Source organism: Pinus tabuliformis, chromosome 6 (assembly GCF_031772625.1).
Source record: "Pinus tabuliformis cultivar Carrire ecotype Pingquan chromosome 6, CPIR1, whole genome shotgun sequence".
Taxonomy (NCBI): Eukaryota; Viridiplantae; Streptophyta; class Pinopsida; order Pinales; family Pinaceae; genus Pinus; species Pinus tabuliformis.
The window spans coordinates 1,365,030,370-1,365,174,548 of record NC_142292.1 but is presented as its reverse complement, the minus strand read 5'-3'; the positions used below and the strand labels follow the sequence as shown (position 1 = coordinate 1,365,174,548).

At 36.7% G+C, this 144,179-nt stretch overlaps 1 protein-coding gene across 1 annotated transcript; it reads left to right on the top strand.

Annotated features, from left to right (window-relative positions):
* The first annotated feature begins 39,826 nt into the window (after positions 1–39,826).
* On the top strand, positions 39,827–127,460 carry LOC149263700 (methylesterase 17-like). Its single transcript, XM_089389873.1, has 4 exons — positions 39,827–40,057; positions 126,277–126,417; positions 126,769–126,900; positions 127,182–127,460. The coding sequence occupies exons 1-4, from the start codon at positions 39,827–39,829 to the stop codon at positions 127,458–127,460; spliced, it is 783 nt and encodes a 260-aa protein (XP_089245999.1).
* Positions 127,461–144,179: the final 16,719 nt, after the last annotated feature.

The window sequence follows — 144,179 nt, the reverse complement described above, 5'->3', positions numbered from 1 at the left end:
AGGTGATATCTTTCCGATATATGTACTTTATTTGCCTTTATATATAAAGAAACACGTCTTTGTTCCCGAATAATCTTTCTTTATGCTTATGAAATTCTTGTGTTGAATTCTTATGAAAGAGGTTACTTAAAGATTTTTTATAACTAACTTTATAGCATAAAGATGATTTATATATAAACTTCTATACATGTACTGTTGTGTTCTTTGATTTGTTTGTCTTGCAGGTCAAAGAAAGAAGAAGGGAACTCCAAGAAGGGTTGCACCCTAACGGTCTTCTCGAACGTAGGACCTTAGGTATGTACCCTAAACATTAGAATTTGCTTAAAAATAAAAAAAAAGATGGCTGTGTGTGTGTGTTTCTTTGAATAAGCAATTTTCAGTCTGGTAGAGTCTTAGCCCAAAGGACCCTAGGGGTACTTTCCCTTCAACCAGAATTGGCGACTCCGCTGGGGACAACACTCTTGTTGTTCCTAGTTTGGGTAGTCCTCAAGCCAATCAAGGCTCAGTCCCTCTGTTTGTTGGTTCTGACTGTCTGATATTTTCTTGAACTCCAAGCTTTTCCAGTTTTTCAGTTTGTGTTTTTTTATTTTTCTTGAAAGGCTTCAGATACGCACTTTTTCTGGATTACAGAAGCGTATATACGCAAGTTGCACTAAGTGAACCCGCGTATACGCAGGTTTCCTTAGTTACAGTCGCGTATACACGCATTCTGCAAATAATTGCAGGTGCGTATATCACATAATTTTCAAGATTTATAATTTTTCTTTTGCTGAATGTCTGTCTGGTGGTTTGGGTCAGTTTAAAACAGTCAATTCCCAGTGACAGTTCTCTGTTTAACAGGGGGCATCTTGTTTCGAACTCTCTCTAGTTATAAGGAGTGCTAGTCTTGTTTTTCGTTGATTGCAAGCGTCATTGATTTTTGACACACAAGATTTCTGTTTAAGAATCTTGATTGCTCTGTTTCGGCAGAGTGGGAAGATTGTCTTCAATCTTTGTGTCCATTTTGTTTTCATGACATTTGTGTTTGCTTAACGAAATCATTTTTATGACCATTTACTCCTTTGTTTCGGGAAATTTGTTTGTTACCAGTTTCTTGAAACTTGTCTTTTGATATTTTAGACTTTCATTGCTGCTTTTGATTGTCAAAAGCGTTTTCGAACACATTTTATTTTTGTTGAGTTTTCATCATTTGAAAGGTGTCAATTCACAAAAGTGTTTGGTGGCTTGTTTATCAATCATTAGTGTCAGTATTTTTGAGAGTTTTCCTTTGAAAAAGACTTTTTGGTTTGATTGAAAGAAAATCTTTTGAAAGTTTTTGAGTTTCGCTTTCTTAAACTTGCTTCTCATTTGATTTCCTTTTTTGCGAAGTGAAAGTGCTTTGTTTTTTATCTTAAAACTTGTTTTTATTGTTTGGACGAAATGATTAGTAACAAATCATCTCCTATCTAAGCATTTCAGTGGCAAGACAAAATTTGGTAAAGCAGCAACTTTCCTTCTTTGTTTTTAGAGTAGTCTTTGAATCGTGCATCCACATTTAGTTCTTGCATTAGGGTAAGATTTGCATCTCTTTTTTTAGGCATATTTAGTTTTGTTAGTTTTAGTGAGTGTGGGGTCTGAAAAGAAAAAGAAAATTTGTTTATATTACAAGTGTCTCTGAACCTCATAGAAATTGCTATTCATCGAAAACAAAAGTGCATATGCATGTAGCTAAGTTTTATTAATTTCTTTTGCGTCCATAAAACACCACAAGTTTCACCTCCATTACCTTTGACTTAAAGAACAGCCTAATAAAATCAAGCGCTTAATTAAAATCCACTAGAACTTTTTGTTTTAGTTATCACACCAACAAGTTTAGGATTTTAGGGCCTTGGATTAGGCGAGTGGAGAGTTAACTCTCCAAGGCCACATAAAACGTCAAACATAAGAGTCTGATTAAAGAGAGTAAATCCAATAGCGTTAGGAAGACCAGGAAAGCTCCGGATCTGGGAGTTAAGCACGAGGGTCTGTGAAGACAGGGAAGAGAGATACCCCCTCTCCTACTTGTCCGAACTTACCTCACGACTGTTCCGCCTGGCTTCTGCGACGAGTTGGTACCCATAGTTGCCTCTCCTAGGGATCTGCCTAGGTGGCTGCGGAGGGGAATCCCGTGGCACCTGAGGTCGACGTTGTATCACTCTCGACAGTACTTCCGGAGGGCACCCTTGCGAAGCTTGGGGGCTTGCACCGGCACAGGCTGTTGTTAGGAGGTCAGCGTAACTTCCTCTGATACCTTCGCTGATAGGACTGGGCCCTCATCATCCCAGACTATCTTCGGAAGGCCCTTTGATTCACTTTCTCGTATTTTGGTGTCCGGTCCTAATCACCCGGAGCAGAAATACTTGAAAGTTGTTTGACTGGCTGTATCTTTAGGAACTTTATAGTGTGTGCTCTGTGCTCCTAGTTGGCCTAGCTTTTAATTTTTTTGAGTCTTTAGATAAGATCATAACAAAAAATTCAAAGTGGCTGACCGGTCTCGAAGACTTCGTGGTCTCTCGCCACCTAGTTTAGAGCCTTCTCCTAGAAGGCGCAGAGGGAATACTACCGGTGGGGTCCGTCCCACGCCGGTTGACGCATCGGGGATTGATCCTCCTCTCGGGGATATTAGCAGCCAAGCAAGGCCTGGTACTTCTGAACAAGAGAGGGACACTCCAGTCTTTTCTCAAGTCCGCTTTCAAGCGGAGAATAACGTAGAGGTAGAAGAACTTTCAGAATCATTAGTGATTCCAAATTCTCCACTACCATCTAGTTATCCAGACGTATTGCAATACGTTGGGCCTCCATTATATAGACCAGCGAGTCCAGGTTACGCTACGCGCTTACCATTTATGATCACTACTGGAAGCATGGCTTCCACGAGTGCTGCGACTATGCAAACCCCAACATCGGTGCAAGGGGGAGGAACCATTTCCATCCCCTCCGCTTCCTTGTTCGGATCGTTTGCTAGCACATCTTTGGTTGGGTCTACCTCCATTCCGTCCACGAGTGGAAATGCCCAAACAAATGCTTTTAGTACTGGTTCCTTCCTTTTTGGCACCCAATCACAGGGTATTCCGTCAGTTCCGTTCAGTGCCGCTACGTCCATGATGGGCGGATCGGCTTCATTTCAGGGTTTTCCTTTTGGAAGTGGTCATATCCCACATTCCAACCCAACGGTAGGATCCATGCCTTTTTCTTCAATAGGACAAAGCAGCAATCCTTTCCAAGGTTGGAATAACCCTGGGGTTAGTAGCGCAGGAACTGCGAATCCATTTATCGGCCAACAAGGAGGTAGGCCGTATTCCACGGTTAGCATGTTTCAAAGTATTCCTCCCCTCGCTTCGGCTTGGAATCCATATCAGGGGTTATCAACCCCTTACCATTCTTTAGGAGGGAACTTTGCAGGCTATGGAGGTTATACGGCAGGAGTTGGTCAAACTCCGAATTTTGCTGGACCACAAGGCTTGCCTTTTGGTTCAGCTGGTTCTACTGGTCACTTGGGGCAGCCTGGTGCCTCTCAAATCCCAGGACAATCTTTTCAGAACTTTGGGAGTTCTGCCCAGTCTGGGTGGAATCCCCTAGGTCCTCCTAGGCTTCCATTTCTGGCAACGTTAAATTTGCCAGATCTCACTAAGCTAACGAACGACCCTATCAGATACAATCCGGCCTGGCCTCCGGTCCCAACCAAACTCCCTTCGGACATCCCAAAATTCGAAGGGAAGAGTGGTGAAGATCCGGGCGATCATGTAACCACATTCCATTTGTGGTGCTCATCCAACTCCCTCATCGAAGATTCGGTTAGGTTGAGACTCTTTCAGCGCACCTTGATTGGTAATGCGGCTAAATGGTACATAGAGTTGCCAGGGGGCAGCTTTACATCGTTCGCTGACTTAGCCAATATCTTCTTGAATCACTTCCAGTTGCCTGTCCGCTATGATGCCGGAACTGAACTTCTGGCTACCTTTCGTCAGGATAAGGCAACCCACATTTCTGATCACATACAGGAATGGAGACGGAGAAAAAGGCTCATTAAAGCCGAAATCCCTCCGGAGTACCGTCTAGAGTGGTTTTTGAAGTCTTTGCAACCTGAGATCTCCAAGGATGTCTCCATGTCTGGGGTCTATTCTGAGGAGCAAGCCATTTTCAGGGCCCAGCAATTAGAACTGATCTACTCTCAGTCTGGGATCCTCCAAAAGTACTTGCCAGATGCTCCTGGATCTAAGGTTGATTTAGCTAAGCCAAAGCCAGGTCCGCACGCGGATGGCATCGTAGGGTCAGTAGACTCGACTACAGTGAACTTGTTGAATCAATTGCAGCAGTTGTCATTACAAACTGCTCCTAACAACCAAGTCACAATGTCTAATCCTCCCGCTTCCCAAAATTCTTCCATTAACGCCGTCCAATCCGATAACCCCAAAGGAAATCAAAATTCCAATGGGAAAAAGAAAGGACGTGGTAAAAAGAAGAACTCGGATGGGAAGCCCGATGCAAATAAATCCGGCAACAACGCTGGTGGTGGTAAAGGTGAGTCAAGAAAGAAAGTTAAGTTTCCTTGCAAGTTATGCAGTGGGGACCATCTAACTCATCTTTGCCCTAGAATCGAAGACGCTCAGCGCTTGTTAGGACATCAAGGGACTTCTAGTTCGCAAGCTGTGTTGACTAACCCGTTTCCCCAAGGGCAGCAACTTCTTGCTGGCGCAAATTCGAATCCTGGGACCTCCTCAGGGGGCAACCAGGAAGGGGAAAAAGCATCAAATGTTTTTATGATGGGTTCAAACGTTAACGTGACTACTCGGTCACGTGATTATGGTGAAGCCGAAACATCTAAGGATAAAACGGTTCCCGGAAGTAATGACCTTCATATTGAGCGACCTCCTGTTGAGACTATACCTAGGATACCGAAAGGTTCCGCCAAACGCGCGACAATTAACCCCAATGCTAGAGCTGCTCAAAATTACTCCATTGTGGAGGATTTGGCTCAAAGCCCATGTGCTATGTCCGCTTTGGAAGTTCTCCAGTCGTGTCCGTCTCAGAGAAGTGCTTTACTCTCCGCCATTGGAGCAGTCGATCCAGCTAACTCTCTAGTGCTCTCTTTTGACATGTCAAATGTCAAAAAGAGACTCCCTCATCATATGGCTTTCCAGATAAAGTCAACATACCGGAAAATCAATATTTTTCGCACCGTTATAGATGAAGGAGCTTCCACGTGTGTCATGTCCATGTCATGTTGGAAGGCTATTGGTTCACCTTCGGCTGTTCCTTCACCAACTGTCTTAACTGCATTTGATGGCCATTCTCACAAGCCGCATGGGATTATCCCGGCCTTTCCTATATGTGTTGGAGGGAAGGTCGTTAATATCGAAGTTGAAGTCGTAGATGCTAACCTAGATTATAATCTCCTATTAGGAACGAACTGGGTGTACGAGATGGAAGCCGTTGTTTCGACTCTGTTTCGTGTCATTTGCTTTCCTCATGAGGGGAAAATCGTTAAGGTTGATCAATTGGACTATGCTCCAATCGATCCTCAAGCAACCTCCGACTCTACTGTTCCTTTGGTGGATAACCCTCGCCCGCCGACTGAGAATTTAGGAGTAGGGATGTATTCCTCATTGATGGGTACGTTTGATCTTCCCTCTCCTTTTGCAAGAATCAATGCTATTTCATCATCCAAGGAATCTTCTCGAGAAGAGTTCTTCCGAACTCATCATTTTTCCGACCCTTGGACCTTGCCTTCACCTACGACCACATTAGTTGAAGGGCAAGTTAATGGAATGGCGTTTCCTATATCTGCAGCTGAGCTTAGATATCAGGCTATCGTAGACTCTGCAGATAACCATTCTACTCCTTTTTCCGAAGAGGAGTTAGACGGTCATGTGGCCCCCGCTTGGAGCTTTGATTCTAACTCTGCCTTGGACTGCTTAGATTCGGTTCTACCTTCTGAAGAAGCAATCCTCGAAATTATGATGGGTATAGATCGACCTTGGGAAGACTTACACCATCGCTCATATTTTCTTCCTCCATTGCAGGAAGTAGAATCTAGATTCTCCGAGCTCGTTAGTAGTGATGTTTGTACGGTGTCGAACCCTTTGGCTCCAACACACGTGCGTGCCGAAGGTAATATGTAGGTAATCTCAAAAACGATACCTATAAACATCTCTAAGGATCCTAACATCATCGAGAATATCTTCATCGGAAGTGAGTGTTCCCCTGAAGAAATTCAAATTTACACCGACCTATTCAAGGAATATCGTGATGTATTTGCTTGGTCTTATGAGGAAATGCCCGGCATTGATCCTTCTATAGTCCAACATGAGATCAAGACGTATGAAAACGCAAAACTGATTCGTCAAAGGCTTCGGCCGGTTAACCCTAGGAAAGCAGCGGCTATCAAAGCTGCTAAGGGCGGGTTTTATATACCCTGTTCCTCTTACGGATTGGGTTTCGAATCCAGTCCCTGTGGACAAAAAGCAAGGAACAATCCGCGTATGCATCGATTTTAGGGACTTAAACAAGGCTTGTCCAAAAGACAATTACCCCACGCCATTTATTGATCAAATTATTGACGAGTGTGCGGGTAATGAGATTTTCTCCTTTATGGATGGTTTCTCAGGTTATAATCAAATCTCTATTCGTCCTGAGGATCAGCATAAGACTGCCTTCATATGTCCCTGGGGTACCTTTGCATATCGAAAGATGCCCTTTGGTCTTAAAAATGCTGGAGCCACCTTTTAGCGGGCCATGTCTTACGCTTTCCACGACATCAAACATATCATCGAAGCATACTTAGATGATCTCGCTGCTCGTTCTCGAAAGAGGACTGATCATCCTAGTCATCTTCAATTAGTCTTTGAGCGATGTCGTTTCTATAAAATCCGGTTGAATCCCAATAAGTGCGTTTTCGCGGTTACATCTGGTCGGTTGTTAGGGTTTATTGTGTCTAATGAAGGGATCCGGGTTGATCCCTTCAAGGTAGAGGCAATAGTTCAGTTGCCTCCCCCGTCCTCAATCCGTCAACTTCAAAGTCTCCAAGGGAAGGCCAATTTCTTGAGACGGTTTATAGCAAATTACGCCGAGATCACTAAAGGGTTCATGCGTTTGCTACGGAAAGGAGTTCCATTTGTGTGGGACGACTTTGCGCAGCGGTCGTTTGATGCTTTGAAAAAGGCATTAGTCTCTGCCCCGCTTTTGAGTCCACCGGATTATGGTAGAGACTTCCTTTTATATCTCGCTGCAGCAGAATCTACCATTGGTATGGTTCTAGTTCAGGAAGACGATGCTCTTGTCGAGCACGTGATTTATTATTTGAGCCAAGGCTTGATAGGCCCTGAACTCCGCTATTCTCCAGTTGAGAAGTTGGCCTTGGCAGCAGTCCATGCTGTCCAGAGGCTCCGTCATTACATTTTGCTACGCAAAACTTTTGTCTTAGCGGCGGTCAATCCATTCCAATTTGTCCTCAGTAGGCGAGTGATTGGGGGCAAATATAATAGATGGATAGTCATTTTACAAGAATTCGATCTCGAGTTCTTGTCCGCCAAGTCTAAGAAATCTATGGTCTTCGCGGAGCTAATTTCTGAGCTTCCTTGTGGAGAGGATATTGTTTATGAGGAAAGTTTACCCGACGAACATATATTCCTCATCTCTTCACAAGACCCTTGGTATGGAGATATCATTGTTTATCTCCAGACTTCGAAGTTTCCCTCTACTTTCTCCAAGGATGAACGTCGCAAGTTACGTCACCTGGCTAAAAACTATGTTATCATTGGTGACACTTTATACCATCGAGGGGTTGATTCAATTCTTCGACGTTGTTTAACCTTAGAGGAAGCGGAGTCTGTTCTTAATGATTGCCACAGTGGAGCTTGTGGTGGTCATCTATCCGGGCTTGCTACAGCCCAGCGCATCTTACGTGCCGGCTACTTTTGGCCTTCACTCTTTAAGGACTGTGTGGAAGCGGTCAAACGCTATCACCCGTGTCAAATTTTTACTCGCAAGATGCGCACGCATCCAGCTCCCCTTTTTCCCGTTGTCACCGTCGGTCCCTTCACTAAGTGGGGTATTGATTTTACGACTTGTAATCCGCCTTCAGCGGCAAATCACAAGTACATTATCGTGGCTGTAGACTACTTCACGAAGTGGGCTGAAGCCATGCCTACTTATAAGAACGACAGTGACACGACAGCTTTGTTTCTTTTCAATCAGGTTATCTCAAGATTCGGTATCCCAAGAGAGATTGTCACTGACCATGGCAGTCATTTCCAAAATCAGCTAATGTCCGAATTGGCTTTTAAATTACGTTTCCGTCAAGAGCATTCGTCTCCTTACTATCCTCAGGCCAATGGACAGGTCGAGGCGGTCAATAAAACTCTTAAGACGATACTCCAACGGACAATCGATAAAAATCGGTCCAATTGGCACATTATGTTGTATCCGGCTCTTTGGGCATACCGAACCTCCGTTAAAACGGCTACTGGTTTTACTCCTTTTCAGTTGGTTTACGGGATGGAATCTATCTTTCCAGTCGAATGTGAAATTCCATCTCTGAAATTGGCTGTCGAGCTTCTTCCTGAGACTTCGAGTCTCGAGGAGCGCCTAGTTCACCTGGAACATCTCGATGAGCAGCGTCGAGATGCCGCCACGACGAATGAGGCCCATAAGAAAAGGGTCAAAACTCAGTATGATAAGTCTGTCCGACCTCGTGTCTTTTCTGAAGGTGACCTTGTCTTGGTCTATGACCAAGATAAGGACGCCTTGGGGGCAGGCAAATTCAAGCCTATGTGGTACGGTCCTTTCATTATCAAACGAGTCTTAGAAAAAGGATCGTATGAGTTAATTGATTTCGAAAGAAACAAGCTGGCGGAGCCCCGAAATGGGCTCTATTTAAAGAAGTATTTTGCTTAGTTTTACCAGGCAATGACTTCTTTGTATTTTATGTATATTTGTACATATCTTATCGAGCGTTTTCTGATATCAGCACTTTTTGGTCTGCTTTGGCAGGTGTTGATGGATGATTTGGTTTATTTTGGATTCGCCGATGGTGCTAGTCGGCACACTCGGAATCTTGCTTCCGCAGCTTGGGTACTTTATTACCCAACTGGTCAGTTGATGATATCGAGAGGCGTGTGTATCGGTCCTGCGTCAAACAATATGGCCGAGTATACAGCTGTTATCAATTTATTATCCGAGGCAATCTCTCATGGGATCGACTCGTTGGTAGTATATCTTGATTCTCAATTGATAGTGTCTCAGTTAAATAACATTTATCGGGTTAGAGATCCATCATTATATCGCCAATATTTAAGGGTGAGGTTGTTGCAAAGATCATTTATTTACATTAATTATTTGCACATTCCAAGATCTCAAAATTGGTTAGCTGATTCTATCGCTAATCAAGCATTAGACTAGCATATCAATCATTCATCATCATAAAATCATGCATCAAAAAGTCAAACTGTATATATATATATATATATCGCAAAGCGTCTCGAGTGTACATATGTGTGTCCAAAAATATACAAAATTGGGACTCAAATGCCCATAATCATGTCAGGCATATCTAATGCCTCGGCTCTGGATGAGCAGCTAAATAGCTAACTATAGCAGTGGCCACGCGCCGAAAGACACGAACCCAGTCACGTGGCATCCCAAGCACATGACGCTGCATATCTGGAGGAAGGTCCTCTATCTCGGCCATCGGTACTTGGTAGCTCAATCTCGCCAAGTGTCGCTGGACGTTGTTGAGGGTCCTTTCCGCATTCGCAGCCTCCTCTTCGGCTCCTCGGCCACGCCGTCCATGCCGTGGGAATCCATCTGGTCGCACGGGCCCAATGTCTGGAACATGATCATCATATCAGTCATTTGAATCTCATCAAAAAAAATATATATATATATATATTTTTCAAAGTTCATCATTATACTTGAAAAATCCTAAAAATCATAAAATCATAAAAATAAAAAAAAAAAAAATTTACCGATCTCGCCCCATGCTGCATCTGGTGGTAACACTAGGTCAGGATCTCCTCGGAAATCTAGTCCAGCATAAGGGTAGTCGTCTATGGCGATGATCTGTTGCTCCCACCAAGCAAAAAAGTCGTCGTCGAATGCATTCCTGGGCACTTCCCCACCCCCCAGACGTTTCATCAAGTCAGCCCACCGGCCCATGCGTGGATCACGTGGACTACTGATGGGAACTGCTACCCTGGGGCGGAGTGCGGGAACCTTCTCGAAGAAAAAAGTGCATAAAATGGTTCCGTACCCAAAGTTCTTGGTCTGTCCCCTCCTGATAGAAGCAAGCTGCTCCTTCATGTTGGCAAGTAGAGGAGTACACCAGTCAAACACCGTGGTGAGACAGTCCACTGCTACGCTCATGTTTACCCGTGATGCCTGATGTAGCGAGGATGATCCGTTCACTCGAGCTATGGTGAACAAGATTATCCGCAGTGACAAACTCGCCACGTGTGGGATCGAGATCTGACTCCCGACCTTCCGATGACCTGGGCAGTAAAGTTGTACATAGTCGTCTACACTGAGACTATTCCGGGTCCTGCCCCGGGAGTGTACTACCTCTCCCCTTCGGGAAAGGCCCGTGATGAAATATATATCTTCCACTTCTATCCTGAGTGGCATCTGATCAATCATAAAAGCTTCTTCCTCGACATCCCAATAATCAATGAGTCTCTCGAGCAGACGCACATTTGCTTTCATATTCGGCAACTTGAAGAATTTTAACAATCCGCATCCCCGTAAGGCATCTAATGCCTCATCATTGTCCATGACTTCATTATCTACAGCTGAGTGCTCTCTTTCACGCCATGTGAGAGTCATCCTGGAAGAAAAAAATCATTTTCATCCATTAGTTTTATGTATAAAAATGTTTCGCTGCGCACACGCGGGTTACCCTATACACAGTCGCGTGTAGGGCCGTCGTATACGCGATTTATATACATCCAACCCGCGTGTACGCCGCAGAGCGATTTTTTGCAAAAATCTAACGGTGAAACATTAATTAAACTTCCTAAAAACTATCACAATTGATTACAAGACAAGTTTAGTGCTTACCTGGAAGTTTTCGGCAAGTTTGAACGGTTGAATAAGTCACGGGGAAGTTTGCTCCTTTTGCTCCACAATTTTTGCTCTCCAAGTCAAACGGTGAAAATGGTAAGTCCAAAATTTCTTTTTATAAGTTTTGAAAATGCAAAATTTTTTCAAAATTTTATTTTGTTTGGTTTCATGTCACTTTTAACTTGGGAGCTTGGAATGTCGAGATTGAGTTGTTTTTCAGGACATTTTGGACATTTTTCGACGGTTCGAGACGGTTCCATGACTGCTAACCCGTCATGGTAGGTATCGTGTTCTCACTGGCATATAGGTTAGGGACACCATTTCTCCGTTGCATTATGCATACTAGCCTCCATTTGACCGATACATCTGCCGTAGGGTCGACCCCATCATGTTATGGTTCGCAAGCCATTTTCACTCGCCGATTCTTTAAATCATGACATGATGGTAGAGCCATCCTTTTACATGGGCATCCTAGTTAGCACCTCACTGACATTTGTTGCCCATGCTGCTTCGTTTTGAGTAGGCTCGGGAGTCCTCTGTAGTCCCGCCATGACTTATGCGTTGAAGACTCATTCTTCTTTGCTTCTTCGCTTCGTTCTGGCCTTATACCCTAGAGGATCCTATGTGTGTTGAGTTGTACTTCTGCATTGCATGTTGACCATTTGCACCTTTTGGCCTATAGCCGGCTTCACTTGGACTCGTGTTTAAGCCAACTTTTGACCATGACGTCTGCAAAATCAACCTTGCATACCCTTGACCTCTGCAGCTTGACATACCCAGATCCGTGGAAAGAACATACCTCTGAGTGTCACTGACCAGTTTTTCACCTCCCTGCATTGAGCATAGGAACGTTCCTTTCCCAGGAACTAGATCATCTGTTTCACCGACACTCGTTCTTTCCACTGTACCATAGCATTCTTTTATTCTTTTTCCGGCTTATCAGAAAAAGACAAAAAAATTAAATATTCCAAAAAGAGCGGGAACAGGGACGTTATTTCCATTTATTGTTGGCAGCTAGAGTCAGTCGTGTCGCCCTTGAACAAAGCACTCAAAGCAAAGTCTCCTCCGCATGGGTGGGATTTAGTTTGACTTAGGTAAGCCATAACCTTGTTATCGAGTCAGTTCTCCCCCGATTGGTTATCTCTTCCAATCATATGGAGGGTTCGTTCATGCCTCCTGCATGACAGACTTATACAGATTCATTTTATGCTGCCACATAGTCATATTGAGTCGTGCTTTTGTTCAAGGGAAGTTAGCCTGAGTCGGCCTTTCTGCGGTGTCTCTTGACTCATTTTTCAGTCGGCCATCCCTGGTTGTCAGTGTCATGTCTATCATCACATCATTTATATTGGTCCTTCACTCGTGCCGGTTTGAGAAGGTCCCCATTGACTTCTTGCTGGCGGGTCTTGTCCTTATCGACGACGACACATTGCTCTGAGGGCAGACCTAGAGACCGCACCCTGGCCCTATTTTCATTATTGATAGGTCACCTTGTGCTCAGCATCGATCAGTATCATGGGTCTTTGACTGAGTGGTTTCCCTTGTGTTCGACATCAGCATACATTATCACACATTGGGATTCGTTCAGTACCTTGGTTTCCATTTGACCCTATTGGTGGATACCTCGCCTCTGTGTCAGCTTTCATTATTGGTTGGTTCAGAGGGTTTCTGCCGTGCGCTAGCCACATCTTGTGTACGCCGGAAACGTACTTCGGTTGGGTTACTACATCTTTTTCGTCCGATTCCTTCCACATTATTGGCCTACGGGTTACACTCGCGCTAGATTGATGGAGGATGCCTTAATGCCTTCCTTTTAGCGGATCTTTCCCTATCGACTCCGACTCATTGCTCTGGGGCAAAGATCTAGAGTCCATTTGGCAGTACCTTGGGCTTTGCAGTCATTAGTGGCAGATTCCTCGCTATCGACAGTGGGAAACCATCATTGTCTCCTGATTGATAGATTCTTACAGGTGTTCGACTTCAGCTCATCTATTCACACTTGTTAGATTGTACTGGGTACCTTGACGCTCATTATCATTATCGGTGAGTAGTCTCGCGTTTGTTAACGGTATACATCAATGACCGGTAATCAAACGATTTCTCACATGGTCGACTTCAGATCATTTATTCCCATGGTGTGGAAATGTACCACGGCGGTCGGTGAAGACCTCAGGTTGTATCAGCATTCATTGGTTCACTTGACAGTTGCTCCTGTTGCTGCTAGTTGATACCACTCCACCTTATATGTTGCAGTCAGTCATGGCGACATTCTATATGCTGGCACCTGAGTTTGCAGTGTAGTACCATCCTATTCCATCATGTTCAGTTGGTACCTTATGGGATCAGTCTTTGATTTCAGTGATCCGTTGCATCTTTCAGCATCATTGACAGTTTTATATGTGATATTCAGACATGTACTTACTCATTATGATCAGATGATCCATTATGTATTTTACAGTCATTTATACTTGTATACTTAGTGGATCCGCTCGTACTTGATATGCGGACATGCTTTACTCTTCCTGAGCATGGGTATGCCTGCCTCAGACAGTGTTTCTTTCTGATCTCCTTTCGGTGGCTTGGCAGGCTGAATTCTGGTGAAGTCCTCCTCGGTTTTTCGGTAGAGTTCCTTTCCTTGTACTTACTTAATATATTTCGGCCATCATGTTCCCCTTCTGACCTCATACATTAGGGGGCATCTGTTATAGCTCCAAATCTCACTCTTATGGTTTGTGATGCTGCACTTATGGCCTAGGGCAACCCCTCCTTCCAGACCTGGTCCAAAAATTTAAAAAACAGTGTTTTATTCCCTATATGCGACTTTGCCCTGTGTTAAACGCGTGTACACGCGGGTCTGTCATACCCAACCCGCGTGTATCTATTAAAACACTTAAAAAAATAATAAATTCCTCTTTTTCGGGCGGTGATCGCGGGTTTACCTGCTGGATCACCTGTTAGTGCCCGTGGCCCAACTGTTCCCAACCAACTCCTAACTAAAAAACTACTTTGGAGAGGGTATAAAAAGACATCAAAGGGAAGGCCAAGGGGAGAGAGAAAGGAGAGCAAGATTATTATGCTGAGATTTTTCCCCTTTGACCAGGTCTGAAGTCCTTGGTGCTTTCTGCACTTCCCCCATCTTGCATAGGAAACCCTTGTTTCCATGTGTATTGGTGATCATTCATCCTTGATATCATCATTGAGTAAGACTTGGAAGGAGCTCTTGTCGGAGGCTTGAGGCTGGAACGAATCCGGGAGGAAGCTTGCTTGGAGCCTGCTGAAGGTGTTCAGGTGATATCTTTCCGATATATGTACTTTATTTGCCTTTATATATAAAGAAACACGTCTTTGTTCCCGAATAATCTTTCTTTATGCTTATGAAATTCTTGTGTTGAATTCTTATGAAAGAGGTTACTTAAAGATTTTTTATAACTAACTTTATAGCATAAAGATGATTTATATATAAACTTCTATACATGTACTGTTGTGTTCTTTGATTTGTTTGTCTTGCAGGTCAAAGAAAGAAGAAGGGAACTCCAAGAAGGGTTTGCACCCTAACGGTCTTCTCGAACGTAGGACCTTAGGTATGTACCCTAAACATTAGAATTTGCTTAAAAATAAAAAAAAAGATGGCTGTGTGTGTGTGTTTCTTTGAATAAGCAATTTTCAGTCTGGTAGAGTCTTAGCCCAAAGGACCCTAGGGGTACTTTCCCTTCAACCACCCATGGAAATTCTACTGAGAGACTTTCCCTTTATTGTCTAGAAAATCCTTCTTCAGAGAGGGAAAGTCTTTTATGGTTCAAATATAGTGATGAAGAGGTTTCTCAACCACTTCGAACCATTGCTTAAGTACCAATTTTCAAATAACAGGATGAGGGTGATCTAATCTACAACTTTTTAACATATCCACACATCAACAACAATCTCTCAATTAATATGATTCTAAGAAAGACATCCAAAGAAAAATTTTCACCCATCGAGCTAACTCGAAAAATGAAATAAATAATTTGGTTTGATGCCTTAGAAGATCAAACTAAAATTTTTAAAACTTACCTTGGAAAGGCCTTGAAGATTAATGCTAGATCGGAACCATTTGAACAAGAATTATAGATGGAAATGCTTAAAAAGAATAGTAAATATTTTTCATGTGATTATACTAACATGAAGGGGATTTCTCCTAATATGTGCACACACCATATTTACATAAAGGAGGATTCCCAACTTGTCATGTAGCCACAGTAGAGAATGAACCTAACATTCAAAGACATAGTTAAAGATTGCAAAAACTTTTGAGTGCAGATTTTATTTAGCCTATTTTTTATAGTAATGGCTTTCTCACTTGGTTATTTTCCCAAATAAAAATTGAAAATTGAGAGTATGTGTCAATTATCGGGAATTAAATGGAGAGTATTTGTCCCTTTATCAACCTAGTACTTGACACCTTTCTAGGAAAGAAGTTTTTCTCTTTTTGATGGGTTTAGTGCCTATTAAAAAATATAGGTTGCTTTGAAAGATCAAGACAAGACAACATTTACCTATCTGTGGTGGAATTTTTCCTACTAAATACTCCTCTTTGATTTATGTAATTCTCCAACAACATTTCAATTGGTTGTTGTTGGAATCTTCTCTAATTTAATAAATGGTTGTATTGAAGTATATATGGATGACTTTATGGTGTATGGGGAAACCTTTCATGAAGCCTTAAAGAACCACGAGAAAGAACTAATTCAGTGCCAGAAATGAACCTTTCCCTTAGTAATGAAAAGTGTAAGATGATTTTGACAAAAGGAATCACATTAGGACACCACATTTCATCTAAGGAGATTCGGGTAGATCCTGTTAATATTAAAGTAATTCTTAAATTACCCTCTTCAACTAATGGAAAGGATGCCTATAGATTATTGGGATATGCAAGGTACTACACAATATTTATAGAAATCTTCAGAAAGGTTGCTTCCTTGTGATTTTTCATCTTAACACAAGTTATTGAATTCTAATGGGATGATCAATGTCAATTAGTTTTTTATACTTTAAAGGAAAAGTTGTCTTATGCCCCAATTCTTAGAGGTCATAATTGATCTTTTACTTTTCACATACATAGTGATGCCTTAGAAGTAACCATTGGATCTATACTAGGTCAAAAAGGAAGAACATAAGACTTATTCCATTTATTATGTCAGTAAAAATTTAACTCCAACAGAATTGAATTATACAGTGATAGAAAAAGAATTTGTGGTTGTGATTCATGCCATAAATAAATCTCAACATTATATTATAGGACACCTTATTTTTTTACATACTAATCACTCTTCCATTCGTTGTCTTAAGAATAAACCAATTACACAGGGCAAAGCCACCAGACGGCTTCTCCTTCTCTAGGAACTTGATATTACCATTGTTGATAAACCTAGAAAGGAGAATTTTGTTGCAGATTTCATATCATGAAGTCACCCTAGTAATGAATTTACAAATGAATATCTATGTGAGTTATCTACTAATATACCTTGGGTTACAGATACTGCTAATTATTTGGCTACGGGAAAACTTCCATGACATTTTTCGCATAGAGAACAACAAAACATCATCACGAATAGTACCATGTACTTTTGGATACAGGTGTACTTATTTAGAACTAGACAAGATCATGTGATCTGACAATGTGTTCGGGAAGATGAAATTTATGACATATTGAAGGCATATCATGATGAACCTTCTGGTGGTCATTTTTTTTATAAAATAACTACAAATGAAGTTTTGAGACAAGGTTATTATTGGCTCAAAATATTTCCATATGAAAAGAAATATGTTTGAAGTTGTGACCAGTGTTAGGGAATGGGAAAACAAACGCAAATAGATGAGATTCCCTTACAGCCCCAAGTCCTCATTGAGCCTTTCAAAAAATGGGCTCTTGACTTTATGGGGCCTATCAACACGTCATCAAGACAAATGGCATACATTTTAGTATGTACACATTTTTAATAAAGTGGGTTGAAGCTAAGACCCTACCAAAATCAACATAAAAAGAAGTGGGTGACCTTCTATTTGAAAAAATTTTTTTTGGTTTGGGGTACCTCATGAAATTTTTACTGATCAAGGTACTCAGTTCACCTTTAAATTATTCCAACCCATTAACAATAAAATTCAATACAAAGCATCAAATGTCCACTCTATACCATCCTTAAGAAAATGGGTATGCGGAAGTTATGAACAAGGTTTTGGAACCTATCCTAACCAAGACAATTCAACAAAATCATAAAGATTGGTTGAAAATATTCCAGAGGCCTTGTGGGATTACAGAGTTACTTGTAAAGATGCTACCATATTTACACCTTATGAGTTAGTGTATGGAAAGAATGTTGTACTTCCTATTGAATTTGATGTAAAAAATGCCTTGTAATTTAGAACAAACCTTTCATAAGCCCAAAGGCATCAGTTGGACCAATTAACTCAATTTAAAAAAATGTGCCAAGAACCTTTTCAACAAATGACTATAGTTCAACAACAACAAAGGAAATAGCATGATAAATTCGTTAAAAGGTAACAATTCAAAGAAGGTGACTAGGTCTTTTTATTCGAATAGAGACATAAATATTTTAAAGGGAAATTTCACCCATGATGATTAGGGCCTTATGACATTAAGATTGTATTTGACAATAGATGAGTGAGATTACATACAATTGATGATACATGAATCCGTTGATGGCCAATGGAAATCAACTAAAGCTATATCGGAACAATAAATATAAGGAGGAATACATTGAAGAATTGAAGCATAAAAATGATCTTTAAATAGTAGAAGGTTGGATAGACCAACCTTGTGTACAAATCGATAGTTGTTAGTCCTATATCTCTAAGAAAAATCTAGTAGTGAAAACCTGGTCTTGGGCACCTCTAACACCTAGTCACATTAGAAAACCAATTTTTGGCCATGTTACTAGGGAAAGATAACCTTCCTATCATGAAAACGTTTTTTTAAGGCATGATGATATAATATCTCACTCAAAACCCGGTGATACTCACTAGTAGAGCCTGAAGAGAAAAAAAGAAAAAAAGAAAAAAAATAGAAGAAAAGTGAGTGTGTGTGTGTGTGTGTGTGTGTGAGAGAGAGAGAGAGAGAGAGAGAGAGAACTACATATATAAATAAATATCTTCTACGAGAATGCATACTTAGTTTTGAGACAAAACTTGATGATATGAAGGTTATTTTTCTTTTAGGAAAGATGGCAGGATTTCTTTCAGCAGAATGAGAAAAGAATCGGTGCAACCATAATCTTATTGAAATTTTGACAAACACCAAGGGTCTTCTTTTTAATCTCTTGGTTTTTTTTTTTAGGTTGGAAGTCTAAGGTTTGTTTTGTAAATATCACATGTATGCCTAAAATATTCGATGCATCCTTGTGCTTACCCGAAACTTTAAACCTTACACTTTTATGAAAACTCTCAAGATTAGCCATTTTATCAGTCCCAATTATCACTCGTGTTTAAAATAAAATATATTTCCGCTATCTTTAACTATGCACAAAAGACCCTAATTAAACCACCTATACACCATTTTGACCAACCTTTTTAAATATATCCCCTTTCAACTCAATTGTATACCTAAGTCATGGCATAGTCTATTATTTGTATCATTACACATATATGTGTGTTATGAACCTATTGAAATTAACCTCTACATATATGTGTATGTGTGTGTGTGTGTGTGTTACCCATAGACATTCGTCCAAAGTGTATTATTGGTTTATATTGGCTGTCAAAGGATGGCACTTTATTACTCCACTTAATCCTACAACATCTATGGTTGGTTGAAGGGACAACCAATATTATGACTCGTTAATTCACAAAATTCCATAGGAAGTGCGGAATCATGGTTTTGTAGCTTAAGAAACTTCAAATAATTCAGCTAAACTTAGTTGCAAAATACTTTGAACAAGAGGCAATAGTAAGGGTTCAAACAGGGATAATAGTGAAGTTCAAGATAAGGTTAGCAATGATGGTTTGAATAGGATACCCTTACAAGATTGAAAAATGGTAGTTGTAGAGGGTTTGGATAGTGACGACTGAGAAAAAAGGGTTTTAAAAAAGAAAATATGTGCGGTTTGGTGAATAGGGCAGAGCTTGATAACATTCACAGTATTGGGATCAAGCCCAAAGTTTGGATTATTTTTTAAAATGCGGATTGGACTAAATTTTTGGGATTGTTTAAGATTCATTATTGGCCAGTTGCACTCGAGTTTGCAATACTTTTGACAAAACCAAGGCCACAGTAAAGCAACTCACCATTGAAGTTAGTGAGAGGATGTTTGTAAAGGGTACTAGGCCCTCCCAAGAGGGAGAGGATTGGTATAAAAAAATTAAAATTGATAGTGCTTATTGGGTCTTTTCTCTTTGTGGTCCATCCCCACTCGTCAATTTTAAGAAATCAATAAATGAAGAGGCCTTACCTCATCTTTGGTAGAATTTAGTCTTTATTTTTATAAAATTACTCTCTTGTGAAGGGTCGTTTAGTATGGTGTACCGTTACCACACTTGAACTTTAGTGCATCTGGTTATAGGTCACTCAACATGCCTCACTTCCTTTTAAAATATTTGTTGAAGATGGCCTCCTTGGTGTAGAGGAAGAAGGACCCAAAACGAAGTTTTCACCGATAGGGGTTGATTAAGATGCTCGTAATGGTAGAACTTCATAGGATGAATATTTAATGGGATGATTTATTCAAAGGGGTTAAGATGAAACCAAAAGCTAGGTTTTTTATTAAGAAAGAACCTTCCAAATCTGCAACTCATTCAGTTGTTAATCAATCGTCTTCTACTCAAATTTCATAGAAGTAGAACTAATGTCAGCCCAGGAAACACTAGCAAACTTCTCATAAATACATTTAGCACAGAATGAAAGCAACACGCAACCTCAAGGCTAGAAACCCTAGCCGATCCACCGACATCAATAACTAAAGTTAACGGAATGGTTAAGTAACCAATGAACTATGTCCAAGTTGCAGATTAAACTCTACAAGTGCCAAGGCTAACCTTCAAAACATCCTGCCAAAATAAGAATCTAGAAGTTAATGAAAAACCTGATATGGTTGTAAGGTAAAATATAACTTGAGGACAAACACTTACATGGATTAGACAGGTTGTACCTGTGAATTTCAATAAAATCAAGGTTAGGACAACTCCTAAGGAGAAACCCTTGGATTCAACCAATGCAAGCTAGAAAAGACTATAGAGTAAGACCTTACCTCAAATGATGAGCACACTAAATGGGAGTGTACCATGATTGCGTGTGTGGAAAATTAGTAATATGTCATCTACATGAAATACAGATACATAACACTTATACATAAGGAATTTGTAGGGGAAATTACCTCAAGGGCCTAGGTTATAGCAGATGCACTCATTAACGGTATTAGGTAGTAAGAAAAGAAAAGACACTGGAACATCAAGTCAAGTAATGAAAATTATTGTGGATAGGATATGATATAGACATGGCACAAAAGGGATGATCCGAGAGAAATACATGTAAAGTTATACGACCAAAAAAATATGTAGGTAGGTTCATGGGGTTGTAGAGCTTCTCTTCGCAGTTGCACCATTGCAAATAACTGAACCAATGTTGAGTGTAACAGCCTCCTCCCCCATTTACCCAAGATAATCAGTATACGAAGGTAAACAAGTGATGAAGTGTTAATATGATATGATTCAACTCCTGAAGTGTAGTTAAGGGAGTGGAACTGACGATCCAACACTTCACATACCTCCCTCAGGTGCTAGAGGACCCTCAGGACTTGTCCACCACTCCAAGTGCCCAACCCTTAAGTTAACTTAGATTTTTCCCTAGAAAAATGCCAGTTTCTCCCATGACGTGGGCATGCATGTTACTGGTACCCTCTAGTCACTCCCACAATTCTTGCAAGGGAGAGACTATAATCGTTTTTAGCCAGTTATATGCCAGAGATTGTGATATTTTAGCCAATTTTTTAGGGCTATTCTCCAAACCACTACCTGGAACTTGATGAGACTTTCCAAGACAATACATGACACTAATACAAAGCCTCTAACACAAAATGTTATCAAGAACTTAACCTAACCAACCCCAACCATGACAGACATTTCATCAAACATGTCACAAATATGCATTCTACATGTCATAGAAACATATCTGAACATAGGGGTCTCATACATATATGAGAATCACTAAGAAGGATTGATGCCTTCTCACATTAGTTACATTATCATCTCTTAGGTCACATATTCATGATTCATTCATTTACATATCAAAACATGATGAGATCCATACATCATAATTGTGATAAAACATGCTCATAACCAACACATAACCAAGAGAAATAACAAGGATATAAGAGCGATAAAAACCACATATACATTAGGGGAGTTTTGAGATCTAAAATGGGCTTGGTAAGGAAATTATAAAATAATAGTGGAAATAATAAAATAATATTAGATTACATCATCAAATTTTAGAGGGAAAAAGGGAAAAGCTATTTTTTCAACTCGTATTTGCAAATTATTTCCCTACGGGTTTACTCAAATTTCAATTGGAAACACTCATTAGATGCATTATTTGATTCCTTATCCAAGGAGTACCCATGTTGCATACTTTCGATGGACCCTGCTACACGAAAAAGTAGAAATACATCAAAAATGTGATCGCAATCACCTTTTTTCATGTATTTCTCTTTTTTCATGTAGCAGGGTCCACCAAAAGTATGTAACATGGGTACAAGTTGGATGAGAAATTAAAGTTTGAATCCAACGAGTACTACCGCTCAAAATTTGAGTAAAACCTTAGGGAGATAAGTTGAAAATACAAGTTGAAAAAGTAGTTTTATTATTTTATTATTTTTTAATCTTTTTACCTTTTTACTCCAAAAATGGTGAATCATCCCCCATGGTTGACATCATCATCTTGAATCTAATTGGTTCTTATAATGTTTATTTTTGTTTTACATTTTACCTAGGAGGTCCATTTTAGACCTCAAAAGTCCCCTAATGAACAAGTAATCTTACCCATCATATACAAGAGGAAAGAAAATCTTATTAACATATGCAAAATTCAACCAGGTTTGGGACTTGCACATACCACCTGACTATTGACTAGGTTGAACCAAATCTCTTTTTCAGCCAATCACCCCTATGCCATAGTCCAAGCATGAATGTGGTATCTCATGAAATAAACCAATCAAAGTCATCCAACACTCCTAGATGCCAAACCACCTCAACCCTCGACCAGTGATCCTACCTCACTGTCAAACATCACTTACCATCACTAGCTTGGTCTCTACCCAAGTTTTCCAGGGCTCCAGAATGTTTGTTCTAACTAGGGCTTCCAACACTAGTAATCCAACCCATAGTTGTTGTCAAGGTTCCATTTTTTTCCAACGAGGGCTTCCAGGACTAGTAAATCAACCTACAAAGGCTTTCTAGAGTGTTTCTCCAACTAAGTCATCCAGGACTAGTAACTCAACCAAAGTTATTACAGGGATTCCATAGCGTTTTTCCATCCAAGGCTTCTAGGAACTAATAACTCAACCCACAGTTAAATGCACAATAAAACCAACCAGAAAACAAAAGTAAAACCCACAATACCATGGCTATCTATAAAACAACAATGCTAAGAAAACCATTTTCAATCTAGGTAATCCTCCATGCCAATGATATATCATGGCAAATAAACAACATGCATGTGCCATGCATGCCAAAACTAATAAGGAAATCATACATGCAACTTGGTACCTACAAAGTAGTCAACTTATATTTTCTCATCCGAATGTCCTCTGATGATTTCATTCTCTTCCTTTTCCTTCTTTCTCCAAATCCAAGGTATGCCACTACCAAGAGTATGAGAGAGAGATATCTAAGCTAAAATTGGAAAAAGTTCTTGAATTGATCCTCAATAGCCTTTTTATCAATGAGGCCTCTATTTTCTTCGATTTCCATTATTTTTCTTCATTTTCCTCCTCACCTGCAACCTGTGACATTTCCCCTTCCTTTTCTCCTAGTTTCCATTATTTTCGTAAATAAATTCCAAATAATTTATCATGCCTTTCCAAAGCATTTTCCATTTCATTTGCCACTTTCCTTAACCAATAATAAACCAAAGTACCACCCTACTAGGATGTTTTATACACCATTCAACTTTGAATATGTGTGCCATGACCTTAGTCTTATATATTTTAACATGGATTTTTAACTAGGGTTGTTAGAGAACCCTACCCCTTGGGGGAACACATTCCTCAGTGTTCAATGACACCTACAACAAACAAGACTGCTAACAACCAAAACATACATCCCATGGATCTTTATAACATAACTCATTGCAATGTTTGCAATGACATCCTACTAAAAATATGACGATGATAATGTTAGCTGGAGTTTTATAACACAATTCATTACAGTATTTACAATAAAAAACATATATATTGTTATACACATTTTCTTCAACGAACAAATAATCATATTGTTTATGGAGCTTTATAAATACAACTCGTGCAATATTTACAATAATATACACATATACTGATATGCACATTTACTCAAGAAGCAAATAAAGGATACAATGCTCGTATCAGAAATAAGGGAATCCAAAGGATTACACCTCCATCCTCAAACTAATACCAGGATTCACCTCCTTCCTAGGAAGTCCTAAATCCACTACCAAAGTCAAAGCTTCATCCAATTTCCAGCGCTACAATCTTGTGCCACTTGTCCTCTAAGTGAATAGTTATCGACTCATTTTTCCTAGGTGCACTCCCAATGTGCATCTAATTCCATCTGGTGATACTAATGATGAAAGAAAATCCATCTCTGACCATCCCTTCTCCACTACATAGCCCCTTAGGCAATCCAATTACCTTGTTTTGTGTAGTCACACGCATTTCAAGCTCTGTTGGTACCCCCATCCCAGGAAGTCCATCCCTTGGCAATGTTTCCTCACATTAGAAGGTGAAAAACCAAGGCATATCCCTGCCTTCAAATCATCATACTAGTCATTGCATGCTCATGGAAATCAATGGACTATATTTGGCACTAGTGTCCCACAATGGCCCTGCTCCTAAAGTGCTTTACCATCATATTATTGCATGTTTCAATTAATCTCACTGGTGTTGCTACTTCTTGCAATCAATTTCAACCACCCAATCGAGAATTTCCATGTGCTCATGTACCAAACACATAATTTCCATTCGATTTAAAACGAATTAAAATAAATCCAAATCATACCTCATTGGTTGCCCATCAATAAGGTGCACTTGCAATTATGTTTACTTCCTATCACAATAAGTCAAACTAACTATTTTATCAAATCATCATGAATAAACATATCACAGTCGGTTAACTCAAAATGAAACCATCATAGATCAAAATCATGAATCGCATGAAATCATCATAATTCATAATCATAAATCACATGTAACCAACATAAGTCAAAATCATAGATCACATGCATAACAAAACTAAAATAAAATAAAATACTAATACTTATCTTTTAATCATCCTTCCCTTCCACGTTTATCCATTGCCTTTTCTGTACACACATGGAATTGGTTTCCACACCCAACAAACACCTAGTGCCTTATCTCCTCTTCCATCATGTACATATACACACAATATACATCACAATACATACACCTACATCCGGTGTACAACAAAACACGATACATACACCTACAGTTAGTGTACAACACAATACATATACCTACACCCTCTGTACAACACAACACAATACATACACCTACACTAAACATAAAACATAATATACATCCCTACATATGTGTACAACACAATGAATACACATACCATGGCACCACAACTACACAATGCCTATATGTAGTATTGCATGCCTACAACACAACATGTACGACATGCACACAACACCACATGTACACCATGTACATGGTACCACTTATACACAACACCACCTTCATAATGTTTGTACAAATCACATGTACATGACACCACTTGTACAATGTGTACACAACGCCAAATGTGCACTACACCACCTATACTATGTGTAAACAACACCACATGTACACAACACCACATGCATGACATATTCACAACACCATATGTACACAACACCTCATGCACGACATATACATAACACCACCTGCAGACAACACCACATGGACAACATACACATACCACCACATGCACACAACACCACATGTACAATCGTGCACACAAGACCACATGTACAATCATGCACACAACACCATATGTACATAGCACCACATGTAGAACATGCACACAACACCATATGTACATAGCATTGTATATACAACATGTACATAGCACCATATGTACACAATATTGCATATCCAACATGCGTACAATACCATATCCACACAAAACCCCATATCCATCATGCACAGAGTATAATATGGACACAACATTGCATATCCAACATGTACATAGCACCAGCTATACCAAACACTGCATATGGAATATGAAAACAACACCATTTATACAAAAGGAACACAAAATCATATGTACACAATACTACATATGTTACATGTACACATCACCATATTTACAATCACTGAATATACAACATGCACAACATATACACAATAGTAGCTCTGCAAATCCAAAAACACATTGTCTCTACCAAGCAACCTTGATTCTAGTGTCTCATTGTCATCCACGCTTACCCTAGCATGCCATGGATCACGTTGTTTTGATTATGCTAATGTATATCTCAGCATTAGCTATCCAAAATGTAGGCATAATATAGTCACATAATATCATTTCATAACCATGTGATATTGACCTTGTACATTTGTCAGAACTACTCTTACCATTTGATTCCTCGTAAGACCAAGAACCTCTTCATGCCATTCACCTACATAAGCAATCATTCCTATGCAAAGTGACTTCTAATGACCCTTTCAGACAACAACATACATACATACATACATATACATATAAAATTTAGCGTAAAAGAATCATGATCCTCAACGGCCCTGTGAGACAACAACAAACATACATATATATACATCTATACACATAAAAATTAGCATAATCATGATCACAACATAATTACCATATATCATAACATTAAGGTTAAGAGAACTCCCATTATCCATGCACATCATGCACAACATTGAGAACAATAGCTCCCAACATCACTAAGGCATTTGACGCCTCAATCCATTTTCTTTACAACTATCTACCGCCATCCATTTACACCAATGGATCCTACCAATCCAACTAGTTGTCATAGTCTTTCCTTTAACTTCCCTTACACATGCACTAGGCTTCATCCAGGTCTCACATTACTTGTTGGGTTTCATTCATCTCTCTCGAGCTCCATTAACTTTCCTCTTTCCCAAACCAAATCTCAAGACCCTCAAAAACAAAAAAGGAAAGAACAACAAACAAACAAGAATAAGACCATGAAAAACGAATAACAATACAACACCACAAACAAAGTGGAATGGCCATACACTAGACACAAAAAAATCTACAAATTTAGCACAAGTAAACAAAAAAACACTGAAATCACGAGACTAGAAACAAACACCATGAATCAATCCCATGGTTCCCAATGCTTACAAGGGAAAGTTCAAACTAAGCCTTCTTCAAGATTTCATGATAGTCTCTTTTCCATGCAATCCATTACGTCATACTTCCATAAACATATAACTTTCAGTGTAAAAATAGATATACAATATATTGTTTATCTTACCTTGTTGCACCAAGAACGTTTCATTGTAGCTGAACACATCCATGTCATCTCTCATGGGACTCTAATTCCTTGACGAATCTAGTCATAGCTGAAAACCAACATAACATATCTATCAAATACATGTTTCGGAATATAACATATATACATATAATATCAAACAAAATCTAGGTTAAGAAGACTTCATGTATTCAAACCATTCATTCATTTGGAATTGCAGTTTCAGACATAGTAAAAGGAATTCTCACTCAATTCCATTCTTTTACATTTTTCCATGTTGCAATCGAGTCTTACTATGTACTCCTAAATCACCCAATGGATAGTTATACAGACAAATCAACTATTACATTGTCATGCTAATACCAAGAATGTTTCCCTGCAATTGTTTCACATGTCAACCACAAATTCCAAAGATCAAGACAAAATATCTATTAATTTGAAATCAATCTTTACCAAGTATAACAACCATGTCATAATCGACAATCAATTCACATGCATTGGTCATAATGCATAATACTACAACTATCACCTTATTACACTCAAGTACATATCAACTGTCTCAACACAATGTGTCAACACAACCATCTTAAAATGCGATCATTACCTTATGCGGTCTTGTAGACACATACTCATATCATTCAATTAATCAAACATTCAAACAACATACAGACGACATAATAGACACCAATAGACAACATAATCAAACATTCAAGCACCAAGTAGATGAAATAAGAAAACTCATACCTTAATGTTTTTTAAGGGATTATATGTTGTCTGCACAATCAATATAGATTAGCATGATATAACTTCACAACATATCAACTCAAACATAAATAAGGTCATGATATCCATAATAGTAACTAGCTAATGTTCACATCATAATCTGATAAGAAACTGCCATTAATGCATCATAATCACATATGCATAGTCATCCTAGATTAATACAACACACTATCACCAATATATTAGCTCATACTTGAATGTCATAACCATAATCATATACATAGGTCAATCCAAATTAACACAAAACATAACAACACCAAGGTCCCAGTTGCAATCACCACAATGATCATGCATATGACCACACTGATTCACTACCATCTACCATGCATGTAACCACAACAACAATAAAATGACAGACATGTATATAACCCTAATGCTTATAGCAACCATTAACCACATACATGCATGCCAAATATACAACCCTATATGATGATATGCTCTTACCCCAAACTCTAGTGCTATAACCTCACTCAAATGATCTGCATCTCCTGCTCTATCTCAACTAACACATTAGTATCATAAGATACCAATAGAATCATGATGACCTAATTGCATACAATGAACTCACAATGTAGGTCTGGCCTACTATACGTGCATAAACATAACCATTACATTACATTCATAACAACGTAAAGACATTGACATGCATAGAAAATGCATATAAAAATGACATGCATTCATGAGAAACACATCCCAACAACAACATCATCATCAACTCCTACATGGCGACACAACTGCAATAATGACTACCACCATGCACGCGCAACAAGCACATAGACGACAAGCACATATACATCCTACATGCATGCATGAAAACAACATTCTTTCAAGGAGCACAGAAACCACACATCACCCAATGAGAGTGAAACCATGTTGTGATACCACTCTATGGTATTACATATCACATAAACATAATAGAAAGCAGACACCACCCAAAGAGAAAAAAACCCACTCTAATACCACTCAGTAACACCCTCCTCCTACATTTACCCAAGATAATAGGTCCATCGAGGTAAATATGTTACAAAGAGTTACTATGATTTGATTCAACTCCCTAAGTGCAGTTAAGGTAGTGGAATCGATGAACCAACACTTAATAGACCTTCCTTAGGTGCTATATTACTCCCAAGAATTATCCACCAATCCAGTTACCAAACCCTTGAGGTAACATATTCGTTTCACTGAAAAATCCCCAGTCCCTCCTATGAAATGGGCATTCATGTGACTAGGACCCTTCAGTCACTCCCACAATTCCTGCATGGTTGAGACTGCAATATTTTTCAGCCAGTTCTGTAGCAGAGACTATGAGACTTAAGCCACTTTTTCAGGGCTAGTCTCCAAACCACTGCTCATAACTTGATGAGACTTTCCAATGCAATACATGACACCAAGAAAAATACTCTAACACAAAACTTGATCAAGGAATTGACCTAACCAAGCCCAACCATGACAGGAAATTCATTAAACATGTCATAAATATGCATTCCACAGGTCCTAACAGCAAATCTGAGAATAGGGGTCTCATACTTACTTGAGAATCGGTAAGAAGGGTTGATTCATTCTCACATTATATGCATTATCATCTATTAGGTCAAATATTCATTATTAATTTATTTAGAAATCAAAACATGATGAGAGCCATACATCATAACTGTCCTAAAACATGCTCATAACAAGCATATAACTGACAGAAGTAATAAGGATATAAGAGCCATAAAAACCACACACAAAAAAAATAAAATCATTTACCCATCAGAAAAAGACAAAAGAATATCCTATTAACATTTGCAAAATGCAACAAGGTCTAGGACTTCCACGTACCACCTGACCATAGACTAGGCTTAACCATATCTCTCTTTTACCCAGTCACCCTAGTGCCATATTCAAAGCATGAATGTGGGATCTCACAAAATAAATCAATGAGAACCATTGAGGGCTTTGAGAGGCCAAACCACCTCAACCCTCAATGAGTGATTCCATCTCATGGTCATACATCACTAACTGAGAACTCGAGAACATTGTGGAGAGCTCGACAACACTTGTTCCAACTAGGGATTCTAGAAATTGTAACTCAACCCACAACTATTATCAAGCTTCCATTGCATTTGTCCAATGAGGGCATCTAGGACTAGTAACTCAACCTACCAAGGGCTTCCAAAGAGTTTGTTCAACGAAGGTTTCCAGGACTAGCATCTCAACCAAAGTTGTTAGAGGGCTTCGAGAATGTTTATCCAACCAACGCTTCAAGGAACTAATAACTCATCCCATAGCCAAAAGCACAAGAAAATAAACCAAAAAAAAAAAGTAAAACCCACATCACCATGCCTATACAAGAAATGGCAAGACTAGGTAACCATTGACAATCCATGCAATCCTCCATTCCAATGGCACATCATGACCAAGAAACCACATGCATGTGTCATTCATTCCAAAACTAGTAGGGAAACCATACATGCAACTCAGTAGCTCCAAAGAAATCCAACTATAGTTGTTGATCTCGTTGTCCTCTTGTGCTTTTCTTCTCTTCCTCTTCCTTCTTTTACAAATCCAATGTATGTCACGCTCTTCCAAGGGTGCTCCAAGAAAAATCTAAGTGTCCAAGAGTATGAGATTGAGAGAATAGAGAAAGAGCTCCAAGCTAAAGCTCACAATGTCCATGAACTGATCCTCAGAAGCCTTTTTATTAATGAGGCCTCTATTTTGTTCAATTTCCATTATTTTCTTTCATTTTCCTCCTCACATGCAACCTCCGACCTTTTACCTTCCTTTTCTCATAATTTCGATTATTCTCATAAATAAACTAAAGTGACACCCCACTAGCATGTTTTACCCACCTTTCATCTTGGAATTTGTGTCCTGTGACCTTGGCCTTATATATTTTTGCATGGATTTTTAACCAGGGTTGTTACATTGAGGGGTAGGGAGAAACAATTACCATAACTTCTTCACATGAGTTATCATCGTTAGATGGAACCTTGGTCAGATCGATAAAGTAGAGGGAGCCACCTAGCCCTCCCTTCCCATCAGATGTGCTCGCAATTGTGTGACAACTGAGAGAAGTTTCTCGACTCCCCGTTAATAATCTCATAACAACAACGGAGAACAATTTATTGAATACACAATGATCTGTAAACTTTAGTTTCATTATATTTAAACCCTCATATATTAGTCAAAGTTTTGTGATAACTTATTAAGTGCTCCATGGGCGGTAAATGTCTATCTTATAAAAACTTGTGAAGTAAATGAATTCACATTACACCCAAACTAAACATATGTCAGAGCCAAGTCATTTATCTGCTTGCATGAATGTGAGTAATGCATTGTGTGTGTATTATCAAGTCAAGGCATATGGTCGATATAAGTGTTAATTATTTTTAATGTGATTATAATTACTCAACTTGGGTTAATAGGTAAAATAAAATAAAATGAAATAAAATAAAACAAAACAAAAAAAAATACCTTTAACTAGCAGGTGTGACATTTCCCCAAAAAAAATGTGAAATATTTAATTCACTTTATTATTAATAATTAAAATCATCCAATTAGTCTTTTAATGTTGAAATTTTGAAAATAACATTCAAAATACTAAAATTGTTGAAACTCCTATATATAATGTTAAGAATATAAATAAATATATATATATATATATATATATATATATATATATATATATATAATAATTTTGTTTATATCATATACTATATATATAATATTAATTTAAATATCATAAGATACATATTTTTATATATTATATTTTATAGAAATATTACTATAAACCGATAAATTTATATGATTTAAAGTATATGATATGAATAAAAAAGTTTAAAGATTAAAATATTATTCTAGTTTGTGTATTTTTTTAATATAATTAATAGTTGTATTTCATCTCAATATTAAACTTTTATTATTACTATTTACAAATAAATATATATATGAAAATAAAATTTTAAATAATTTTTTAATATACATATGTTTATAAGTTTATATGTTTATGTTATACATTATATTTTATTAAAATATCACAACTTTACTATACATATATATATATATATATATATATATATATATATATATATAATATAAATAAAAAATTAACACAAATATATATTTAAAAATAATAAATAATAACAATATTTAAAAAATTAAAATACTTTTTTATATATATTTAAAAATAATAAATAATAATATTATTTAAAAATTAAAATATTATTTTAAATATATATATTTTTATATTCTATTGGAATATTAGACTTTTATTATAAGTAGTATAAATATATAAATTTATATAATTTAAGCATGTATTTTATAAATAAAAAACTAACCTACATAAACACACACATATAATATATGACACTAAAATTTAAAAACAAAAATATTTTTCTAGTTTATATATATTTCTTTCATATTTTATTGAAATATTACACTTCTATTATAATTGTTTATAAATATATAAATTTATATAATTTAAGTGTTTATAATGTAAATAAAAGATTAATAATATTTTTTTAAAGTTAATTTAGTACTTACTACTCTCTCAATGTCAAGTTTCACATTCATAAACAACATTTCATTAGTATAGACCCGCCAGAATTTTGCTTTAAGCGAGTAATTTTCAACCTTTAATTAATTAATTTATTTAATTATAAACTTCATTACAAAAATTGAAAAAAATTCCAATAAAATTTTGGACGAGTTTCGTGCCATTATGAGTGTTTGTGTTTGACTTGATATAGCAATGAAATTCGGGGAATTTTATTTAATTAATTTTGCTCGTCGTTCACTTCATAGAGACCAATCTGACATAGTACACTAAGTCAGTTATTTAAGAGAGTTAAAAATGAGTTATTTGAATAGTGAAAGAAGAAGCTACAGTGGCACCGTTACAAGACTTAGTTCAGCAATGACTCAAAAATAATTTAGAGAACGTTGGATCAAACTCTTTAATTGTGAAGTCAATACCAAAATATGGTAATTCAATACCAAATGGTTCTATAATTAGTTCATATTCATTATCTTCCTCTAACTTAGCTCTTTAGTGGTTTCCTACACGTCTTGGAAACTCATTCTTCCTCACAAAGCTTCCCATACCCCTTACCCGTTATAATTGCGATCAGCCATTTTTATGTACTCTTAATGAACTCTACTTGTTCGAATGAAAAGTAATACTACTCGTCACTCTTGTAAGCACAAATTTAATATAGAATGCATGTGTATGCACTTATTTCTTCTTTCTGTTACTACTTACTATCTATTGAGTTATTACAATTCCTCTCCCTTGCATGCCAAATTATGTTATTATATACAGACCACAAAAAAAACCTATATTTGAACATGAAAGTCTATCTCATATACAAAATAAAATAATTCTATCTACTAGATACATCTATTTTTGAAGTTCCATGGTAAGTGGTAAGGAAATTCTATTGTCTATAATCTATTCTAACGTAGAAATTTCCTTGAAAAGCAACTTTATTTATACTTCCAGGAAGAAATTGTATTAGAAGAAAATTTAATAAGGAAAATGAATTACATGAAGAGAAAATAATCAAAACTCTAACCAAATTACTCAAGTATGGGTTGCACTCCTCCCAATCAAGAACTGATTTCCCCAGTTCCCCTTGAGCCAGGCTTTCCTACTTCTAAAATAAAAAACAACATTCATTTGGGTGATTTTATTTTATAATTTTTCTTCTCGGCATATTGAAGCAACGTCCCACTTTTTTTGGGTCTTCCAACCCATTTCCTCAAGGAATTTTTTTTTTTTAAAGGTTCCTTTGTTTTTCTTTAAATCCTTATTTTTTTCTCCCGAAGTTCTTTTCTTTACCCAAACTTAGTCTCTTTCTCCAACTAAGGGATTTAACATAATGTTTATCTCCCATCATATTAAATCCATTTTTCTAATTTTTTTTCCTCCTACAGATTTTAAGGAGATTTATAGGGAAGATTTGATTTATCATATATCAGTTTTTTCCAATTGGCATGAAATATTCCACTCGCGTGCTCCCTTTTCTAAGTAATTTATAACATTATTAGGTATATATAATAAATCTATTAATTACATCATCCACAATTTGTTTTAATTATATCCTTCACAGCCTAATGTGGCTTCGTTAGCCACCAATCCAAAAATAAAATATAGACCATGCTAAAACAATAAATTATTACATTAAAAATGGATGGGTATTACAGTGAGAGAGGAGTACCCTCTACCAGGGGTTGGTAGTTAATGACCTGATGAGATTAAGAGAATATGCATGGGACTTTTCCACCATCATAACCAATCAACGATATGTAGTAAAAGAATACCATGAAATGGCCTGGACCTACTTTGTGGAGGCCCTAAATGTGGCTCGGGACATCTGAGAAGGGTTACCTATATCCCTTCATGAGAAAAAACCTATGATTTACCATTTATTTTATTTAGAATTGAATCATGCATCTTTCTACACACATTCAGTATTGAAACATGGGTCTCATTAGGTGGGAATTCAATTTCATATCCCACTCTTGTGGTGTCTAACACGATACTATAGATCTCTTACCCAGTGGGACGAAGAAGAAAAACGATCGAATTGAACTATTATGGAAAATACCATGGTTTATTATCCTTCTGGAGAATTTGGTCACCTAGCATACAACTAAGGTAGCCTTCATGTTGGTATTCTAGAAGTTGAATAGTGTTGCATGGGGACATGCAACCAGACAAGCTAGGGGGAGATGATGATCATTTCTTATGACAACAATTTTGTCATTAAAAACCTTCAATTTTGGATTAAAAACCTTATCATTCCTTATTCCTAACTTTTCATACCTATTCCTTCGTTGGTATATTTACATTTTTTTTCAAACCTTGTATTTTTTGTTTATATATAAATAACTAAAAGAATTGATTAGTAACGTATGTGTGTATGTATTATATATATAAAGTGTGATTTAAATAAAAGGCTCAAGGTGACTCATAATTAAATGTGTCGTGACTACAAGACTGCATATGGTTTCACATGTCTCGGTTGTATTGGCAAGGTATCATTCATAGATTCCTATCGGCCATAATTTTGATGAGTCTATCTTTCATTTCAATAGTGTCCATATATTGAAGCCCATTGGTGAAATACTACAGTTATCTCCACATTGCGTGTCGACATGGTTTTATTTGCAAAACTTGTTGATAATTACCATGGATTTCGAGCATGGATTAATTCTTAAATGGGCATACTTGTAAGTCGGTTCAAGTGGCATATCAATGAGCTCCTCTTAACAATGTTGTCTATAATAGTGTGGACTTGGTTATAATTAGTTGTTTATTTGTCTATATGGCATCTTAGTAGCATTATGTTTACAAAAATTTAATTTGATAGTGTTTGTGGCTGGATTGCTAACTAGGAAATTTGTTTTCATGGTATCTCTAATTTTATGTGCAACTTGTACATAAAATTGTAACTCATTGGCATAATTATTGATTGATTTGAAAGGGTTTTGGGTGCTATTTTTGTTTCTTGAAAATCCCTTGCACGAGTTCTAGCCTATTCATACGAAGCATTTAAATTGGTAATGTTTGAGGAACCCGACAACAAGCCACTATCTCGGACCAGTTATAGTCAAGATACTATTTCGAGACATTCATAAGTTATGTGCACCATTTTTTCTAAGAAATCCTAAGTAAGTTATGTGCACCATTTTTTCTAAGAAATTCTAAGTATATGATTTAAATGTTAAACGAATTATCCATAGTCCCTAAATTTTAGGAATGAAAATAGCATGGGTTGACTCACTGACAACTAAATCCAATTTGTGTATATAACAATTTACTCCATTTATCTTTGAGACAGTTAGTTGAGATAAGCATGAACTCTGGCTTCTTTCTTTTTAGTTTCTTTTAAACTTTATATAAGTCGAAGAGCGCAAAAACAACTGTTATTATCATTTTTTATCTCGAAGATTAATTGACTATCGTGCTTAGGGTGATTAGCATAGTTCTAAATTCATCTCTATATTGTGCTCTGGTATGTTTTGCTAGTTATTTATCTATGTTGTATTGCACTAATTAGTTAATGAGCCACGGCACTAACCAAACCTTGAGTTGGGCTTGCTAAAGGCATGGTCAAAGTGCCAAATATTTTGCGTTTATTTTTATTGGTTAGATAAATTTGTTTTTTTTCAAGTGGTTTTATGTATTCATTTAAGTGGCTTGTCATATTCATTTGAGTGGTTTGTCATATTTTTACCATGGTTATATTTATGTGTGATCATTTCAATGATTTTATAGGAGAATCACTAACTCGTTCGCTTATTGTTTATGGTTATGTGTTTCTCAGTTTATGTATGGTTGCATAAAATTTAAACAATATGTTTTCATTTCTTTTTGTTATATGAATATGTTTTCATTTCTTTTTGTTATATGAAATTTGGTTTACAGATTAGTTAGTTTGAAATATTTGGGCTTGTAAGAGGATGAGTGGTGGTTTTATTTTAAAAGGAACTATGAGTGTGGTTTCATTTTAAAAGGAATTATAAGTGCTCAATGCTATTGAATTGGTAATCAAAATTATTTATAATATTTTTATGAATTTGGAACTATTTTGTGTTTAGCTCTTCAGATATTGTTGGGTAACTAGAAAGCCATTAGTCTAAGGTTAAAAATAGAATCCTTTCAAAGAAACAACCAAACCCATGCACTTAGAATAGATCATTTATTGCAGCAAGCCCCTCTTAAGTTTACCAACCTGATTGACAATTAAATGATAGTGTGTGATTTACACTATTAAAACATCAATAAAAGCACTAGTAAGCATAAATGAACATTTTAATTTAATATTTTAGGATTTAGGATTTATTAATTTAATAAAAGAAATTAATATAATTTTTCATTTTTCATTTTTTCTTAACCTTCATCCAAAATATTTATTAGAGAAAGAGATATATTTATAAACATTCAAAACAAACAATAACTTAAAAATTTACATCAAAATGCTATTAAGGTCCATTTTTAAGAGATATAGAAAGTGCATATGTGGTAAAATAAAAAAATAGATTAAATTATTTTACGAAAATCACTTCATGAGAAATCCTATCATGAAAATAATTTTCATAAGAAATCTCCGAACCAATTATCTATGAAACTATGTTGTTTCTTTTTCCAAAACTTGTCGTTCCTAACCATTCAACCCTATTATAATTGTTTGAAGAAAAGATAATATAGAGAATTTATAAACCTAGCTACCCATGAAAAAAATATAAAAACTCATTATCTCTTGAATTTTCATAATGGCTATCAATGAAAAAAATCATCATAATATTCTTGAAGTAAATAAATTAATTCAGTGGTTTGCAAAGAAACAAATTATTTCATGAGTAATCTTAAGGAAGTTAATCATTAAAAATACTCTTCAAGATATATTTAGTAATACCTAGAGGGAAACCATTAAGAATTAATTAGCTCTCAAAGGTACCATACATGGAATTAAATGAAATAGATATGGATAATCAATCCTCTTGTAAACAGCAAATTAATTATTGGAAAAATTGTCTCCATTTTTCATCAACAAGTAATTGCTTATATACATTTACATATACAAACATATATACAATAAAGGACTATAACATCCACTCACAACATCCAAACTCGGATACAAAAATCACTGAAAAACATCTAACACATACTAAACTAGAATGTTAAGGTCATCTTAGGAAAATAAAACATAATGTAAAATTGACATGGATATTTAACAATAGCCAAACTCGGGAAAAAAAAAACATGATATAAAGCCATGGGAGAGCATTTTAACAATGGAGAAATGAAAAAAAGGAAAAACATTATTGAAATCCACAGGCTCATTGTGGAGATTTTTAATAATAGCCTAATGTAGGAAAAGTTTGTAAGCTTTGTGTATAATGCAAGATTCAAATTTATGAACTCACTAGTCTCAATCCAAGTCCAAAGAAGAATGTATTGACATGTTATTATTTTAAATCCTCAAACATATCCATAAAAATAAACATGTGAATTTCAAAGTATGAAGCTCATCTCAAACATATACACAATAATAATAATTTGAGAATTCCACATCCTAGATCTATCTAGCTCTAGATCTATCATGTGTAGGATCAAATCCTCCAGGTGTAAACTTTTCTTCAAGTTCTACACTCCAAAAAGAATGTTTGCACCTTGAGGGATTTGATCGCTCTCAGCCCATGATAGATCCATATTTAGATGGATTTAGGATAGTTTCTACTTTCATTACAAAATTTTATAATTAAAGTTTTTGTAAACTAAATAACATTATAATTTAATTTTGCATTGGTTTCTAGAAATGGGGTAGCTCTGGGGTATGAGCACCTATCGTAGGAGAGCTAGGTATGGTGGGTTAGGGATGGCTATGTATATATATATATATATATATATATATATAGAGAGAGAGAGAGAGAGAGAGAGAGAGAGAGCGATATTACAAATTCAAAATTCACTATTAGTACGTATTTGCTTCAAGCTTATAAGCATAAAGAGCTATATAATGTTGTATAATAGGCATCCCTTATAATTGCCAATTTTGAAAAATCTCAAAAATATAGAAAATGGTTGAGTGGCTTTCCATTATTGGCCACTACACACGAGTAAAATGCATTATAGCTTTAGGAAACTTAAGTGTAACTATTTTAAATTTGTAATATTTATGAATGGTCTAGGAGATAGAGGATTGTCTCTATTTTCTTCATATTTCTTGTTAGTAATGGTCATGGTAAATGTAAATAGTATTCCTAGTTTAAAACCACTACAAAATGCTTTGATTCTATATAGGTATTATATTCATATTTCATAAGGAAATTCAATAGAAATTTATTCAAACATTTAGTACCTAATTCAAGTCATTACTATTTGATTGTTTTTCACAATGAGGTTGGGGTGGTGGAAGCATTAGACTTTGCAAACCCATGCACCTGAAAAATGAGAAAAAGCAAGAGAAATTACCATAAGGATCAACCCTTTAAAATGTTTCATTTACTCTTTTCTTGATATATATGCTTTGCTTACTGTATTTTGTAGTTGAAAAGACAATATTTAAGTTACTAGAAACGTAATTGAAACCCATCTTAGTAGAAAACCAATATTTTACATCCCTACTTGTTCTGCAATACAAAAATAATGAATAGGAAAAGTTATGATATTGTTCAATCATGGAAGTCCATAATTGTGAAAATTGAAGATACATGAGTAGATTATTCCTAAAATATACCCATAAAATCCCTAAAATATTTACAGTATTTTGTAAAATACATCAAAAACATCCCTAAAATCTACAAGATGACCAGCAAATTCTACAGCCTCCAATAAAATCACAACAATTTAAGGACATTTTTAAAGTGTTCACAAATCCATACAATGCATACTAAAATACACCATTTTTCTTTTAACGAACCACATATAACATAGATTATGATATATGGATTTCTTATTAATAATTGTGAAAAAAAATCTAACCCTTTTTTTATAGCATAAATCAAAATAAATAGATATTCAATGTATATATATATATATATATATATATATAAAAGTTTCAATCGATGACCCCGTGTCATTTAAGTCATCAAATACCTTAAATATTGTAAAATCTCTGGACTTACACTGTATTTGTAAATATTTTGCCCTACCATATTCCAATAACAGCGAATATTTACAGAGTGTTTTTAGTAAGTAGATACATCATACACCTCATAAATCTTCCACTTTTATAAACAACCACTATTCTTTTCGTGCCATGTTTCACATATTCAGTCTACCCACTCTTCTGGAATACATCCATTGCACGATAGCTTTCCCCAGGTGGGTCATCTCAGAAATTATATTTTTTTGCTTGATTACTACGGATCTAGAAAAGATACATTCACGCATTTGGATTTAGAATATGATTCGTTTAATTTACGCATTTGGATTTAGAATATGATTCGTTTAATTTCCGGATTTTATTACTCTTGAGAAATGGTCTCAATCGACCCAGGTCCCACATGATCTCTCATTTCCATATTTGAGTACATCGACCCAGGTCCCACATGATCTCTCATTTCCATATTTGAGTACTTTTGTGAAATGGCTTTGGAATATATTTTATTTCTGAGAAGTCAATGGGAGAGATTTTTAAAATAACAAACCAGAGAATTTAATGCCAGAAATTCATGAGGCATAACAAAGAAGAGTTTCATTTGTGAAGTGGATTGATGAGCCGCAACATACATACATAGTGAAGCGAATGGTTAGCTCACAAAAATTCAAAAGAGATGGATTGTACAGGAAGGGGAGTACACTTTGTATTGGTTCATGGAGCTATGCATGGAGCATGGTGTTGGTATAAGATTGTGGAGCTTCTTGAGAATGATGGCCACAGGGTATCAGCAATCGACCTGATGAGCGCTGGTACAAGTCCTGTTACCGCTGATTCCATCACCTCATTTGAGGAGTACAATCAGCCGCTTATGCACTTCCTAGCCAAGCTCCCACAGACAGAAAAGGTGCCTGCGTTTCCTGTTGTACATTTTTACTTTATTGTTGATTTCATTTTAATGCTTCCGATGATCATTTATGCACTTGAACGCCTTTCTTTCAATAATCTTTCGAACCTTTCAGCCATTAGACTGAAAAGGTCATAGGGTAGCCATCCAGATCAATAGGTTAGGTAAAGAAATGTGATATCTGGACTTTTAAGGATCGAGGTATTTTTCTAAATTTCTTTGCCTAGATTTTCAGTGAAAATTCGAATCTCAAAGAGCCAGTGAAACAGGCTCTTGCCAAGTGTATTGGTCTGAGGAATAGTACTGTAAATTATGTTTTCTACTAGAGTAGTTTATTTTTATACAGTGAGAGAAACCAAAACCAAGAAAGCCTACTGTTGCTGCCTAACATGATTTCTTTTTTATATATATATATTCTTTTGTCGATGTATCATTTGATGCTTTATAGGATTTATATATATATATATATATATATATATATATATATATATATATATATATTATTACTATTTTATGTTATAATTTTTAGTTAAAAGATTTTTATTTCAAGTGTAGATGAAGGGATTTGTTGATTTTTATTTTTATTTTTTTAATAGAGAGTCTAAATTGATTTTGTTATAGTGTAGTAGAGAGTTTTTTAAGTTGCATTTACTTTTAAAAAATTAAAACAATTGATGTCTGAATGTCCACCAATTTCTTAAGGATTTTCAAAGCATACCTAATTTTAGAAGAGGTGTCTTATATTTGTAAAGAATAGAAACTATTCAAAATTTCTCTAGAATTTTTAAGCCTTAAGCAAAATCAAAATTAATAATAATATTTTTGTTACAATACTTAATAATAATATTTTTGTTGCAATAGTTTTTTATTATATATTTATTAATGCTAGATACAAATGAAGCTTTGGGTATATCAACCTATTGACAGTGCTCGACCAGCCAACATGTCAAGGGATCTCCCCAGTAAGAAGTCTCAACTAGACCTCAAACTGTTTGGTGTAGGAGTCCCAACAGTGGGTCGTATGGTATCGCTTTGACCGTGGTTGCGCACAGAAGTATTATTTCCTGACATGCACAGCAAGCCAAGGAAGGTGCATGAATGGTTCTAACACATGGAAAGTGAAGTGAGTGCGCCCATTGGAAACCTGTGGAAACACGCAAATTGGAAGGGAACACACCAGCAAAGATGCATCACAAAGTGGAAGGTAGGTGAACCAACAATCCAAAGTGATGGTTAAACCAAGAGCACATCCGAGTAAGATTCATACATACATATACAAAAAGAGTCTATACATATATGCATAAGCAAACAAATCCATATATAATTAGTGTAACTATGTTAACTGAAATACAATAACAAGATATGCATGAACCATATTGGCTCTATTATATTAAGAAGTGAAAGTTCCAATCATACAGTACAACCATGACCAACCCCTAGTCCCGATAATGGAACATGACACTCGCTACCACATGCTCCTCAAAAGAAATGTACTAGCTCTGCACTGTGGAGAAGCCAAGGCTCATTACAATACTCTCCAAGATACTCCTATAGAAATATTGGCGACCAAAAAGCCCTTAGAATGAGTTATGAGGTCCTATAAATAGCAAAGGTTGGGGTGACCCTTGGCATTCCCCTTTGTGACTCTTCACTTACCCTCATGATTGTTCACCTACTACATGACTGTTACATTCAACTATCGACACATGGACTTTCACTTTACAAGATGTTACATACAATCTGCACATGTACCCATGTGAGACAAAATAGGCTTGAGCAAGCCATGCAAGCTATCACTAAGACTCAGAAAGTTGTGGTAAGACCAACTCTTTGACATCCTCGTGAGGATCGATGGTGGTGAATTGATGCCAAGCTTGGTCGTCTGTGATAGTGTTCGCGTGTTCAATGGTGACATCCTACTGAAAGTGAACTCTTGTCTCCGTTGCATCTAGGTACACTGATATGACTCCTCAGTCCAACTCGTCTGATAACATGTGCATCATCATCTTGAGTGCAGCGGGACTAGCAACATACTGATGCACAGTGTCTACGTTGATCTCCAAGTGTGTGCTAGTGTCTATGTGCATCAACTCGTTGACATACATGTTCAGCTCTAGTAGGACTTGGTAGTTGTCTTCGACTTCGTGAGTGTGCCAATGGGTGGGATCGCAGGCATGTGCATAATGACATTAATTCTCATGAACACCCTTGCATGCAATCGACAACACTACTCACCCTATCTACTTCATGTCACCTGTTGGGTGGGTTTATAACCTGGATGGGTGCAGTTTCATCAGTCTGTGCATGTTGCACCTCTTGATGTACATGTCCGGCTGCAACTCCTCCCGTCTATGCAGCTCTTGTTCTTCCTTGAGTTGTCACTTCATCACCTGTAACTCCTTCTCTGTTTCTCTCTCTTCCTTCATGCGATCCCCTTGTCACGTCGTTGCTTCATAGCCTCAATCTCTAAAGTTACTTTCATCACGAATGGATATGCTTTGAACTTGTAGCTATGCTCTACCTCTGCACTGTTAACAACCTTCCTCCTGCATTTTTTGCACGCAGATATGCTATCCTCTATTGTTCTTGCTGACGGTGCTACTCGCTATCATTCCACTGTCATTTCATCTTGATATCCTTGTCCATGAACAACTTGATGTCTTCATAGATAGGCATGTTCATATACACTTAATCGACTGCATCCCCATTTGCACTCTCAATGGTGTCTTTGACTCTGCTCTTCTGGAAGCCATTATACCTATGCTGCTAAGAGGAAAACAAACACCTGTGATACCTGGAGACATAGCAACACTTATGGCAGTAAATATGTCAGCTGAAAACCAAAAAATCCTTGAGGACTGATATGCAACATACTTGTGTGAGTGTTTGTGAAGATTGCACAATTTTCACCGGGAGGCTAGGAGACTGACTACCAAGCCTACGCAAGGCATAGTCCAGTCTATTGGGAGGCTAAATGATTGCTAGAACTAAACAATGCACAGTCTAGCCTGGGTTGTTGAGGACTGAAACTGCACAATTTGCAATTTCAGTTAGTAGTGACATGCAAACCAGCAAATTGCATTGCACAGTTTTTGGGGCCAGGAAGGCACTGCCTCCCAGAATTGCACAATGCAATCCTAGAGGTCAGTGTTGGGATAGACTTGCACAAATTCTGGAGGGAAGGTAGAGAATTCACTTCCAGAAATGTGCAATGCTAGTCGGGAAAGTCAAGGTCCAGGCCAAGGTAGCCCAAACTCCCCGACAAGTGACTAAAAACATGAGAAGTTTGAATGCATGGGGAAACTGAGTGTAAAAAATAGTGCATGATCATGCATGCAAACAAAAAGGGTAGGATTCAGAAGATGAGAAAGAATGCATGTGTGTGAAGTGGGTCACCGCAATGATGACTATTGGTGCAAAAACAATGTTATGCATGTGACTATAGTGAGATGCAAATGAAAACTGAAATGGTGGTTCTAAAAGCTAACATACATTAAAATGAAATAAAGCAGTGATTGAAACCAAGAAGACAACACTTACACAAAGCAAAACACAAAAAGCGACAGAAACACAACGCAAGACATGAGAAGCAGACTTACCCTGCAACAGTTAAGCTGGAAGTGCCGAAGACTCCTGGATGTGATGTGAGATGTCAGAGCTATAAGATAAATGAAAGGAATGAGCATTGCCGCATTCGGTTCATAAGTTTTGATAAGATCGAGGTTATGACGCGCATACCAAAAATATAGGAAAAAGCGACACTTGGCGAGAGGTTTATAAAATGATATTTGCATATAACCTCCAGCTTCTAAAAATAGATCCTTTAAATCTATGGATGCCTTTACATGTTTCCTTTTGTTATTTTGGGAAAACATCCCATGCATGCAAATAATTTTTCTTAGTCCTAGAGGGAACCGGTCACCTGAACGCCCATGCATTGGTCTATGAGCCTGGGATGAAAATTTGCGCAGTTTCTGGGCTAAGTAGAACTGGTTGTCTATCATGCATTGTGAAATTTATGGGCTAAATAGGTGACTCCCTCCTATAATTGTGCAATTTTTGGGTGGAGCCCTAGTGCCAAGTCAGATTGTGCAGTTTTCTGAAGGAGGACTGCTTGATTGTTTTGCGCAATTCTAGAGCCTAGCTCATTTGCATAATTTCTGGAGGGAAGGTTGGTTCCCCTCGAAATTTGTGTAATTTTATGGGGGACTCTCTCAGCAAGAAAATAGTCTGATTCCGGAATGCTGGCTTGCGGGAGGGAGACAAACAAGCTGACATGCACAGGTCGACAGGTCACTGAAACTTAGTTCAAGCCTATATATTTGATAGTGAAAAACATGCTAGTAGGGATGATCCAAAACGAAGCTAAGGCAAACTTTTGGGGGTGGCTGTAGTCGCTACAACACTTGGCGACACACTGTTAGATGTCCAGCTCTCTGCATGGACCTTGTCCCTGAAAAGCAAGTCTAGCACCTCTGGAAGTATTTTTTAGTTCTCTGATCGTCTCGGATTCCACACCTGCTTGATTGTAAGATGTAGAACCTGCCATGGTCTTGATCAATCAGCACACATTCCAACCCAAGCCAACATAGTTGTTTCAATTGGGATGAGGGATATATTAGTGCACAAGCCATATGATCATTAGAGTTTAGTTTCATCTCTAGTGTTGCTCTGCTGTCAGCGGGCCTGGAAAGCACCCCGGTGGAGTCACACAGGAACACAAGCATTGGTCTGCTACCAGTGAGTCTGGTCAATACCCCGATGGAGTTACTTGCCTCACCCCTCTGCACAGCAAGCCTTTCTCTTCTTTCGCCTTATTCATTTTTCATTTTTTTGAAATTTTTTCACATTTTCATATTTTTTTCATTATCATTTTTGTAACTGTGCGTAGCACTTATTCATTTCAGAGGTGGAAGAGAGATCCCGACTTATTGAGAGCAGAAGAGGTTGTTCCTTCAGAGAAGAAGTTTTTATATAATTCTGATGTTCTTGTTAAGGTTATCCCCTCACCTTACTCTACTTGACTGATCTGACAAGGATTAAACCAAAACAACTGACTCAAGTAGGTGATACTAGTTAACATGCAAGCATTGTGTTTTCACAAAGGTTCACTTTGAACAACACATATTGGCCATTGATGTATCATGGACTGAAGACAAAAGTTCTTCATATAGAGGCAAGACAAAAGATAACCAAGTATTGATAACTGCACAAGCCCTCTTGTACTTTACCTAGCTTGTTTCAAGAGTCACACATGGTCTCATGCAAAACTAGCCTATGAATGTCAACAAGAAAACAAATGACAAAATAAATAAAATGTAGGAGCAAATGTGTAAGCAAAGAGAGTAAGAAAACATGCAGGCAAACAAACAAAGATGAAAAGTAAGAAAAAAACAAACCAAAAACAAACACTACTCCCAATCCTAAGCTAAGGGTGCATGGGTCCGTTTATGTAAGGTGATACTTCCAATGCAGCCACTGGCGCATTGGTTGACCCATGTTGGTGAAGGCATGGTTCGCGAGCAGTACAGTTGTGCGAACCAACAACCATGAAAGATATAAAAGTGAAGACAAACATACTCTGGGCTTAAGTGCGTCCACATGAAATAAGTGAGTGAAAGAAAATGACATGTACTCTATGGACTTTCCATGGTGTTATGCTTCAGTGTGTTCAGATGTTAAGCATACACATTCTCTTCAGAGTGAAATGCAAGAAAACGTGATGAAGGTAGACTGCTTATGTTCCACAAGTGTGCTTGTTGTGCAAGATTCCTCCAATGCATGAACGATGGATCGTGTAGTTCAAGTGGAGGAAGTGAAATCTGAGTGTTAGATTGATCTTTAGTGCATATAGATTAGTGATGAGGAGCCTTGCATGTTTAAAGAATTTCCTGATCAGAAGTGAAACCAACCTCATGACAGTGAGGGCCTGACATAACCATCATCCTAGGCTGAAGTTCCTCGATAGTCTATGGAGTTTCGACTTCGTCAATAGATAGATCATCATAGACCAGTGCCTTAAACAGATTAAAAACAATGAAATCAACATCATGATCATATGAAGAAGTAGAGAGATCACGAAAACCAAGATCAGAAAATTCAGGATGTTTGTCGGCATCCTAATGATTTGATGAATCACACAAAGGGTTAGATGAGAAGCAAGAATGTTCACCCTCTGTGTTTCTAGAAAAAGAAGATGAAGAATCAATTGGATGTTCAATGAATGATTTTTCCTCTACCTTGTTGAATGATGGACTGACATCCGGTGTGTTCTACGAGTGATCAACAATAGGTGGATTCATAGACCGAGATACATGAGAAAAGTTAGGGATGGAAAAATCACCAAAGATGTCAGGAAAGGTAGAGGAGGCATGGACAGAAGGGAATCATCCTTCACCATGGGCTTATGTTCAGGATCCCATTCATACTTTTCATGAATGACAGCGCAGGTTGGTTGTGCAACACCAACTCTGTCGATGGCTTGATCCTTGTTCACAGTAGGTGTAGAGTCCAGAATGGAAAAACATAAGATAATGAAATCTAGAGGATCAGCAAAACGCGAAGACGAAGGTTGAGGTAAGACATGCGTGTGACAACCCATGGGCTTCACAAACAAATCTGCGTGAAAATTGAGAGAAGTGATGTTGGGAGGATGTGACGGCTGAACAGACCCATGTGCATGTTCGCCCACATCACTCTGTGGTGGTGAAGTTATTTGATGAGGGGACGAACAAAAGTCACTTGTGACGGCGATCGTGTCCTTCTGTGATTGCGCAGCTTCGTCACCGAAGTATGATGAGTGGGGTTCGAACTTCAAATTTATATTGGGATGGACTAATTTGTTAAGGCAATATTCAAATTTGTCCATGAGATACTAGAATCTCATCTGACTTTTCGAAGCTTCAAATATGAATAGACGAAACTGCTCCGAACAAACCATAGGTGATTCATGTGGGGCCTTCTGTTGTTTTAACATTTTTTTATCAAGTTATTCATGATCAAACTAGTGGAAAGCAAAATCAATTAGATCCTTGAACTGCTTGAATGAGTGCATGGAGTTATGAGGCAGTGTGCCACACCATCGAAATGGGTGGTTGTGAAGCATGTGTGCGAGCAGTGAAAAGACCTCTATTTCTTCAAAATCTTCCACGTTCTCCATGAGCACGTGGAAGTTATCTAAGTGCTTAGGTCAGGCCACCTTGCCTTCACCATCATATGTGATTCGTGACAAGTGATCCCGGAACTCCCTCTTGACATGAAACATATGTTTGTTGGACAAACATTTTGAAGGGTGAACTATAATAAAATCCATGATAGATGTACGAAGATTCAAAACAGATTTTGAGGACTCAGCTTGTCATCTAGCCCTCCTCCTAGCACCAAGATGTTGACGGTGCTAGACCTGGCAACATGTTAGGGGATCTCCCCGATAAGAAGTCCCAACTAGACCTCAGACTATTTGGTGTAGGAGTCCCAGCAGTGGGTCATACGGTATCACCTTGACCGCGACTGCATAGAAAGGTAAGTAGTGTGTCCTTGTTGGTAGCAAGGGTGTGACATGCACAACAAGCCAAAGAAGGTGCATGAATAGTTCTAAAACATAGAAAGTGAAGTGAGTGAGCCCCTTGGAAACTTGTGGAAACACGCAGTTTGGAAGAGAGCATGTGATCAAAGATGGACCACGAACTAGAAGTCAAATGAACCAACAATCCAAAGTGATGGTTAAACCAAAAACAAATCTCGGTAAGATTCATACATACATATACAGAAAGAGTCTATACATACATGTGTCAGCAAACAGATACTTATATCATTAGAGTAACCAAGTTAACTGAAATAAAATAACAACATATGCATGAAACATGTTGGCACTATGTTGACAGTACTAGACCCACCAACGTTCAGGGGAACACCCTGGTATGAAGTCCTAACTAGACCTCACACCATTTGGTGTGGGAGTCACATCCGATATGATGGCGTAGTTGTCATTGTCTTAAGGATTTGCCTCAACTCTTGCTTGTCAGCACAAGAGAGTATCTCGCTTTGTCTTCGAGAAGTGAGGTTTGTGTTCCTAGTGAGTGTAAGTGTACTTCTGTCAATGGTTCTTTCACTGTGAGGGGAAGAAGGTGAAGGTGAGTGGTAGGTTGAAAGGGATTAGTCCCAACTCAACTAGGAACACACAACAAAAAAGGACATACACAACTTCCGACAAAACAATCCACTCAAATACAGGAGTCACAACACACAAGGTAAGATAACACGTTAGCACTCATGGATCAGTCCAAACAAATGCAATGGTTGTTATAGCAAGGTTCATGTGAAAGGTTTGTATGATGTCTAGCAGAGCATTTGACATGGATGAGAAAACATTAATAGCATATACAACACATTTCCATTAATAGATTATGCATTACAACAAACGAATCAGTTCAGATATAGAACACAGGTTAAAGCAACATGCAATACAAGTGTTAAAGATCAATCTTACAACAAATACAATACATGTGTGAAAACGTGTTGGCCTGTTAACAAGCTTCTGAATTAAGCAAAAGTTCCAAGACACATCGTTACACCATACACCACTAACACTGTCAACGGGGCGTTGGAGCCACTACTCAAAGAAAAGATTACAGACTCTCTTGGCTATATGGGAGGAGCTGAGGTGAAAAGTCGTTTCATGTACAAATGAGGGGGGTATTTATAGCGAAGGGTGAAACTGACCCTTGTGGCTATTCGACTACCCTCATGACAGTTTGACTTACATGACTCTATGTTGAGCAAGTGGGTCTCTTGGACTTCCACGTTACATCAAATTGATTGAAAAAAATCCCATAGTGGAGATGTGGGCAACATGACTCATGATTTGACTCGACATGACTTGACATGACAATGTTGGTACATTTGTCTTGCTGTTGGAGTGCATGTCAACCTACAGTGTTGCTGAGTGATGGATGTCCTCATGGTGTATCATAGTTTCACCTCCTCATCACGAAGTGTGTGGAGTCTTCGATGGTCCTTGGTTCACTTGATGAAGCTTTAGAATGTTGTTCCTTGCTTTCATGTTGGAAGGCTTAACAGGCTCACTTGTTCACGAAGTTGCATGTTCGTCGCGTTCGTCTGCTTTGCATGCTTTGTTCGTTCGTCCATTGGTGACCTTGCCCATCTGCATGTGCTCCCTTTGTTCATCATGTTCATCTTCTTGACATGTTTGTTGGTGTATATATACCTGTACTCACTCATGACAAGATGATATCAAATCCAAAACCTCCTAGTTCACCATGACACATGATCATTTGGACGCAGGTTACCGGGAGAGGCAACAAGGCTGTGATGCAGGATGATGGCTCTAGGAAACTACTGATGAAAACTATGCAAGAATCACTAAGGGATGGAGATAGACAATCTAAGCCGACAACGATTGTCTTCAAGGTATGGCTCTGCTGGGAGGAAAAATTGCACAAATTTTGGGAGCGACAGTCCGGGCTATAGGAAAACAGGGCAGGAATGTTCTACACATTTTTTGGAATGAACAGTCAGCAGGGGTTGGACAACCAGATTTGCACAATCTTCTAGAGGAATAGGTCGGGCTGCATGAAGGGCTGGAAAGCAGATATTGTGCAGTTTTTCAAGGGAACTGCCCAGGAGACTGGCAGCAAGAATTGCGCAATTCCCAGAGGGAACTTCCAGTTGGCCATTGGGTCCCTAGCAACCAAAATTGCGCAATTCCTAGAGGGAACTGCCAGTTGGTTGCTGGAGTCACTGGAAACCAAATCTACATAATTCTCAGAGGGAACTAGCAATTGGCTGCTCAATCACTAGCAGCAAAAACTACGCAATTCTTGGAGGGAACAAAAAGTCTACTGCTAGGAGCTATTGGTTAGGAAAATTGCACTAAGGCTGAGAGGGCAGCCTACTGATCATCTCTTTGGAAATTTTGAGTTGATATGACTCATGGGTGGTGGAAGGCCTACTCATGAGCACTGCACAATTTCTGAGATGAACAGTCGGTTGATTGTATGGATAACTGACTCAGAAAACTCCCCAATTTTCTGAAGGAGACAGGGACGAGCACTTGGTGTCTATCCTACCTGTCTACGCGATTTCCTTAGTCAGTTTAATGGTATAGATCAATGGCCTCTACGCAATTTTTTAGGGGAGTCAGTCCTAGGGTGACTGTTGGGTCTGATTGTCTGGGTAGCCAGCATGAGAGTTGATTTAGTTTCTTGTGGGTAGTGTAGCTTGAAAGGACTAGCTTGGTGCTTCCACATTCTTCTAGTTGACAGTCGATCGAGTCGAAAGTAGGGTGATGGTCTAGCTATCAGTGAGGAGTCTGGTCATCATAACTTCAACAAAAAAATGACTAAGTGTGTGAACAGTTGAAATATGCATAGGTGATCATATGAACACACACTTGCATGACTTGACAACGAAACGACGAAACCATCCAGATACACATGTTCAACATGACTGATCGGCGGAGCAAGTGACAAGCATGACACCCATGGTTGATCGTTCATGATCAAGACGATGCTTGCATGACAGTGAATGTGACTCTATGTGTGGGTGCGACATATGCTTTCATGGTGGATAAAATAAACACATACGAAGCAAAGAATTTGAGCATAACCATAACATGGTTGCAAACATGACTTAGACATCAACATGTAGGCACTTCAATTCAATAAACAAGCAAGCCAAATATAAACACTTACATAAGCTCACAGAGTGAACTCGAGTGTGTGCAGTCATCAAGTGAAACTCTTCAAGGGAGGTTCTGAACTTGATGCAGGCAAAAATTTTGGAGGGTGGTTGTAGCCGCTACAACACTTGGCGACACAATGGTAGAACTCCAGCTTCTCTGATTCAATTCATTCCTAGCCTAGGGCCTCGATCTTTCAAGGAGTATTGAATCATTTTGCAGGTTACTTTAGATTCCCCATTTACCCCATGGACATACATGGTTAACCCTTTGCCAAATCAATCAAACGCAATCAAAGTTCAGCTTAGATCTCAGCGTTTCAAATTTGGGAAGGGTAGTTTAGTTCGCAAGTTGAAGATTCTCAGACTATAAGTTTTCATCTTTAGTGTTGCTCCACTACCAGTAGGCCTGGACAATACCCTGGCGGAGTCACACAGGAACACACACATTGCTTCACTGCTAACGAGCCTAGTCAGTACCATGGTAGAGTTGCATGCTTCACCTCTCTGTGCAAGAAGCATTTCTCTTCTTTCACCTTTGTAATTTTTTTTATTTTTTATTTTAAGAGAATTGTGCATAGGCTCTTATTTATTTTTATGGTGGAAGAGGGATCCCGACTTATTGAGTGCAGAAGAGGTTGTTCCTTCAGAGAAGCATGTAAGACCTTTGACATAGGTTTCCTCGTTTAGATTTTCCCGCTTCTCTATTTCTGCTAGTTGGATTAGCTTAAACACATAGAGCAGAAGGTTGAGTACAAGCATGGGGCTTCCGAGTGTGGACACAAGTTCATGGTTGGACCAAATATTCCCTTACATATGGTTCATATTTTTTGTCAGGACTTCATTCGCTGAAGGTTGTAACCAAGCACAAAGAAAATGGACACAAGACTGGTCAAGTGTTGCAGCGTCAAAAGTCTCTTCAAATTTTAGCCACATACTCTATTCAATGGCCAAAACGTAGTAGTTGGCAGCACTTATTTCAGGAAACAAAAATAGTAATATATCAAACAAACAAAATTAACATGAACAAAAATAGTAAGCAGAATCAAATAAAGCGAAAGAAAATATAATAAGCAAAACAAACCAAATGAAACAACAAGCAGCGAGCAGACTATGTACATGGCACGGGTGTGGTCCGGCCTACTGAAAATAATGCTTGAGATCTTGTCTGTTGATAGGAATGTCGTCAAGCCTTCCATCAATTGATCGCAAATGATATGTGTGTGGGCCAAGTTTCTCATGGATTCTGTACGGACCAATCCACAAGGACTGGAACTTTGTATGCTTGCCTTTATCTTCATGGGGCTTATCCCATTTTAGAACTAAGTCACCCACATCGAAGCTAGATTTCCCTGCAGACTTCTTATTGAACCACCTCTTGATACGGTTCTAGTGGAGTGTGAATTTTTCTTTTGTTTTCATCCTCTCTTCTTGAAGCTTATGCAGAGCATCCATCTATGCCAAACTAGCTGGCAAGGCTCACCTTGGGATTCCTGGGAAAGCTGAAGAGCAGGCAAGTAGATATTCGGCGCTAGGATAGCTTCTTTACTGTAAACCAGGAAGTATGGAGAGGTATTCAGAGAGGGATTAGGTGTTACATGGTTAGCCCATAGTGCATTTGTCAGGGTGGTATGCCAGTTACGCTACTCAAAGAAAATGATCTTCTTGATTATACGGATGCAGTTTTTATTTGTAGACCCTAATAGACTGTTTCCTTGCATATAGTAATTCGATGAATGTTTTAACATAATACCATTCTGTAATGCAAAGTCATAGAGCTTCAAAGACGAGAAATAAGTTTCATTATAAAAAACAAGTGATACCGGAAAGCTGAAATGTGAGATGATGTTCTGTTGGAGGAAGCTGATGACATCCTGGGCGTTCACTTGTTTGAGCGTAACTACATCTGTCCGCCACATAAAGTAGTTAGTTTTTGTTAGGATATAACGGTGTTTCTTTGACGAATGAGGGAAAATTTCCCCAATGATGTTTAGGCCCCATTGTTGGAATGGTTTAGTCACTACAAGAGAGTGTAGTGGGGCTGTTGATCTTCATGTTCTTTCGGTGCTTCGCTAACAGAATGAGCATTTGTGGGCATAGGCATGTGCATCCTTAAATAATGTGGGCTAGTAAAAATTGGCTCGCAGAACTTTGTGTGCATTAGTATTTCCCACAAAGTGACCCCTGGTGGGTCCATCATGCAGATCTCGAAGTACCTTCTCTGATTCCTATCCCTCCAGGCACCTGAGAAAAACTTCATTACTATGCTTCTTGTAAAGCACCTCGTGCACTGTCTGATATGCCAAGGCTTTCAAGTGTAATACCCTCATCTGTCTGATAGAAAAGTGAGAGGTTATGGTGCCATGCTCAAGGTACTAGTGTACATTTGTGTACCAAGAGGTTCTGTTCTCTGTGGCGGTTGCTTGCCTTATTTTGTACATGTCAATCTCCTGCTCCCAACTGGCGAGCTCTTCTTCATTCTTCGTAGCATGTACTGCTTCAGCTAAAAGTCTGGAGAGCCCATGTCCTTTGATCATGTGTACTCACTTGATTTAACGATCATATTCTTGCAAACCATCCAGTTTGGTCGTCGTTCTCCCAACTCTTGTTGTACTAACAATGTATGAACTACTAGGTGCGGGATGAAGACTATGCAGTGGTTCTTTAGAAAGTAGGGCCTAAAGTGTTTCACTGCCTTGTAAACTACATAAGCTTGTTTCTCAATGGTGGGGTAGTTAAGCTCTGGTCTTTGCATGCTTGCACTCATGAACAAGATGGTGTGTTCATCAGTAGCTTCGTCTTTCTGAGTGATTAATGCAGCTAGTGAGTTATAAGAAGCGAAGGTGTATAGCAGGAAATATTTTTTGAAATCTAGGCTATAAAATGTGACCTCTTCGGTAATGGCTTGCTTAATCTGGGTGAATGAATGATTTTCTTTCTTTCCCCAAGTGTACATCGCATATTTCTTAAGCATGCCCTACATGAGCTTGACTATTTTTACAGAATATGAGATGAATTTCCAAAGGCAGTTTATCTTGCCCAAGAAGGACTGCATGGATTTCTTGTTGACTGGGTGAGGAATCTGCATGATAGCTTGGACTTGGTCTAGATCCACCTTGATCCGGCTCATGGAAACAATGTGTCTGAGGGCCCTCTAACACGACGAATATGCTCTTCTTATGGTTCAAGGAAATCTCGTATCTTCAGCATCGCTCGAAAATTTTCTTAAGATGGCATATGTGGTCTTCTCATCTTCTTGAGAACATAGTCACATCATCAAGGTATACCACCACACTTGGCCCAATGAGTCCGCAAAATGCGATGTCCATAATACGCTGAAATGTTGTGCCTGCATTTATAAGCCCAAATGGCATTCATATATATGCGAACGTACCCCACTTCATACGGAAAGTAGTTTTGCGTCTATCAAGTTTTGCTACCAGAACCTGATTGTATCCTAAAAAACAGTCAAGGAGAGAGAACATTTGTGCGCTAAATATTGTTTTCAAAATATAGTCCATAGATGGCATGGGGTAGTTGTCTTTGTTCAAGATGTAGTTAACGTTTTGGAAATCGACACACAAGTGGATTTCCTCGAACTTGTTTCATAGAGGCACAAGGTTGGAGACCCAATTGGAATGACAGACTTTATATATGATCTATGCATCCAACAATTTATTAAGCTCTTTCTATATGAGGGGTTCAAGTGATGGATGTACTTTTCTCAACTTCTTTTTATATGGCTTGACCACTTCCTTGATTGGGATGATATGTTCTATGATCCACGTGTCATAAGTTTTCAGGTCATCATATGTCCACGCAAACACATCTTGGTACTGTTTGAACAAGCGGATGAAGGCTTTCCATTCTTGTTGTGTACAATATGTACTAAGATTAACAAACTTTGAATCCTTTTCTATTCCCAGGTTTATCAGTTCGTGCCTCATGGTGAAACTATGGGTCTTGTTGTTCCTTGGCCCATAGAGCCACTCTTGTAAGTCATATAGCGTTTCCAGTGATACCACACCTTTTGTGATAATGTGACCCTTCATGCCATCAGCTCCTACTTGCAGAGAGTGCTCATGCTCATCATCATCTATTGTTAAATCCTTGAAAACGTCAATGTTGGCCATAAAATGTAGTATTTGTTGATCATCATTAAACATGCGTAAGTTATTTATGTTGTCCTGGATAGATGGTTTGTACAAAATTTCAATAGTAAATCTATCCCTAATCAGTGACATTCTTGAGGTTGCATTTGCTAGTGCATTGGTAGATGCATTATGTGTACATGGCACAACAATGATAGTAAATGATTGGAAGTTTTAGATTAGTCACCATACCTCTTCTTCGTAGTTTTTTAGATGTGGTGATAAACAGTGAATGGTGTCACGTACCTACTGTACCACTATCTCTGAATCACCTACCACTTTAAGCATGACCACTTTAAGGTTAATGGCCTTTTGTAAGACCAACATGAGTGCTTCATATTCTGCTATATTTTTCATGCACTCAAACTCCAAGAAGCTTGACACCAGATGCTTCCTGTTGCAAGGTCAATTAGAACACACCTGGCTCCTAAGTCATCCTATGTCTTTGATCCATCGACGTACAAAGTCTACAACTCATCTACATTTATACGTGGACCACTTCATGTGCTAGTATTGTTGCTACTACTGTCGGTACTACTACTGCTACTATTGGTACAATGTACTGTACAAGTTTCATTACCATCAATTGGGTAAGGAAGGAGTCCCAACTGTGTGTCTAGTGGGGTTGGATTTGGCCATGCAGGATAACACCCTAGAATTGTCTCGAGGCAGTTTCCAAACATGAGTTCTGTGAGAGCCAATGGTTCATTATCGCCATTGATGGGAGTGACATTATGCTTCATGTACCACTCGGATTCTACCCAGATTTGGTTGCACTTTCCCTTGTATTGAAGCAACATGTGAGACAAGTCTGTAGTGAAATATCCATGTAGCTTGTTGGATGAGTCTCTTCTGAGTAATATACCATATGCTTCCGATATGTCCACGACAACTATGTTTATGCATTGGTGGACACGAATATCATGGGATAGTCAGATGTTCACGTCCCTCAGTTCACCAATGGCTAGTACCGATGTTCAATCAAGTTGGATGATTCGCGTGGATGTCTCACTCCATTGTGCATTGATCTTCTTAGCAATGGAGAGTGGCATGATGTTGGTTGTCACACCAGAATCAACCAAGAAGTTGTGAACATTGTAGTTAAAAGCATGAAATGAAAGTAGGAATGGAGGGCAACCTAAGTTTGCTTCTTCCATCCAGAGCATATTGAGCACTATGGAAAGTGATCTAAGAGGCTTTCTTGCTCCCTGGGTGGTAGAGGCTGCACTGTCTACTACTATCTATGCCAAATCGCACAACAGGATATCTTGTCAACTCTGGATCTTAGACAACTCGAACAAAATGATGTTCGCTTGATTTTTCTTCATGTCATCAACAATGTTGTAGTCTAGAGGTTGTTGACTCACTGAGGTGTCTAGGGCAGAACGGATGTTCGTGTTGTCCGATGGAGTGTTTCGCAACTTGCTACTCATGGATGTACTCTTATCCGCCACTGTCTTCCTGGAATTTCTTTGTGTTTTCTGCTTCGGGGTTGCTAGTGGATCAGCCTTCCTTACCAGTAGTCTAATCTTTTCTTGCATCTCCCCAAGTGCAAGGGAGCCCCTTTACTTCTAAGGTTGTGATGGTTAGTTTGCTTCTAGGGATGCTTCTCGGTGTTCATTTGTGAGCACTGATACGCATTCACCTCATGCCCAGAGCTTGATGGCTCATCAAGTGCAACCTCTTGATCATTGTCAATGTCCTTTGGCTACTCCTGCATATTGCTTTGTGCATTAAGTGTATTACTATGGAAAGCACTTGTGACTCACTTCCAGTCCAAACAAGAGTTCTCGGGATGATTTTACTCGTGGAAAGAAGAGAACTTAGGATCTGCACATTGTTCAAGCTGGAACATAGGCTTCTGCACAGTTTTTGAAATGAACTGGTCACTGCTTGATGGGTTGCTTGCCTATCTCTGCCTGGGCGGAGGACTTCTTGAAAAAGTGTCTGTTATACATTGTTTGACTTTGGACACTTCAGTGGTCAAGCTCTTGACAAGGCAAGTGACAATCTCAATATCGGTTGCTTTCTTATCTATACCCTTTCTCATCATTTCTTGGGACTTCCTGATCGCATCCTTGGTGTCCTTCGTCGATTCATCATCCTTGATGACTCCCACTGCACGTAGATCTTTCTCAACAATGATAGCCTCTTCACAATTTTCCAATAGTGTTGGTCTTGCATCTTGCTTGACAAACTACGCAATGTTAGTTGGCAGTACAGACGTGTAGTAATCAGTGGTGATGGAGTCATGAGGCTTAGTTTCTGCTGGGAACTTGTTCAATATACGTGTAAAACTCTTATTGAAATATTTCACTTTCTCTTTTCCCTCCATCTTAAGGCTTCCAAACTCTTTGAGCAACATGGCTGGGGTCCTGTCATCAGTGAACTTCTCAAGGAACATGCATTTCAATATGACCCAATTGTGTATATATTTCAGTGGAAGGCGATGATACCAAGCAGTTCCGCGACCAACCAAGATACATGGGAACAATCTACATGTGACATCATTGTAAAGCACCTCTAGGGTCTGCAACTATAGGTAGAAGTTGTCTAGGTGGTCTTCCAACTTTACCGTGTTGTCAGGATCAAACTTGACATTCATTCTCTCCGCCTACCTCGTCATATTATGCAAGACGGTCAGGAAAGCCAATGGTCCCTGAGTCATCCATTCAAGATTTGGGTCATACAGCTATTCGTCTTCTTTGTACTCTTCCTCTCCTTCGGAGTCTGATTTTTTTGACTCCGCATCTATTGGTTTTCCTCCGATGCTGCCTCCTCCACTGCCTTCCCCTCCACCTCCTACACCAAAGTCTGATCCCGAGATCACAGGAGTGCCTTGTTCACTTTACCGGAGGATTGGAGATTTCTTTTTGTCTTTGATAGCTTCTCATAGACCTTCAACTGTGGAAAGGGTTTCTTCTTCCACTGATGATGCAACAACACTCGTGGGAGTGGCCTTTGGCTTCCTCACTATGTCTGGAAGATGTTGTCTGTCTTGGATCAGTACGACTACTTTCATGAACTAGTGAGTGATGGGATGAACGGAGTGAAGGTGTTGATCTAATGTCTCGTGCTCAACATTTGGAGGTGAGGAGCAACCAATCACTGAGTCGTGTGTAGGTGAGAGAGAGTGCAAGTTACTACCTTGACCAGATGTTTGTTGAATGAGTGTGAGGGGAATTCCATGTACAACTGGCTACCCTCCTTCTAGTGCCCGAAATGTTGACGGTGTTGAACCTGCCAACATTTACGGGATCACCCCGGTATGAAGTCCCAACTAGACCTCACACCATTTGGTGTGGGAGTCCCATCCTGTATGATGGCTTGGTTGCCATTTTCTTAAGGATTTGCTTGAACTCTTACTTGTTAGCACAAGAGAGTGCTTCGCTTTGTCTTCAAAAAGTGAGTTTCGTGTGCCTGGCGAGAGTAAGTGTACTTGTATCAATGGTTCTTTCACGGTGAGGGGAAGAAGGTGAAGGTAAGTTCCAGGTTGAAAGGGATCATTCCCAACTTGGCTAGGACCACACAACACAAAAGGACATACACAATGTCCAACGGAGCAATCCACTAGGATGCAACATTCACAACATACAAGGTAAGATAACAGGTACAACACTCATGGATCAGTTTGAACAAGTGCAATGGTTGTTACAACAAGGTTCATGTGAACAGTTTTCCTGATGTTTGGCAGATCAGTCGACACAAACGAGATAGTGTTAACAGTGTATATAGCACATTTCCATTAATAGATTATGCATTACAACAAATGAATCAATTCAGATTAGAACATAGGTTAAAGAAACATGCATTACAGTTGTTAAAGATCAGTCTTACAACAAATAAAATACATGTGTGAAAGTGTGATGGCCTGTTAATAGGCTTCTGAATTAAGCGAAAGTTTCAAGACACATCTTTACACTGTACATCACTAACCCCATCAGCAGGGCATTGGAGCCACTAGTTACTCCGCAAAGAAAATATTATAGACTCTCTTGGCTATATGGGAGGAGCTGTGGTGAAACATCCTTTCATGTACAAATGAGGGGGTATTTATAGCCAAGGGTGAAACTAACCCTTGTGGCTATTCAACTACCCTCACAACTATTCGACTTCCATGAATTTTTGACTTACATGACTCTATGTTCAACAAGTTGATCTCGTGTACTTCCACATTACATCACATTGATTGACAACAAGCCCATAGTGGAGATGTGGGCAACATGACTCATGAATTGACTCGACATGATTTGAAATGACAATACTGGTACATTCATGTTGTTGTTGGAGTGCATATTGAGCTACAGTGTTGCTAAGTGATGTATGTCTTCATGATGTATCATAGCTTCACCTCCGCATGGTGAAGTGCACAAAGTCTCTGATGGTCCTTGGTTCACTTGATGAACCTTTAGCATGTTGTTCCTTGCTTTCATGCTGGAAGGCTTGACAGGCTCACTTGTTCGTGAAGGTGCATGTTCGCCACATTCATCCACATCGCATGCTTCGTTCATTCATCCATTGGAGAACCTATCCATCCACATGTGCTCCCTTCGTTTATCCCGTTCATTGTCTTGACATGTTTGTTGGTGTACATGTACCTGCAGTCACTCATGATGAGATGACATCAAATCCAAAACCTCCTAGTCTATGACAACACATTATCATTCGGATGCAGGTGACAAGGAGAGGGAGCAGGGCTGTGATGCGGGATGATGGCTCTAGGAAACTACTGATGAAAATTGTGCAAGAGTCACTGAGGGATGGAGACAGACAATCTGAGTTAATAGTGACTGCCTGCAAGGTTTGGCTCGGCTGGGAGCAAAAATTACGAAAATTTAGGGAAGGATAGTCCAAGCTGCAGGAGGGCAAGGTAGGCATGCTCTGCACATTTTCTAGAATGAACAGTCAGTAGGGGTTAGACAGCCAGATTTGTGCAATTTTTGAGAGAAACGGGTCAGGCTGCATGAAGGTTTAGTAGGCAGGGATTTCGTAGTTTTTCTGGGGAACTTCCCGAGAGACTGGTAGCTAGAACTGTGCAATTCCCAGAGGGAACTACTAGTTGGCTATTGGGCCACTAGTAGCTAAAACTATGCAATTCCTGAAGGGAATTACCAGTTGGATGTTGGGGTCACTGGAAACCAAAACTCCGTATTTCCTAGAGGGAACTAGTAGTTGTTTGTTGTGGTCACTGGCAGCCAAAACTATACAATTCCCATAGGGAACTAGCAGTTGGCTACTCAGCGACTGGAAGAAGAAATTGCGTAATTCCTGGAGGGAACAGGCAGTATGTTGATCATCTTTGCGCAATTTTTGAGCTGAGCTGATTAATGGGAAGTGGAAGGCCTACTCATGAGCACTACGCAATTTTTGAGATGAACATCCGTTCGACTGTCCAGATGAGTGACTAGGAAAACTGCACAGTTTTCTAAAGGAGACAGGGATGGGTGCTTGGTTTCTGTTTTACCTGTTTACGCAATTTCCTTAGTCATTTGAATGGGAGAGGTCAATGGCCTCTACGTAATTTTTGAGGGGAGTCAGTCTCAGGGTGACTACTGGGTTTGTCTGTCCAGGTGGCCAGCGTGAGAGTTGATTGAGTTGCTTGTGGGTAGCGCAAATTGAAAGGATTAGCTTGTTGCTTCTGCATTGTTCTGGTTCACAGTAAATCGAGTCGAAAGTAGGGTGATGGTTTAGCTGTCAGTGAGGAGTTTCGTCGTCAGAAATTTAGCGAAAAAATGACTAAGTGTGTGAACAATCGAAAGATGCATAGGTGATCATACGAACACACACTCACATGACTTGATGACGAAATGACCAAACCATCCAGATAGACATGTTCAACATGAATGATCGATGGTGCAAGCGACAAGCATGAAACTCATAGTTGATCATTCATGATCGAGACGATGCTTGCGCGACAATGAATGTGACTCTGTGTGTGAGTGTGACAGATGCTTTCATGGTGAACACAATAAACACATACGAAGAAAAGACTTTGAGCATAACCAAAACACAGTTGCAAGCCTGACTTAGAAATCAACATGTAGGGACTTGAATTCAATAAATAAGCAAGGCGAATGTAAAGACTCACATGAGATTACGGAGTGAACTCAAGTGTGTTCAGTCATCAAGTTAAACTCTTCAAGGCAAGCTCCGAAATTGGTGCAGGCCAAAATTTTGGAGGGTGGTTGTAGCTGCTACAACACGATGTTATATTAAGAAGTGAAATTTCTAATCATACAATACAACCATGACCAACCACTATTCCAGATTATGGAACGTTATAGTCATTTCCGCCTACTCCTCCAAAGAGATGTACTAGCTCTGTACTATGGAGAAGCCAATGCTCATTACAATACTCTCCGAGCTTTCTCTAAGATACTCCTATTTGAAGCTTAGCTACCCAAAATCCCTTACAATGAGTTATGAGGTTCTATAAATAGCAAAGGGTGGGGTGACCCTTGGCATTACCCTCTGTGACTCTTCACCTACCTTGATGACTCTTCACCTACTACATGACTGCTACATTCAACTATCAACACTTAGACTTTCACTTTACAAGATGTTACATACAATCTGCACATGTACCCATGTGAGAAAAAATAGGCTTCAGAGAGCCATGCAAGCTGTTACTAAGACTCGGACAATTTTGGTAAGAGAAACTCTTCAACATCATCGCCATGATCGATGGTGGTGAACTGATGCCAAGCTTTGTCCTCTATGACGTTGTTTGTGCATTCAATGGTGTCTGCGCTTTCAACAGTTTCTTTGACTCTGCTCTCATAGAATCCATTATACATGTGTTGTTGAGAGGCAGACAAACACCCGCGATACGTGGATACATAGAAACACTTATGGCAAGAAATATGTTAATTGAAAACCAAAACAAACTAGAGGACTAACATGCAACATACCTGTGTGACTATCTATGAAGATTGCACAATTTTCACCTGGAGGCTAGGAAACTAACTACCAAAACTGCACAAGGCATAATCTGGGTTGTCGAGAGGCTGGATGAATAAATGTTGTAACTATGCAATGCATAGTCCAGCTTGGCTTGCTGAGGATTGAAATTGTGTAATTCTTAATTTCAGTTAGCAATGACATGTAAACCATCAAATTGCATTGCGCAGTTTCTGGGGCCAGCAAGGCATTGCCTCTGAGAATTGTGCAATGCAAGCCTGGACGTCAGTGTTGGGCCATAGTTGCACAATTTCTAGATGGAAGGTAGAGCCTTCGCTTCCAAAAATGCACAATTCTAGCCGGGTAAGGCAAGGTCTGGACCAAGGCAGCCCAGACCTGCCAACGGGCGACTAAAAATACGAGAAGTCTAAATGCATGGTGAAATTGAGTGTAGAAAAGTGTGCATGGTCATGCATGCAAACAACAAGTACAGGGTTCAAAAAACAGGAAAGCATGCATGTTGTGAAGCGGGTTTCCGCAACGGCGACCGTTGGTGCAAAAGCAGTGTCATGCATGTGACAACAGTGAAATGAAAATGAAAACTAAAATGGTGCTTCTACAAGCTAACATACATTAAAATTATATCAAGTGCTCATTGAAACCAATAAAACAACACTTAAACAATGTGAAACACAAAAAGTGACAGAAACGCAGTGCAAGACATGAGAAGCAGACTTACCCTAAAATAGCTAAACCAGAAGTGTCGAAGACTCCTCGATGCGATGTGGGATGTTAGAGTTGCAAGATCAATGTGGGGAATGAGCTTTGCAACATCTGTTTCATAAGTTTTGATAAGATCGAGGTTATGATGCGCATGCCACAAATCTAGGAAAAAGCAACACTTAGTGAGAGGTTTCTAAAATGATCTTTTCATGTAACCTCTAGCTGCTAAAAATAAATCCCTCAAATCTAGGGATGCCTTTGCATGCTTCGTTTTGCTATTTTTCTGTAAAAACAACCCATGCATGCAAATCAAGTTTGCTTGGTCCTGGAGGGAACCGGTCAACGTGAAGGCCAATGCATCATTTGTGAGGATGGGATGAAAATTTGCGCAATTTCTAGGTTGAGCAGAGTTGGCTATCTCTCAGGCATTATGCCATTTCTAGGCTGAATAGGTCACTTCCTCCCAAAATTGCACAATTTATGGGTTGTGGCCCAATGTCGAGTTAGATTGTGCATTTTTGTGAAGGAGGACTACCTGACTATTCTACGCAATTCTAGAGCCCAGTAAGTTGCCCAACTGATTTGCGCAATTTCTAGAGGGAAGTTTGGTTCCCCTCCAAAATTGCACAATTTTCTGGGGGAGTGTCTTTGCCAACAAATGTTCTAAGTCCAAAATGTCGCCGTGCAGGAGGGAGACAAACAAGTTGATATGCACATGTCGGCAGGCCACTGAAACTCAATTGAAGCCTATGTACTTGACAATACAAAACATGCTAGTAAGGATGGTTGGGAGGGAGGCTCCAAAATGAAGCTAAAGTAAAATTTTGGAGGGTGGTTGTAGCCGCTTCAACAAAACCACATTAATATTTTTAATGTGGTTATACTAATTTATTAAATATTTATATTAAATGTTTTATTTTTACAAAATATTTATAGAAAATTACTAAGAAAATTTAAAATTATAAAAGTGAAAATAAATCTATGTTATAACAATAATAATGATATGATTTTAATATGTCTTTGTTTAACCATTTAAAAGTAATAAACAATTTTGAAATTATTATAAATGTGAAAAAAACTATATTATAACAATAATAATCGCCCAATTTTTGTTTTTGTGTAACAAATTAATAGTCAAAAGCTAAGGTAGAATGTACATATTCTACTACCATGTGCATTTCAACCTACAAAATTTTAGAAAGTAAAACTTGTTTTCTGCATATGTTTATTGTGTAAAACACATGAGACTAGAAACTAAATCAAATATATATTAATCTATCTCAATCAATGATGTATAATGTGTACATATTAATACATATAGGAAACAATTGAATTAGTTTCCAGGAAATCTTGGACTCTAATAACTACCCAAATTAACCCAAGGTTAATCTCGAGGATTATCTATCTAACATTCCCCCCTTAATCCAAAGGGGTGTACCAAAATCCAAGGATGAGAGCTCAAAATGAAAAAATGCATCTTAGCCAAGAGTTGAATATCTCTCAAAAATGGTTTTCAAGGACGACCACAAACCAAGATGGAAGAACTCAAAATCTCAGCCAAAACCAACATTGGAACCTTAATAGTTGTTCTCAGAACAACAACAAAAATGTGGTTTTAAGGTGACCACAAACTCAATAACTATCACAACAGTTCCTTGAACAATTGCGAACATGGAAGTGCTCAATCAACTCAATCAACTCAAATATGACTCAAGCTTGGTTGACATCTCGAAATGGAACCTATAGCAGACCATCAACATTTCCCCCTTGTTGGATACAGTTTGAGAAGTACTCTTCATCAGTGCAATTCTCATCATCCCTCTGGAAAATATTCTTTGATACGACTTGTAAATCTTCTTGGTTGTTTTCGTCCAATCCTAAGAAGAAATCCATCTGAAATTTACCTTCTCTCTTGCAGTTATTTTTGGAACATCTATTTGTATGATGATTTCACTTTCCACAACGCTCACACAGGTGAAGATCAAAATATCGATCCTTCACATGTCCAACTCTGTTGCACCGTTGGCATTTATCAACTTTTCTGGAAAAACACCGTCTAGAAATCCAAAACTTTGAAATTGTATCGATTCAACAAAATCTAAAATGTGAAAAGATACATCCATAATATCCTCTTTGTAACCCAAACCAGTTTTATGTTTATTGTGTCTAATCTCTTCCCATGGCCTTATGAAAGTTTTGGGAATAACAAGCTTATCATAAGAACATTCAGTTGCATTTTTTTTAAACCACTGCATTACTTTGATCATTTTCTAATTAGCGATCGGGCTCAAACAAACTATTATTCTGAACAAGAACAAGCTCAGAAATCTTGTTTTGCAGGTCTTCTCGCTAAAAATGGGACTCTAGCTCCGAGAATTCAATTTTTCTTTTAGCATTTTACAAACATGACTAAATGTTAGGGAGCATGTCCTTGCTCACTTGGACACTGTTATGAATACTAGATGACACTAAACTACGTAATAAATGCAACAAATCATTGACTTTGACATTTTCTTGAGCAATCAGTTTTGAAAAAGGGGTGTTGCTACCACCGAAAATGCACCCAATACAAATAAATTGATGATGATTTAACTAGGTGTCGGGTTCAACTGAAAATGCACCCATTTACAATGTAGGATCAACAAGGAAGCTATTGCAAAAATTATTTTCTCTTAACAACTTCAAAAATTGTATCCACAAAGATTTGAACTAATGACCTCTAATACATCATGTAGCTAAATGAGTTGGGATAACCATAATACCATTTTTCCTTATTGATTTTATATTCATTAACTCTATAATTTAAACTTAATAAAATCCAAATCAAAGGTCTTGTTTGGTAACTTATGAGAAACCATGATCATCTTAATAAACTGCGCCCATCATAAATAATACCATGGAGAGGGAAAACTACCACTGAACAATTAGCCAACCTTTGCTCGGCATAAATACTCTTGCTACCAGAGTTCAAGAACACCACAACATTATAGGCAAACATAACCAAAACAACCAAATAACTACTCATTGGTCAAACAATGAAGAAATCAACTTTTCAGACGCTGTTTAAGGCACGAACAGTTTTGTTCAGATTTGGCAAAAAGCTTAATGCAATTTCACTAGAGGCAGTACTAGATATTCCCTTTGGCATATTGTGCTAATAAATCTGGCTCCTGTATGTCGGGATCCACTTCAAACATGGATTCAACAAAAATCCACTTCAAACATGGATTAAAAGAAGAATTGAGAATCGAATCAACAGGATATTGAGCAAGGGTGGATTAATTTAAGCAAATCAAACAAAAATGTTGTAAATAATCCCAAACAATATTCAGAAAAAAACAAAAGAACAAAATAGAACAAATCAAAACAAAAAACAAAAAAAACTCATGTAGTCCCTCTGCAAAATCATCGGTTTCTCCAACAATAGTTTAGTTTCTCAAACAATAGATTAAGCCCAGCCTTCGAATCCAACTTCCAGTTACCATTCATTCATCGGTGACAAATACAGATAATATAGTTACCATCATGAATTTTCTTTTACTTTTTTCACTCTTTAAATAATCATCACTAATTCCAACATACTAAACATTTCAAAACATGCTTTTAAACTCCAAACGTCATATTTCATAGATTTTTTCTTAATTAAATAACTGTGTACCTGTTCTTTTCTCAACAGTGATCTGAGGGTTTTTTTAAGTTAGTACTGACATTTTTGAGCTCTATCACACCAAGCAGGAAAGAGCATAATGGCATGGAGCCGCTCTCTGGAATTTGGGTGTTTTACTGTACTGGAATTAAACAGATCATTATTGGATGTCTAGGTCGAAAACCCCAACTCAAAAAAATTTACAGCGGTCATGATGATCCAATTCAGTAAGCCCAACACATCGTCATCGGTTAAAACACAAAACCCCTGATTCCTTTTAACTTCAACAACAATTCCTAGATGTCTTCCTTTTAACTTCAACAACAATTCCTAGATGTCACCAATCTGCGCCTTCAAATTCCAATGCTCAATGTAAAAAAGAGTGGCATGATACGCATCACTTTAAATTTCAATGCTGAGTGTAAAATGTAGTCGCATGATACGCATCACATAATCATTACAGCGCTTATACCATTTAATTTCTCCAATCGATTCACAATTAAATTCCAATGCTTGGTGTAAAAGGAAGCCAACCACAGGTAGAGACAACTAACAGAGTGCCGGATACGACCACAGGTAGAGACAACTAACAGAGTGCCGGATACGAATCTTTGTAATATCTTTAGACATGCCACAATAAAATTTATTCCAACAATTGGTCCTAGACTCTAGATTTAAGGTTATGATCACAATAGAAACTAGAAGCGTTAAAAAATTTAGGCAGAATATACGAATCCATTACTCTACTCACCCGCTCGTCACCTATTCAAGGATCTTGCATGAACACATACAATATTTATTGTTGGTAAATAAAAATAACTGTTAACGCACCTTTTTATAACTGTACCAACCACCGTACACCAAGATTCAATGCTATGGACAGATTTCAAGCAGACGAAGTTCTGGTTTCTTAATGTTCTGCATCGAGACTTAAAATCGTTTGATGCCTCCACACATTATTCATTCCCAATTTCTCACTTCTGCATACGTTTACCCGAATTACTTCCCTGGCCCAATGCTCTAGATGACCACAAAACTAGTGGCCCATCCAATTAGCAAAGCGAAATATGCAGCTCTACCACTGTAAAACACATGAGACTACTAAATAAAATATATATTCAATGTATACATATTAATATAAAAAGTTGATTTAGTTTTTAGGAGTTCTTGGACTCATAACTACCCAAACTGCAAGATTAATGTCTACCATATAATATTTACATTTTTCCTTATTCATTTTTAAAATTTTAAACATATATTTACATCTTTTCATCTATTTTTTAAATTTAATTAGAAGTTGTTGTTCTTATTTCTTAAATTTGAATTATGCATTTATTTTTTTAGTTTCGTTGAATTGGTGAGAAAAATAGATATTTGAAACCACTTTACAAACGGAATCTTAATCTATCTAAATATTATTATGTTAATAAAATATTTTATTAACATTCTCTCATTAACATTCTCTCATGCGGCTAGAATAAAAGGTAATAGGGTGTTTTGGTGAGGTATTCCATGATGAAAAGATTGCGAGTTCAACATTTAGTCGGCAAAAGTTTAGCTATGCTAAGGCCTAGTGTAGCCCAAGTGCACTAGTTGATTTTGACTTGTTGGACATTCATAGATAGTCATTACTCAAACCACCTATGAGAAGTGTTAGTGATTTCAAGATTCACATTACCTAACAAACAAAAAATATATTTATATAACACAAATTAATTTATTATAAAATACAAATTAATTTATTTCATAATTTTTTTGAGTTATCTAACTCCTTACTTCATTATAAAATCTTATTTATTTATTTTAAAGACATCATAGAAGTTAACTAAATTATAATTTTATTTTAATAATATTATTTCACAAATGTCACTAATGGGCTATATCTCCAAAAGATAACGAAACAACTAGTGAAATAAACTATTCACCATACTCTTGAAGATAAGATCGTTTGATAATTTTATTTTAAATTATTATTATTATTGACTATAAAAATAATTAATATATTAGTTAAGCATATATATATATATATATATATATATATATATATATATATGTGTTGTCTAACTTATAGACGAAATGACTTTTTTCACGACATTTTTTCTGGTTAATTTTAATCAAAATCCAATAGAGATTTTTAAAGACTTGAGTTTAAATTGTTTAATTTGCATAATTTGAGTGTCGAGGTTTTTCAGGGTGTTGAATCCATTTATGCATTCAAAAATGTATTTTAAATAACAAAAAAAATTTGAAATTGTATTGTCATATTTTAGTGAATTCTAGTGAAAAATGTTATTTCGTATATAAGTTAGACTACACACACACACACATATCCCCTTCAAAATCAGCGTACATCGACATTAAGCTCATCATCAAAATTACCGACCTCACTCTGGGATTTCGGAAACCAAAGTTATAGGTCAGTATCAAAGTCACAAATTGTCTACATAGATGACTAGAAACAACAACCAAATAAGAAACCAAAGTACTATAACCTAATGAAACATAACCAAGCCTTAAAGCCAAATCAGTCATCAAATGATGATAGAGGATATGAATCCTTCTACTCGAACAAGGTCGCATAGAGGGTTTAATCTCACATTGGATGTGCCTCTCAATCTTCAAGTTAAGCGCACTTCTAATATATACAAATTGTCATGTTTCTTCCAGTAATTACGTTGAATTTCATTGAGAAAGGAGATAATGTTGTCCTTATCTTCATGTTTCTCCTTTAATACTCTCCCAAGTAAGGTCTTTAACTGGCAATGAAGCATGATCGTCTGAAAATATTGATTCCTATGTCCCTTGGTATTGCCACTTCTTGTAAGCCATCGAGACACTTCCTCTAGAAACTCTGAATTTGACTAAGCATGCCACTCACATGCATTCTAAGACTTCAATCCGTGAATCTATGTTTGGGTGCAATAGGAGGTTGATGAGCAATAATTGGCCATAGTCTCCTATGTTTGTGAATGGGCATGAGATTGAATGGGTTGACCCCTTCCACCTGCCCCGCAACAACCTCATGTATTATGTCGAGGAATAATTCTTCCCCCAAAATGAATAACCACCTAGAAACCTAACAAGGGACACCTTCAGTTATCAAAATGACACCTCATCAACCCCTTTCCCATAGCTAATGCAAAATCCAAATCCACACCTGGAACTTTCCCCGTCACCATAGATATCCCCAACCTAACCAACCCAAAATAGTCTAAAAACACCCAATTTTGACAAAACCAGAACCCACCATGAAATCTAGAACTGGAACCAAGAAAAGAATCCCATGAAGCCCTCTATAGAGAACCAAAAGATCCGGAATTACAAATCCTTTGTCCCAATTCCCAACCCTTCCAACTCACATAACTTGGAACAATAGTAGAATGCTAACCAAACCTTATAGAACTAGAAAACCAAACAGATGACCAACTACACCATCATGGTTATAAATACATGGAAGAAGGAAAATTATTAGCCATTTCAGGCCACCAAGACACACCAATACAATGCCACTATGATAAATCGAGTCAAACTTATAAATGATCCAACTCTGATTCCAATCCAGAATACCAATAGGAGAAACCATTGTCAAGTTTAGGCTTGCATGTTTTCATTTTTTGCAACCTTTGCCATAACTAAAAGCTCTGAGACTTGTGCATAAAATCAAGTATGGAAAACCACTATGTTCCTTAGCCTTCTCATCACGTTCAATCTTCCAATTAAGGAACAGAAACTCCAAATACCTTTTTCAAATTCTTGGTTGACAAGCACTACAAATATCTCCTAACCAACTATTGCAAGGGACATATAATCCCATCCACACCATTTATTTACCACTCTCAGATTTCATATTCCAAGTACCCAACTCATGCTAAATATATTGTGTATCCATGGTGCATCACGCCTAAACACGATGAAATAGTTTCACACACTTCATACTTTGGGGGGCTGGAGCAGGCCATGCCAACCCCCACTTGAATGGCATGCAAAGTCAGTGGGGTGGAGAGCACCCCCCTCCCTCAAACTCTTTTGAAATTGAGCCACTCTCCCACCAAGTAAAACACACACGCGCGCACACACACACACACACACACACACAAATAGCCATTGAGATTCACCTCCACTTTACCACGGAAGTTCTTAATTTTTGAATAGATCTTATTACAATACCATGGGACAATGTTATGACCTATCAAAACCACATGCCTAATATTATGTGTTGATATGACATTTTTTTAATTAATTAATTTGAGATAAATTAATTATAAGAGCATAACTAACTTGGAGATAAATCTTAACCCTTGATTTGTGAATACTACTATGAATATTTTAGCTTATTCGATGAAGCTTAAACATATATTGTCCACAAAATAATTATTGAAAATTAAATTAAAATTATGAAAACCATATTCTAAAATAGACACATGTAATAATAGAAATATACACCAATTTTAAGTAGAATATTTATAACTTTTTAAGAGCTTATTTCATTATAAATTTTTATTTGTTTATTCTAGTAAAATTAATATTTTTCTTTACACTAATTACAATAATAATATACTTTCAATCTCTTATATTAATATTAATGACCCCTTTTTGGAATATTTTATCTTTTCGTGACTTGCAAATAACATGATGTTTCTTTTAAGGAGCATTATTGATCCATGGAACTAAATTCTCAAAGCTAAATTATCACATTTTCTAATTGGCCACATGAGCAAGAATTCAAGGAGGGGAGAAATCCCCTCCTACAAAAATTTGGTGATGGGTTCCAATAAACCCTTGACAGAAGGATCATGTTCAGTAGGAGATAATGGAGGGAATAAATAAATCGAGTGTTGGGGGCCCAGTGGAAATCTAGGCTAAAAGGTCGTTGCCTCCCTAAGGCAATGTCAAATCCCAAACTGGTCATTCTAAATAACCGACTAGAAAAATAGAGACAATTCATGAAAGATCATGAGTTGATCAATAAATTTATGGGCATTTGGCCTAAGGAACATGATCTAGTAAATTGGATCCAATTGAAGTGGAAGTCGAATGGTTTGATTGAACTAAGATTAAGGGAGAAAGGTTATTTCACTATAATCTTTGTTGATCTAGAATATTGGAAGAAAATATTTGAAAACAATTCTTAATTCATGAACAACGTGAGGTTATTTATGAGATTCTAGGAAGCTTGTTACGATCAAGGGAAGGAGAAGTTTTTAGCAACCCCAATGTGGGTTCGGTTATTCTCACTACTTGAGGACTTTTGAGAACCTAATATCCTTGAAGACATTGGGAACTCCATTGGATAATTTGTGAAATTTTTAGAGATAATGAAGAGGAGGAGGAAAATGTATTACGCCAAAATTTGTATATATATTTATATCTCAAAACCCCTCTGGGAGTCCATTGATATTGAATACCAGAATGAGATCTCGACCCAATAGCTCAATTATGATCATGTTCCCTTGAAGTGTTAAAGATACCACGAGTACAGACACTTGATTAGGGAATTCCCATTGATTATGTAAGGGAACCAGGAAACCAACAATGGAAATAATCAGGAGGTATTTCAGGAGGTGAAAAATAGGAGAAATCGAAACACCCAAAACCAAGATGCAAATTCAAGGTCGAAGAAATAGGAGGTTAAGTAAGGCCCAGAGACAAACAAAAAGTTCTCAACTCTTTCACAGCTGGAGGATATGGCAGAGGGCGTGATCCCGTAGGTTCATCAGGTCTAATATATGGGGCAATCTCTGGAGGTTGATAGTCAGAGCTAATCCCAAAAGAGATACATATGCGAAAGCAAAAATATTTGGATGAATCATCTAATTTGCTAGATCTCAAGAAATTACTAGCCAATACCAGATCAATATTTGAGGGAAAAGATCAAAACAAAACCCTTAGCCTAGATGAGAAAATCATGGTTGAGTTTTTAAAAACCTTGTCTAGGGCAGAGGCTACCAACATCCCAGCGACACAAATCCAACACTTACAGATTGTACGTTCCATGGTGTCAAAAGCATATCAATCTAGAGGGAGAATCTAAGAATATCATGTTAGCTTGTGAAGGTCCACCACACCCAAGTAAAATAAGAAGTCAACAAATGGGAGAATGAGACCACAAGGGACGAAAAATAATGGGAGAATTAATCAGAGGATCTAGGGAATTTCTCATCAACTCTAGACAAATCAATGAAATCATGGAATACTTTCCCCTCATTGGTCTAGATCCACATTCAAAGTGATCTCATGGAACATACAAGGCCTCAATAACAAAGTTAAAGTGAGGTTTTGTTGACAATTCTGGATTTCGCCAACATTGTAAGGGGATAGCCCTGATGTGAAGTTCCAACTATACCTCACACTATTTGGTATAGGAGTCCCATCTGGTCATACGGCTCGTCCACCATTGAAATTTTTTTCCAAGAAGTGCCTTGGTTACGATAGGACATAAGAAACTACAATGCCTCTTTAGGGCAGCAATAATGTGAGCTTTGTGAGATGCTTGATGTATGGTGTATGAGGGAAACATCCATGGCTGGAGAGAGAAATGAACCACTTGTTAGAAAAGTAATATTACTATCCTAAAAGGAGGGGCGAGGATAAAGATAAAGACTTGTTGAGTACCTGTAGATTAGTCCACATAGTAAACAACAATCATTAAATCATAACAGGATCCAATCAATAACAACCATAACTAATAAATTAAATAGGCCATTACCCTAGCATGTAAATAAATCAACATACACCATACACATAACCAAAATAGTCCAACTATATATACGATACATGTATGCAGGAATGTCGACTCTTTGAGCTTCTGATTATAAGTGAGAGAATCCAAGTACATTCTTATATGAGTGAATCACTGCATCCAATAGTGGAACACGAAGCCACAACATTCTTCTCCAAAGAATAATCTATCTCTTACGTAGTACAAGAGAATCCAAGGCTAAGACTCCCAAAAGGCCCCTTTGTTTGAGTTATGAGAAGCTATTTATAACAACAAAATGCATTTTGAGATTCTCTTGAATCTTTGACTTCTATGACTATTCATATTCTAATATGACTCATTACATTCCAATGTGTTTCCTTTCATATTCCACTTGTGTCCCTTGGACTTGATTACATAACATTTATTACATAAGACAATTTACACACGGGATGGTGGCCTAATAAGACAAACTGCTAAAAGACAAAACTCATCAAACGTATATATCATGTGCTTCTTCATGGAGTTCGTTTGAGATATAAGTGTGTCATGCTCTAAACTCCTTTAAGATGTCTTTGATCCAATATCGCAAGTCTCATTTGTAGCGCATCTTCACCTCCAATGATTTTGATAATATGTTCTTGGAGCTTGACTTTACATTATTCCACAACCATGAAATATTCATGTGCGCTTTGACTGGTGCAAAGGCATACTGCTAAATAATGCCCTTGGTGACCTTCAAGCCTTTCTATTTAGTTGCTTGTTTGATTTTTTCAATGTAATCCATGATCTTCTGAAATATGATCTCCCTACCTCTGATTGCTTCAGGGGTTTCGATGGCAGGAATCCTATGCTTCTATGTTAGAGACTCAAACCCATTATGTATCTGGTTGTATTCAACCATAGTACTCCAAGATGAGAATAATTTTATAGGTGGAGTCTCAACTAAACTATCTCTATCTCGGTAGAGACCTTATCTTTCTCTCCCAAATGTTGTGGAGACCCTGGATATTTTGTAGCCCACTCCTACATCTGATCAACTAATCTATTTTCTACCTTCAGTATTTTCACCACTTCCTATGCATTCTTTTCAATACCAATGAGCGAAGCCATGACCTGTTGTATAAGTATCATCTCATCATATATTCGTGCCATGGTATCCTCTATTGGTCTGGGACCATCTATCATGGTTGACTTCCATTCTACGGTATTAGAGTTTTGTGATAACAGAAACTGATTCTCTATTGCAACATGATCTACCTATTACTTTGTCACAACAAATTCTCTTCTCAAATTGGAATTCTCATTTAGCAAATATTTTGAATTATCATCTGTCGGTGTAGAGAATGCAATATTCACTTTCATAACTACCCTTGTATTTCTTCTAGTGTTGGAGGTGATAAACTTTTATGTCACCACGAACACTAGGTTCTAAGGATCATTGGGAAAGTACCTATGCCTTTGTTGCACGATCCTATTTTTTAGCTGATAAAATGTTATGTTCCAAACATCTATGAGTTTGTCTAATGGTGTAGGTGTAATCCTCATCTCTTTAAGTGGAAGATGTCCTCCTCTGAGTGGTTGTTCACCTAGAGTGCTAGTCTCATCATCCATGGGTTGGATGGTGTCTTCCTCCTCATATTTCTCCTCCTCCAGTTCATGAGTCAATTGTTCTTCTTCCAGGCTCTACGCTGCTTCCTCCTCTTGATATTACCTCTATTGTTCTCCCTCTATCTGTCTCCTCTATTCTTCTTCTACCAATTTCTTCTCAATAAAATCATCCTTCTTCATTCTCTCCTCTTCTTCTTCTCCTTCTCTCCTCTCTGGTTTTCTTTGTGTAGCTTTTGTATGAATACCTAATACTTTTCTTGGTAGCTAACTTCTTTGCTTGAGGCATTGTTTCCTCATCCTCCTCCTGCTCTTTCTCCTGCAAGTCCTATGCTGGTGTACTATGAGGTGAATTTGTGTTCATCGTTGGACATTGTGTCTTCATTGCAGAATTATACCAGTTCTTTATATTTTCATCCTTTCGTTAGTATATTGATGAATTCCTTCTATTATGCCCAATCCTTTCATAATGTTTTCAAACAATTCGCGTAGGATCATGTGCATGGAAGTCTTTGGTGGTGAATTGTAGGTGGCTCATCTCTTCAGTTTTGGCTGCCAATGTCATGTGACTCTTTAATTCATATAATCTAATCCTTAATGGGAATATGGGCCTCTTGGTTTCTAATTTTTCCTATTTTTACCCACTTTTGTATCCCTTTCTTGAACTCATTTCATGCCCTTGTTGGTCGATTTGCATTCTAAATAGTGAAGGTACACCTATTGTCATGTCTTTGTGAATTGTTAATCATTTAAACGTAGTCATAGGGGATTATTTTCTAAAGCGATGTGATAACTTAAGTTTTCATGTAGATTTGGAGGAATGATGATCAAAGACATGATTCAGTGTATGGTGACTATTGAGCTGGTAGCACTATCTGTGGATATCAGCTACAAGCATTGGATCAAACTCTCGCCAAACATAAGTGTTATCTTTGAATTGTGTTGTATCTCAAGAAACCATTGTGTATCTGTAGGAAGAAATTTGTTGTAATCTTATGCACTATCATTTGATTTATGAAATGTATAAATATTGATTACAAGGATGGGAAAGCCACCGCTAGGTGATATATGATATTTTTTATTTGTAACAGAGGACCTCTGTAATGATATATTTTGATTAATGGAATTGATGATCCTTTGAGTATTATATAGATCTCGACCTTGCAATAGGCTTGATCATGGAATTGGGCACACTCTCCTAACTAGGTGTTGTTGGATTAGATGCATGTGTGTAGGTTTATTTTCTAGCTATATTATCTCTTTGTTGCGTAATGGTTTCATTGTGTTGGTGTGAGTCTTAACATGATGTTACTCTTAACTGTTGTTACACATTGTTATATTGTGATTGAATGTTCAATGCTTGGTAGGGAAATTTTGCCCTGCATATACCTTGCATGATAGCCTTGAAATAACTAGTCGAGCCTTGAGTTGACAAGTAATGTTGAATTGGGTGAATTGTATTATTCATATTTGAACACTGAAATTTTGGTGCCGCTGCCAAGGAAGCTATCGAAGGTGTGAAAGTACGACTAGTATTGACCATATGATGGCGAGACTGCAGGCTTAAGAGACAATTTCTCTATTCTACCAGCAAGCTCTTCAATATTTCGATCAACTTCCCTTTCTTCTTCTCTGGGCGCATCAGTCATTAAACTGAGGTTTCATTCTTTTAAAAAAAAACTCACTATCAGGCTTATTAACGAACAGTGGCTTTTCGGAGTTCTTAAAAGGAATGTCCAATTGGCGGACTTACGTAACACAACATATATATACCACGTTATATTCTCCCTTTCCTTTTTGATATCGGCGATGGTATAAGTGGAACCTTACTGTGGACAAAGCTCATATATGTATATCGCACTGGCTATGATTATATGCGAGACTTTATCATGGACAAAGGTTCGAATACTATGGACGGATGGCTATATATCTCCGCTCCCTATGCTGTTCGGTTCGATATATATATATAATTCAGTGATCGCTCAAACAATGATCTTCTTTTCTCCGGACCTGATACACCTATAAGCAGCGTTTAATACTTCACTAGTTCCGCTTTTCGGCGATCGATTCAATCAACGCTTCCCCGCATCCGAAACGACGGACTCAGCGATATGAATATATTGCAGTTTATATTAATTCACTCCCAAATTTGTTGGTCGACTCAAACAATAACTCTCCACCTCCGAAATGATGGACCTAGCGATATATATATGTCACAGTTTATAATAGTTCACTCCCAAATTCAGAACTCGGCCCTTTGTCACACTATGTCTCCTTTCAGATGGAAGGCTTTGTAAACCGGCATACAAACCCAACGAACAGTTCAAAAAAAACCTCTCGACGCTGATATGGTCTTGGGCCAATATGGGTCAGCACTTTCAGTTATGAATTCTCAACGGTGCCACAGCCACTTAATGAAAAATTACAAGAGTTCTTGCTATACCAAGAATATATGCGCCACAGTAAAATAAGAGTCAAAGCAATATAACCGTGAATGAAAGGAAAGGTGCCTTCAATGATTAATATGCAGTATTATAGCGTGAGGAATTAGAACCATTCAACACCGTCGACACTCTCCGATAATCTATGCATGCATATACTGAATTGTTTAACAAGAGACACTGAGAGAAAATTTTTCCAAAATAATAATATGGCACTCGCCCCTCTCCTCTGTCTGATGAGAGCTTTGCTGCCTTTTTATTTATAAGGATAGGCCCTCTCAGTCCTTATCCGATACAAAGAAAAGCATGCTTTACAGGATGATTTAAAGCTTGAAAAGCTCTGTTACAAATAGCATGATTTATTGCTAGAATTTATTCTATTTTTAACTAAGAAAGCATAGAAATTGTAGGCTAAAGGACCCCACTCCCTTGCCTGTAAATTTTTTTTTGGATTTTTGGAATAATTTGGAGGATTTTTCCCCTTTGAGTCACATGCTCCTGCATCACCATAGGACCATTCTCTCACCCTAGGGAGGGAAGTTGTTCACCTTACTCTAGGTCTTGAGCATTAGATTGTTGTTTCTTTCATAAGAAACATTCTTTCATCCTAGGAAGGGAAGTTTTCTTTTACCCTGTTTTAGTTCCTAAACTTAGAATTTTTTGGTTGGCTTGCTTTCCTTCTTTTGTTTTATTTTTAGGGGCCGCTCTCTCGTCCTCGGGGGGGGGGGGGGGGGGAATTTTTCACCTTGATCAAGGTTCTGTTGTGGTCACCAACAACCCCCCTCTTCGTTTGATATTAGTAATAACATCAAGCAAAGGGGGACCCTTAGCCAAAAAATCCAAAAAATATTTTTGTGTAAAAAATCTTTTGTATCAGCTCCCTAAAAGCTATATCGCGTCACAACGGAAAAAGGAGCGCTTGCCCAAAGCGCATAAATGCGCTAAAAAGGAGCGACGTGAGAAAACATCGCATCTCGCGCGTTAAGAGCATTTGAAAAAGGAGAACCTAAAGAAACGCCGACGGCCGATATGCGACGTCGCACGTCGCAATGTCACACGAGCAACACAAAATGACAAAGTGAAAACCTTGCGATGTTGCAATCTGCGATCTGCGACCATGTGAAGCTGCCATCTGTGATATTGGCGATCTGCAATCTGCGATATCTGCGATTTACGATAACACTTAAATAACGTCGCAGCCATCGATATTGCAATACCAATCGCAGAAAAGACTCATCGCAAGAACTCTCCGACGTACACGGTAGATCCAAATTTGAAAGCGCACCTTAAGGGAAGTTAATGACCGCATGCTTGAATATCCAGAAATGATTGCATCGCATTTATCGAAGAGTCAAGTTATGATGAATGTCATTAATTTCGCATTCATTTGAATTTAATGCTTTCATGTCAATCTTTTCGTCATTTCCCTTCTTCTTTGCATAAACTGCAAGACATGCAACTGATATAAATCTATATGCAGGAAACATCTAAGGAAAAGGTAAAAGTGCCAATAAGACAACAGAGAGAAGATGCCTCCGCAATTGGATGATGCATGCAGCAGAACCGCGGATTCCAGAGTATCGCCCAACAGGAACTGATGAAAATAGACTGTCTGAGACTCAAAGTCAAAGGCACACAAAAGCAGCGTGTTTACAAAAGATCCTGAAGCTCAGACTTGGTAAAGCAGAGAAAGAAGCGCAAGAGAAGAAAGACGCTCCAGAAAAGCCTGGAACAAAGAACAGAAACAATTCTCGAAACAGGGGATTGTCCATACAGCGTAACTTCTAACTCATTGAGTCATTCGCACAACCGGAAACCGAAATAGCAACAGCAAAATCAGTTCGAAAAGAAATTGGGTTGTACTAAGTGTGCGCACAGCGAATACACCCAGCTAGAGAAAGGTTTTCGAAAATATCTTCTAAATCTAACAGAAAGAGGTGCCAGCACTTGTTGTTTCTAATTTTCAAGCTCGAACAAAAGGAAAGGACAACCAGCCAACTCTTTCAGGGCGAACAGCGCATTGCTTACAGCACTAAGAAGCAGATACAGAAACGGTTAGAAATTAGATTCAATTTTTAGAAATAAATTTGTTTTTAGTAAAAGGGCGGTCATTTGAAGCCGTTCCCTAAATTTGTGTAAAGTAAATTAGTCAGTTACTAGTATTTAACCCTTCTCGTTGCATTGGAGAAAGGTCCGAAATTTTGTCAAAAAACTTGTCCTCAGAACATGCACTTTTGCACCCTTGGAGGGGGTTTTTGATGAATGGACGGATCAAGATTTATTTATGTTTGCATTTTAATACCTACTACTGATGTTGCACTTCTGTACTCTTAGTAGGCATTAGAAGCAAGTAGAAGTAGATCATTATTGCTTAAGGTCTGTAAGTTTAAAATCAGTCATAAATGGTACTTTTATCTCTTGACTAGTTTCTGCTTGCATTCTTAGAGTAATATATAGCTGATGTTATTTATATGTTAATGTATGAATGAGTGGACTACCATTTGGCACTTTTGTACGGTGGAGTCATTGATTTGTGCTTAATACATGAATAGTTGATTATGCCATATGTTGTTCACAACCGTTTTGCTTAACTTTTTACGCAAGATGGTTCATCTTAATTGATTTATATTCTCATAATAGCTGAATAATCTTCATTACCAGTTATTCTGTGAAATCTTTCTAGATTGCATAATGGAAAAATTCTGTCCCGGGTTAGTGTAGATTAGATGTATTGTTTTTGTTAGATTAAAGTAGTATAAAATCATTTCAGAATTTAGAATTAGATTAGTTAAGGAATAATTACATATTTTCTACTATCATTTTCTACACACACACATCACTATTTTCTACACGCACACACACCCCCTTAGAATGGGAAGCTGGTCCCGTCATCCCCAGTCGGACCCGCTACACCAAACGGGCACGGAGCCGCCAACCAGGTTCCTGACCGGGTGGGTATCCCCCTATGTTGTTAACCCGATTTTGGGGCCCTCAACATATTTTGGTGCTAGAAGGAGGGCACGAACTATGAATGGCACCTAAGGCAATATCCAAATACCATTCTGAGAGTAATACACCCTCATCAACTCCCTCGACTTCTCCAACACGGTTAAACCCGGAATTTGAAGTCGCTCGAGTATCCACCACTGCTACATATTCGAATATATCAGACCAATCTATTACTGAACCCCCTGAAACTCAAACTTTGATTCGTAAACTCCAGGGATTCTCCATTTTTAACCAGAAGTCTGATAAATCTAAAAGCAGTGTGAGTTCGCAGTACAACCCTGCTCATCCCCTTACTAGATTAAAGAGTGAAAAATTTGGCATACAACCAAGTGAACTCCCTCTTCCTACCAGAAAAAGAGCAAGGAAAACACCTCAAGAGTCTGACAGTAAGACTCCTTCATCCACTTTGTCCATATCAACTCCCTCACCGCGAAGTCAACCACCCACTTTTCCATTCCAACTCACTCACCTGTCTTCCACAAACCTCCCTCTTCGAACATCAAAGATCATGATTTCTTCACCTTCTCAGCATCAGGGGTCAGTTTCTGCACTTCCATTAGTTAGCAGCTCCACGATGGCCCAGTCTCCATGGAATAATCCTGGGGCGGTTTTAATGCCTCCACCCCTGAGCCCTATACCAGCCCATCCCGAGAAATGGCTACCTAAATTCAACCCAGAAGCAGGTATGCTAGCTGAAGAACATATCAATAATTTCATGCTTTCTGTTAATCTCAACGGAGTTACTAACGAAGACGCTGTTGTCTGACTCTTCCCTTATACAATGCAAGGAACAGCCGGGTCATGGTACTTTTCGTTACCTTCCGGATCCATCACAAGCTGGGACATTTTTCAAAGTCAGTTCCTCACTAAGTTTGGTGATGACCGATCCACAGCGACATTGATTAATGACCTATCTAATCTTAAGGCTGAGGCTAGAGAACACATTAAAGATTTTAACTTACGGTTCAATAAGATCCTCAACAAAATCCCCGCTGCCTCACAACCCAGCGAGGAAGTAAGATCTGAATGGTACATCACGGCTTTACCTCCAAATTTGGCTATCTTCGTTGATAGGGCAAACAAGACCACATTAGTTGACAATTTGACAGAAGCGTTAGCAGTGGAAAAACACGTGGTAGCCCTAGAAAAGAGATCTGCTATAGAAGAACGCAAATCAAAGAAGATCTCTTTCAAAGAAGACAACAAGAAGAAGCAAACGAAAGATCCTTTCGATTTGGAAGGATTACAAAAAGTGTTGAAAGCCATGTCCAATGAGATGGTCGATATCAAGAAACAAGTAGCAGAGACTTCTTCGAAAAAGCCCTTTAGGACTTTTAAAAGAAATCCTCCCATGGAGGTAAAACCACCCAGTGTTGTCTCAAACGTTGAGTCTGAAGAAGACGAAGAAGAAGAGAATACCACTGAAGGGCAGACCGACGAGGAAGAAGTTGTAGAACTTCAAGGAATGTGGGATTTCATCCTCCCACAGGAAGAGGATCATGAAGCATTTCCTGTTAGCACGAGAAGCAAAAATCAGCTTGATCCTCCCCAAACTACCCCAAAACAAAAGGGCGCAAGCCCTGCAACAAAAGAAAGGGTCGTAACCAAAAAGACAACTGCTAAAGCGACCCCGCTTAGCCCAGTCCAATCTGAACAAACACCTCCATCAAGAACACTAATAGTGTCGGATGAAATGGATTATAACATCATTGACGACATGAAGAAGACTAGGGCTAATATCACTCTGTACGAATTGAGTAAACTGGAACTTCAGCAGAAAATCATGATGAAAGAATTACATGTTGTGCCTACTACATCTTTACCTATAGCTGTGGCTTCCCACAATCTGGGAAGACCTCCAACCAATACGATAAATAAAATTGATCCAAATGACATCGCCTTGATTGGAGGAAGATCAAGGTCTCATACTCCTCCTTTTCTTCTCACATATGAAATCTTCAACAAAAACGTGCACAATTGCTTGGTCGATTCTGGTGCTTCAACGAATATTTTACCCAGGTCAATATGTGCCAAATTGAATGTGCAACCTCAAAAATCTGCAGTACGTATAGTTCAACTTGATCGATCCCAGGTCGAAGTGATTGGTGAACTTAATCAGGTGACCATAAGATTGTCGACTAACCCAAAAGTGTGTCAGGTTATTGACATTCTAGTAGCTGATATCCCTGAGTTCTATGGCTTGATTCTTAGCAGGGATTGGTCGGAGAAACTCCACGGATATTTCTCAACCAACTGGTCGCACATGTGGTTACCATACAATGGTAAACCAAATCAGATAAAGGTTGAACGAGAGTTGCACCAAAAATACATAGTGACAGAACTAGAAGGAGAAAATGAAGCCATCACATACAATAGCAGCATTGTAGGCAATTACGCAATAGATTCTTTCCTAGGCAATTTCAGTGCTCATATTTCACCATACTTAGAGGATTCAGTTTTATCCCAAGTTGAAAATTTCTCCCAAACTGATGACTCAAAATGTTTTATTTTTTTAGATAATTCTGTAAATACTTCTTTATTTTGGAAATTATATTTTGACGGATCTAAATCCAACGAGGGGGCAGGAGCAGGATGCGTTCTGATCAACCCAGACGGGAACAAGATTATGCTCACATGCAAAGTTGAGTTCGATTGCACGAACAACACAGCGGAGTACGAAGCCTTGGTTCAAGGCCTATACAAAGCAATCAGATTGAATGTTAAGTATCTTCAAGTCTTTGGAGATTCTGAGATCGTCGTAAAACAGGTACATAACACCATACATTGCCTGTCTAGTCATTTAAAGCATTATCAATCGTTAGTGCAAGATCTCACTTCACATTTCATAGCATTCAACATCTCGTCAATTCCAAGAATTCAAAACACGAGCGCAGACCTGTTAGCTAACGTAGCCTCTAGACTTATCCCTTCTGAAGATTTTAGTCCTGATAGGTTTTCAATAGAATTAATTTTTAAACCTTCCATTTCTGACAATATCACCAACTGGAGAGTGTTCAACGACGACCCAGACATCGTAAGTTTCCTCACCTCTGAAGGATCCTACACAAACCAGATAATTGACGAAGACTGTCATGATCACCAAATACAACAAAGTAGCACTGATAATGCTATACCCAAATCGGTGGTCAAATTAGAAGACTTATATGACTTGAAAAGTCAGTTCAAAAGGTCGGCTAATGCCAAGCTTTATAGTTCAACTCTGAACTACGAATCAGGCAACCTAGGAACCGACGAAAAGCCGCAAAACGTTAATCTAGGCCAGGGCCTAGCCCCTGAAGAAAAATCAGCATATATCCACCTTCTGAGATAATACAAAAACGTTTTTTACTGGAACTACGATGAGCTGAAGACTTACAACACTTCCATCATTCAGCATGTTATCCCTATGACTGGCAACAAGAAACCTGTCCAGCAGAAGCTCAGAAAAATACACCCTAACCTAGAAAACCAGATAAAAACTCAGCTTAATAAGTTGTTGAGAGCCAGAATAATCTTCCCCGTTAGGCATTCCAAATGGGTATCCAATATGGTGCCCGTTAGGAAGAAAAACGGAGACATTAGAATCTGTATCGACTTCCGAAATCTCAACAAAGCCTGTCAGAAAGATAACTTTCCCCTCCCACCTATGGAGCAAATTCTACAGGCAGTAGCAGGCTCAGAATTAATGTCATTTCTGGATGGATTTTCAGGATACAATCAAGTACTGGTGCATCCCGATGATCAGTTAAAGACTACGTTCCGAACCAAGTGGGGCACTTATGCATATCGGAAGATGCCATTTCGTCTGATCAACGCCGGAGCTACCTTTCAGAGAGCCATGGACATCACGTTTAAAGGATTGGTCAATAAATCAGTAGTGATTTATCTGGATGATATAACAGTGTACTCCAGAAAACGAAACAACCACCTCCAAGATTTGAAGCAAATCTTTCAAAGATGCTTGAGGTATGGGATTTCGCTCAATCCAAAGAAATCTTTCTTTGCATTAAGCGAAGGGAAATTGATCGGATTCATAGTTTCCAAATCTGGTATTCACATAGAACCCGACAGAATCAAGGAAATTTCCGAAATATCCATACCTCATAACAAGAAAGCCATGCAATCCTTCCTTGGACAGATCAATTTTGTCAAAAGATTTGTCCCGGATTTTTCACGTATTATTTCACCCTTACAAAAAATGATAAAAAAGAATTCAAATTTCAAATGGGGTCTAGACGAGCACGAAGCATTCAACTTAATCAAACAAGCCATCATCAACGCTCCATCTTTGGCTACCCCAAATTTTTCAGAACCTTTCATCTTATACACGTTTGCCTCAGAAAAATCTTATGCTGTGATTTTAACTCAAGCAAATCACGAAAAGGTAGAGGCCCCAATCGCATTCTTTAGCTCGAACTTACAAGGTGCTAAACTCAATTATTCTGACGTCGAGAAACAGGCATATGCCGTTTTCAAAGCAATCAAATATTTCAGACCTTTCTTGCTAAAAGCCCATACCAAAGTCATAGTACCGTTTCCAACGGTAAGTAACCTCCTGATACAGAAGGATGTGGGCGAAAAGAGAGCGAATTGGATCACCGCCTTACAAGAATACGACCTTGAGATCAAGCCGGCACACATCGTAAGAGGTCAAGGCTTCTGCAAGATGTTAGCTGGAGCATCACAAATCCCTGAGAACTCGTCTGAAGAGGTACACACGTATGAGGTAAGCCTAATCGACACAGAATCATTATATGCTGACACCATTTATTTTCTTAAGAACGGGTATGCTCCATCACGTCTGGATCATACCAAGAAAAGAGCTCTGAGATTAAAAGCTAAACAATACCAGCTCATAAATGATGTCCTGTTTAAGGAATTACGATTCTGTACTTCTTAGGTGTCTTGAGAAAACTGAAGCCGAAAAGGTTTTGCAGGAACTTCATGATGGACCAGCAGGTGGACACTATGCCGGAGATGCGACTGCACACAAAATCTTGCGTGCAGGATATTATTGGCCCACGTTGTTCAAAGACTCATACAATTACGTAAGGAAATGCCAAGTCTGCCAGACTGCTGCAGGAAAACAAAGGAAAGCGTCCATGCCGCTACAACCGGTCAACATCGACCAACCATTCAGTCAATGGGGCTTGGACATAATAGGTGAGATCGTTCCTCACTCTTCTAAGCAGCATAACTATATCCTTACGGCAACTGATTATTTTACCAAATGGGTAGAAGCAGTTCCTCTCAAGACAGTTCATTCTGAAAACATTATTGAATTCATAGACCAATTTATCATAACTAGGTTTGGATTGCCAACGGCCTTAATGTTTGATAACGCTTCATATTTTTTTGGAAATGCTATGACTGAGTTTGCGCTCAGAAGAGGGTTCAAACTGAAATATTCTGCCAACTACTATCCGCAAGGTAATGGATTGGCTGAATCAACGAACAAGAACCTAATCAGAATTATCAAAAGAACAGTCAACCAAAACCAAAAGAATTGGCACAAAGCGCTGGTAAATGCTTTATGGGCTGATAGAATTACAAAGAAAGCTTTGATCGGCACTTCTCCCTTTAACTTAGTTTATGGGAGGGAAGTTGTTCTTCCGACTCACTTAGTCATTCCCTCTTTGTCTTTAGTGCAATACATCGATGAAGTACCTACTTCCTCATTACAATTAAGACAAATGGAAATAACCAAACTAGAGGAACAAAGAGAACAAGCTAGGAAAACCCATGCACATCACCAAGCGCTAATAAAATCTTCTTTTGACTCAAGCATCATAACCAGAAAAAACTTTCAGATGGGTGATTTAGTTTTGAAATGGGATAAGGCACATGAAGAAAAGGGCAAACATACGAAATTCCAGAAGCTGTGGCTTGGCCCTTTTCAGATTGTAGAAGTCGTAGGCCCGTCCACATTCGTGTTGCAGGATCTGGCAGGAAAGAGAGATTCTTTACCTGTCAATGGACTGATTCTTAAATTATATTTTCCATAGAAGAGAAATTCTTCTAATTTTTGTAGGATAGATTTAGTTTTTATATTTCATTTAATGTTGTCTTTCTCTTTTATGAATAAAACCCATTGTAGATGATCATGTGAAAAGGATTCATGAAAAGAGCACGCCAATTCTCTATCAGATTTTGATTTCGCTTATACAAATAGCAAAATTTTTGAAAAAATCTGAATTTTATTATTAACAAATAGAGTTAACTTCACCTTGATTACGATATTAGTTTCACCCTCAAAGAACTTTGATGAAGGCAACCTTTGGTGAAAAAATTGTTTTGTATCAGCACCATGAAAGGTATCATCAATAATAAAATAAGTACTCTCTACAAAGCTGTTGTTCTCAAAAAACTCTATTATTGTCGTCCAGAGCTTTCTTAAGGAAAAACAATGACTTCCTCCCTGCTAAAAGGGAATTGCAGCATTCAGAGAAATAATCCAAGCAAAACACTATATCTCAAAGAATAAGAGGTCTCATCATGAGCCGGCTTATCATGATCACAGATATTATAACTTGCTGACTTTGCCAATACTGTCTATCAAAACAGGGCAACGACTTAAGATTGTTGCAATCAAAAGACAAGAGGTCTCATCACGAGCCAACTTGTTCAGCAAAAGTGTAAATCAAGTGAATGACTGTGTCATAATTTGGCCACCAAACCAAGACATTGTTCTTTAGAGAATTAAAAAAGGAAAAGTGTGTCAAAAAGGATTTTTCTCTGGAATGTTGCGAGTAACCTCAAACAGGAAAAAGGATCATTGCTGGATAACATGGTAACCCTGTCGAGGCTATGGACGCTTGCGGGCAGCAGAGGCTCTACCTACGACAAATGAGTATACTTTTAAGCCAGTACGCAGAGAAGACCTTATTTTATCTTTAACCAAGACCAAGTAATGTCTGGTGCGAATGCAAGAAAAAACCATGAGGAAGCAAGCAACTGAGATATAAAAAGGTTGAGACAAAGTATCGTTGACAAGGTGAGGGGTAATCTACTCTATCTGTTCATAACAAAATTTAGACATATAAGAATTTTGTTGTTTCGGAAGTGAACGGTCAATAGAAAAGCAGAGATAACTGGTTCTTCGCAGTGAATCGCCATTGTTGTGGTCACCAACAACCCCCCTCTTCGCTTGATATTAGTAATAACATCAAGCAAAGGGGGACCCTTAGCCAAAAAATCCAAAAAATATTTTTGTGTAAAAAATCTTTTGTATCATCTCCCTAAAAGCTATATCGCGTCGCAACGGAAAAAGGAGCGCTTGCCCAAGCGCATAAATGTGCTAAAAAGGAGCGACGCGAGAAAACATCGCATCGCGTGCGTTAAGAGCATTTGAAAAAGGAGAACCTAAAGAAACGCCGACGGCCGATATGCGACGTCGCACGTCGCAATGTCACACGAGCAACACAAAATGAGAAAGTGAAAACCTTGCGATGTTGCGATCTGCGATCTGCGACCATGCGAAGCTGCGATCTGCGATATTAGCGATCTGCGATCTGCGATATCTGCGATCTACGATAACACTTAAATAACGTCGCAGCCATCGATATTGCAATACCAATCGCAGAAAAGACTCATCGCAAGAACTCTTCGACATACACGGTAGATCCAAATTTGAAAGCGCACCTTAAGGGAAGTTAATGACCGCATGCTTGAATATCCAGAAATTATTGCATCGCATTTATCGAAGATTCAAGTTATGATGAATGTCATTAATTTCGCATTCATTAGAATTTAATGCTTTCATGTCAATCTTTTCGTCATTTCCCTTCTTCTTTGCGTAAACTGCAAGACATGCAACTGATATAAATCTATATGCAGGAAACATCTAAGGAAAAGGGAAAAGCGCCAATAAGACAACAGAGAGAAGATGCCTCCGCAATTCGATGACGCATGCAGCAGAACCGCAGATTCCAGAGTATCGCCCAACAGGCACTGATGAAAATAGACTGTCTGAGACTCGGAGTCAAAGGCACACAAAAGCAGCGTGTTTACAAAAGATCCTGAAGCTCAGACTTGGTAAAGCAGAGAAAGAAGCGCAAGAGAAGAAAGACGCTCCAGAAAAGCCTGGAACAAAGAACAGAAACAATTCTCGAAACAGGGGATTGTCCATACAGCACGACTTCTAACTCATTGAGTCATTCGCACGACCGGAAACCGAAATAGCAACAGCAAAATCAGTTCGAAAAGACACTGGGTTGTACTAAGTGTGCACACAGCGAATACACCCAACTAGAGAAAGGTTTTCGAAAATATCTTCTAAATCTAACATAAAGAGGTGCCAGCACTTGTTGTTTCTAATTTTCAAGCTCAAACAAAAGGAAAGGACAACCAGCCGACTCTTTCAGGGCGAACAGCGCATTGCTTACAGCACTAAGAAGCAGATACAGAAACGGTTAGAAATTAGATTCAGTTTTTAGAAATAAATTTGTTTTTAGTAAAAGGGTGGTTATTTGAAGCCGTTCCCTGAATTTGTGTAAAGTAAATTAGTCGGTTACTAGTATTTAACCCTTCTCGTTGCATTGGAGAAGGGTCCGAAATTTTGTCAAAAAACTTGTCCTTCGAACATGCACTTTTGAACCCTCGGAGGCGGTTTTTGATGAATGGACGGATCAAGATTTATTTATGTTTGCATTTTAATACCTGCTACTGATGTTGCACTTCTGTACTCTTAGTAGGCATTAGAAGCAAGTAGAAGTAGATCATTATTGCTTAAGGTCTGTAAGTTTAAAATCAGTCATAAATGGTACTTTTATCTCTTGACTAGTTTCTGCTTGCATTCTTAGAGTAATATATAGCTGATGTTATTTATATGTTAATGTATGAATGAGTGGACTACCATTTGGCACTTTTGTACGGTGGAGTCATTGATTTGTGCTTAATACATGAATAGTTGATTATGCAATATGTTGTTCACAACCGTTTTGCTTAACTTTTTACACAAGATGGTTCATCTTAATTGATTTATATTCTCATAATAGCTGAATAATCTTCATTACCAGTTATTCTGTGAAATCTTTCTAGATTGCATAATGGAAAAATTCTGTCCCGGGTTAGTGTAGATTAGATGTATTGTTTTTGTTAGATTAAAGTAGTATAAAATCATTTCAGAATTTAGAATTAGATTAGTTAAAGAATAATTACAGATTTTCTACTATCATTTTCTACACACACACATCACTATTTTCTACACGCACACACACCCCCTTAGAACGGGAAGTTGGTCCCGTCATCCCCAGTCGGACCCGCTACACCAAACGGGCACGGAGCCGCCAACCAGGTTCCCGACCGGGTGGGTATCCCCCTATGTTGTTGACCCGATTTCGGGGCCCTCAACAGGTTCTAAGCTTTCAATTTATCTGAATGTTTTCCTTCTATTTTATGATTTCATGAATAGAGATACAAATAAAAGGGGCAGAGGAAGACCCCAAAAAAAGGAAGGAAAGATCTAGGCAGAAATATCTATATCCAAGAAATCATTTCAAGAGCTGAATCAAGAGCATCATCGCAAGTTGTTGTTAGGGTGAGATCTCATACGAGATCTGGAGGGCAGTCAGTTTCACAACTAGAACCTCCCCCAGTAACAGAAGCACAATTCAGGGAAGAAGAATTAGTAAGCATAGGATCGGGATAACTGAACACTGTGAGTTTAGAAGAAGAAGAAGAAGACTTGAGGGAATTCACTTCACCATTTGGAGTGTTGTTAAACAGACTCAACCACGCATTATAGAAAAATGAGAACCTATTGAGATTCCAAGTGAATATTGGAAGATATTCATGGCTCCTTCAACTTCTTCGATCGAGTTTCCAATTGGTGATATCAGGGGAGATGCACCTATGAAGCCAATTCCTCTGACAACATTACCTAACTTTCATGGTATTTCTTCTAAATATATGGACACCTTTCTCTTTGAATTTGATGTTATCTGTCAAGGGTAAGACTATATTTCTAATGCACAAAAATTGAATATATTCCCCACCACTTTGAAGGGAACATCTTTGAGATGGTTCATGGGTTTAGGAGGGAAATATATTACTACATGGGATGATATGGAAATGATTTTCCTTGAAAATTATTAAGACTATTGCAAATATTGAGATGTTAAGGAAGAAATTTTTAAGATTCTGCAGAAAGAGGATGAGAACATGGAGGACTTTGTAGAACATTTTCAATACGGTTTGCAGAGATTAGGCCATAGTGAAATGGATAAGGACATCTAGAAAATATTTTTTCTCCGAGCACTAAGGGAGGAATCTTTGGAACTTTTGAACGTAGTAGGAAAGGGAGACATATCAAAGGAATATTTTGATACCATTTGTGAATTCTGCATTAAGTGTTCACGTGGAGTTGCGAGGCAGAGGTAGGGGATCCAAACCCTCAAGACATCCAGCAGTGGAGTTACAAAAGCAGAAATTGGAAACTTGTTGGACAACTTGAGGAATGATATCTTGAGCACATTATCCTCACAGCTAGACGTTTTACACTCGAAACAGAAGCAGATGGAAGCAGAGAAGGCCATGTCTATTTTCTTCCTCAGTGCAGAAAGAAGCACCCGCTGAAAGAATTTCCATTGAATACTGTCAAGACTTGTGTAATATGTGAACAGAGCCATTCCACTAACACTTGTCCATCTCTTCCTAGGCTGAAGGTGGTTTTCAGGGAGAAAATGAAGAAGTAGATAAGTTGTACTTCATGGGATCAAGGAAACCATGGAAACCATGGCCATAAAACATGAATCAAGATATGCCTCAAGACCCTTCTCAATATTTTAATAATTTGAATTTTGGGCCTCAGTCTGTACCTTTTTCACCTTCATAGTCCTATCAATATCCAATGCCATGGCAACCATGGTTCCCTTAGTCTGTTCCAACTCTTTCATGGTCCCAAAACTGACGTGGACCTCCTCCTCCTTTAGGATAATTCTCCCAGCCTATGCCACAACAATAGTTACAATTGTCCTCTAATGCCTCCACCAGTAATCATCCTCTTCATCCACAAATTCATATTCAATCCAACCCAAATACAAACAATAGGCTGGCTCAAAAGGTTGAGACACTCAACCTTCCTACATACATTATTGCCACCATGAATTCTAATGAATTAAATCTTTGGTTCGGTCGAGTAGTAAATACTTAGACTTCAAAAATAATTGTTGAACATACTGATGATCAAGTCTCAGAACCAGAACCTAAGAATGATGTTGGAATAACTAGGGGTTAGTCAACACAAATTCCTATGGAATAATAACCCCCTTCTCAAACAATTATTACTCGAGGATGTCAGACTGGTCCGCCTTATCCTAAGAGACTATCCTTGAGCAAACAGAGTCTTCATCCTGAATTTGACTTTTTAGGGGAATTGAAAAGCATATTTGTCAAAATCCCCTTACTTCAGGCTATGAAGGGTGTATCAATTTATTCCAAAACAATTAAAGAATATTTCTCTAAGAAACCTAGAAGAAAACCAAAGGATCCACTCACTATTCATGTTATAGGAAAATTATGAGATATAATGTTGGGGAAATCTATACCTGTTAAGTATGAGGATCTTGGGAACCCAATTCTTACAGTACATATTAATGGGTTGATATCCGAAATGTGCTGGTAGAATTGGGGGCACCATTTTTAATGTTATAACTTTTGTAACTAAGATTACATTGGGTCTGCGAAACCTTAAACCAAATCCCACAGTCCTAGAATTGGCACATCAGTCTACTATAAGACTGGTAGGGAAGTTGGAAGATATAACCATTTCACTAGACTCATGGTAATACCATGTTCATCTTTTAGTGTTACATACCTAATCCCTAGCCGGTGGGCATACTTTGATTTTAGGAAGACTTTGGCTTGCGATTGCAGACACTTACATTAAGTGTCGGTCGGGAAATATGGTAATATCCAATGTGGAAGTTAAAAAAAATCTCATTCTTTATTCCCCTGTAGAACCAAGTTCATCAGAGAAACCAGGATTTACCTTAACACAAAAACCTCTACCTGTGAGAGGGCTCGAACCTAAAAAGGAAGAAATTAGATAAATTCTTACTATTGTTGAAGCCCTCTATTTTAACGATGAAACAAAGGATGATGCCATTAGTGCTTTTATTAGCATTCCTAATTTCACTTCTGATTCAACCCACTAGCTATTAGAATATGTTATGAGTTGCAATTCTCAAGAAGCTATTGAATCAAAGACTAAAGTTGAAAACATTCCTATAATTGTACCCTGTAACAGTATTCCTATAGAAATTGAACCAAGGAAGACATTGAACATTAATCCTGACCTTTCACCTTCCCAGACTGAATGGTTACTAAACATCCTTCAGGAACAGAAAGAAGCCTTTTCTTGGGAATATACAAACATGAAAGGGATCCCTACTGATTTATGCATTCATCGCATATACATTAAAGAATAATGTCGACATGTTAGTCAACCATAGATAAGAATGAATCATGCTTTAAAGAACATTGTCAAAGACGAATTACAAAAACTATTGGATGTGGGATTTATTTACACAATCTTGGACAGTCAATGGGTATCCCCACTAGTCATTGTTCCAAAAAATAATGGAAAGTGGTAGATTTGTGTTGATTACAAGGAATTAAATAAAGAAACTCAAAAGGATCATTTACCCTTACCTTTTATTGACCAAGTCATTGATACATTAGTCAGAAATACGTTCTTCTCCTTTCTAGACAGATTTAGTGGGTACAACCAGATCCAAATAGCCCCTGAGGATCAAGATAAAACTACCTTTACATGCCCCTGGGGAACCTTTGCATACTGAGTCCTCCCATTTGGTCTCTGTAATGTGCCTGCTACCTTCCAACGGGCAATATTGGGGATTTTTTCTGATCTAGTCAATGATAGAGTTGAAATCTACATGGATGAATTCACCCCATATGGGGATTCCTTTGAAGAAGGTCTAGAAAACTTAGAGAAATTCCTTAAAATATGTAAGCAAACACATGTTTCTCTTAGTACAATAAAATTCCATATGATGATGAAGGAAGGAATAGTGTTGGGACATCTGCTTTCAGTTGCAAGAATTTGAGTTCATCCTACCAAGGTAGAGGTAATATTAAATTTTCCTACACCTAAGACACTGACACAATTACATAGTTTCATCGATTATGTTGGCTATTATAGACGTTTTATAGAAAAAAAATTCTAAGATAGCATTCCCACTTTTTCAATTGTTACCTAAGGATGCATAATTTGTGTGGACAGATGAATGTGAAATAGCCTTCGTGAAAATCAAAGAACTAGTTTGAAAATCTTTGATGTTACATGCTCCTAACTGGAAGCTCTCGTTTCATATCTCTACAAATGCTTTTAATACAATAGTAGAGGCAGTCTTGGGACAACAGGAGGACAAGAAATTGTATGTGATGTATTATGTCAGCAAGAATTTGACTTCTATTGAACTGAACTATACAGTAACTGAAAAAGAGTTATTGGTTTTTATTTATGCTATTAATAAGTTTTAGCATTACATTACAAATTATCGCACTTTCGTGCAAACTGATCATACAATGATTAAGTATCTAATGAATAAACTGATAACTCCTAGTCGTATTATGATATGGTTATTATTAATTCAAGAATTTGATATTACCATTGTAGATAAGCCAGGGAAAGATAATGTAGTTGCAAATTACCTATCTAGGTAGGATGCTAGTGATGAAGGTGCACCTATAGAGGATAGTTTTCCAGATGAACATATTTTTGCAATTTCTACTCACACTCGGTGGTATGCAGATATTGCTGACTATCTTTCTACAAGAAAAGTATCTCAACACTTACCATACAAAGAGTAGCAAAGGATTATCCACCATAATTCCTACTATTCGTGGATAGAGGGATACCTCTTTTATACAGGACTTCATTAGAAAATATAGTGCTGCATAGGAGAAGATGACATCTATGATGTCCTGAAAGTTGCTCACGATGGCCCCCTGTGGAGGGAATTTTGTAGATAAGAGGACAGTTCATAAGGTGTTACAAATGGGGTACTATTGGCCCTCTATTTTTCATGATGCAAGGAAATATGTCTAAGGGTGTGATAGCTGCCAGCAAATAGGACAACCTGGTCAGTCAGATGAGATGTCGTTACAGCCTCAACTAGTTCTTGAGCCCTTTGAGAAATGGGCTATTGATTTTGTTGGGTCATTCAATCCATCCTCACATCAGAAAATCCACATTCAAGTCTGGATAGATTATTTGACAAAGTGGGTAGAGGCCAAGGCTATTGTGAAAGCAACAAAATAGGTTGTCTTATATTTCTCATTGAAAGTAATTTTCACTCGGTATGGAACTCCTAGAGAGAGTTTCATATGGAGGGGCATAGTTAACATCACATTTGATAGCAGGACTTACGAAGAAGTATGGAATCAAGCATAGGTTGACATATCCATATCATCCTCAGTTAAATGGTCAAGTCGAGAGTACAAATAAAGTATTGGAGAATATCCTTATAAATACTGTAGCAAACCATCACCGAAACTGGGTTGAAAAGCTTCTTGAGGCACTTTGGGGGTATAAAACAACATGGTGGAACACAACAGGATTTTCACCATATGATCTTGTCTATGGGAAATCCCATTTGTTTCCAATGGAATTTGAAATTAAGATGCTTAGGATAGCCCTTGAAGTAGGTTTGGATATTTCAAAATCCTAGAGACACCGACTGGAACAATTAAATGAGTTGGATGAAATTTTTTTGGTAGTTATCTAGAACGTTGTTGCAATTTAGTAGTAGCGAAATAAATGGCATCATAAATTTATCGAGAAAAAGGTGTTTCAAAGAGGAGATTGTGCGTTGTTCTATGACTCCTTGTTCAAATATTTTAAATGGAAACTTTGCTATGGATGGATGGGCCCGTATGAAGTGGACACGATGTTTGATAGTAGGATTGTTAGGCTCATAACAATCCATGAGGCACATACTCCTATGATTGTAAATGGACATCACCTCAAATTACATCATCATCTAGTTTCCAAAGACTCCTTTATTAAACATCTCTCTGATAATTTTGGTTTTCAAATTGTTAGTGCACACAATTATTCCTTTGTACCTCTTGAGTACATACATATATATATATATATATATATATATATATATATATATATATATATATATATATAATAAAATGGTGTTACTGCTCTATTATTATTTTTCATGGAGGTACTTTGTTGGTGTTGTTACACCACTGGTGTCATTACTCCTCTGCTGTTGTTACTCCTCCAGTGTTGTTACTCTATTCGTCATGATTTCTTCCAAGTACATTGGTGTTGTTACTCCTCTGGTGTTGTTACTCCATTAAGGTAAGTCACCAGGTATGTCCCCAACTGACTTCATGGATTTGATGACATTTCACCTATGACATGACTAAACATGACCACAGACGGTCATCCCTTAGTTGGGGGTAGGTACTATATTAATGTTAAACATGTTGTATTTAACAACAATAATGATTCATCATCATTGTCATTGAACCTCACGCCAACTTGTACACTCCACATTAACATTTCAATCTTCAACATATCTCGCGCAATTATCTATATGCATTGGAACTTGAACTATGTACGATTGAATTGAATTATGGTCCTTTCCAACACTGTAATAATTTCCATTATTTACCATAATCCACCATGTATTTTTCCATAATATTCACTGAGATTTCCCTCTCACCGCATCCCTTGCAACTACAATCCTTGTCATCACAACCTTACGAGCTAACGCTCCCCTCAATGGTTTTGTTTCTACTCCCAGTGTTGCTACAGAGAAATTTGTAGAATGGGTGGGCAAGTCATTAGGCATGAACCTGAAGACACAATGTGGGTCCGACACCATCCAGATGTATGGAAGGTTTTTCAGAATGTAGGGTGGCATTACTATTTTGAGAGGTTGCAGGGATTTAATGAAGTTGTTACATTCAAATTTGCATTGACATTGGATGGTAATTATTGGAGAGTTTGTGGGTTGGACATTCTTGTCATAGAGGAATTTATTTTGATTGTTAGCAAATTGTTGCAAGGTGGGCAGAAATGGTTTACCTGGAAGTTGCCTCTACCAGAATTTCCAAAATTATTCTTGTAGGCTGGGGAGGCTGTGGTTCAAAAGGGAAGGGGATATGATTGGAAGTCTTTGCCACATCGATGGGATGAGGTCGCGTATTTCATGGTGCAGTACATCACTTGCGAAGGGTGGATTGCTACCTTATTCAAATACCATTTCAAACTTCTTGCATGCCTTCAGTTCTATCGTGTGCATTCTCTAGACATGCCACATTTCTTATGGAATAATCTGCAGTTAATGGCACAATCTTCTCATCAATCATGACAACCGTTGGCAGTCCTCACAAACCACAAGCTTGTCAAGCTACTTTTGGTGCATGCCCTATCACAAAATTTTGTGGCTTGTCCGCAATTCACTGAATTGGTAGAAGAAGAACTTGCGCCTATGATGCCAACAATAGAGGAAGAGGGATTAGTGCCAGAAGAAGACGTTGCAGACAACATTGTTACACAAGAACCAGCGTCGGCTGTCAAAAAAGTGGAAGTATTTATGATAGAGCAGGTTGTAGTAGAATCACAAATTGAGAAAGGGGTCAAAGATTATGTTGTTACACAAGAAGCATCCAATGTCACATGGTTCAGGTTCGAGTTTGAGTTCGACAATGATTGGGTTTGGTTTGAGTTTGAATTTTTTGATGAGATTCACTATTAGGTTCATCTATATATATATATATATATATATATATAAAGAGATATTAATTTAAAATGAATTATAGGATAAAATAGTAACAAATCAACATCAATAAACATAAAATATGATATCACAAACTTGGAAATTACAAGGATAAAATACAAGCTTGAGTTGCGACATGAAGTTATGAGTTTTGATTTATGGACTTGGTCATTGGCTATGAGGTTTGATGAGTTTCGTAAAACCTCAAAAAAATTTTTAGGTTTGCCAAAATTCGAACCTCAAGGTTACAGTTCGATGAACCTTATGACATAGGAAGCAACATCAACTGCTCAACTGGAAGAAGAGGAAATGGAAGTACAAGGGGGTGCAGATAGTGCTGCTACATAGGAACCAACGTCGAATTCCAACCTAGAAACAGGAGTAATGGAAGTGGAAGGAAGTGTAGTCGACATTGTTACACAAGAACCAATGTCTACCACTAAGCTGATGGAAGAATTGTCGACAATAGAAGAAATTGTAGGAGGTGTTGTTACACAAGAACCAGCATCACCTGCCAAAGTGATGGAGAAACTAGTGGAAGTCGTGGTCAACGTTGTTACAAAAGAACCAGTGTTGATTTTCAAATAAACAACTAGACTGGAAAAGCAGATGGCATAAGAAAAGGAGAAGGAAAGTGCAGAAAATCCATGGGAAGGAGAAGGAATTAAAGCAGCAAGTGCAAAAAGAATGGAAATCGAGGAAGGCATTTCTTGTTCTCTGCTTTTTTCTCCCTACCAAGAGGGGAAGGAAATTTCACACCCCTAGATGCTTCTTGAAAGAAAATATCTCTCCCTTGATACTAAAATTTGTAGGGACAACTAGAGGCACCATTATCGACATTGTCACACAAGAACCAGTATCGACTTGTTGGAAAATTGGACAAATCAAAGGACTAGTGGTTGACACTGTTACACAAGAACCGATGTTGACAGAGAGGCAAGATCAAGAAACCATGGCTAGTGTTGTTCGCACAAAGTCGTTAGAAGAAAACATTTATGTTGGTATAGACCCGCAAGGGTCAGAATCATTTTTTGAGAAAATAATTGAAGAAACTATGGCTAGTGTTGTTTGCACAGAGCCGTTGGAAGAGAATGTTGTTGTTGGTATCGACCCGCAAGGGTCAAAACTGATTTTTGAGTATATGGAGGAGGATAACTGGAAAAAAATAGCAGTCAAAGAAGCCAAAGAAGCCACAGGAAAAAGGTGTCAAAAATTTTTATCTCCAAGGGCCTACAAAGGCTCTAGAGTCACTCAGAGAAAACATAGAAGTTTCAAGACCTGCGGAGGAAAATGTTGCAGCCACCCCCCGAGTTGAGGAGAAGAGAGGGGAAATAAGGGTGAAGAAGGAACCAGTGGACGAATTTCCTAACATCAACCCACCAAATCTAACACCAGTTGTGAGACCATGGAGGAGGTCGTTATCAAGCAAGAATTTATTGAACAGTGTGCAAAACGAAAGATCCCCATCCAAGAAAGGTATTGGTCACAATTCAAAGAAAATATGTAATTAAAATTGGAGATTATTAAGTTAAGGAAGCAGGTGTTAAGCTTACAGATACGGGTGAAGAAGCACAAGAAGAATGGTGATCAAGTTGCTGTGAATCCTGGAGTCAAAACCACTTTAGTAAAAATACAAACCGAATGATTGTCGCATATGTTTGAGTTGCGGGAATTCTTGTTCACTGTTGAAATCTAGAAATGGCAGGCTACAGCATCTCCTCTTCAATGGGGGTTTATCTCCTTAGAACCCAAGTAGGAAGGAGTGTCAGGGATTCAAGAACAAGTTGTTAAAGTAGTGAACAATTATGTGACTCAGATGGATAAAGCCAAGAAGCAATAACAAAAGAAGAAGAAAATAATTTAGGAACTAGAAGAACAGGTGGAGTTACTGAAGGCTGACAAAGGTGAAATGTTCTCTTTAGCGCTGCAAGTAATGGCATGCCAACATCCTGCTCATAGTTATGCTTTGTTTCTCCATGAATAATACATCTTCTTTGGTTTGGAGAGCATCAATCCAGAGATAAGTGGCGAAATCAGAGATCCGATATAGTTTCTGCGGATCCTAAAGGGACACAATATTTTGAACCAACACTTGATGTGCGAACTCAGCATGCATGATTATTTTCTACAAACCAATCAATCATTCAACCCAGTTCCATATGTGGAGGATATTCATTTGAGAGCCTTCACCTCCTTCATGCTTAACCAGGTTAAGTGGAAGAAATCGTTCGACACGTTCAAAGAGAACCAAGTGAATAGGCGACTTGTAGTTTGGGTAGAGCATTGTTAGGCTATGAATATTTTTAACAAACATCATACTAGTTGTCATAGACACCTTAAGACGATCCTACACCCTCCCCCAGCAACCCCAATAACTGTTCACCTAGTTTTCGGTAGTGAGAGGCGACAGAAAGGCTATGAAAATAGGAGAACTAAGAATAATACCAATTGACAAGATACACAAACACCCTTCAAACAAAAAAGAGCTCCAGGAAGAGAATTGACTAACACCACGTGGAAGGGCTCGAGGGTCAACTTGATAACCAGAAACAATTCACATAAAACTCTGGAAAAAGAAAGAAACCACACACAGGAAAGGGAAATTATCATTTTTATAACCCAAAGGCTGAGGAGGAGACGACGGCTACGAAATTTCCACCATTCCCAGGCAAGCCACCAGCTAGAGAAACATGCAAAACCACTAGAGCTCAATCCTCGAATAACTAACCACCAAATTGTCAGAGCACAATACCAAACCTGGAGATCAACAATTTCTATATACCAATGACACTCACCCACTCTCAATATTGAAGAGACCGATTGAAAACTTGCACATCGCACCGTTAATTCCCCTGTACTGCTAACACAATGGGAGGATTAGGTGACCGACCTCCACACCATTTGCCATATGTTCATCATCATAACCCATGCATCTAAGTATCCTCGATGTTCATAACCCCCATCATGGATGCCTATTTCGAAACCATTATCCTACTGAACTTCTCAGGGTGGGAATTTTGTGAATTTAAAAGTTAGTCATTGAGAAATTTATGACCTTAGTGATCACTTTCCCAATTAACTAACCTATCAGCCACCTTATTCCCTTCGTGACCCATGTGCTCCATGACTACATAGTCAAAGGAGGAAATCCAAGAGTGTATATGTTCTCCAATAAGCTAAAGTCTCCATCTTTTCATCACCTTATCTAGGGGAGACCCATTAATAAACTTCTGCAGCATAGAAATTGCAATTTGGGAATCCCTGGAGATTTGCAATTTAGCCAATATCATTTCCATTGCAATTTCAATCCCTTTCTCCAACACGAGGAATTTAAAAACATTATTGGTAGATATTCTACACAAGGCCACAAAAAAAATCACTACTTTTCCCTTATCATTACGAGTTAAACCACCAAGGGCAGTTGGACGAAGATTTCCTTTAGAAGCACCATCGAAGTTTAGCTTAAAAATCCCAAGTGGGGGGTAAAGAAAGGTATCAGGTGAGCTGACCCTAGTTCAAGATAATCTGGGCTACGAGCCAAGACATTTCAAATGTCTTTCTCCCTACCCTCAATTTTCCAATCCTCCTCCGACTAACGAGAAATAGAGATGGATTCGTTGATGTTATATTTTATTACTTTGCAAACATCATCAGCCCTGATGATCTGTGAGTGGAACACTGCTTTGTTTCTTGCTTTCCAAAAATTCCAAAGGATAAATCCTTGTGAAAGACACCACACTCTACTCACTTTGGGATTCTTAAAGAGCATCCAGTTCCATGACTCTAGTGATTCTCTCAAAATATTTTTAGATCGATCCATAGCTCTGAAAAGTGCGGCAATTTGGTCCCATATATCCACTGCCACCGAACAAAATTTAAGGAGATGGTATGTTGTTTCCTTCATGCTACAACAAAGAGGACACCGAGAAGGACCAAAAATACCCTTTTTTCCTAATAGTTTCGCAAGTATGAATTTTTCCATGCCGAATTAATCAGAGAAAGAACAAACCTTTTAGCCATAGCGTAGAATACCAAATTCTTTTCCCCAAATGATATCGATTCAAATCTGCAGAAGAAGAAAGAATAGAATATGTTCCAATGAGAGAAAACATACCTCTCTGAATATGACCCCATCTGATTTTATTTGGTTCTCCATTGTTTAATATAGGTTATTGTTGGAGGATCAAGACTAGGGCCTCCCAGTCCAACAGGGGATTATGATCTAGCCACTGCGTTGGGGATCTCCAAACTCTCCATTTTGATGACCTATTGGTATCTTTCAAGAATTCCTTCACCTGCATGACTCCTAGTTGAGAGGTGGATGTTTGGATATACCATAAGTGCCCTTCTTGGCTTATCTTAGAGTATTGAATCCAAGCCTCCTCCCAAAATCTAGCTTTACATCTATTCCTAACTTCCCAAAATCCATTATCCTTTATAATATCTTGATTCACTTTTAAATTAATATTCTAGATAGAGGAGCCATTCGACAAATTTTGGTGATCAGACAAAGTGTAATGGTCGCCAGCTAATCCATTTGAATGACCAGAGGGTCTTCCATATCTCCTATCCACCAAGCAACCACCACTGCCAAACGTTTTCACTGATAGATTTTGATAAGAGTTTGTGATATTTCAGGTTGCGACTACCGTGGATCTTGGGTTTGTATAATTTATCCCAGACCACCTGAGCCCACTTATGCCTGATCTGTGACCCCGACCAAAGATATATCTAAAACATGGTTATTAATTCCTTGTAAATACTACAAGGGGCTGGGAGGTTTGAAAATTTATAGATCATTATAGCTTGCAGGACTACTCTTAAAAGAACTAACTGACCAGCAGAGTTCAAAACCTTGAAGGTCCAGCTAGAAATATTTTTATCAATACGGCTCAACAACACTTTCCAACGTGTCATTCTTAGAGAATTAGAGACCAAGGGGACTCACAAATAATTACTAGGAAACAAACTAAATCAAAAGCCAAGGGTTTGGGCCAGATGACTTTGCACCCTTGGGTGGGTATTGAAAATCAAAATATCATATTTTCTCTCATTGATAATTGTGCCCGATTCCGACTAAAATGCCTCAAGGATGAAGCCAATTTTCTTAGCTTCTTTTAAATTTGGATTCGAATATAACATGTTTTCGTCAACAAATTTATGATGCATTATAGGAGGGGACTCTGGAGAAAGCTTTAAGCTCTGAAGATGATGGCAATTAGATGAATATTTAATGAGACATCCCAAACCCTCTACTGCAATAATAAAAAGAAAGGGGGAGAGGGGATACCATCATCTGAAAACCCTAGAACCTTGAAAAGTGCGAGATGGTGAACCATTGATAAGGATGGAGTAGAATGGAGTCTTGATCATATATTTAACCTAAGTGATCCACGAATGAGAGAAGCCAAAATCATCTAGAATAGACAAGAGCTAATTCCAATTCAAACAGTTGAAAGCATTAGAGAGGTCAAGTTTAATAAGCATACCTAGAGATCTGGACGAGGATAGAGAATTGACTACCTCATGAGCTACTAGGATACCATCCATAATACTTCGACCTTCCACGAAGCCTGATTACTTAGGTCCTATAATAATTTTCAATAAAGGTTTGAGATTCTTCACTAAAATGCCTAAAATAATTTTGTAAATAATGTTACATAGGGAAATTGGTCTCAACCCATTAGGATCCAATGTGAGACATTTCTTTGGCATGAGCATGATAAATGTAGCATTCATACACAACCATATTCTTTGGGGATGGTCGGATTCCTCGACCAATTCATGGATTTATAGTGCAAGAAAGTGTCAAGAATATTTAAAGAACTTTGAGGTAAATCCATCAGGGCCCAAATCTTTGTTTTAGGGGAGCACATGAGCATCCTTTTCAACTTCTATGTATGAGATCTCCCTCATAAGAGCCTCATTCTGATCTTTTTAAATTAGTTGGGGAATGCATTTCCTAATTCTACAGATGGCCCCACTTCACTCTACCCTTGGTTTCGTGAACAAGGTCTGGAAGTGGGTGATCAGCTCTTTTGAAATCTCCTCATGTTGAAAAATTCATTAACCTCTCGATCCATGAGAGAAAAGATCATGTTAAAATGTCGGTGCTTTAACATATTCCTATAAAATAATTTTGTGTTTCACTCACCTTCTTTAAGCCATTGGATCCTTGATATTTTCCTCCATAAGATTTCCTCCTGCTTTCTCCTTTCCTCCAGATAATTTAGGACCTCAACCTCTTGTGTAGCAAGAGTTTTAGTTCGACCTTCGAGGATGATCCATTGTTAGATTGACCACATTGCCTCCTCCAAACGCCTCCCTTTGTGATGAATATTTCCGAATTTAGAATTATTCCATGCTTTAATCCTATGCATTAAGTTCTTTCAATTTCATCTAGAAATTTTCCATATGATTTTTCCCCATCACGTTGATGTCCTTCCACCATTCCTCTAACTTTGTAAAGAATTCATCTCTTTCTAGCTAAGGATTCAAAGAAGAAAGGTTTATTCCTCAGGGCCATCCTCAAGTCAATTTCCTGACAAATAGGCCAATGATCTAATCCCATGCATAGAAGGATTTAAGCTTAAAAATATAGGTCATGTTGGAGGATATCATCTCAGGTAAGGAAGTGATCTAGACATGAGGCAATATGGTGTTTTCCCCCTCGTTGATTATTCCACATGAAAGAGCCATTATTGAAATCAATGTCTTCTACTATGATATATTGAATAGTATCCCAAAAGGAGAGAGAGATAGGATCCAATTGTCAAAATCCTCTTTTCTTTTCACCCAAATCCTTGATCAGATTGAAATATCCTGCAAGAATCTAGTTGTCCACACTAGAATCTCCTTTGGCTATCGTAAACTACTAAGAAAAGTTGGCTTCATCGATGGAAGAGTAGAACCATAAAGCCCTGCGAACCAAACCATCTCTGAGGAGCATATACATTCAAATTGGCCTAAAAGAGTATTAGGGAAGCCTATCCAGGCCTTGAAGGAGATAGATCTGTAGTCCCATAGGATTCCCAACCCTCCTGCACTACCCTTGGGATCCAATCCCATAAATTATTTCATGGGCCAGATTCTTCTCATGATTTCACTTATTTTCTTCTACATTACCTTAGTTTCTTGAAAGACTACGATATCTAGGATTTTTTGTTGAATTCTATCTCTCAAGTACCTCAAATTTCCCTTTCAGTTAAGGCCCCTTATGTTCCAGGAAACCACCTTCATTCAGGAGGAGTTAGAGATCATTGGTAGTATTCCGTGATACCATTGGTTTGCCCTAAGTTAACAATGATTGACCCTGCTTCTCTAATCACTTCACTGGTGGGTTTTCTTCCCTTCTTCCTAGACCTCAACCTGGATTTAGCACACTTACTAGGTGTTTCCTCATTACAGAAATCCAAGATCAGGTGTGGGGGGGATTCCATAGGAGCTTGACGTTGTTCCTTATAGATCCAGTGGAATTGATCTAGTTGTTATTGAGGAATGTCTTTCGATCTAGGTTTTCCCTAGTTCCGTAGGGAAGCTATCAAAAGCCATTCATCGGAATTGAGTTGATCCATTTTGATTTCATGGTCTAAGCCTTGCTAGGCTTGGGTGAGGACTTGTTGAATATTTGTACTAGTCGATAGCTCTTCCAATGATTTTATTTTCCTTGGTTATTTGTTCTTAGGGTTTTCTAGACCCGTTTCTGCCTACATTGCTGCTAAGATTGAGACACAACTTTAGGTGCTTTTAGCTAATCATTTTCACGAGAATCCGCTAGAAGAGAAAAGTAATTCCAAGATGAGAGATTAAGAACCTCCGAAGGAGGGAGCGACATAGAATTAGTGGGAGGACCTTTAATGGCTAAAGGGCATCATTCTAAAACTTCCTGAAAACCATTTGGGGGGAGCAGGGGATTAGCTGAAGGAGAGGGGATCTCTTGCTGCCACTAAGGGAAAACACGGAATAGGTGCCCATACTCATGAAAAAATCTACATTTCAAGGGGAAATGTTCGTAGTCCAATGGTTGAGACCAAATTTCATCCTGATACTCAATGTCAACTGATTCTGTAAGGGGTTGTGATATTTTCATGTAAACGCAGATTCTGGCATAGGATGGGAACTGTCGGTGGTTGGTGATCTCCAAGACTTGCAAAAAATTCCAATGGAATTATCAAATGATTTGAGGTTGTCCATCTCCCAAAAATCCTCTAGCAAAGAGTAAATTCAAACCCAAATAAGCACTGCCAAGAATGCTTCCTTCTTCTGGTTGTAGCTAGGTTTTGAATGCTTCATGAATAACCCTCCATTATTCATGAAGTAAGACCCATGGTCCAAAATTCTCTTTCGGTCTTCCAAATCCTCAAAGATCATTGTGAAGAAACCCTTTACTTGGAGGTGGAGATCAAATGGAGCTTTTGGTTTCCATTTCAGTTGGATCCATCTAGGAATATTTGACTCCTTGGGCCAGATGCCCATAAATTTACAGACTATCACATGATATTGCATAAATTGTAGGCATTATTCCATGTAGTGGTTGGGGATCACTACTCGTAGGTTTTTAGCTTCCTTTGGGAGGTAGTGGCCCCATATTCTGGACTGTAATTGAGCTCCCTGAGCTGGTGAGTCTACTTGCTTACCCTTTCGCTGCCATGTGCTGGACGATGGACCATTCGAGGGGTGATGAGCACCGATTACCATATATTTGAAGGAGAAGGCAGACCCCACTCCCCCAGGAGGGCTTGACATGTTCCCAATCAGCTGTAGAGTGGCATCAAGTTTGTCTGTCAGTTGCATAAGCAGGAAAATGCAGTTTCAGCGGTGGTGATTCCGAAACCTTGAAACCATAGCACATCATAAACCCTATATGAAAAACAATTTAAATAGTATTTCATAATATAATTCATTTCATGATTTTTTTAAAGTTATCCAACTCTTTATTTGATTATAAAACCTTATTTATATATTTTAACTAAGTTGTTTTTTTTCATTTATATCGGATCATTTGTTCTTTGTGGCTTGTTTGATCTTTATGTGGGCATATCTCTACAGCTCATTATATATAATCTCTACGTGGGTATATCACTATAGGTTATTTGATCTCTGTCGCGTGTAATCTTTTTGGTGCCTATGGGGTTTACGTGCTGGGATAGTTAAAATAATGAATAGCTTGTAATTATTGGAAAGCTTGGGTATAGTGTTTTTTACACTAAATAAATATCTTTATATCTTATTTCTCAAGCTCGTATACAATATTTTTTTTTCCAAGGGGAAAAGACTCATAATTTTTTTATTTTTTTTTAACCAAGGAAAAAAATTACATTCTTCATATGTTGTAAAACATCCCATAGGATAAGCCTCTCAGTTTATGAGCTAAAGAGAAAAAAACTTAAAAACACAAATTACATATGAAACTTTGAAGTTAAGTGTGATAATAATCACTTAACTTCTCTTTATTGTCTTTCTTTTTTGTTCTTTCTACCATCCCCTTGAGTTCAAACAAACGGAACCAACACTTCTTTGCATCATGTTGTCTTTGGTACAGTTCTTTGTTTGAGTCTGAGCTCTCAAAAACATGAGCTCTCCTTGTACCTCACATCCCATTTTATGTATGTGCCTTTTTTTTTGTTGCTCTAATACCTAGATCTCTTGTGTTTCAATGTCATTATGCATCTAGGATTCAGAACCATGTTGGACCTATGCGTCCACTACTGCTTGATTCAAATGGTTTTCCATGGTTTCTTCTTCATCTTCATCTAACAAGTGAGGATCAAATGGTTTCCATCCTTTTGATTTACGGGCCTGCCACTTTTTCTTTTTTGGAAGCCCTTTTGCCTAAGGGCATGTCTTCTACAAGTGTCTTGTTTGGAAACATATTGGGCATATTAATGTCATGTTCTCATAGTATAATATTTAAATCCAATGAAAGTTTTAATGTTTTAGTTGAATGTGATTAGGTATACCTTTGTTTTGGTCTATCTCTACATATTTTGACGAAGGTAAATAGAGCTTTCTCTCTTCTTTTGAGGTCCATCTTTTTGAATTTTCACAGAATGATTCCAATTTCTTCTAGAATCTTGAGGTTCTAGAAAGAGGCGGAGATTTGATAATCTTACCCATACAGGAATTGTTGAGACCACCATTTTTGTGGCATTAAAATCTGGGAACCGTGGGGTGATGAAGAGCCCAACCCTTCTCCAAAACCAAGGCCTGTCATTTAAAACTTTCTCCAAATCTTCCTTTGTGTCAAATTGGACAATAAAATCACCTTTGGAACATAAAAAAATCTCACATTAGTATATATAGGATGAAAGGACCCACTACTGTAAGGCATCATATCTAGGCCAAAATCCATTGAACATGCATACTACAACCTTGGATTGGAGAGCAAAAAAGAGGGAGTGATTAACCTCCATGGTTGGTACTTGTTGAATTTGTTCTAAAATGTAGTGTCCAATGTTGAATTGAAGTTCATCTACTAAGTTGAATGCATTTCCTTGTACCACATCCTTGATAGAGGCAAAACCATTAGGGTTTTTGGGTCATGGAATACCTCCACTCAACCTCAAGTTCAAGATAATGGTAGAGTTCCTAGATATGTGGTATTCCTTCATCTAAGTAGGATCTTAAATCATATTCCCTTTCAAAAAATAGACATTGAGTATTCACACGGATGCCCAACCTATTCTCAATAGGTTACTTCATATTTTCCACCAAGTCCAAATCCCCGATCCACAGTGGGGAAGACTCACCATTAATATTTTTTATAAATATCTCATAGGTTTCTTCAACTTTCTCTTCTTCCTCAACACGCTCAAATTGCACAAAGAGCTTCATTTTCTCCTCACCGTGCCCGTTCCCTACAAATCCTAAAATTTTTACATTCCATGAGACCATATTTAGCTCAGGCATTTCCTTAAACAATTTTAAGGATCTGTCAACGAGCCCATTCTATGTAAATTCTACGCAAAACATAGTACAAGAGATCACTTCCCTATGAGGTATCTTTCAAAAGAGGCTATGGGCCATGTCCACAAGCCCATTTTGTGAGAACCCCACAAACTTCTTATCCCACTAGATCATTAGCACCATAAAAGAGCCTTAGACCTTAAAATTGTTGATATAATAGTGCAAAATAATGAAGGCACATTAGAAATAGTAAAAAAACAACTACAAACTAAGTATGAAATTCAAACAACTTATCTAACACAAGCTAAAATGGTGGGAAAGATACTCAATCACACACATAAATTGATTCTTCTTAAGGTAAGTTGTAATGACCATAAATTATATATACTTAGTAAATCTCCAAGCCTAAAAGGGTCAGGAATCTTTATAAATGAGGATCTTATTCCATAAGACCAAGTTGAGCTAAGGAAATAGGTTCAAAAGGTAAAGAAGGTAAGAAAGAAAGGCAAAATGGGCATTCATGAGGACTAGGAAATCTATTATTAGAGATAGACACCAAAATAAGAGTGATAAATACAAACTGGGAACACTGTAGATCTTCTTCTAGAACTATCATGGTTTTCCATGGCATAGAGATCCTATGTTAAGTCAGATCCCAAGGGACTTTGATCTTATCCTCTTAGTTGAAACTTGGGAGCATGATGAATGTAAGGTCCCCCACATCGATGAATTCATTCTTTGGTTGGCCTAGAACAAGAAATCATCTCGTATAGGTTTTTGTGGAATAGCTTGTTATATATAAAAAAATTATTTCTCCTCACATTCGACTTCATAAGATCAATCCACTCAACCAGTACATCTGGATCAATATTTTGACTCTAACACCAATAGGATTTATCTCACAATTTTTTATTTTTCTCCTATCAACTCTACCTCCTATAAGAAGGAAAACCTATATAAGAAATTCCTCTCTGATACCTTATAATAGGATATCCATAGTCTAAGGAATGAAGGTAATATCCTCTTGCTATGGTACTTTACACTAGAACCACTACTAACCAAGCTACTCTCCTAAGTAATAAATTTCACCCTAATCCTCTATCGCTACATGAGGACTCTGAAGTAGCTCGTATATTCAAAAGGAATTCTAAATACATAACCAATAAATTATTGGGTATCGAGCTAATGAAGTTTTGTAGCTCCCAAGCCCTAATAATTTGTAATAGACTTAATAAGTGGCCAACCTCTGACCAAATTACTTGTATTCATGGGCTTGACAGTAGTATTATGGATTATGTGATATTTGATACTCATGTTATCAAATGTATTGTAAATATTGATCTCCTAACCAATTGTGAGCCTGATTCTGACTACAAATCCCTAACCTTAACTCTAAACCTTTACATGCAAACCAACGACATGTGACGTAATTGTGGGATTCAAAGGCACATTTCTTTTGACAAAAGAAAAATGGATCTCTTCTTAAAATACTTAAAAAGGGATTTAGCTTTCTTAACATATAATGATAACATTGATCACATCTACCACATTTTTACTACAATCATTTCCACTACCATTAACAAATTCTCTAGTTAGGTTTCTTATAAGAAGAATAATAGAACTTCCAACACTTTGTATGATAATGATTGTAAAATTTCTAGGAAAGCAATCAAATATTCTCCTAAAAAAACTGTAAAGATTGAAAAAATTAATATGTAAAAAGCTATTATCTAAAGGAAGAAATGATACTATATAACTAGGATGCAAGAGCATCTTGTTCACCTTTCTAAAGTTGAGCCTAAGAAGTTTTAGAGGCAAATTTGTATTCTTAAAATGAATGAAAATAGTTTGGTCTCCTTAAAGAACTAGATATATATCTTAAGAATCTTTATAATTCCCCTGACACCATGGGTGCCATCTTGAACACTCCTATAGAGGAGGTTTTTTGGAAGACATGGAGTTTGGGATTAAGAAACTTGCTAATGGGAAATCTAAAGATATTGAAAGCTTCCTAGGAATGGGATGCAAAGTCTTATTACGCCTATCTTTAAAAGTGGGGAAAAAACATTCCCTCTAATTACAAGACCATTATGATTAGCCACATTTTATTAAAACTATATGTGCTAATTTTGAAAAATAAGATTTTATGAGACATCACTCAACTATAGATCATATTGTTACTCTTAGGATCATTATAGAGAAATGTCATCATAATAAAATTGATCCCTTCTCTTGTTTTGTCGACTTTAGAAAATATTTTGACATAGTTCCTTGCAACAAGCTATGGAAGATGCTATAAGAGATAATGTGACGACCCCAGACTACGTAAATGTAAAAATCTACTGTGGTAAAAGACAGTAAGACAGTTGTTGTTTATGTTTTAAAAAAAAACAAAATTGTGACAAACTATTTTATTAAAGTAATTTAAATATTTTCTTGAAATGCTGGCAGCCTCTAGGAGGTGGATTTAAAAGAAAGTGATCAGTTATAATAACTGATGGGAACTACCCTCCCAAAAACAGGAAAAGTCCTGGCTGTAGGGGGGAAGCTCTGTGCTGTGTGGACAGACAGAGGAGACCTTTTCCAAGAAGAGGAAAAAGGAAAAGTCAAGAAAAAGACTGGTTAAGTCTAGTTAGGACTAGATAACCAAGCACAAAGTGCACAAATCTTGTTGAGGGCTTGAGGCCTGCAAGATGGCTCGGGGGGAGACTTCCATCTGAGAGATGGATCTCATGGCTAGGTGGAAGAGCATAAACAAAGTACAGGTGACTTGCTTGAGAAACTATTCCTGACTCGGGTGAACCAGGTACGGTTTCAAGTTGCAGAGTCCCTGATTGAATATAAATATACAGTGAAATTTACAGTAGGTAAATATGGATTATATTTCATCTTCCTAGATGTTGTTAATGTATATACAGTGAATTTACAAGTAGGTAAATAAGGATTATGTATCATACTCCTAGACACTGTTATTAAATACAACGAACCTACAGTAGGGTTTCATTATCCTAAACACTGTTACAATTGCTTAAACGACTGCACAGGTGTAGTTTTAAGCGAAAAGGCAGATTATAACTCGAGAGGCATAATCAAGAAACTAGCCGTGTGGTAAACAAAGCTAAAATAGGTGTAGTAAATTTAAAGACTGGTCATAGAATGAGAAGGGCAGTGGCCCAAGTAAACCGACTAGTAAATGGTAAACATCATGAACCAACCTCGTCAGAGAGACGGAGGCACTGTGGTAGTATCAGAACAACAATAATGGAATGAACAAGTGCAGAGCTCTTGAATATAAACAAGCAGATATTTAACGTGTTGACAGAACGAGTTTGGAACGCTCGGAGCCTGAGCAACGAGCACCGACTATGGTCGGTTTAACTCGTCAACGAAAAAGGAAAATGAACTCATAGCGATCATAGTATTGATTGTTAATATGAATAGAAACAAATAAGTTATTCCAGATAAGGGAAATTATTGTAAAAACTGTGTAAACATAGAACAAGAACCACATTTCATTCCTGTACCTCGGTGTTATTAAACTGCAAATGTTTAATGATGCATTAAGTAAAGAAAACAGAATCGAACCCCATTACAGAAAACTCTGTACATGATTCTTAAGAGGAACACAACTCTGTATATACATATATTTACGGCATTGTATAAAGAAAGAAGATGCATGATATGGTTATTCTATTTAACCGAGGGCATCTGGTCTGAGTCTAACAAGACGAGAACAGCATAGCAAATGCCAGATGGATGCCTCGAAACGGTAGACATAACCTGAGCAAATTCATGAACCTGCTATCGTTAAGATGAGCGGAAACAGTGGTAAATAAACAAACTATCATTCACTGTTCTGAGAAATGATAACACACAAAGTACATTCATGAAGTACGCAAAGCATTTGTTACCTGGAAACATAGACAATGTAACAGTTCCGCAATTAAATAACAAAACATAACACCCAGGTGGTGAAATCGTGCAAGAGTAACAACTGTGCATACATTAATATAGAAAAACCTCGAATTAGAGCATGAATCCGACAGTCCAGGTCTGTGCGCTACAGCCGGACCCAATGTCTTATAATTTATATCAGAAAACACCAAACCAAAGTTCAAGCATGACACAAGGGCAGTATTATAAACAAATGAAACCGTAAGTGCGTGCTGTAGCACTCGGAAACAGAAACTCCACCGTGAAGAAAAACTTAACAGTGTGGGTCACAGAACTCAACCAGACATCAAGAAGTACCGAATGCAACCATGAGGGTTCTCTGTGGAGAAATACCTCGGCTTCGAAGCAAGGAAACCCTCGCTCGAACAATGGTCTGCACCAAACCATAACATAATCCGCTCAAAATCATGGACTTTGAACCCTCATATGAAGAGCAAGGCATGTTATGAGTTGAGGACTTACCGTGGCCACCAATGAGGGTCAAACCTTCGAGCTTAGCCACCATGGCTCCGGCTGAGGGGGTTGAAAAACCCAGCTGCACGCCCTGACCACAAAATAGAACAACATCATAAGATTCATCACATTTAACCGGGAACTGTAATGATTACTGTAAATTTCCAAAGTCGGGGGTCAATACCTGTAAGGGCATATTGATGTGCACCGCGCAGCCTTCGGAGGAGAGGAAGGTTGCAAACAAAACGCCGGTGGTATCGAACCAGGAAATAAACACAGAAGCAGAGCTGGAAGAGCCGAGGAACAAATAAACCCTGAGTCGACCAAAATGAGTTTTATATGATGACTTAAACCCTTGGAAACATTCCAACCCTCCGATCCAAGAGAGCCATCGTGACCGTCCATCCAAGGCGGGAAAGCAAAGCGGGAACGCCGGGAAAGCTGTGACCGAGGTGTCACATGGCTGAAGGGACAAGCCATGCCACCTGCCGTGGTGTGGACCAAAGACATTAAGGCGACGGGTTAGTTGGCACCTGCAGAGACTGCGGCCGGACCAACAAACCCCGCGCCGCATTAATACAACTACATAGTAGGGTAGACTAACGGCTGGGAGCCACCATAGTCCATGCATGTTTAAACTCATATGACAGCGTAAAACATATAGCATAACATTTGTATACAAGTTATAACGATGACAAGATGTTAAACCAGCTAGCTGTACAAATCATGGTATAAATTATGTGCACAAAATATGTTTCCATACGCTATGTAGTTGGGCATGTAGTCATGTATAATGCGTACATCATATTGGTAATAGATTCTTTATATGGTTATACATTGAAATTTTTTTTGGGTGTGACAAATTGGTATCAGAGCCCAGTTTCAACACTGTGGCCTCAAGCAAAACATGCTTCACTGTGCAGAAGAGTACACCATGCATACATATGTAAGTTAATAATTTTCCTAACTGTGTTCTGTCTACTTAGGGGTGAAATACAGAATTACAACAGCTAACAGTTAAGCCAGAAAGGAGACAAAATGCAAGGAACCGGTAGCAACCCTCGAGAGAACCCAGAGCTGTGGGTACAGTTGGGTGAGGAAACACGAAGTACCAACCTTGCAATCCTGGAAACTGTTCAGGAGTTGAAAAATGAGATGGCACGGTTGCGAGAGGACAACGCACGTTTGACAGTTGAACAAGAAAGAATTCTGAAGAGTTTGTCAGACAGGCAAAATCCACCTCCATCTAACCCCAGCGCAGAACAGCAGAGGATGACAGAGGAACAAGACTATCAGATTGAACCTGAAAATTCAGATGGCAAAGAGGATCACTCTGATAATGCACCACAGCAGCAAACCTCAAAACGTCAGAAAATGGAGCTGCAGGGAGAGTTTCGAAAAATTAAACCCCCACATTTCGATGGCGAACAGGAGGAAGCAGCTGAAGCATGGTTGATAAATATGAATAAATATTTTCAGTTGTATGAGTATGATCACAATTTGAAGGCGAGACTGGCTATCTTCCAGCTACAAGGTAAGGCAACCTTGTGGTGGGAGGAAATCAAGATTATCAAGGGGGTCAGTGAACGGACCATTACATGGGAGAAATTTCAGAAATACTTCAAAGAAAGGTACCTAACTGAGCGCTTCTACGATGAAAAAGCGAGAGAGTTTTATGATTTAAGACTGGGGCAACAAATGATGGACGAGTTCATTAATCGCTTTACCTCTCTGCTACGTTATGTACCTTATATCAAAGAGGAGAAAGCCAAGGTCCAAAGGTTTCTGAGCAGCTTACCTTCATATATAAGAGAGAGGATTGAGTTTGACAATCCTAGGACCATGGATGAGGCTATTCGTAAAGCAAGGATCTGCTACCAGCAGAATAAACAGAAGGGGGATACTTCAAATAAAAGATGGAATGAGAAAAGGAGCAGTCGGGTGGTTGGAAGCAGCAAGGGAGGTCGCAGCAATGGAAGTAAGGGAGCTGGTGAAGGATTGAACAATAGATCTGTAACAAGAAGTGCGCCCCGAGCTAGGCCAGTAAGTGAAAACAGAGTAAATGAGCAGTCTGTTAGGCCAGAAGGTGAAGGGATGACCAGACCTCCAGTTCAATACTGGGGCTGTGGAGGACCTCACTATGTTAAAAACTGCCCACAGCGAAAGGGGACAGACCAGATATCCAAAATTCATGAAGCATCGACCGTTGGGGACGTGGCACGTAGTGTACCCAGAATTAATGCAGCTTTGGAAGACCGCCAAGCGGAGTACCAGCCATCTATGGTCGAATTTGAAGGTAAAATTTCAAACCTTTCTATAGCTGTTCTTATTGATCCAGGAGCTACTTTAAGTTATGTTAGCCCAAAGATAGTAGAACAGTGTAAATTACAATCTGAAAAGTTCAGGAATCCGTGGCTGGTCCAATTAGCTACAGGAGCCAAGAGACGAGTCTTGGCCAAAGTAAATAATTGTTCTTTAACTATAGCAGGGCAGCCAATAGTGGCAGATTTAAAAACCACTGGTCCTTAGTACGTTCATATGATATCCTGATTGGGATGGATTGGCTGGAAAAACACTGGTCCTTAGTGAATTGCAAGACAAAAACCATCTACTATAAGGATGACCGTGGAGAGCAGCAGGAATTACAAGGAATCAAACATCCTGTACAGATTCGACCCATTACAGCATCTCAGTTAGCTAAATGCATCAAGAAGAAATGTCAAATCTATGCTATTCAGGTGGGTTATGCAAATCAGAAGGATAAAACTGCCATGATGGGCAACATTCCGGTGGTACAAGAATTTGCAGATGTTTTTCCTGAGGAGGTACCGGGATTACCACCTAAAAGAGATGTGGACTTCACCATTGAATTGATTCTGGGAGCAGCACCCGTGTCACGGGCACCATACCGAATGAGCGTGCCAGAACTAACAGAATTAAAAATGCAACTGCAGGAGCTGTTAGATAAAAATTACATCCGTCCCAGTGTATCACCCTGGGGAGCCCCAGTGTTATTTGTCAAAAAGAAAGATGGAACTTTCCGGATGTGTATTGATTATCGTCAGCTGAATAAGCTCACGATCAAAAATAAATATCCTTTGCCTCGGATCGACGAACTTTTTGATCAGGTGAAGGGAGCGACGGTATTCTCTAAGATCGATCTGCGATCTGGTTATCATCGGATCAGAATTAAAGAGGAGGATATCGCTAAGACAGCTTTCAGAACGCGGTATGGACATTCTGAATTCGTGGTGCTACCTTTTGGTCTGACCAATGCACCTGCTACCTTCATGTGTTTGATGAACAGTGTGTTTCACAGATTCTTAGACAAATTTGTGTTGATATTCATAGATGACATTCTGATTTATTCTCGATCAAGAAAGGAGCATGAGGAACACCTTAGATTGGTGTTGCAAACTTTGCGAGAACATCAATTGTATGCAAAGTTTAGTAAGTGTGATTTCTTCAAGGAGGAGATACAATACTTATGCCATGTAATCACAAAGGAAGGAATTGCAGTAGACCCTGAGAAAATCAGAACTATAATGGAGTGGCCCATACCAAAGGACGTGGCAGATATTAGGTCCTTTATGGGGCTAGCGGGTTATTATAGAAGATTTGTGGAAGGCTTTTCAAGGGTAGCATACCCTATCACCTCCTTACAAAAGAAGGGAAAGGTATTTAAGTGGACCTCAGAATGTCAGCAGAGCTTTGAACAGCTCAAGCACTTACTCACCACCGCGCCCATTTTGAGTATAGTTGATCCTAATAAGGATTACGTGGTCTGCACTGACGCAAGCAAAGAAGGCGTGGGAGGAGTGTTGATGCAAGAAGGAAGAGTGATTGCATACGAATCAAGGAAACTAAAGGAACATGAGCAGAAATACTCTGCTTACGACTTGGAGCTGGCAGCTGTTATCCATGCACTGAAAATGTGGCGACACTACCTTTTGGGAAGGAAATTTCTGTTGTTAACAGATCACCACAGCTTAACAAACTATTTCAGCCAACCCACCTTAAATACGAGGCAAGCTCGTTGGGCCGACTTCTTAAGCGGGTTTGATTTTGAAATTAAGCATTTAAAGGGGAAGGAAAACCGTGTAGCTGATGCATTAAGTCGGAAGGTACAATGCGTGTGCAGGATTTCGGTTAGTAAATGGCAGAGTACTCTACATGAAAGGATAAAAACAGCAGCTGATCAAGATGTTGTTTACCAGCAGATTAAACAGCAAGTACAACAACTTTCTGGTAAGGAGATACAGCAGGGGTATGAGCTAGATGATGCTGGAATGCTGTATTTTAATAAAAAGTTGTATGTACCCAATGAAGATAGTCTTAAAAAGCTAATTCTGGACGAATTTCATATCATCCATTACACCGGGCACCCAGGGTACCAGAAAATGGTTACCGCACTTCGGAAAGAATATTTCTGGCCAAAAATGAAGAAAGAGGTAGCTGAGTATCTATCGCGATGTCTAGAATGTCAACAGATTAAGGCGGAGCATTTGCATCCAGCAGGGCTGCTACAACCCTTACCCATTCCGGAATGGAAATGGGAGACTATCTCCATTGACATTATAACCGGATTGCCTCGAACGAAGAAAAATAATGATTCTATTATGGTGGTAGTGGATAAGTTAAGTAAGGCAGCACACTTCATACCTGTGCAATCCACGTATAAAGTCGTGAAAATTGCTCATATCTTTATGCAAAATGTGTTCAAATTGCATGGACTTCCGAAGGTAATAATCTCTGATTGTGATGTTAAGTTCACGTCAACCTTTTGGAGGACATTGTTTGCTGAACTGGGAACACAGCTGAACTTTAGCACAACTTATCATCCCCAGACCGATGGCCAAACGGAACGAGTAAATCAGGTAGTGGAGGACATGCTGAGAGCATGTGTTATGATGAAACCAACTCAATGGGAGGAATACCTTCACCTGGTCGAATTCGCTTATAACAATGGATATCATTCCTCAACACAGTTGAGTCCTTTTGAGGTCCTGTATGGGCGGAAGTGCCGCACACCCTCCAGTTGGGGTGGACCTGAGGATAGGTTACGAATTGGTCCTGAAATGCTCAAGGAAATGGAAGACACAGTAAAGAAAGTGCGTACCAAATTAAAAGCCGCTCAGGACAGACAGAAAAGTTTTGCTGATCGAAAGAGAAGGTTCAAAGAATTCCAAGTTGGGGACCATGTGTTTGTAAGAATTCAACCTAGAAGGAGTACCTTGTAGTGGAGCGGATGTGCCAAACTAGCACCTCGCTATTTTGGACCCTTTCAAATCTTGGCAAGAGTGGGGCGAGTAGCTTATCAGCTCGCCCTACCAAGCCATATTAAGATCCACAATGTTTTTCACGTGTCCGTATTAAAACAATACGTTTACGATCCTAAACATGTGATTCAATGGCAGAATGTTCGGGTAAGAACTAATCTGATCATGTTAGGTAAGCTTTGTTCTTAAACAAGAAAATAACTAAATCTGTTGCTAATTGTAGGTCGAGCCGGAAGGCGAGGTTCTGGTTGAACCACTGACCATTCTCGACCGGAGAGAAGTGCAGCTGCGGAAACGGGTTATTTCCCAAGCTAAGGTCCAATGGCAGCATTATGGGCCTGAAGAGGCCACTTGGGAGGATGAGGAACTCCTTAGAGAAGCTTACCCGAATTTGTTTAAGAGAGACAGACATCGGGACGATGACCAATCACAGGAGGGGGAGATGTGATGACCTCAGACTATGTAAATGTGAAAATCTACTGTGGTAAAAGACAGTAAGACAGTTGTTGTTTATGTTTTAAAAAAAAACAAAACTGTGACAAACTATTTTATTAAAGTAATTTAAATATTTTCTTGAAATGTTGGCAGCCTCTAGGAGGTAGATTTAAAAGAAAGTGATCAGTTATAATAACTGATGGGAACTACCCTCCCAAAAACAGGGAAAGTCCTGGCTGTAGGGGTGAAGCTCTGTGCTGTGTGGACAGATAGAGGAGACCTTTTCCAAGAAGAGGAAAAAGGAAAAGACAAGAAAAAGACTGGTTAAGTCTGGTTAGGACCAGATAACCAAGCACAAAGTGCACAAATCTTGGTGAGGGCTTGAGGCCTGCAAGATGGCTCGGGGGGAGACTTCCGTCTGAGAGATGGATCTCATGGCTGGGTGGAAGAGCATAAACAAAGTACAGGTGACTTGCTTGAGAAACTATTCCTGACTCAGGTGAACCAGGTACAGTTTCAAGTTGCAGAGTCCCTGATTGAATATAAATATACAGTGAAATTTACAGTAGGTAAATATGGATTATATTTCATCTTCCTAGATGCTGTTAATGTATATACAGTGAATTTACAAGTAGGTAAATAAGGATTATGTATCATACTCCTAGACACAGTTATTAAATACAGCGAACCTACAGTAGGGTTTCATTATCCTAAACACTGTTACAATTGCTTAAACGACTGCACAGGTGTAGTTTTAAGCGAAAAGGCAGATTATAACTCGAGAGGCATAATCAAGAAACTAGCCGTGTGGTAAACAAAGCTACAATAGGTGTAGTAAATTTAAAGACTGGTCATAGAATGAGAAGGGCAGTGGCCCAAGTAAACCGACTAGTAAATGGTAAACATCATGAACCAACCTCGTCAGAGGGATGGAGGCGCTGTGGTAGTATCAGAACAACAATAATGGAATGAACAAATGCAGAGCTCTTGAATATAAACAAGAAGATATTTAACGTGTTGACAGAACGAGTTTGGAATGCTCGGAGCCTGAGCAACGAGCGCCGACTATGGTCGGTAACTCATCAACGAAAAAGGAAAATGAACTCATAGCGATCATAGTATTGATTGTTAATATGAATAGAAACAAATAAGTTATTCCACATAAGGGAAATTATTGTAAAAACTGTGTAAACATAGAACAAGAACCACATTTCATTCCTGTACCTCGGTGTTATTAAACTGCAAATGTTTAATGATGCATTAAGTAAAGAAAACAGAATCGAACCCCATTACAGAAAACTTTGTACATGATCTGTATATATATATATTTACGGCATTGTATAAAGAAAGAAGATGCATGATATGGTTATTTTATTTAACCGAGGGCATCTGGTCTGAGTCTAACAAGACGAGAACAGCATAGCAAATGCCAGATGGATGCCTCGAAACGGTAGACATAACCTGAGCAAATTCATGAACCTGCTATCGTTAAGATGAGCAGAAATAGTGGTAAATAAACAAACTATCATTCACTGTTCTGAGAAATGATAACACACAGAGTACATTCATGAAGTACGCAAAGCATTTGTTACCCTGGAAACATAGACAATGTAACAGTTCCGCAATTAAATAACAAAACATAACACCCAGGTGGTGAAATCGTGCAAGAGTAACAACTGTGCATACATTAATACAGAAAAACCTTGAATTAGAGCATGAATCCGACAGTCCAGGTCTATGCGTTACGGCTGGACCCAATGTCTTATAATTTATATCAGAAAACACCAAACCAAAGTTCAAGCATGCCACAAGGGCAGTATTATAAACAAATGAAACCGTAAGTGCGTTTTGTAGCACTCAGAAATAGAAACTCCAACGTGAAGAAAAACTTAACAGTGTGGGTCATAGAAATCAACCAGACATCAAGAAGTACCGAATGCAACCGTGAGGGTTCTCTGTGGAGAAATACCTCGACTTTGAAGCAAGGAAACCCTCGCTCGAACAATGGTCTGCACCAAACCATAACATAATCCACTCAAAATCATGGACTTTGAACCCTCATATGCAGAGCAAGGCATGTTATGAGTTGAGGACTTACCGTGGCCGCCAATGAGGGTCAAACCTTCGAGCTTAGCCACCATGGCTCCGGCTGAGGGGGTTGAAAAACCCAGCTGCACGCCCTGACCACAAAATAGAACAACATCATAAGATTCATCACATTTAACTGGGAACTGTAATGATTACTGTAAATTTCCAAGGTCGGGGGTCAATACCTGTAAGGGCGTATTGATGTGCACCGCGCAGCCTTCGGAGGAGAGGAAGGTTGCAAACAAAACGCCGGTGGTATCGAACCAGGAAATAAACACAGAAGTGGAGCTAGAAGAGCCAAGGAACAAATAAACCCTGAGTCGACAAAAATGAGTTTTATATGATGACTTAAACCCTTGAAAACATTCCAACCCTCCGATCCAAGAGAGCCATCGTGACCGTCCATCCAAGGCGGGAAAGCAAAGCGGGAACGCCGGGAAAGCTGTGACCGAGGTGTCACATGGCTGAAGGGACAATCCATGCCACCTGCCGTGGTGTGGACCAAAGACATTAAGGCGACGGGTTAGTTGGCACCTGCAGAGACTGCGGCCAGACAAACAAACCCCGCGCTGCATTAATACAACTACATAGTAGGGTAGACTAACGGCTGGGAGCCACCATAGTCCATGCCTGTTTAAACTCATATGACAGCGTAAAACATATAGCATAACATTTGTATACAAGTTATAACGATGACAAGATGTTAAGCCAGCTAGCTGTACAAATCATGGTATAAATTATGTGCACAAAATATGTTTCCATACGCTATGTAGTTGGGCATGTAGTCATGTATAATGCATACATCATATTGGTAATAGATTCTTTATATGGTTATACATTGAAATTTTTTTTGGGTGTGACAGATAATGATTCACATTGAGTTGAGGGTTGTTGTGACTAGGCTATACGAGAATGTTATTGCCAAACTTAGGACTAATGAGAGTTGGTTAGAAGTAACTAATAAAAAATATCGAAGTTAAGCAAGGGCATCCCATATCCCCTACCCTTTTTGGCATTTACTTCGATAAATTAGAAGAGTGTTTTGAAGCTACAAGATGTGATGGCTCCAAGCTCACAGGTATGGTCATTGCTCTTCTCCTTTATGTTGACGATAGTTTTCTTCTAGCCAAGAGCCCTGATGATCTCAACAAGCATCTTAGAATCCTCCCAATATTTCTACTCCAAGATGGGTATGATTGTTAATACCGACAAAACTAAAGTAATGAAAATCAAATCCAAAAGGACCAACAATGATAATTTTATTTATGATAATAACTAGTTTTAGAATGTTTCTTCATACAAATATCTATGAATTGACATTCATCATAAACTCAATTGGAATTATAACATTGAGAAAAGGATAATTGGAGGTTGGAAAGATTATTATGGCTTGAAAATAATTGTAATCGACAAAAATTTGGGTATGAAGTAAAAAAAATTCCTCTTTGAAACTCTCGTCACCTTTTGTTATTTTATATATGTGTGTGTGTGTGTGTGTGTGTGTGTGTGTGTGTGATTTTCGGAGTTGCAATATATCTAGATAATTGAGGAGGAAAATTGAGTTGATCCAAAAGAAATTTATAACCTACAACCTCAAGATTAAAGGAAATACTCCCTACCCTATCCTCTTGATTGAACCCAGATTTTTCCCCATTGAAAGCATGGCTATAATTAGATGTCTCATGTATAAGAAGAAGTTATACAAAATGGAAGCTAAGAGGTTCCACAAAATTGCTTCTAACTCTAGCCAAAAACCTGACCACTCGCTCAAGAGAGGTTGGCATAAGGATGCCTAGTCTTGACTAGCCCACTCGAGGGTAAAGGAGGAGACCATCTTGGATAATAAGGATAATATTAGAGATATTATTACTTCCAAATTTAAGGATAAGTTGTGGGATGATAAGAAGTTAGAGGGAAAAATGAAGCTAGGTATTATAAGGAGGTGATCAGCCCCAACCTTGATAACAAGAATTATCTTTTTGTCTTGACTAGTGCTCAGAAGAAAAGTAACATTGTCATGATAAGAACTAATTCTCATGAGTTTCAAAGTGAAACCGAGCATTGTCCAATTTCAAAAACACATTGGGATGAAAGAGTCTATCACATTTGTGATAATAAGATGGTTGAAGATGAAAATCACTTTCTCTTGGATTCCCTAGCTTTTAATCACATATTTTCTAATTTCCAAAATCTTTGTCACACTACCATCCTTATTGACTTGTTAAGTAAGCAAAATTATGGCAATCTGGGAATGCTTCTCTCCCATATTTTCGATCATAAGAATAAAGGCTTAAAGAATTTTTACTAATCTCTTATTTTTTTAAGGTCTTAATAATCTTAATAGAGGTTAATCATCATCACTCTCTTCATCATCATAATAAAAATATACATCAATTATAATTAGAATATTTATAACTTTTGAAAAATAATTAACTCTTTATTTCATTATAGATTTTTATTTTATAAAGTTGATTTTTTATTTTTCCTCTGCATTTTTAACCATATAAATATATTTTTCATCTATTATATTAAGATTAATGACCTTTTAATATTATATTATAGATATATAAGAGATATTTTTGATCTTTTATATTAATATTAATAACCTCGTTTTTAACTATATAACCATATAAATATATTTTTCATCTGTTATATTAAGATTAATGACCTTTTAATATTATATTATAGATATATAAGAGATATTTTTTATCTTTTATATTAATATTAATAACCTCTTTTATATATATCTATATATATATATATATATATATATATATATATATATATATATATATAGTTAAATGTCATTTTATTTGCTTTATTTCAATTATTAATCTCTTCTATTTAATCATTTATATAAATTTGATTTTTTTTTTTAATTTTTTTAATTATAAATACAAATTTAGAAATATTGAGATAAAGTAATAATATTTTTTTTAATAATGAGATCATAATTAATTTACTTTTTTAAAAATATTTTTATTTGTGCGTGTATATATACAAAATAAATTTTTCAAGAGGGTGTAGTTAGAATGGCAAGGAGGAGTAGCTATTATCTTTTTTAATAGGGGTTCTATCTCATATAGATTGACATATTTGCTTTTTAAAAATAATTAGAGCAAACAAAGTCTTAAAACGTAACCAAGATTTCCAGAGAAAAATTATAAATCTGACTTTCTCAAAATAATACTAGAATTTTTATTATTTTTCAATTAAAATTATAATTTCATTACACTACAACCACTTAATATATTAATACAAAATTATTTTCTTGGTAATTAACCTATACACTAAAAAAATATTTTTAAATATTTTTAAAATTTCAATGAGAAGATGGAAACCAACCTTTCAAATAACTCAAAATCCCAACTACTTCACATTAGTGATAGGAGGAGAGTAATACAAAAATTGACATATTAATGAGTCAAAACCAAACAAAATAATAATAATAATAATAATAATAATTATTAATATATATATATATATATATATATATATATATATTAAATTTTACATATTTCCGATTAAATTTAAAGTTGATTTTCTTGTTGCAAAGTAGAGTGGCATATAAAATCTGTACGGTTTTTACACACCTACTCAACATCTCAGGCTATAGCTGCAAGAGATGTGTTTATTAATTACACAACACTGGATGACGTGGGAATATTTAGTGTTTTCCGCGGTTGATGTTAATATTTGTTCTGTCTTGTTTTGAAGTGCCCAAAATTCCGAGCTTGTGCATGTTTGAATAGGGATTAAAAAAATTATTATTATTTTTTTGGTTGGAGTTTTTGGTGTTAGAATCCCGTGGAAAATATTGTGATGAAATTTGTTAAGGTATTTTTATTATGTAGTGGTTACTTATCAAATTTATGATTTTATTGAATTTTTATTGAATTTTAAAAAAATTAGACTCGAAAATCTTACCAAAAATACTTTTAAAAAATAACACTAAAAATAACTCGAAAATTAAATAACTAGTCTTAAATTCAACCTACAATCATGCCATGTCGCCATTTCAATATTCCTGATTTTTAAAATCAATGAAATTAAAGCTTATAGCTTGATGTTTAAAGTGCTTTTGGAAGATAGTATCTCATTTTGTGAGCGGCCAATAGTATTCAGTTGAAAGCAAAAGGCTTTTAATAAATACAATAAAATTGTGTTAATAAAGTACAGAGTGAATCCATCTAATTAAAATTATAATTAAAAAATATATTTTAAACAATTGTCTAATTTATATTTATAATTAATAAAAATAAAAAATAAAAAATATTTAAAAATAAACTTTTTAAGAACTTTATAAAAAATTTATAACTTTTCTGTTTTTAACTAAATTCGAAAAATTTTGTTTCGGAAAAAACATTACAATATAATTTACAATATAATTTAGGCAGTATAAGAAACATATTTTTTTTATTAGCAATACAATAATGCAAGTATGTTGTAGTTTCTGATTTAATTATACAATTCATATAATAAAACCGCTGTTTGTTTTTTTCTTTTTAATTTAGGATGTAGGTTTGAGTTTTTCCTGGGAAGTATGTTGTAGTTTTTGATATAATTATACAGCTCATATAATAAAACGACGGGTTTTTTATTTTAGGATGTAGGTTTGAGTTTTTTGGAATAGAAATATTTTTAAAAATATAAAAAAAAAAAAAAATTATAATTTTTTTCACATAAAAATATAATATTTTTTTTTAATTATCATTTATTTTATATTTTTTTAAAATTAATAAAAATTATCACACTTCACATTTCTTTTTTAGAATAAGTTGTACTATCAAATAAAATTAAGACAATGAAAATGAGATTATTGATATTTTATAATATTTTTAATTAAACTAACCAAATATTAATATTAATTTTTATCTTTTATTATAATAGACATTATTTTTTTATATATAGAATATTTTATATAAAAGAGAATAAAAATTACACATGATCTTGGTGGCGACCTAGAAAATGTGCCTATCTTGGTAACAATGATACTATACTTTGTTATCCATCTGAGTACAAATAATTATTTTTGTTACCATTTCTTCTTTTCTTACTCTATTTTTAATAGAAATGACCTGAACATTCAATAAGCTGTTGCCAGCTAAATAGTGTTGCAAGATGCAGACAAGCACTTCCCAATCCTAAGTATATAAATATTGTATTAGTTCTTTTAACACTTTTTTTTTTTTCCAAAGAAAAAAACACTTCTTTATTAAAAATAAAAACCTTTACATTTAACTGGTTCACTTTTTGATGATAATCATTCAGCAAATCCTACAAAACCATGATTCAATTAGCTCATCAACAGAGCCATAAAAAGCAACAATCAATAACAAGGACATCACTTTCCCAGAGGCAGTCTAACAAAGAATAGAAATAAGAAGATAAAATATGAAAATAACAAAAACAAAATAGAACTTCCTTAGCAGTGCATCCAAAAATCTGGGGGCAGATCACCATACTTACACCTCAGTTTGACCATTATGTTTTTTTGGGTTTGGAAGTTATGAAAATTTCAGTTATATTTTGAAAGTTTTGGCAGGGATTTCCTAAATTCAAGTAAGAATTCATAATTTTATGCCTTTGGAAGTTTTTGATGGTGTTGAATCTATTTCCATCATTAAAAATATGATTCAAATATTGTCTCTACAAAAAATTTCGAATTCTTTTACTTAAATTCCAGTTATTTTTGGCAATCCGAGCAATTTCTCATAGACCACTCCCCATAAAAATATCAATCCAGGAAAGATAAAAAATCCATATTTGTACAGAGCATGAGTTAGTTGATTTTGTTCTCTAAAAACATGTTGTAAGGTGATATCAGCTAAAACAGAGAAAAAACAACTTAGTGTTTTGCATCCAGTTAACCAAAAAGGACCTTGAAAACATTGCTCCCTGAATCCATAAAATGATTGTCAATACTTCTCGAACCATTAGAATCTTGTCGATTTCAAACCAGGAGGCACACTGTAAATTTTTCTCTGCAATTGAAACCGGCCACTTATTACCAGAGCAGTGTGAAAGTAACATTTATTTTTCCGGGACTGTCGCATCAGTGAGGGTTCGTTAGTATAGTGTTCGAGTTTCGATTCTGGCTGGTATGGAGGTTCATTCTTATCTGGTCTATAATTCGATTGACACGCACGATTTTAAATAATATATTTTATTATTTGTAAGATTTTAAATAATAAATTTATTTTTGTTAAATTGAAGCTTTTGTGATTTATTTTAAATTTATATTAAATTTATGAGAAATTCTTTCAGCTTTTTAAACCAATCAATAAATTTTCATAAAAATTATGTTCAACCAATAAAAAAGAAGGCTAAAATTAAAGAATGAAAAGCGTGCTGAAATTGAAAGTCCTGGGAGCATACAAATATTTTGGGCCTTTGTTGATTTAAATTTTACAATTTTCAAAATTTTTCTGTCTGACAGAACTTTATAATTTGTATGGAGACACAGATAGTGTTAGTGGGACACAGCTTGGGAGGCATTAGCGTAGCCAGTGGATCTGAAGATTTCCCGCATCTCATTGCGGTAGCAGTGTATCTCTGCGCTTTTATGTTTCGGGGTGGAGAATCCATGCAGCGAATAAAGGAAATTGTAAGGATTTTAGCTTTTACAAACATATAATTAATGAAATAAAATCATAGATACAGTTGTGAGTAAGAGAAATTTTATGGTTTTTTTAATGAAATAAAAATATAGATACAGTTGTGAGTAAGAGAAATCTTAGGTTTTTTTTAAATATTTGTTAATTTGTTTTAAAATTGGTTTATTTTTAAATATATAGTATTAAATGGATGATATTAATTTAATTTAAATAGATGATATCATTAAAAAAAATTAAAGTGTTTGATTTTTCAAACTAAAATAGTGACCTACAATACTAAGAAAAAATATGAAATATGAAATCTTTAAACAATACCCTGTTAATTGTCTTTGCATTTGCAGATGCAACGGGACAGAGATATTGCTAGGAAACTTGAATATAACTTTGGTAATGGCAGGGAAGAACCTCCCACATCAGGACTAGTGCCTAAAAAGTATCAGAAGGATTTATTCTACGGTACAACCTCCACATTGGTAAGTGTATTTTTTCTTTATTGGTTGATTATAATAATTTGCTACTAGTTAGGTCTACTAATAACAATTTTTTTTACTGTAACCTCCATATTGATAAGTATATTCTTTTACTTTTAATTAGTCATATCAATATTCTTTTACTTTTAATTAGTTAATTATATTAATCTAGTACTCGTTAACTCTACTAACAACATTTTACCTTAAAAAATAATCAAAATATGTCATCATATACTATTATTATGTTGAAAGGAGTGGCACTAAATATAATTTGATGTTGACAGGATGCAACTTTGGCTTCTCTGTTGCTCCGACCACGTCCAACCAGAGCAGTGACAAACCTGAGCCTGGAGACCACAGATGAGCGGTATGGGGTTGTTCCAAGAGTTTATATCAAAACTATTAAAGATAACGCGCTCTCTCTTGCCGAGCAAGAAGAGTTCATTGCCAATTCGCCACCAAAGAAGGTTTACAGCCTCGACACAGACCATAGTCCATTCTTCTCTACACCGGAGAAGCTGCATAGTCTGCTATTGGAGATGGCCAACACATACTGCTTATGAATGCAATTAGCCTCTTTCACATCGAACGAAAAAACTTCGGAGGCTTGCCTTTATCAGAAATTTAGTATTTAATTAAATAAAATTTAAATATATAAATAAGATAATAAATGTCACTCTCACTCTGTTTCGTTGTTTGGGAGAAAAGTTTGGCTTGGTCTCAAATCTAAATTTTGTTATTTTCATTTCTTTTAATTGCGAATCTGAGTGAGTAAAGGTAGGCCAGTAAATCTTCATTTTCAGAAAAAATAAAAATATAGACATATTTTAAATAAAAATCTAGGTTTTTAAATTGTTATTGTTATTTTGTATTAGTTGGGCTTAGCATTAGAATTTGGATTTTTCTTTAATTTTTTTTATGTTTTAGGGTTTTATGTTTCCTAACGTTATATTTAAAAATTAAATTTTTCTTTTAAAAAAGATGTTTTCATAACAAATTAACCCTTTATCAATAAAATCTTTATTAAAAAACTACTCTTCAATTACATAATTTTGTTAAAAAAATTCACAAGCAAAGAAATATTTTTTCACATTCTTATTTTAATTGTAATTTTATTATTATTTTTATTATTAATTTAATTTATTCTTCATTAATCATTATTAAAAAAATCTTTATATGATTTACCAATGTAATGTTTAATGTTCTTCCAATTTTTATCAATATTAATTTAAACTTTACTATTTTACATATTTTAACCACAAAGATGGAATAGTTAAATATAAAAAAGTTGAAAATGAAATGCCCTCTTATTTTTGAATGAATAGATTAAAGAATAACTAAAGTGAATGGACCTATTAGTCATGAGAAGGAGAAATTTGTTTTCCAATTCTAGTGAATAATGAAATATTATATTCTTGGAAGAAAAGAATAATCATTCAATAGTTGTTTAGTTCTTACCATTATTTTACTACATATGCAATTGACATCAAATTTGTGGATTGTTAAGATTAATTGAATTTTGAGGCATTAGTTATTGTCATCAATTCAGTTATAAGAAAGTACAATGATGCAAAAGATCATTATCTTTCCCCTCAACAAATACATTACTAAGTCTAAGTTTGAATTGTTTTTCACCTCTTGTAGAGTCATGTATACTTTATTTTCATTATTATAGAATTTGCAACTATATGTTACAAGGTTACAACTATTTTGTATGACTTAAAAAAGTATGGTAATTATAAAATTGCTCAATCATTTTATGGTATGATTTCAAACTTAATTAGTATTTTCAATTATAAAAAATAAAATAGGCTAAAAAGTGTGAACACTAACCTCCAATCCAAGTTCCAGCAAGCATGGATTTCAATATGCTGAGAACCTTAAATTTTATTGGAACCCAAATTTAAAATCATCCAACACCCAAATAGATTCTCTCATTCTTGAATTGAATTATTTCCATTATTTGTGTTACAAGTTCCTTGTTCCAAAATAAAAAAATATATATTAATAAGAAAAAATTACTTCAATTAACTTCACAGAAAACAACTAAAAACCCGCATATACATTCTATTATAGTTCAAAACACTACAAACAAAAATTTACTAGTACATTAAAAAAAATCAAACTACACATAATATCTATGGTAATAAAAATTGGATAAACTAATAACTTGCCCTATAATATCAGACCTTTGAGTATTTGGCAACACAACGATCCTCTGAGTATTTGGCAACACAGCGATCAACACAAGTGCATTCTCCTATGTTTAGTTCACCTTCTTTATGTCTCCTTGAAATTCATTTGTCATAGAAAGTCCGAGTAAGCTTATGGAAAAGCTCAACTTTGTGCTCCATTAGCCATTTTTATATATTTTTATAGTTCATTTTACGTAGGCTTTACTGATTTTCACCGTTTTGAATCCCCTGTCGAATAGTTGCAGATACGCGTTCTCTTTTTAGTGATGTCCAAAGGTACTAGAGAAAATTGGCCCTTTATGCTCATGGAAAGATTAAATTAAATAATGATAATATAATTATTTCTATCATTTATTTTAATCCTTCTTGGAGTGTGATTTGGTTTCAAGTTTGACCTGAATTTTTATGTTTTGGATTTTTTTTTCAATCTTTTCAGAATGATTGCTACCACGCACTTAATTAAGTCACAGTCACAGTTATGTTATGTTTTAATTAACTCACGATTACATTATGTTTCGCATTAAAATTTATGAATCGTGTTTTGCATGAAAATTTATCAATCGTTTGAAATCGGTTGGTCAACAATGGCCTAATTAAAACTTCTAATTTTTATCTAAACATTCGAGACTGAAGAGTAACAATGCCATGTGTCAACAACGCCATGCGTAAAAGAATACCTACAGGTTGTACGTCGCAACACGTCTTATAGATGCCCAGTGTCGATTTTCCTTTCGAGTCGCGTCACCCATTGAGAAACTTAAGCATTTATGCCAAAATTCCCTATGACGGCCGGTCAAATTCCATCACTGGTGGGGTTAATGTGTTTTCAAGACGCATTCTATTAAATTGTCATTGTTATTTTTGCATTGGCTAGGTTGATGAGGGATTGAATTTGACTGGTAAATATGATTTAAAATTTTTATAAAAGCATCACGATCTCTGTTTAAAATTGTGAAAATGATCAGAAAAGTGAGAAAAGATCTTTGCTTAAAACCGTGAAAAATATCATAAAAGTGTGAAGGGTGGTAAATTTGATGTGTATGTTTGTTTTAAAATTCCAACTCACTTTGGTTTTTAAATTGTTATTATTATTTTTTGTATTGGTGACAAATGTCTTCTTTTTAGGGAAGTTTTTTCTATTGTAAACAATTTGTTATTAGTAGTTTAGATTCACTTTAATTTTAGATCTACTAAACACTAAGAAACATCAAATTTATTTTTACTCTAAAAGAGATTTGTACGTCAAGGGATTTGATCCCTCTGAATGCTTCTGGGTAGATATGGAATTAAGATGGATGTAGCTTGATTTAATTATTAATTATAATTATAATTGTAAATATAAAGATTAATTTTATTTCTTAATCTTATTTATTTACTTACTATTTTATCTATTGTAATTTTTATTTTAAGTGAGTTAAAATATTTTATTAAGAAATATATATATATATATATATATATATATATATATAATTATGTAATTTTATGAGTTAAAATGTTCAAATAAATAGAACATAACAGAACATTAAGACATCTCCCGTATAATATTCTTATTAGAAGTAAAATTGTGATTAAAAAAACCCTTATTGTCTTTTTTAATTAATTAACAAAATAATTTTATGAAATAAACTATGTTTGTTTTAATAGATCTAAAAAGTTAATTTGTAATTATTATTATTATTATTATTGCTGCATTATCTTATTATTTATGATTTCATGAATTATATTTTTTTTATAATATTTTCAATTTAAGTTGACTTATTATTATATTAAAAACATATTTTAATAAATTTAATTATAGACAATTATATAGATTAATAAAAATAAAACACATACACACATATAGATATATGTATTTTAATATAACTAATATTGTTAATCATATTTCTTAATTTTTGGTGATGACATTCAACAATATAATATTTTATTAATGGTTTTATTTTTGTGATGAAATCTTTGTCTTTGCTATTTTTTTGTTTCATTAAGCTATATTTAAACTAAGCGGTAGGTACTAGCTACTATGTAGCCCATGTTACGGAGTAAGGAGTTTCCATCTTAAACCAACTCCCTCCCATGTCATCGTGTCCCGTCTTGGTTCGTCAATCTGGTCCATCAATCTTTGTGTTAGATGATTATAAAACTTTGCGTGGTTGGATATCACAAGCCATGAAACCTCCCACAAGAATTAGGTACTAACCACCGCCAATGATGATTACGCTGTTGTTTGGAACGACTATACCTGTCCTTTACGAACGAACCATCTTTCACTACCACTTAAATGTGGCTATAAGCCTGGTTCCCTCATTATGTTTTACAGTTTTGGCTAAAGTAGGGTAGTTACAGCAATTTAACGTGTTGGAATCGACTCCTGCGCCAATTTGAGGTGTTGGAATGACTCTTATGCTCAACTACATCACAGTGAACCACACAGTAATTGCAACACCGAATTGGGATTAATGGATATGCCACAGTATGGTATTTTGGTACTCCGAGTTTCAAGATTTCAGAGGGATTACTGGATATGCCACCAGATGGTTTAGAAGTCATGCTTTTTGAGGATGATATTGATAAAATCGAGATGAAACACAATAATTAATCATTTTTAGACTACCATATATTTTATAGTTGTATGTTGTTTCTTTACTTGGTATGGTGTCATTTTGAGCTTTGTATTATTTGTGAATTCAAACACTAATTTAATAGCTTCAAGAGAAAGTAGCTCTTCATGGACTGCATTGGTATGGTGTCATTCTGAAAATAAAAAGTAGTTAGCACACAGTTTTAGGTTGTGTTCATATGGCTATAGACAAAATTATAAAGCTGAAAAGCATATAATCCATTTTTTTTGTGCAGTTCTTTTCTATACAGAAATTACAATTGCAAGGATACAAAATGTTGAAAATCATAAAGGATATATTGTTCTTGAAAAAAGAGGCAGTTAGCATCCTTTTAGTAATATTGTATCTGCAATATCCCTATCGTAATCAACCCTGCGTAAAAGTAATTTTAAATTACGAATTAGTTAATCAACCCTGTGTAAAAGTAATTTTTAAATTACGAATCAGTTATAACTAATTCTTGATGTTGGTAAAACGGATTGGGGATGAGAACAGAGGGAGGAAAACTACAATCTGAGTAGGCTGTCGGGGGTTTTTAGTTCTGGATATTATGCACGACTTCAAGGAGGAAGGAAAAAAAGATACGAGAGAGGAGGGCATTCAATGAATCCTTAATGTATGATTTGGGGATTGAGGAAATGGTACCAGCCATGGCCGTGGAAAACAGTGCATGATGATGGGAGCATAAGTTCCAGGCCAGGGAGAGCATCGCCCCTCTTCGAAGTGCCAGACGAATCCCTTGGGCTCTGCAAAATTTGTGTGGACAGACTCTCAAAGCTCCCCGCAGAAGGAATTCTTGAACGGGGCTGCTTTCTCAGGAGTTTTGGTGCCCTTGGTTTTGAGGTTCCCTCCAAATTTTGTGAGGCAGCTGAGCAGCAAGGCTCGCTGATACTATAGCCACATCGGCGTGCGCAGGTGGTTGCGGCTTCTGTCACAAATATTTCGTTGTCTTCGGCCCCTACGAACGTCGGGAAGCCCTTCGTGCTCAACTGCATTAATAGTGTACAAGCTGATGGCACTCTGCTAGAGAAGGATTTTATTACCCCGATGGAACCCTCGCCGTCCATTCCATGGTCTTAGGTGGGATGTTCGGTAGAGTTTTAATCTGGAATTCATTTTAGTCGTGACTGTATTCCCTCAAGAAGCACTTGCTCCACAATGCATTGCCCAAGATTTGTAGTCTTGCATCACATCAGAGTGTTTGCAGTGCAAGGATCGAACTCGTCCCACATTATTACTGAAGGGAAGTTCTTTTTCCGTGTTGAAGGTGATGGAGGCAAGGAGGCTGCCATGCATAAGATAAGTAACTTGCCACTTTCTTGAAGAAAAATATAGGAATATATGTTTTCTTGCTAGAGAAAGTATTTGAATGCATGTAGTAAAAGATTTAATATTTTATATGTTTTCTTGGTAAGTAAAGAATTTTAGTGCATGCAGTAAAAGAATGATTATTTTATATGTTTTCTTGGTAAGAAAATATGTTAATGCATGCAATAAAAGAATGATTATTTTATATGTTTTCTTGGCAAGAAAATATGTTCATGCATGCAGTAAAAGAATGATTATTTTATATGTTTTCTTGGTAAGAAAATATGTTAATGCATGAGTAAAAGAATGATTATTTTATATGTTTTCTTGGTAAAGAAAATATGTTAGTGCATGCAGTAAAAGATTGAATATTTAATATGTTTTCTTGGTGAAAGGATATATGCTAATTGCATTGTGATTCTAGCTAATTTCTAAGTTTCCAGTGAAATAATTATGCATTACATGCATGATAGAATTAGCTAATGATGCTCTTCTAGGCTTATAGGTATTCATTTCTATAGTTTTCTTTTTAGAAAAGTGTGCATACTTCATGTATGAAAATGATGCCTTTTATGAGAAGATCTCTTGAAACAAAAATAGAGTTTCCTATTTTTGAAAGACATATGAATAGTGTTCATATCATATCAAGAATACATACTCATTTCATGAAAAGATTATGTGCATTGAAGTAAAAGTAATTGTGTTAGGAAAAACACATGTTGCATGCACATAAGGGTAGCTATTGTGACTGTGGAAGTATGATCTTGTGTGTACGTAGAGAAAGTGATTGTGTTAACCTTCTTGAAAACAATAATATCTTGAAAAGTTTTTCTTGTTAGATGAGTTGTGTTGATTTCTGGATTTTTGGTGCAAAAAGGGTAAGTTAACCTTGTTATTGTATCTTGATAAAGATGGCTATCTAATTAATTTCTTGGAAGGGAGGCATGAGAAAGCCTCGTAGAGGAAGATAGAGAAATGAGGTTATATTGACTTCCTTAAAGAAAGAAGTATGTGGTTTGTTGCATGAAATGATGGTAGTATTCTAGTGAAGGGAATAAGTGTTGCATACATTAAAGGTGGGCTATTATGATAAGCTATGGTATGCACAAAAAATAGTCATTGTGATATAAAGTTATGTTCTTTGTATGTTAGAGAAACTATGTTGAGTTCTCGAAAAATAACTATGTGAAAAGAACACTTGTGCATAAGCATAGGAACAACAGTTTATTACATGTAAGAAGATATAACGATTGTGTTATACAGTTTAGTAGAACTAATGGGTTAGATCTCTTAAAGAGAATTATGCATTAGTATGAATAAACATTGTGGAAGTAAAACAAGTATTTACTTCAATATGTGTACTAGCTAATTAGTATGTCTTGCTTGCTCATGCACATGTGTAGATGTTAAAAGAATCACTTTTAGAGGTTGATTAGTGATTGATTAATATTGTATCTAATCTTGTTGCCAAAGCTTGTTCACGACAACATTGAGAGGAAACGATGGCGGTTGGTGCCAAAGAAAAGTGATGTTTAACATTGTGGTAGGAAAAGGATTAATGGTCCATGCAAATAAGTACGAGTTGCGGGAATCGTACATTGCTAGAACAATCATGCCACAAGGAATGTTGCATGTGGCAGTATGTAAGTAAAAGAATACATGGAAATTGTATTAGCTTTTAGCTAGTTATGTGACAACTTAATGATAATTCATTGTAATAATTTTATAACAATGGTTAAGGGATGGAATCCCTTATAAGCCATTGAGTGAGGGGTGAAATCCCTCACGAGCGTTTAATAATAAGATTAAACATTTGCTAGTTTTCACCCTACGAGGTTTCCAGGGTATATCGGTGTTCAATGGTGTGTTTGCGTTTTTGTGTTAGTTTGATAATGTTGAATCATTGATGATGATGATTCTTTATTTGATGTCACAATCATAATGTCCAAAGTATGTGATTAATTAATATGGTTAAGGAAATCATGAAATGGGTGCAAGGATTCATGACACAGTTTATGTTATTACGCTACTACAGTGGTGGTTAATGGTTATGCAACTTATTGTCTTTTGTTGCAATTTACTTGATGTATTAATGAACATTATATCTATGGTTAATGAGGAATTGTGGAGTTGTGAATTGAATAATTACTTGTGGGTAATTTGTATGAAAAGATTCTAACTTCTTGCTTTTACATGCGAGGTTACTAGGATATGTGACAATATCTCAATCTTGAACGTATTGAATCCATGTCTCTAAATATTTGTTTGTGCCAAGTTTGTCTCCTCAAAAGGGGGTTCATATACAACAATGATGGGTCGAATTCCATACAATCATTGGTCAGCTCTTTTGTGTAATTGATAAAGTGGTATTCATTTATTTTACTAAAATCAACCTTACATACTTCATGTGTATAAAAACTATTGTGCGAATAGTCCATGCGTATTTTCTAGGCTTGAGTAGTAGTAGATTGTTGCTTTAAATTGATTTTTGGACGCATGTTCTTTTTTGTGGCTTACAAGACTGTTTCATTGGTTTACGGTTCACCCGGATATGAACTTAGTTAATGCAATAAAGATTGAATTTTTTTTTGAAGTTCTCAAAAGAATGAAGGCTTCTAACAAAGAGATTAGCTATGGAAGGTTTAGGGTTCTCCGTGAAAAGAACTTAGTTAATGTAGTAAAGATTGATATTTTCTTTTTGAAGTTCTCAAAAGAATGAAGGCTTCTAACAAAGAGATTAGCTACGGAAGGTTTAGGGTTCTCCGTGAAAAGAACTTAGTTCATGTAGTAAAGATTGATTTTTTTCTTCGGAAGGTTTAGGGTTCTCCATGAAAAGAACTTAGTTAATGTAGTAAAGATTGATTTTTTTTTTTTTAAGTTTTAAAAGAACGAAGGTTTCTAACCATAGTTATTAAATTTGAATTTGAATTTGATTAAATTTCATTATAAATTAAGCTATTTTTAAAATAAAAAAATATTTATATTCCCATATATATTTCAAAAAAATCATATTCTCAAATCTTAAATTTTAATATAACCCTTAAAAAAAACATTATTAATTAATAACTAAAACAACATAATTCTCTCTATGTAGATTTAGTGTTTCCAGTAAGACACATTTTCAAAGAGTTGTTTCCAGTAAGACACACTTTCAAAGAGTTGTTTACGGTGTAGATTTTGTTGGTTCAGATATGCATTCTTCTCAATTCAAAACAGACACACTTTCAAAGAGTTGTACACTTTCAAAGAGTTGTTTACGGTGTAGATTTTGTTGGTCCAGATATGCATTCTTCTCAATTCAAAACAGACACACTTTCAAAGAGTTGTTTATAGTGTAGATTTTGTTAGTTCAGGGATGCATTCTACTCAATTCAAAATAGACAGAAAGGGAGAAACACACCCCAACTTTAATTCATCATTTCTATTTTGTTACTAGTGAGGAATAGTAGAAATATAAAATTCAAATAGAAAACAATAGAGATTATATATTTTATAAATATTTATAAATAAAAAATTAATTTTCTTTGTTATAGAAATTTATTATTTTTAACAAGTATAAACTTACTATTTTTTATTATATTTTAATATAAAATTTATTATTTTTTACAACTATAACGTTTTTAATATGCAATTTACTATTTAACAAAAATCCTTACCAAATTAAATAGTAAACGTATTTTTTTTTAATATAGAAATTTATGTTTTAAATAATAAACAAATTTATATTTTTAAATATTAAATTTTATGTTAATAATTTTTACCTAATTATATAATATAAAAAATTTTTATCTTTAAATATTAAATTTTATACTAATATGTTTTTTAAAATTAAATTCCATTATAATTATAATATTTGTAACATGCTCTTTTATTAAATTCTGTCATAATTGTAATATTCCTAACACAATATTTTACTAAATTCCATTCTAACTGTTATATTCCGGACATACCATTTACAGTTTATTATAAAAAAATTTAAAATAAAATTTTTTATTTACAATTTATTATAAAAAATTAATATAAAAATTTTTATTTACCAAATTCCATCCATCATAATTGTAATAAGTAAATAAGTTTAACCTACCATTTACAATTTATTATAAAAAAATTAATATAAAAATTATTTTTTAAAAAGAAACCGTAACCAATTCCAATTTCACCACCACTAGAAATGGTGCGCCTGGAAATGGAGGAACCACAAAATTTTCGGTGATTCCAAAGTTCCCTATACTTACATCCTCCATCCCATCATTGCTATTTTTTATTCAATTTCAAATCAGCTGGCCATTTAACTTCGGGATTGTCTCATCTCAAAGGTTTCTGCTTTTTGAAAATCGGTGTTGTTGTCCTTCAATAAGGCACTCTGAATATGTATACCCCTAATACTGCTTTAAATGTGATGGAATATGTCCCATGCTGCCTGCTTTTTGAGACTTGTTTGAACACCTGCCCTCAGATGCTTCTCAAACATCCTAGAATATGTATACCCCTAATACTGCTTTAAATGTGATGGAATATGTCCCATGCTGCCTGCTTTTTGAGACTTGTTTGAACACCTGCCCTCAGATGCTTCTCAAACATCCTGGAACGTGGCTTCATATGCCACCATTATGTATCTTATCGTGGCTTTTATATTGTCTTAATATAATACATTTCTGCTTTTTTCTTTGGAAAAAAACGAATTCCAATTTCCAAATTTGCAACCGAACCGAATCATACTGTCATATTTTCGAATTTTTCTTTTTCTGGCGAGTACAGCGAAACTTGGTAGCTATGCTTCCAACAAAGAGATTAGCTCTAGATTAAGAGGGTCAAATTTAAAGCTGGTATGTTCACAAGTTTCTGGTTTTAAGGGGTCTTTTCCAGAGCTTTTAGTCGGAAAAAATTGATGATTTGAGTTTTAAATTAAAATATTCACATGTAGGTGTGGCAAAATTATGAATTTTTTTGTTTAAAGGGCATTATTTTCAATTTGTATTTGTATTTTTTTTTTTGGTTTGGAATAAATATAGATGGGGATTTAAATCAGGTGACCTGTTGAGATGAAACACTCTAGTTCCTTAACAATACCTCTTGGCATGAAACACAAGTAAAAAATGTAACACTATAATTCTATAAATTTATTGCAAAAATATTTTATTAATTGTAATCATAATTTACTACGTTTATTGCATAAATATTTTATTTATTATTATAGAGTAATTTGAGATGTTTGATATTTTGAAAAGTTAAAATCATTTATTCTATATAGTAATTGTTGAGTTTCATTATAAATGTCAATCAATCAAGAGAGAGTTATACTCTATAGAAATTATGATTTTACATTTATATTTTTTTTCTATCTAAAATTTTTTAATTCAGATAAAAATAAAATATTATTTGATATTTTGGAAAATGAAAATTATTAATTAATATTTTCTCAAACGGCATGTATTTTAAAATTTTTTAATTCAAATAAAAATAGAATATTATTTGATATTTTGAAAAACGAAAATTATTAATGGATATTTTTCCAAACTCCATGTATTTTCTGAGATAAGGTCCGGGGCTTGCAGTAGTGTTTGAGTTTCGATTCTGGATGGCATGGAGTTTCATTCTTATCTGGTCTAGAATTCGATTGACACGAACAACTTTAAATAATAAATCTTATTATCTGCTGGTCCGGAACAATTTTAAATAATAAATTTATTTTTCATTAATCACATTCTAAAATTTTCAATAAAATTATGTTCAACAAATAAGAAAGAACATATCACACAACCGCTAAAATTGAAGAATGAAAAGCGCGCTGAGAGCATACAAATATCTTGGGGCTTTGTTCATTTAAATTTTACAATTTAATTTAATTTGTTCTTCATTTTTTAATTTTTATTAAAAAAATTATATGATTTAACAATATAATGTTTGATGTTTTTTAAATTTTATCAATTTTAATTCTAATTTTACTAATTTTACATAATTTATTTATTAGGATGGATTGGTTAAAAATAATAAATTGAAAATGCTTTATGATTGGTAAAATATCTTGTGATTTTTGAATGGATAGGTTAAGGCGTAACGACCTATTAGTCATGAGAAGGAGAAGTTTGTTTTCTAATTCTTGTGAATAGTTGTTTAGTTCTTACCATTATTTTACTACATATGCAATTGACATCAAATTTGAGGATGATTAACATTAATTGAATCTTGAGGTATCAATTATTGTCATCAATTCCATTATAAAAAAGTACAACGATGCAAAAATTAATTATCTTTCCTCTCAACAAATAGATTACTAAGTCCTAGTTTGAATTGCTTTTCACCTCTTCTAGAATCATGTATACTTTATTTTCATTATTTTAGAATTTGCAACCACAAGTTACAAGGTTAGAACTATTTTGTATGACTTTTCTAAAAAAATTATGGTAATTATAAAATTTCTCAATCATTTTCTCCTATGATTTCAAACCTAATTAGTATTTTCAACTGTAAAAATAAAATAAGTTAAAAAGTGTGAACTCTAACCTCCAATACAAATTCCACCAAGCATGGATTTCAATATGTTGTGAACTTTAAATTCTGGATTTCAATATGCGGTGAACCTTAAATTCTATTGGAACCCAAATTTAAAACCACCCAACACCCAAATAGATTTTCTCATTCTTTAATTGAATTATTTCCATTATTTGTGTCCCAAGTTCCTGTCACAAAATAGAGAAAATATGTTAATGAGGAGAAGTTACATAAAGTAACTTTTTAGAAAGCAACTAAAAAAAGCATATGCATTCTTTTATGGTTCAAAAGAGTATAAGGAAAAAATTTATTAGTACATCATAAAAAAAGAACCAAACTACACATAATATCTATCCTAATAAAAATTGGATGTTCCCTTCTCCTAAATTATGAATTGGCCAATACATTTCACTAGTACTTGAATTTATATATGTGACCTGCCTAAACTAAGAACTTTCCCTATAATAGCAGTAACCTATGACTATTTGGCAACATAAAAATCAACAGAAGTGCATTCTCCTATGTTCAGTTCTCCTTCTTTATGTCTTTTTGAAATGCATTTGGCATAGGAAGTCTCAGTAAGCTTATTGAAAAGCTCGACTTTGTGCTCCATTTCCATATCTATCGTACTCATAAACTTATCTTCGTCAAATCCAGAAAGGGCTTCCGGGCCTGTAGCCATTTTTATATATTTTTATAGTTCATTTTGCTTTTATATATTTTTATTGTTCATTTGGCTTAGGCTTCACTGGTTTTCACCTGTATTGAATCTTAGTGGTGAACAACTGCATATACGCTTTGCCTCTTTTTAGTGATGCCCAAGAAGACCAGAGAACTATCAAGATACGCTTTGCCTCTTCTTATTGATGTCCAAGAAAACCAGAGAACTATCAAGATACACCTTGCTTCTTCTTAGTGATGTCCAAGGAGACCAGAGAAAATTGGCCCTCCATGCTCATGGAAGGATTAAAGTGAATAATGATAATAGAATTATTTTTATTATTTATAGAAAGATTAAAGTAAATAATGATAATAGAATTATTTCGATTATTTACTTTAATCTTTCTCGGAGTGTGATTTGTTTTGAAGATTGAAATAAATTTTCATGTTTTGCATTAGAGTTTATGAGCAGTGTTTTGCATGAAAGTTTATCAACATTTGAGATGAGTTAGTCAAAAATGGCCCAATTAGAACCTCTAATTTTTATCTAAAATTTCAAGACTTAAGAGTCAACAATAACATGTGTCAACAATGCCATGTGTAAACACCTATAGGTTGCACTTGTATCACAACCATGAACAATGAACCTGTATTATAGATGCCCAGTGTTGACTTATCACAACAGTGAACAATGAACATGCTCAATGATTTTCCTTGAAAGGCAACTGATTCATTAAGGAACTTAAGCATTTATGCCAACCCCAAGTAGATGCCAAGATGTCAAATGCCAAAGTATTGGTGGCTAAAAAGTATTGTGAAAATAAATAGGGATTAGTGACTTTTCGAAAAATGGTTGCTCTTTAGAAATACTTTTTCAACCATTTCAAACATGTGTGGAAAAATATTTATCTACAAATTCCAAGTGTAAAAAATGCCAAAATGTTTGTCAAATTTCATCATTGGTTAGGCTAATGTTTTTTTTATGACACATTCTAAATGAAGACATATTTATTAGATTGTCATTGCTATTTTGGCATTGGTTAGGTTGGTGTCTTCTTTTTGACACATTCTAAATAAAAACCTTGGTTCTTAAATTGTTATTATTACTTTTTGCATTGGTGGTGGATGCCTTTTTTTAGGAAAGTTTTTTTTATTATAAACAATTTGTTATTTGTAGTTTAGATTCATCATAATTTTGGATCTATTAAGCACTAAGAGACATCAAATTTCTTTTCTCTTTAAAAGAAGTTTGTATCTCATTTTGATCTCTTTAAGTGCTTGATAAATATAGAATTAAGATGGATCTAGATTGATTTAATTATTAATTATAGTTGTAATTATAAATATAAATACTAATTTTATTTATTTATTTATTATTTAATTTAATTTAATTTTTATTTTAACATAGTTAAAATGTTTTACTAATAATTATAAAAAAACAAATTAAATTAAAATGTTGAAAATATTTTATTAATAATTATAAAAAACAAATTGAATCAAAATATTAAAATAAACAAAACATTAAAACATCTATTATATTATATGATATTCTTATTAAAATAAAATTGTGATTAAAAAAAAACTTTTATTAATATTTTTAATTAATTAAATGATAATTTTATGAAATAAAATATATTTGTTTTAATAGATTTCAAAAATTATTATTATTATTATTCCATATCTTAATAACATCATTATTAACTGTATTATCTCTTTGATTATTTTTTAACTTGTTAAGCAAAGAGCACTAATCCATTCATTAAATTCATATTTTGTTAGAACCTTCTTAAAGTCCATGCAATATGTCTTTTTCAATCCCCATTTATTGTGTTATGTTATTCTCACACAGTATTCTTTTTGTTAACTAAGGTAATGCGGATTAATGCATTGGTTACCTTATCGTGGTTGTATTCATTTGTTAATTATCTACTTATTAGCTAAGTAATGAGGATATCATTTTAATGTGTTGTTTTATTATTTTGTTAAGTATTTACTTATTAGTTAAATAGTGAGTATTAATGTATTCGTTAGGTTAATGTTATATTTTTATGAAAATTTTAACTGAGGATATTTTGATTTTTAGTATATATATATATGAGTTTGCTATTTTTATAGAAAAGATATATTTACCGCTCATCTTGTATTACAATTTTCAAAATATAATAAGATTGAATTGAATAAATATTTTGAAATAAAATTAATACAAAATTCTTATATTATTAGAAATATAAATATTTAAAAACTTTTTGATAAAAAAATATTAATGAAAGTACATGTTTATATAAATGAATTAATTTTAATAAAAAAATAGAATATTTATAAAATAATATGTATATTAGATATAATTTAATATTTTAATAAAATGTGTATTTATTTTTCACATGGGAGAATATAAAGTGTGGTTTATTAAAAAATAATACAAAATTTATTACATGAATTGTATTCATAAGGGTGTATATATGCACATTGCCACACTAGAATCTATTTTTCAACCTCTGGTTTCCTTAGTGTTTTTTGTCCATGCTTGTCTCTAGATTGTGTTGTAGGAGGGAGTTTTGCTTCAGGCTACTACAACATAATAATTGGTGATTGACACTCCATTGGTTTATTTATTATTTTTTTTTGTCTCTCACTCAAAAATAATATTTGTTAAAATAGTTAATTAATTTTTGCATGGAGATTTATTTAAAATTAGAGAGTCATTTAATTAAGTGTTGAGTCGAGTAGAGTTAGGCGGGAGACAAATTTAGTGTTTGGTTGGATATCAAGATATTTTAAACTATTCACTAAATGGAAAAGCTTAAATACCCTTCATCAAGTTCATTGTAATTAATCAAATTTTTGTATGATCAACAAAAGAACCGCAAGTCTTGTATTTCTGCATTTCCCACACTATCAGAGTTGAGAAAAAATCACAAAATCCATGAAACAAAAAAAATTAGAAAATTATTAAATAATTAATAAGCAACAAAATCGTTAAATAATTAAAATTATTTGATAAACGTTCCCGCTCCCTGTCTTTTAACCTACGAGGCAAACTTAACTATGGTTTACTTTTGGCGACGCAACGGTTGGAAACCATGCGTTGTGGGTTTTTTTCACTAAAGTCAAAAGAGCGGAGGGCCCTCTCTTTTAACATACCAGGGTAACTTAACTATTGTGTACTTTCCACAATGCAACGCTTGGGAAACCATCGAAAAGTGCGTTGGTGAGTTATAGGTCGAAAGAGTGGCGTCGAAATTTACAACGTTACTTCAAAATTTTAGGAACGTGACTTTTTTAAATCCGTGACGTACCAGAAACGACGAAACTCCCGTTAAACACGAAAGCACCAAAGTCAAAAGTCTTCGCGCTTATTTGGAGTTATATGAGTTCATAAAGGTTTTTTAAAAGGGTTGGTACAAGTTTGGAAAACTGTATATGAAAGTGTTTTTAAGCTTTTTAATAAGGTTTTTAAAAAGAGACTTTTATTAGATGTTTATATAAAGCTTTTTAAGGGATTTTTGAAAAGAGGATTTATTATATTACATAGGTTTTTTATAAAATTATAAAAGGAGTTTTGTAAAGTTTACAAGGAGAAATTTAAGGTTTTATATGAGAAGTTCTTTTTCTTTTTTTTGAAAAGGATGATTTTTTCAAATTTTTAGTTTTAGTTTTGTATCGTTCATATATAAGGAAGGATTATGATGTGTGGGCCATTAAGATGGTGATCACGTTGCAGGGTGATGATGTTTGGGATTATGTTTAGTTTGGGTTTTCAAAACTTAATGACGAAGCAGAAGAACGAGCTCTCACTAATCTAGAGAGGGATCTATGGAAGAAAGACAAAAATAAGAATGCACAAGCATTGCAGCTTATCCAGCAAGGAGTGGACCAAGCAGTGTTCCATAAGATCATGATCACGTCTTTAGCTAAGGAAGCACGGGATACCTTGGCGACAAACTATAAAGGTATGGTCAAAGTCAATATTGTTAAGTTGTAGAATACCAAGAGAGATTTTGAAAGTCTACAA

What these genes read in the sequence shown, in the direction of transcription:
- LOC149263700 (XM_089389873.1), top strand. Translation starts at nt 39,827, where the DNA reads ATGGATTGTACAGGAAGGGGAGTACACTTTGTATTGGTTCATGGAGCT. An exon ending in TGCAGCGAATAAAGGAAATT is followed by an intron (nt 126,418 to 126,768) that starts GTAAGGATTTTA and finishes TTGCATTTGCAG; the next exon opens with ATGCAACGGGACAGAGATAT. An exon ending in ACGGTACAACCTCCACATTG is followed by an intron (nt 126,901 to 127,181) that starts GTAAGTGTATTT and finishes TGATGTTGACAG; the next exon opens with GATGCAACTTTGGCTTCTCT.